We start from the raw sequence: 139,600 nt of genomic DNA, 5'->3' as shown, positions 1-139,600 counted from the left end.
AAAAAAAGTTTCCCCCAAGTAAAATCTGCCATGGGAAGTGTGAGCCAATGCTCAGGGAAATGAGGGGCCAAGGCACCCAGGGATGGCCTGGCTCCTGTGGGGAACCTGCACTAAGTGACATTTTTAGTCACTCCATAGAGGTTTCCACTCCTCAGCAGCTTCCCACAACTTCACTGAGTGTCCTCACAATTAGACAATAATTAGATGAGGGAAATGTTCATTGTTAAATCACCTCCATGATATCTAATTGCAGTAAAGCTGTAACACTGTATTTTTTGCTGAATTACTGGGTTTGACCTACAACACTAGGGCAGGGACAGCCTTCCAAGGAGGATGCCTGGGGATCAGATTCCTTGGACACACTGCAGTGAGGAGGTGATTTTCCCTCTGCAAGTAACACAATTAATATGAACAATGGTAATAAAAACAACTAAGTACTGGCAATACTCTAATAAAAAATCCCAGTTATTGATTCTCTCTGCTCAGTCTGGAGGCACTGACAGCAAAAGTCAGATGGGTGGCAGCAAGAAAATTCTAATTTTTCCCTTGTTTCATTTCTGTGAAGAAAAAGAAGCCCATTTTCATTGTGTGCAGCCACACTCCTCACCCACATTAGCCAGTGATGAACAGTTGATGTTTCAGTTCTTTGGGCAGAACTCAGAGCTGACAATACAGGCAGTGCTGGCAGCTCAGGGAATAAATGACAGGCAGGAAGGAAGACCCTGCTAAATAGGAGGGGTTGGAATAATAAATAGCACAGCTCAGCTGGCCACTTCAGGCTACCAAAGAGGATTCCCTGAGCCTGAGCCCTGCCCTGACACCCTGCGTGATAAGAGATGGCAGACAGGCAAATGTTTTGTGAAAATATCACCAAAAAGTTTCTAATTCAAAACACCCATTTATTAAAAATAAATAAAAAAATCCCAACAGAACACAAACAAAACTATTGAAAAGATTTCAAAGGTAATTTATAAATTAAGAAAATAGTAGGGTTTAATGGTAGAATGTTAACACTGTTATCATTATCACTTCTTGCTCTGTCATTGTCAGATTCTGGAGTTTTTGAAGTATACCCATTCAGGTATTTAATGGGGAAAAAGAATCACATGGGTTGTGTAAATACTTTCATTTTGTCATGAGCCAGAGGGATTTTTTAATTAAGTTTTAATGACCCCATAATCCTCACCTGCAGCCTCCACCCACCATGATGGGCCAGGAGCCCATTTAAGTCTCAGCTCTGGGGCTGGAGCTCTTGGCTTCAGGTTTGTCTTTGTTTCTGTCTCTGGGAAGGAATTGGGATGGTTTTTTGCTGCTTAACTTTGCTGCTGTCTCCTTTTGCTCCTCCCTGTGCTCCTGGGTCAGACTTTGGACCTTGTTTGTCACTTTGTCACTCACAGGGGCTGGGAATGCCAGGGGACCCTTTGCTGTGTCATCCTTGCCTCCCTGTCCTTGGAAGGGATAATTCCGTCTTCAATGGCTCCTCATCTTCATTCCTATTTGGCTGGTAATAATCTGTAATATTGGGAATTTTTAATGGGAACAATTCTTTGCCTCTGTTTCTGTGCTTGGCCTGAAAAACTGCAGCTGATGTGCCACTGATGTGGATTTTTTTTTTCCAGTCACAGGAAGACCAAACATCCCAAAGAAAATTAAAGTGTGGGATTTCCAAGGAGGATTTTCACATAAGGTAACAAAGTTTCTGGAAGTGCCCCCGGAAACAGCAAGAGAGCAATATTCTTGTTCTTATCTCTGAGAAATATGGGTCAGGAAACCATCTCCCTCTGTCCTCTCCCAAACAAAAATTTCAGCTGAGTCTAAGTGTGAGCAGAGGACTAATTATGGGTCCTTATGTTACTATTTTTAGTCTTTACAAAATCAGGAGATGTTTTTGTAGCAAAACTTGTTGGCATCCCTTGTTCTGCAGCTCCTTGCCTGGAGGCTGCAATGCTGCTGTAGAAAATGCTCAGAGCTAAAATGTTTCTTTCTCAGGCCCAGCCTTGCATAGCTGCTGAATTTTGGGAATTCCTCACTCTGAGCACCAGCTCGGGGCATTTCAGCTGTTCCTGACAGCATCTCTTGGCTATCAGTATTCAAATATCCAACTATTCAAATTCACAGCTTGCATGCACCAAGGAGTGATAAGAACTTTCTCCTTGCATACCAAAGAGGAGTTTTCTGCAATCCTTCTGTGTTCTTGGAACCAGATGGTGGGGGGGAAAGCACCTCTGGGAATCACACGTGGAATAATCATCAACTAGGCAGCCTCTGGAGAGAATGCAGGGCCAATGAAGAAGACAGCGCAGGGACAAGTTGAAAATTAACTCCTGGGCTGGCTCCACCTCTTAACCAGCAAAGGGTGCTCTCAAAATTATTTATAAAGAAGCCTGGGCTCCCCTCAGTGGAGCTGTGTGCCCATGTGGGTTTGATCCTGTGATGCTGATGGGCTGTTAGGCTGTGCTGAGGGAGCAGTGAGGGTTGGAGAGCCCTGGCAGCGATGAGTGGGGTGAAGGTGACAGCCCTGGGGCGTCTCTCCAAGCTGCTGAAAGCCCTGCGGGCTGTGCCAGCACGGCCCTGCAGCCTGGCTGCCTGCTCCCGGACTAACACCAGGAATGCTGCCCGTAAGTCACTGCCGCCCCTCCAAATCGGTGGAAAATGGGGGAGCCTGGCGTGGGAAGAGAGCTGCTGTGGTTGGGTGTTGTTCTTATTTGTAAGGGAATTTGGGAATGTGGCTGAAAGAGTGGATAGAATGAAAGAAGTGAAAATACTTTGTGGAATTTCAGGGTCCCACCTTGTTCTTTATTTCTGCTCTCAGTGGCACCGGGATTTTGTTACTCCAACCTGTGACAAAAAGCAATCATTACTTGGGAGGCTTGGCTGCTTTCAATGCAAACTGTTCATGAGCATAATTCAAAACACATTTAGCATAAATTGATTCTGACTGGGAATTTCATAGCCACTGCAATGTTTGATTTGGAAAATGAGGCCTAGAACAAGCCACAAACCCCTCCAAATACGCTGCACAGACCTCCAATAAATCACTTTGAAGTGCAAGATACTCCTGGAGGATGTTAAAGATTTAGTTATTTAAAATACTGATTAACTTGCTTCCAGATAATATGGGGCCAGGCAGAGATTGTGCCTACTCACTGCTGTGCAGATAATGTCAGCTGGAAAATAGCAAAGACTAATTTCTTATAGCTAGAAAAACCTTTTGTTTCTTATTTTTTCTTCTGTAAATTTGTTCAGCATAATAACTTCTGACAAAGAACAGAGCTGGGCTCTTCCTCGGGCATTTCATGGTTACCCAGGGTAAGAGGGGATCCCATTCCAAGGAGGGATCAGACAATTTGTTCCATCCAAGCAGCACTGCTGATTGAATGAGCCACAACTGGTAGTTATTTTTTACTCACATTCCTCTTTTCAATTTGAGACAAATACTGTTTACTCCTTCAACCTTTCTCTCCTTTGTGCCATTCATGCAGGAAATGCCAAAGCAAACTGATTTGGGAAATCCCTGTCTTTGGAATGGTTTTGGCAGGCAGGGAGTGCACAGGAGCTCTGGGTGAGGCAGCCTGGGGGTTACTCCACAGTTACTCACACCAGGGTTAAAAAACTCAAAGGCTGACAGTTTCTGCAGCTTTTGGATTCCCCTTGTGACCCTGCAAGGACAAAGGGCTTTTCCTGCACTTCACTGGGGGAATTGTGGCACGAATGTCAAAATTCCCAGTGGTGTGGGGGACCAGGGAGTGTCTGTGCTGAGCTCTGACGTATCTTGTAATGACACATGGAGGTGGAGGATTTGGACATTCGTTTAGCAGAGCAGACCTGAATGAATTTTTTTCCTTTCTTGTCCTTTTAGAAGTAGTTACAAGAAAAGCAGAATCCTTCAAGTTTTGGGATTTTTTTTCCCCAAAGAATTGTACAGGTCCTGCAGAGCCACGCAATCCAGGTGTGCCATCTCCAGGCCTGCACATACAACTGCACTGCCTCCCCAAATTGTCCAGGAGCTCCTTTCCAAGCCCTTTCCAGGCTGAGATCCTAAGCCTGCATGCATAATTTCAGCAAGTGTTTTTTATACAGGAGAAGATAAAGCCTCTGTTTGCTTTACCTCGCCAGCTGGAATTACCTCCCCCTTATCTGGGCTCAGCCACTGCCTCCTCAGCCAGGCTCCTATCTCAGCCAAACACTGTGGAGGCAGAGGAAAACTCAGCATTTCCCAGTCTGCTGTGCTCCCCTGTCAGCTACATCTGTTTGATAAAGAGCTCTGGGCTGTTTATCAATAAACTGGCCTAAATCATAACTCCCATCTGACATCAATTCAGCAGCACTTTCAGCACCTTGTCACGATGGGCCTGAGCCAAGCAGTGCTGTTATCCTCCAAAATCTTGATTCAAACCAAAAAAGCTTCAAGGAAATCAACCTATCTTGGATTTCCTCTGCAATATTTGGTCCCAGTGGCTGAAGCAGAGCTGTGCTTCTTTAAAGTTTAAAAGGGTTCTTTACTGAGTTTCAGCAAGATGTATATTTTATTTTCTTGTTCAGAATGTGTTGCTATGGCAAACAGGGCTTTATTTCCTTCCCCTGGGTGGGGTTTCTCAGCTCTTCCCACTGCACAGTTTGCCCTGGTTTATATCATTTGTAAAAATATGAAAGCACTTGATTCAACAGGTATTTTTGTTTTCAAGGATTAAAACCTTTATTTTCATCTGGATCTTGAAGTTTTACTGACCTTCATGCTCAGGAAGAAGTAGCAAGTGCATGTAAAAAATTGCGTGGAGATTCTGTGAGTGATACAGGAGGGAAATAAAAGTGTTGCAGGTCGAAGTGATTTCTCTTTAGTTTTGTACCTCACCAGCCCATCATTGCTGAGAGTGTCATTAACTTCCTTTTTGCTGTGCAGCTCAGCCCACAAGGAGTGACTTGCTCTGTTCAGCTTAGCGAAAATCTCTGTAAAAAAACTGCATTTTGCAAAACCTTGCAGGATCAAACCACCAAAAAGCTTAATGAAGTTAGGTTGTCTCAATGGCAGAATATAAAGCAGTGGAGTTTGAGGCTTGTTATTTCATCAGCTTTAACATACAGAAAAGGGATGGTTGTAATTTTCTGTGATTTTCTATAATTACACAACCAAGTGTAGATGTAATTTCTCAGCTGCCCAAGGTTATCAGGTGTGTTTAGAGGGTACATCCTGGGAGAATGGTGGAGGAATGACAATAGTTTGTTGGTAGATGAGAATAAGCCCCAGTATCTCTTGTTGATGCTGAATATAAAACACCTGAAGCCCATCTGGTCTGTCCTGATGACCAGGAGATGCCTAAAGAGTTGCCTAACCATGATTAAACTGTTAAACTGTGATTAAGACTGACTGGATTATGATGTTTATGGCAGCAGGTCTTTTCAATCTCATTGATTATCCATCTTTTTAAGCTACAGGAGGCTTTCTTTTGAGAATAGTTCAATTAGCCACCCTAAAAAATGTTGAGAGTCAAAAAATTCAGTTGCTTGCAGTTTTGCTACACAAAAAAGACTGCAGGGAGGAAGTAAAATGAAATTTAAACCTGGTTTAACATCCTGACATCACAAGCTGTTTGTACATCTCCTGATGATCTGTTTTGATCATGCAGCCACTCAAAGCAAATTGTTGGTCAGATTTCAACCTGCTCTTACTCAACTCAGTACTTTAAACATGTTATATTGTGAATGCAATGGAAACTTCTTATGCAATGTTGGTGAAACAGGGCAAACACTTCTTGCTGGACTCTGCTTGAGTATCTGGTCCTGTCTTCATTTCAGTAAAACATTCTCAGCGTTATATCAGGTTCCTTGTGAAAATTCAAAAGTAAAAGGTAAAAAAATCTCAAAAAGAGAAATGAAGATTTTCAAAATGATTTCAAGAGAGTAATTAAGAAATACGCTTGCACAGCAAGATGAAGGGTTGGTGTTCTGCTCCTGGCTGCCCAAGAGAACTGGCAAAAATTAGAGCTCTTACTTTATCTCTGTGCTTTCAATGATGCTTTCAGCTTTCTACAGGCTTTCCTTTTTTCCTTTAATTTTATTTTTTATGTGTGTTTTACTGGCAGCTGGAACAGAAGGAGTGATGAAGGTTTTAATCAGTTTCATTGAGATTTCTCTGCCTCAGGCAGGGCCAGGTGAATACTGAGTTCAGTTAAGTTGGGTTGACCCTTTCACCATCCAAGGTGGGACTATTTTTGCCTGACAGCCAAAAAAAGTAAATGTAAATATTAACTTTTCATAACTTTTCTAAAAGTGGCTTGGAGAGGGAACCCTGCTGTGCCAAGGCCACTCACCTCTGTGCATTTTTTTTGGTGTGAGGGCATAAACACTTTTTTGGCATTAGGGGATGCACTTGGTGTGAGGAGAAATACTTTGTTGTGAGGGGATAAATACTATTTTGACATAAGGGGATGTGCTTTTGATGTGAGGGGATGCTTTTTGGGGTGAGGTGATGTACTTGATGAGAAAGAATCACTTTTAACATGAGGGAATAAATACTCAATGTAAGGGAAAAACACTTGATAAAGGAGAAATGCTTCGGTGTGAGGAAGTAAATACTGTTTTGGTGTGAGGGGATGTGCTTTTTATGTGAGGCAATGCTCATTTGGTGTGAGGGGATGTCCTCAATGAGAAAGAATCACTTTTGATGTGAGGGAAAACACTTGATAAAGGAGAAACACTTTGGCATGAGGGAGTAAATACTATTTTGGTGTAAGGAGCCACTTTTGGGTGAGGCAATACTCTTGAGGGGATGTTCTCGGTGCGAAGGAATCGCTTTTGATGTGAAGGGCCCCGCTCGCTGTGAGGGGACGCGCTTTTAACAGGGGCACGGGGCCACCCTGAGCACGGGAAATTCCCATCCCCACCGTGCCCGGAGCTGCTCCCACTGCTGCGGGGCTGTCCCAGTATGAGGAGCCGCCGAGGGCAGGCCCAGCCCGCCCACGGGCCATGGCGGGGAGGCCGTGCCGGAAGGGGCCGCGCCGGGCTGGGCGGCGGCTCCGCGATCTCCGCCGCGATGCTGCCGCTGCTCCGCCGCGCTTGGGCGGCCGCCGTCACCTCCTCGTCCTCTTCCTCCTGCTCCTCACGGCCGGGCAGCCGCCGGTGCAGCCTCGGCGCCTGCTGCTCCTACCGCCTGCGAGACGCGCGTGAGTGCCGCTCTCCCTCAGCCCCCCTGCCCGCCCTGCCGCTGTCCCGCCATCGCTGCCCAGCTCTGTGTAGGAAAGGGAGACGCCGAGCTCTGCCTGGCTTTGTCCTCTGCTGAACCTTCAGGAAGTGGCGGCGTTTTAAATAAATACGGGGAGTGTTTTGCGCCGCCTTTGCCTGAGTTGACCTTACGGAGCTCCACAGTTCGCACTTCACTGAGGGAAACCGGGGCGGGAGGGAAGTTTTTCGGCCACCCCTCGTGTGAGTGGTTTGAAGGGTTAATTTATTTTCAATTGCTTGTTTAAAAGACCCAGGTATCCAGTGAAGTAGCCTGTAAAGTGATGCTCGAAGCATCGCGATTTGGGGTTCGGGTTGTGTGCGGGTCACCGGGTGAAGTGAACAGCTCCCCACAGGCGGCAGTTCTGGTTTTAAGCAGAATAAAGTCCTGTGGAAGTAATTCATGTACCTGTTCTGATTGTGCCAGACCCAAGCTGCCCCCAGAATTGCTGGGTTTGGGCTTGACAGGAGCTATCTGCACGAAGCAGTTTTGGTCAGGATCGGTGTGGTTTGGGTTACTCCTGCTGCAGAAGCTCTAAACCCCTCTTTGTGGGGTAACCCCTCTGCTTGTGTTTTCTTCTAGAGCATGTTTTGCTTCCCAGTGGGAATTATCCCATGTCTGGAGCACTCCCAGCTCAGCTGATGGTGCTGGTGTGTAAAGAAAGCTGTAGAACAAAGCTGCCTTAAAATCTGGCAATAATGGGGAAGCATTCTCTCTTTCTGGGAAATAAGGGGACCGTTTCTTTGCAGAGCATTCTGCAAAGGCAGAAAGGTACTGACATGGTTCTAAGTTAAATTACTGCACTTCCCTGTTTGGCTTTGAGTCATGCAGCTGGAATGTTTTATTTTTCTTTTGCTTTCCTGGGCACCAGCTGACTCGAATTAGCCTTTGGTGACACAGCACCTTCCCTTGCCAGAAAGTTCTGTATCCTGCATCAGCCTGACTCTGCCCCTCGTCTTGCAGTGCATCCGCTGTGGCAGAGCCCGCTGACGATTCCCGGGGGCACCCGCCAGTCTCCCATCAACATCCAGTGGAGGGACAGTGTTTATGATCCCTTCCTGAAGCCTCTGAAAATCAGCTACGACCCCACCACCTGTCTGCACATCTGGAACAATGGCTACTCCTTCCTGGTGGAGTTTGATGATTCTGCTGATAGATCAAGTAAGTAAAAACTCAGGGAAAAAAAAAATCTAATTAATGCTAAGAGAGGAGAAATACCTGTGTGATGTAAGACCTGATGTTGAAAATGAAAGTACAGTAAAAAAAAAATGCTGGGTTTAAAGTGGTGGGAATCACGCTGAAATTCCATACAGACTTCACATTTACAGTGTTTTTATTACCCGTGGGCATTGTGCACAAATCCCCTGCTGTGTGTTGAAACTCCTTTCACAAGCCCCAGTGCCCTGCCTTGTAGGTTTTGTAATAAACTTTACCCACACGAGTCAATCTTCAGCCATTTCTGTGTGTACTTACTCAATGTGAAACCTGATTCCCTCACTGCTCTTTATTGAGGTAATCTGCCACTTATCTTCTGTGGGGCTAATAAAGATATTTACTGCACTTGAAATAATCAGCGGCCAAATGAGTTGCAGTTGGAAAGCACACAGGCTTATCTCTGTGGGGTTCTAGGGAATGAAATAACACTGGGCTCTGCCCTCAGGAGCAGGTGTGTGTGTGTGTATCCCTGTTGTTTTAGGGGAAGCAGGAGAGCATGGAAAACCCAACCGTGCATTCCAGCAGTTTCATGTGAATAAACGTCTGACCTGAGCAGCTCAACAGAGTAAAAAAATTGACTTAAAATCAAAATATTGCTCCCATACCCCAGATTTTTCTGTCCACTATTCTTTCTAAAAGCTGCTTTTACCGAAGGATATTGGAGAATGTAAAGGTATTTCATAAAGGTGGGTGAGCTGGTAGCAATTGGTCAGGGCTGTTGTGAAGCACAGGATTGCTCAGCGTGTCCTGCAGGGGAAAACTGAAGGACCCTGAGCAAGTTTGAACCTGTTGGATTGGAGCCGTTTATGTTTTAAATGACTGCTCACCATGAGAGCTCCTCCAGCTTCCTGAGGGATTTAGCAATGCCCTCGGGGAGGGAGCCTTCAGCACATAAACAAACACTTTGTCTGCACAACAACATTTGTGGTTGATGTTTGGAAAGAGGCTGATAAAACACTGCAGCAAAAAACGGTGGTGGTGGAATGCAGGGAGCTTGTGTGATGTTTGGGGCTCGTTTTGTTTATCTTGTTTCTAGCTGTTCACTCGGAATATCCATTTCCAAGAGGGAATATTGTTGTCCTTGCTCATTTAAGCACTGATATCATGAAGTGCTGGTTTTTTTCGGTGAGGTTGGGTTAGAGGACAGACATCACTTGTTACCTCATCAGTGATTTTCATTTACTAACTTTAGATTGGCTTTGCTTTTCATCAAACAGCCTCTTTTATAAGCCACACCCCACTATCTGTTGAGGATGAGATCCTGAAAAGTGTTTAGTGGGAAGGGGAATTGCCTGTAGGGGATTCAGAAATATGCAATATTTAATTGCACAGGAGCAGTTTGTGTGGCATAAAGGCAAGGCTGCAATCATCAGGTGCTCACCTCTGAAAGATCTTACCTGCTTTGTATGTGAGACTTTCCTTGAGGTAAATCTTTCCCTGTGAGCATTTGCTGCCTTTTCATCATCCTCATCTTCCTTAAATGAATTTAAGTCCATGAAGGGTAGGATGGCATCAATCAGTGACAGGGCTCCAAAATGACAGAGAGCAACAGACAGTGAGGTGTTGCTGTATAACCCCCAGTTTTCAGGTGCCTGCCTCTCTCCTCCACCTTTCTCTCTTCGCTCTTGCTGTTTCTGGTTTTTCTCACTGCCAGCTTCTGTCTAACAATCATAGAAATCCAGAGAAGAAAGCTTGGGAGCAAACAAAAGCACCACAGTCGAAAGAGAAGATGAGAAAGACACCCAGGATAGCCAGAAATGCCTGAATCCTGAGATGGGGTTTGCAATGCAAGACTTGGGCTAAAGCTGAAGGTAGAGCAGGAGGAAGAAGAGGGTGAGGGAAGGTATGTACAGCGTGTGCTCTGTCTGTGTGTGGTGCCACCAGAAACGAGGCTGAACCAGAGCCAGGGCTGCAGGAAAAACCTGAAGTGGTTCTTGCTGCTAGAGCCCCTCAAACTTCAGTTTTGTTTTGAAATTGTCAAGGTTGTAATTTGAGAGGAGATGCTTCTGAAGGGACTGAAGTTTCTGTTTGTTTCCTGTCACTTTCTGGTGACAACTTCAGGCACAGACACGTGTATGGACTCAGGTTCCTGAAGTGATCTGTGAGGCAAATACTCAGGTGGATGTGGTTATTTACACAAATTTGTAGTCACTTGTGGGTTTGCATCATCACAAACACGGGAGTGGATGGTGTTAGAGCACAGAAACTTCACTTCTGAGAGGCTTGGCTGTGTAACCCACATGCTTATCCCACCCCTTCTCCAGCACAGAATCCCAGCATGGTTTGGGTGAGGACCTTAAAGCTGATGCCATTCCCCCCCTGCCGTGGGCAGGGACACCCTCCTGTCCCTCAGGGTGCTCCAAACCCTGTCCAGCCTGGCCTTGGACACTTCAGGGATGGGGCATTGTGATCTCCCAGTGATGGTCAGCATTGCATTCATTCAGGGGATGAAATTAATTCAATGTCACTTTGCCCAGTTCCTTTTAATTTATTCCTTTTTCACACACAGGCCTGTCTGGTTCAGATTTCAAACCTGCTGGCTGGCTTTCAGGAAAAAAATAATACAAGAAAATCTCTTAATGCCTCTCATTGTTTTCTCCTTAGCATGGAAGTGATTAACTTATTTCCAAGAGCAGTGTTGGGATTAGGTGCTTTATACCAAAGTTTGCTGTAAAACTTCCCCATGTCCTAAAGTTCAGTAAAATCAGCAGCTGCTGATGGTTTAGTGCTGGGTGAACCCTTGGAAAAGCTCTTTTCCAACCTAAATGGTTCCCTGATTCCATAAGTGTTATTAGCCCTTGGGAAGCAATTAGGGTTTCTCATTTACCAGATGTTCTCATTTCATAATTAGCAAGATGACTTTGCAGGATGGTTTTGGTCCAGATAGGGAGGGAATGAGTAGAAGCAGAAAGCTGGGCATGGCCTTCATTCATGTGTTTGCAGAAGGATGGGAGGCCCTCTGAAATCAGCAGAGCAGAATGAAGTTTGACCTTTACTCATTGATGAAAAGGGCATTAAATCTTTCAGAAACTTGCCCAGTGGCAGACTGGATGTTTAAATCCTTCCTGAACAGCTTGTGGGCACAACAAAACATGTTTCTGGCTGGCCCTTGTCTGTGCAGTTTGGAAGCTGTGCTGAAGCAGAAAAAGATGTTGGGATTTTTGTAGCTTGCAGGAGACTTGAATGTTTGACTCAATACACAGATTTGTCTGGCATTATTTGCTTTTTGAAGTCTTGTCATGAGAAATGTCAACGTTTTTCACAGATCCTTGTAGGAATGTCACTGAATGCATTTAATAGATGTGTCACTGCTGTGTCACCTGGTCAGGCAGTCCTGACAGTCCTGCTGTGACAGAGGGGTGACAGTGTGACACTCACCACTGTGACTGTGCCAGCCTTGGTGCCAGCTGGGAAAACATTCCCTCGAGGGGAGATGGATGAGGAGACTTCACTCATCTCCAGTTTGGTGCAGGGAGAACCAGAATGTGCTTGCTTGAGTAATGTGGTCATGGCAAAGTGTAGTCAGGCACTGTTTGAGTTGCTCCACCTTTCACTTTTTCCTGGGCAATTTTTTCCAAGGATTGACTTGTCTGGCCAATTTTAAATCATATTTATTAACATGTGTGTCTTGTTTTGTTTTCTAGTCATCGTTGGAGGCCCCTTGGAAAACCAGTACAGGCTAAAGCAGTTCCACTTCCACTGGGGAGCTGTCAATGACTGGGGCTCAGAGCACACAGTTGACTGTAAATTTTACCCAGCAGAGGTATGAGAAGAAGTCCTCAATAATGCAAATACTTAGCTCAGGTGTGTCTGTGAAAACTCCCAAATTGAGGAATTGCAGTTTATTTTGAAGTGCTACAGCTCATCTGCTGTTTTATTCTATAAAATTCATCTCTACTGTGTTTTCTGGAGAAGAACAGCCTGAAAATTGGACTGAAAGTGAAAAATCACTTTGTTTATTGTTACTAAATCTTTCAGAGAAACAAATATATACTCTTATAAAACACCTTATTTTCTGTTTGCAACTGATGAACAGTTAATCACACAAAACCCCTCAATGTATTGGCTGTGAGCAGAGCAGAGGAAGATTGTTGTGTGCAGGAGGCTGCTCCTCCTGGGAAGGGAGGAAAGAGATGGAACACTGAGCTTTGTCTGTGCCTGTGACCAGCATTCCTGGAGACAGACTGCCACAGACTAAACCTCTTTTAAATGCAGTGGGTCCTAACTATTGCTTAAAGCAAAAGAGAAAAAAGGAAGGGAAGGACCATTATTTACCAAGAGCATTTTGTTCCTCATTTCTGTGGTTTCTGAGGAGCTCCCTGAGTGCCTCACCCTGCCAGGATCAGCAGCCAGGTGTGGTGTCTGTGCTCTGGGCAGGGGCTGATTTCTCCCTTCTCTCTCTTTCAGCTGCACTTGGTGCACTGGAATGCTGTGGAGTACCCGAGTTTTGAGGAAGCTGTGATGGAAGGGAATGGCCTGGCTGTTATTGGAGTGTTCTTAAAGGTAATTTTGTTCTGTGGGACCAGCTGTGATGGGGCCTTTCCATTTGCATTCTGTTAAAGCCAATTTAGGGCAATTAAGGGAAGGCTGAGAGGGGATCCCATCAATCCCATCAATGTTCCCAAGGGGTGACAGAGGATGGTGCCAGGCTCTGTTCAATGGTGCCAGTGACAGGATAAGGAGCAATGGCCAGAAACTAAAAAAGTTTCACCTCAATGTGAAGAACTTTCTGTTGAGGGTGGAGCAGCTGCCCTGGGAGGATATGGAATCTCCCTGTCTGGAGACATTCCAAACCCACCTGGATGTGTTCCTCCAGCTGCTCCTGCCTTGGGCTGGATGATCTCCAGAGCTCCCTTCCAGCCCTAAATATCCTGTGATTGTTGTTAGGAAAAAATCCTAAGGCTGATAGGTAGAACTGATTGATTATTGATCAGCTCATTGATTGTCCAACCCCTCCCTGTCCCTGCAGCTGGGAGCACGGCACGAGGGGCTGCAGACCCTGGTGGATGCCCTGCCAGCAGTCAGACACAAGGTCAGTGCTCTGGGGTGTCCCACCCATTGTCACCCAGCAGAAGGAACACTTGCAGAACCACAGCACACCCAGAAAATCTTTCTTCCTTAAATTTTACTGGGAGGAGGGGGCTGATGGACCCTTGGAAGTGGGAAGGGAGGCTGATTTTTCAGGAGGAATTGGATACTTGAAGCTTTCCAAACCTCTTGAAGAAATGCTGCTCTTGAGATTGTTTCCCTTACAAGGACATGCTTGAAGTGGGAGTTTATTTATTGTGGGATTAAGGCTTTTTGATTTTTGTCTGATCTTCGGGGAGGTTATTTCCTTTTTTATAAACACTGAATTTTCTGCTGAGGGAATGGGATCGTTCCTGGCAGGCTCCTGCCAGGAGAGGGAGCGCTGAGTCTCTGACAGAAGCATTTCCTCCTTCCCCTGCCCGTTCCCTTCTGAAAGTACACTCAAAAAACCACACCGACCACTTCAGCTTCTAATCTCATCCAGCTGAAGTCACTGTGCCACTGCTTCTCACAGCAAGGAGTTTGTAAAATCCAAATAAAACAAGTTTTTATATCAGAGCAGTGACAGCTCTGCCAGATAAACACCAAACATGTCAGTTCAGTGCCAGAAGACCTCCCTAAATCTGAATGTACGTCTATTGTGATAATATAATAATTTACAGCATGTGAATTTAAAAGAAATTTAGCCAAGATCCCCCAGTATATCCTGAAACTCCCCCTGGAGCAATGTTTGTGTGGGTTTTGAAGCTCCTGATATCCCACAAGTGGGAATGAACATTCTGGAGATGGGAGTGTTTGATTTCAATTAAGCTTCAGTCCTGTTCCTGCTGCCTAAAATCACATGGTGAAAAGTAAAACACTTTTTGTTTGCAGTCTTTTAAGTATCTGGCACAGCTACCTGAACTTATCCCACCACTTCTTCCCTCTTTTTCCTGGTTGCATCAGCTCCCACAAAGCCTTAGGCCACCGATCCTTCTCACTCCTTGTTTCTCCTGCACTAAATTCCTAATGTGGGGACAGTAGAAATATTTAACTTATGTCTGCTTAGAGCTGCCCCTTACACATCAAACCCAATTTTACACAAATATGGGGTGTTTCAAATAATAACATTATTAATATTCCCAACATCCCATTTCCCATGCACACACAACACAATTTTTAACCAAACTGTCAAGATCTTTTTCAAATTTGTCGGTTTTTTCTCAAAACACCTTAAAAACATCCTTCAAAATGTTTTTTTTTTGCTGCTATTTAGGACACTGTGATCGAGTTTGATGTCTTTGATCCCTCGTGCCTGCTCCCTTCGTGCCCTGATTACTGGACCTATGCTGGCTCCCTGACCACTCCTCCCCTCACCGAGTCAGTCACGTGGATCATTAAGAAGAAGCCAATCGAGGTGGATGAGGATCAGGTAAATCTCAATTTTCCTTTCAGATCACACCTCTTGCTGCCACAAAGGTGCTCAGAACCAGTTTGCCAGCAATTCTCTGTGAAAACACAAAAATTCTGTTTTCAGAGATCTGTGACTGTTTCAACCCAGGATTTGGGGAGGAATCCTGGCATTAGCAGCCACTAATACTGAAAACCTCTCCAAGATGTTTTTTCAACTTTTCCATCTATTCTCAAAAGTTTTATCTTGATATGTGATACAATTCTGGAAGCTGCCCCTTGAAAACTTGGGGGGTTTTAGGAACTTACTGGAATTCCCATCATTTTGCTCTCCTTAGCATGATGCAGCCTTTTTTGTGGAGGGAAGGGAAAAAGGGAAGATTTTGTGACATGGAGATTGTTAACAGAGAACTGCAGGCAGAGTGTGGCATTCCTTTAAACTGAAAATTTTCTCATTTTTTCTTTTTTTTCTTGGCTCTTTACTATCATAGCAGTGACTTACCATTGGAATGGCCTTGTGAGCATTAAAAGCTGATCTGCTGCTTTATTTTAACCCCAGTTATAAACCAGTGAGACAACAACTTGGGGATTGTTGGGGTTCCCTCTTTTCCGGGTGCCAGGGAGGCTGTAAATGGAGGTTGGATGAAGTATTTGAGTGGGAATAGATCTTTCAGATGTGCCACATTTGGGATTTGATTTCCTTAAGGATAGCAGGTGACTGATAATCCTTCCATGTTGGTGTGGATATCAGCAGATGTGGGTGCTAGAACCCCTCAGAACACAAACCCAGTGCTACATTTGATGCCACATCTGGGATTTGATTTCCTTAAGGATACCAGATGATTGATAATCCTTCCATGCTGGTGTGGGTAATGGGACAATCTTTATCAGACAATGTGGGTGCTAAAACCCCTCAGAACACAAACCTAGCACTAACTTTGGTGCCACATTTGGGATTTGATTTCCCTGAGGATAGCAGATGACTGATAATTCTATGTTGGTGTGGGTAACAGGACGATCTACCATCCTATGTGGGTGCTAAAACCCCTGAGAACACAGACCTAGCGCTACTTTTGGTTTCACTCCCCTCTCTGAGAACAAACTCCTGTCCTTTGCCACGAATTCCCCATTTGGGGAGTTCCTGGGAGGTGACAGGAGTGGCCCTTTGTGCTTCCCAGCTGGAGGCCTTCAGGACGCTGCTGTTCTCGTCGCACGGGGAGGAGGAGAGGAGGATGGTGGACAACTTCCGCCCGCTGCAGCCGCTGATGGACCGCACCGTGCGCTCGTCCTTCCGCCCCCAGCTCAGCCCATAGCTGCCCCAGCACCCCAGCAGCTCCCTTGCCATCCAGCCCTTCCCTGACTGGCCCCAGGAAAGCTCTGGGGGGTTTTAGTTTTGATCTTTTTAGAGAAGCGAGTGATATTAACTCTTGTTCTAAGGTGGGGGTCGAGAAGGGATTATTAAGGCAGTTAAAGATAAGGACAGGAGAGATCCTCCCCTGCTCCTTCTCTGGATTGTTCTGTGGTTCTTCAAATGCTCTTTCAGTGCCTTGCATGAATTAGTAATCCTGGGTAAAAATTCTTAAGAAAGAGGATGTGGGAAGCAAAGAAAAGTATCAGGACTGATCAGGTCCTTTTAGGGAATTAATCTTCTTCCTTTCTCCTTGGGTGAGAGGAGAAGGACAAAAATGACTTCCAGGATCTCTTTCCATTCTGTTGGCTGCACATTCCATGTTTGATGTGGGTGCCACAGAATGCCCGCTGTAATGACACCAGGAGCCAGAAGATGTTTTCTAAAACCTTTTAACAACTGTAGAAGCTTTGGCAGCTTTTGTTTTCCCCTGTTAATAATCTATCAGGAGAAGGGAGGAGAAGAGAATTCAATAGTGTCTCAAGACTGGCAAGAACAGCAGATTAGGTGAAAATGTCCAATTGATGCCAGGAAACTGATCACATCAACAGAAGGCAAGATTAGATAAAGCCCAGCTGACCCTCCCAGTGGGATTAGGAGGGCAAAACCCCAAACCATTCCTCAAACCAGTGCCAGGACAGTGTGGACAAAACACAGCACTGAGAAAGGGTTTTATTTCAGTAACTCAGAGCACCAGAGCTCTCTTCAGTTTTGCCTTGAGATGAATTTTCCTATAAAAACACTTACCCAGCCTCCGGACCAGTGGGGACCAGTTTGTTTTTATTGCACCTTATGATAACAAGGTCCAGTGGGGTGGGAATTGATTTGTGGACCAAGCAGAGCTGCTGTGTGAGCTGCCAGCTCTGAGCCCTTCCCAGGAGCTGTGACCCAGCAGCCCCCTGGATCACTGCCCTCACATCCCACTAAACCTGATTTGCTCTCTGGCCTGTATGCCCTGTATGCTCTGCTGTATTTAGCAGATTAAATTCCTGCACCAGATTTCTGATGAGGAGCAGCTCTGTCTGTGTCATCTCCATGGGTTTTGTTTCAGGAATCTTTTCAGGAATCTTTCCTCCCTCTGTTTGATTCCTGGTGGGATTCAGTGAAGCCACAACCTGGCTTGGCAATGCTAAATCCAGTTTTCCAATTGGTACTTTGGTTTTTTTTTGAAGTCCAAGAATTGTTTTCAAAGCACCTTAACACTTTTCAGTGTGACCCTGATGATTTTAAGGGTTTGAGATCATATTGAAGCAGTGGAGTGCTCAGATCCTGCCTTTCCTTCCTCAATAGCTCTACCTCAGGCTGTTGTTCTGGTGCCACAGTTGTGCCTCTGTCCCTGCATTGTGGCCACTTCAATTGAGTGACTCTGGGTGCTGGAAGGAAGGAAATCTCCCTCTGTCCCAGTGCAGGATATTTTTCCTGTTGGGAATTCAGTGGAACTCTTTGGTTTCACCACTTCCCCAAGCCCTCCCTGCCTGGGGAACATTTCCATCCTGGTTGTGCCATCTCCCTTTGGATGGGGCCGGGATTATCCTGGGACAGTGGGAGGTGTCCCTGCCATGGCAGGGCTGGCACTGGGTGAGCTTTCAGGTCCTTTCCCACCCAAACCATTCCATGATTTTTGATTCCATGTTCTCAGTTGAACTCTGCAGGCTTTGCCATCATCACTCAGATTTTTAGCTACAAAACCACACCAGTGATGATTTTGCTGGAGAATGATACATTCCAAAACAAAGCTGGAAGGAATATCTACAGTCCAGGGAACAGGAAAAGAATTATTTTACTTTTTGCCTGAATGTATAGCAGTTATGATCCAGTCATTAAGTTTGAGATATTTATTCAGTGCTGTTCTTGCAGACACTTTCTGAGGAGGAACCTGGAGAAAGATGGCAGCAGCTCAGATATTTTCTACTCATTAATAGAAAAATTGTAATACAAAGACATCTTAATGTTGCCTTCTATTTAAAACCAGAGTTGCCTCAGCAGCACTGGGCTGTAAGTGCATCAATCTCCTTATCATTTATTAATGGATCTTTTAAAAAGCTTTTGTAAATGCTCAGTTTTTAAATTTTGTAATTTCCACTGAGGTTTTAGATATCTCTTATCCACTCAGAAGAATAGTTGATCCAGCTTTCCAAACAAACCCAAAAACCAGATTATTTAGGGAACTGCCAGGGTTTAACTGTTTAACTCCAGCTGCTCTGGAATCCTACAGCAGCCTCACAGCCACTGAGCTCTCCATGCTTTGCTCAATTCAATCAGATTTTCCTCCTGGATGTGTAAATCCCTTTGAACCACCCTGCACCCATCAGAGGGAGTGTGGGATATTCCCTTCCCAGTGATCCAGTTCAAGTTCTCAGAGAGATTTATTTAAAGTTCTCACAGAGATTTGCTTTGTTCAAGTATTGCCATGGAAGCTTTGTTAGAGAATAGTGAATTACCAGTGATGCAGTTAAGCTGTGTCCATATTTACATCAAATCACACCTATTTTTACTGACAGAAAATAAAGAAATTCCAATTATAGCACTGATCACTTCAAATATCTGAAAACAGGGTTAATGTAGATAAAAAAATAACTGTACTGTGCTACAAAAAGAAGTTTTACAGGGTTTTACCTTTTTTTTTGCTGTTTCTTGAGTCCTGCATTTATGTGTAGTGTTTGAGCATCTCCTTAAGGCAGGCAGGAACTCAGCTGCAGGGCACATTGTTGGAATTAATCTAGAAATTAATGTACTGATGTTTATTTGTTTAGGGTTTTTTTCAGTTTTAAACTTTCCTGTTACAATGACTTTATTGACCTTGTGAATGTAAACTTTAGGAAAATAATTGTGTTTAAATCAAGAGATGGGATAGAATTCCTGTGCCTTATTCTCTCAGTTCTGTGTGGGAAGATGATTGGATTGTTGGGTTAGAGCTGATTTTGCACAATTGAGTTTAAAAGGAATTTTTGGGCTCTTTTGGGTGGCACAATACGAAAGGGTCAAAGCACATATTTGTATTTTCCTTGCATAAGAGTCACTTTATTATAAATACTGCCCTGGGAGGCATTCCTGGGGCAGCAAGTCCCAGCAATTAAAGACTGTCCCAGGAATGATGCTGGGACAGCTCCCTGCAAAGGGAGGAGGAGGAGGTTTGGAGCTCTGTGCTGGTCTCATCCCAGCTGCCTCTCAGGATTCCTCTGCACTGCTGCTCTCACCTTGCCCTGGGTGACTTCACAGTGGGGACACCTTCCTTGCTGTTGGAGTGTTTGATCCCTGTTCCTGCATTCCAGAACTTTCACTCTTCAGGCGTTCCTGCCCACTTTGTGCTGCCTTTTCTGTCAGGGATGACAGGAGGGTCTCCCCTGGCTTTGGAACTCCAGAACTGGAGTTTGCTTTGATCTCCACAGGGTTTTAGAGGACTGGAATTCAGCTTTGGATGAAGGGTCCCCTCATGCCTTAATTTGGGATGTTTTAACTTGTATTTCCTGGCACGTCTTGGCTTTTATTTTTGTTTTGTGCATCTTGTTTTTGTGGCCTTTATGACATTGTGTATTTAATGTGTGTTACCTGTCTGACCATAACTGAAATCAGTCTGCAGACAACACCTGGAGCAGGGAATGCTTTGTTTTCCTGGGATCCAGGCCCTTCCCCAGAGATTTTCCCTGATGTATAGAACCCTTCAGCTGCTGCATTTGACACTGTTACATTAGTGTGCAACTACAATAAAGGAACAGAGAAACCCATGCCTGTATCTCGTTGTGTAATTAAGCTTTTCAAGTTAAAAAAAATCAGATTTCCTGTCAAAAAAAGATTAGAATTCCTCATTGGGAATGCCCCAGTTCATTAGGAGCAGAGTCTGATCAGCTGTCAGATGTTCTGTGATACTTCCAAGGCCTGAAAGGCTCTGCTGAGCTGTGTCAGAATGAAAGCACAAAGAGCTCTCTGTGCTGCTGGAGGGTGTCCCATGATTGATCACACCCAGCCAGATGCCACAGGACATCTCCAGCAGCATTCCAGCCTTCCAGGACCTTTCCTGAGCTCCTTCTCTGGCCACTGCCCATTCAGCTGGACCTGTCAGCTGAGCTCCTTCCTCTGTCCTGTCATAAATCTGAGCCTTGAGCTGGGTGGTGTGACCCAGCTGCTGCTTGTGGCTGCAGAAATGCTATCAAGTAACCCTAAAAAACCCTTTAAATAAATTAAACTATTGATACCAATTAGAAGTTGATCAAAGAGAGTGGGTTTAGATGGGATTTGGGGAAGGAATCATAACTGGGAGGGAGGGAGGGCTCACTCAGTGTGCTCAGAGCAGCTGTGGCTGCCCCTGGATCCCTGGAAATGTCCCAGGCCAGGCTGGACAGGGCTGGGAGCACCCTGGGACAGTGGAAGGGTTAGAACTTTAACGTCCCTTCATCCCAAACCATCCCATGATTCCGTGAACTTTGGGTGAAATAAGTGTTCATTTCTGTCTCCCAGCTGAGCCACACCTGGAGTCCAGCTCTCACCCAGACAGGTTTTGTTTAGCTGGATTAACCCAAATAAGTTTCTTTGGAGATTCCATTCCTGGTTAAGGGATCCCCCTAAAATAATTGTAGGTAATGCTTCTAGAAGGTTCCTCAAGCGTGCTGGTGGGTGGAGAGAGTGGCCTGGGTTTTCTTCTGGAGAAAGAGTGGTCTGGGTGGTTAGGAGTGAGGCCAGCTCAGCTCTTGTGACTATTTAATGGTTCTAGAAGCTGCCACCCCTTCCATTTAGCCAGGAAAGGCAGCTCTGAGCTCTTTATCAGCACAGCTGAGGTGTTTGCTGAAGAAATGGGGGATTGATGCCAGCAGGATCAAGGCAGCTTTTCCAAATAACTGCTTCAAAACATCCCCATCCCTCCTCACAAATGGCCCATTTGCTCCTGCTCCTGCTCCTTGTTTGTGCTTCTGACAAATCCTTCCTTCCCTGCTCGTTTTTGATGTGCCAAGCTGTGAGTGTTAGCACATGGAGAGCTGATTGGATAATCAAATAGTCTTCAAAGATCCTGCGGAAGAACTCGGGGCCGAGCAGAGGTAATGCTCAGGGCCAGCTGATAACAACACCGCCACTGGCAGGTGCTTTGAAGATATCGGCTCTGGGAACACGCCCCAGTGCCAGGCTGGTGTTTTCTCAGGAATACAAATGGAAAAACAGTTGCAGAATGAACTCCCATGCAATAACTTGCAATAATTTGTAAGAGAGTTAAGCACGAGGTTGGCTTGGGACAGGGCAGTTCAGTGGCTGCTGTCCCACGGCCTCTGGAGCCTGGCATTTCAGTCCTCAGCTCTGAGTCCAGGAAGGAATTCCCCTTTGGAAGAATTAGAACAGGATAACTGTGTCCCATTCATGGAAATGTCTCTGTGGGTTCATACCAGGTGTGAAATGCCCGTGGTGGGATTCTTGGGGCCAGCAATTGAACTTGATCCCTGTGGGTCCCTTCCAGCTCAGGAGATCCTGGTTCTAGGTCATTATTGGCCTTGAGGAACTCAGCCTGGAGCACTGGAGAAGTAAATCCCTTGATAAATGATTTTATTCCCCCAAATATATAACTAATTTTGAGTATTCATGTGAAAACACATGTGAAGCAAATACTTAATTTCAATCCCTGTCCTGTCTGCTGCATCCTGATGTACCAAGGCTGACACAGAGAAAATCCTATTTGTTGTAAGTATCCGGTTCTTTTCATGATTTCATGGTCCTGGGATAAATCATGAAATGCAGTAACAAAAATGGCATGTAATGGTAAACTAGTAAAGTAAAAAAAAAAGGTTTTTGAGGTTATAGAAAACCTGTGATAAATGTTTTGTTGTTTATTTTTAATTAATTGTCAGAGTCTTTTCAGCCTCCTCAGGATCGCATTTCTCCTTGAAAACTGGAGGAACGTGCTTCGTGCCGAGGTAATTTCTGTTTTTGCTCCCTTCCAGAATTTGGATGTTTACCTTAAGTCAGCAGCAGATATTTGAGCCCCTGAGCAGCCACTAGATGTCAGGTTTGGATTAGTGCTCCGAGGATTGGGCTGGCTGGGATTCTGGAATGGCTGGAAGTGGTGTTGATGGAGATGAAGTGTAACTGAAATGTGCCCTTTCCCCCCAGAATGTCCATCTCACTTTTCCCTGGAGTTCCCTTGGAGAAAACCTTCCAGGCCACCTCCTGCCTGTCTGAACCGTGCACAGAGGGGGCTCCAGGAGGATGAACCAGCCTTGGGTTTGGGGCTCGGGCACCGCTCCTCGTGTGACAGCCCTGCCTGGGAGGCAGCTCCTCACAGGTACCACCCTCACAGGGAATGTTTGCAATCAGAGCTTCCAGGATGGAGCCGCTGAGCTCCTCTCCTCCCACCAGGGCAAGAGGGAATCTGAATTTCCTGAGGGATTGGCTCTTTGGGCATTACTGTAGTACCCAAGTGATTTATCCTTGCCTTCAGTGAGGCACATATTGCCTTTTTTTGCCTGCACAACTGCCAAGATGAATTATGTGAATTATTTTACATTTTCGTTTCACAAACAAGCATTCTGGTGACTTTGCCATTTGTCAGGTTTGAGATTGGTGACTCACTAATGTTTCAGAGAGGCCTTTTTGGCGATTTTGGTGTCTGCCAGGAGGGGCTGATGCCCGCAGTGCCTCTGCAGAGGTGCAGGTGATGCAGCACCGGGGCCTCGCCCTGTGCTTGTGAACTGGGATAGAAAAGCAGGGCAGGATGGGGCTGGGAGAGGCAGGATATACATACAAACACATCTGTATATCATACATACATGGCTGTATATCCTGTATGTCATACACACACATCTGTATATCATATATACATGGCTGTATACCCTGTATATTATACATATGTCTGTATCTCCTGTGTATCATACATACATGTGTGTATATCCTGTATATCATATCATACATGTCTGTATATCATACATACATGTGTGTATCTCCGATATATCATACATACATGTGTGTATATCCTGTATATCATACATATGTGTCTCTATATCCTGTATATCATACATACATGTGTGTATCTCCGATATATCATACATACATGTGTGTATATCCTGTATATCATACATATGTGTCTCTATATCCTGTATATCATACATACATGTGTGTATCTCCGATATATCATACATACATGTGTGTATATCCTGTATATCATACATATGTGTCTCTATATCCTGTATATCATACATACATGTCTGTATCTCCTGTATATCATATATACATGTGTTTGTATCCTGTATATCATACATACGTGTCTATATCTCCTGTATATCATACATACTTGTGTTTATATCATGTATATCATACATACATGTGTTTATATCCTGTATATCATACATACATGTGTGTATACATGTTTGCATTCGCAGGGACCCGCTCTCCTCTACCGGACCTCCTTTACAGAGCACACCGAACGCCCAGCGCCCGTGCCGGGCGGAGAAGCGCCGCTCACACCCCTCCCCTGCGGGCACCGAGTGCCACCGGGGCCGAACCGCGGGCTGGCATTTGCTTCCCTCTGTCCCCTTCTGGGGCTCGGGGACGCTCGGAGGAGCCCGGGCTGAGGGCGATGCAGGCCCGAGCGGGCACCCCGGGGGCGCTGCAGCATCCCCCGGCGCTCCTGCCCTCCTCCTGCCGCTCTCCTCCTCCTCCTCCTCCTCCTCCCCCCGGCACGCAGCCCGGCCCACCGCCGCCGGAACAAAAGGGGCGGCCGAAGGTGGCGGCGTGGCCGCGCCCGCTGCTCCCGCCGCTCCGCCACCATGTCCGCCAGCGGCGGCAGCTCCCCCGGCAATGCCGTGAAGAAGCGGAGCCCGGCCGGCTCGGCCGCCTCGCTGCCGCAGGAGGAGGAGAAGCAGGCGATGGAGAAGATGCTGGAAGGGGCGCAGGAGAACGGCTGTGCCCGCTCGCCGTCGCCCTGCGGCTCGGCGGAGGGGGTGACCCTGAAGCGGAACATCACCCTGCTCAACGGCGTGGCCATCATCGTGGGCACCATCATCGGCTCCGGCATCTTCGTCACCCCCACGGGCGTGCTGCGGGAGGCCGGCTCGCCGGGGCTCTCGCTCGTGGTCTGGGCCGTGTGCGGCGCCTTCTCCATCGTGGGCGCGCTGTGCTACGCCGAGCTCGGCACCACCATCACCAAGTCCGGCGGGGACTACGCCTACATGCTGGAGGTGTACGGCTCCCTGCCCGCCTTCCTCAAGCTCTGGATAGAGCTGCTCATCATCCGGCCCTCCTCGCAGTACATCGTGGCTCTGGTGTTCGCCACCTACCTGCTCAAGCCCATCTTCCCCACCTGCCCCGTGCCCGACGAGGGTGCCAAGCTGGTGGCCTGTCTGTGTGTCCGTAAGTAGCGGCGGGCGGCGTTCGGGTGACAGGCAGGAGGGCTGGATGGGGTTTAGGGAAGGAATTCCTCCCTGGGAAGGAGGGGAGGCCCTGGCACATGGTGCTCAGGGAAGCTGTGGCTGCCCCCGGCTCACTGAAGTGTCCAGGCTGGAGCATCCTGGTCTGGTGGAAGGTGTCCCTGCCCATGGGACGGGATGACCTTTAAATTCCCTTCCCATGCAAACCATTCCGTGATTCAGTGACCCTCTGCAGGTCCCCGCTGTCCTTATTCCACGTGGTTCCTCACTCCCCATCACCTTCCGCTAAAAATCTGCACCATCCCTCCTGTGTTACACTGGCTGCATCCTGGGGTGGTTTTTTGGCTACCTTGAATAGCCACAGCAGAAAATGAGTCTCCACCCGTAATAAATTGAACAGAAAATTCCCCAAAAGGCAGCTGTGGGCTAGTGAGGCTCTCTGATTCCCGAGCAGCGTGTGATAAATGCAGCGTGCGTTTTTCCTGGGAGCTGGAATGGGATTTCTTGTGCTTTCCCCAGGACCATGCAGGGTAAAACCCCCTTGTCCCCCGGCTCTGCAGGGCCCTGTGGACGTTGGTGTGAGGGTAACAATTATCTGTCACCAGCAACTGGTGCTGAACACGCCCTGAGCTGCTTTCAGCACCAGATGTGAGAGATGTTTCCCGCCCGTGTGTGCGCTGATAGCGCGCTCAAAACCTGCGTCTGTGGGGTTTCTTTTGCCAGTAAACATTCTAACTCTCTCTGTCTGTCTGTCTGTCTGTGTCTGGGGCGGTGCCTTGCAGCGGTGTTCGGTCACGGTGGGGTGAATTCAGGGCCAGGGATGCCAGCCTGGGCACACAGAGCCCTGCCAGGGCACTCAGATCTGTCCTGATGCACTTTCATCACCTCTCTGCTCTTTTGGGGTCTGCAGTTTTGCCATTCAAATCCTATTTTCTGTTCCTCTGGTGACTGCAAAGTCACCCCATCCAAACTCCCAATCCTTTAAATCCAGGACCATGCCCTGTCTCTTCCCTCCTCATCTCCCATTCAATCTTTGTGCTCCACTGGAATTTAATGCCTTTATAGAGATGTTTATTGGGAGGAGATACAATTTTTGTGAGAGGTTTGTAGATTATCCACTGTACAAATTCACAGCCAAGTGATCTCTACATTTTTGCATTTTGAGTGATGAGGAGGAAGCTGCTCGTGTGTGCTGCCCTTTCCTAGGATTGTGTGAGATTCCTTCCCCCTCCGAGGATCTCAGGCATCCCAAAGCTGCAGCACACGGTCGTTATGGGAAGATAGATTGGCTGGAAATGTGTCCGAGCCAGCCTGACCCGAGCTGTGGGAGGTAAATGATATGGTTGATTATAGGATTGATAACAGGCAGGACACTGCCCTGTGCTTTCTTCAGGCAAGATTGAAACTGCTCAGTCCCCAGGTGAATTTTTAGGAATATAAAGGTACCTGGGCAGGCATGTGGATTTCCATCCAAATTTTTACAGTGTGGAGAGTGTTTATTAGGGAAATTTAATCATTTAACTAAGAAAGCTGTAAGGTGGTCAGGGAATAGCCCTGCTGATGGGTGTGCTGCCTTTTGGAAATCTGATTTTCGAGCTTTGCTGCTGGTCTGCACTGTGGTTTCCTCAGGAGAGAGGCAGGGATCCACGTGCCATTTGTGTTCCCTGCTGAAAACCCAAGGAATTAGGATGTAATTTAGGGTTTTCTTGCTGCCTTATGGCAAAGTTTTGCCGTGCAAGCACAGATGGAGCTGGCCAAGCCTTTGAGGATGTGTTTCTAACCAAAAGTGACTTTCATCTTCAGAATCATTCCCAAAACGAGTTTCTGTTCCCATTTTATTGCTCAAAGCCCAGGGCAGGGTTAAACAGACCTGTCCACGTTGGGATCTGTTCACTGGTGAGGATTTGCAGCACAAAACTCCTTGGAGCCAGCTCTCATTCCTGTTTATGCTCCTGCAAGAAAAGTCTCCAGCCTTCCTTTGGTAACAATTAGGCTTTCCCTGGGGCAGAATTTGTTCTTGAACCTTTATCCTGATCTGCCAAGGGAAAGGTTTGGAGTTCTCCAGATCTGCATCATCCCCCTGTGTTTCTCCTTTAAGCTCTGCTCCCCCTTGCACTCCTGGCTCTTGGTTTGTTTATGCTTTGGGTTAAGTTTGGGGTTGTCTCCTTTGCTCCAGGAGGTTTGTTCATCCTGCAGCGCCTTCAGCAGGGCAGCTTTTGGGAACTTTGATTTTTGGAACTTTAATTTTTGGAATCAGCTTTTCATCTCCCCGGTGCCAAAACCACACCGTGACCCAGGAACAATAAACGAAATAAATCTGCTCCAGGGGCTCAGGCAGCCACACAACCCTTGTGGGGACTCACAAACAGCTTTGTTCAAACAGAAACTGCACAGAGAGAGACTTTTTTAGTCTTTTGAAAAGCTCTAGAGTAGAAAAATAATGACCTATTTGTGCATAGGCTGTAGCACATACGTGAATGAGTTACCTCAAAATGGGGGAGAGCAGCTTGGGAAGCAGCAGAGGAATTTGGGACCTGGGGCTGGGGTACAGTAGCCAAAATGCAGCCTTGCAGAACAGTCCCTGCTCTATTCCTTGCAGAGTTTGTATCTCCACACAAAATGCACTTGGCTGCACAGTTTGTAGTAAGAGGAGGAATAACTAAAGTTATTTGTTTCCACTTTGCTGCTGCTGCTGAAGGGTTGAATAAATCGTGTGTTGTTCAGAGTTTGCCACCGTGAACTTCAGAGAGTGAATTAATGCATTAAGAGAACCTAAATCACAGGCTTGAGTGAAAGGAAAAAATGGTTGGAAGAGGGAATTTTGTTCCCCTGGAAGGTGCTGAGGAAAACAAGGTGGGTGGTAAGGAGAATTTCCCTACAAATAGGTATTTTGTGCCCTGGAGGTTGTAATCTACACACAGTTGGTATGCAGGGCTCCTTTCATGGGCACCGGGAGTGCCTGTGGTGTTTGCCACAAATAAAAGCTGGGAATCCACTCCAGGGAAATCTTCCTGGGGCAGGAGGGGTCAGGCTGTTCATCCTTAGCCCAGCTCATTTCATGTTCCCCAAATTTGGCTGAAGACTTTGCAGGCTGCAGGTTACTTGGGTGATTCAGAAATTGAGCATCTCTTTCAGCTGTGAGATTGGATGGTTGATACTTTAAAACTGATAACACAAAATCCATCTGAGTGTTTGGTACACAAAAATTGGAAGTTCAGGAAACAGTTTGTGCATTTGTGTGAAAACACAGGAATAATTTGAATTCTCTCACTTCTGGGCTCATCTAAACCAGTTTTACCCCTTCTGTAGTGGGTGGAGGGACAGTTAGGAGGGGCTGAATTTGCATATCTGATGATCTACATTACAATGTCAATATTGGACATGGCAAAGAATTAAACCTTGGATCCTGTGCTCTGTCTCAGGTGTGAGGGCTCAGGTTTTCCTTCCATCCTGCTGCCACTTGTGTGAACACTTCAAGTTAATAAATCCTAACAAAAATCAGTAAAAGCCCCCAGTACCCCTGTGTGTTCCAGAGAGGGCTCAGAGTGGAAAGTGTTGATCTGATTAATTAAAGATGCTGTGGCTATTCCTCATTTCCCACTGTTGATTTGCAGATTTCCTGCTTGCACAGAGGCACCTGCCCAGGTCTGGTGCAGTAAATTCACTCCCTGTGCATCAGGGAGACAGGAATGAAGCTGCTGCCAGCCCTGAGCTGGATCTTGGTGTTCCACAAGTGCCTGAGCTGCTCATCCCACACATCCTCACACCCTGAGAGCCACACACAGCTTCTAGAATTCCCTGATTTCCTGACAAGAAAATCTGCTCCACAGTGGGAAACTGGGATTGGACTCGATAATTCATCCTTGTGGATCCTTTCCAGCTCAGGATATTTTGTTGTTTTAATTTTTTCTTCCTCCTCACTGTTAGATCAGCAGTTTGACAGTTTGCTTTGAATTTGTGTCTCACTTATTAATTAGATATGTAAATCTGGCACTAATAACCTCAGCACAGCAATATCAAAGCCAGGGAATTTTAATCTTCCTCAAAATTTATCTAAACTTCCTTCACTGCTTCCAAGCTCTGCTGTTGGGCATTCCTCCTGCAGGGCTGGAACTCCAGGGAATGCTGATGAGCTCCTCATTTGTCTCTTGTGTTTTGAGCAGCCAGAGGGTGGAAGGATGAGCAGGAGGCAGGTTTGGGAGCCCTTGTCCTGAGAGAAGGAATCCAAGCAAGGGCAGCTGCCAAGCTGTCCAGGAGGGAATATCCAGTGTCAGCATTCCACCCAGAAGTCCCAGATCCTGTGGGGAGCAGGAATCTTTATTTGACATCAAGGTTTTGCTGCCAGGCTCAGCTCTTTTACAGGTGTGTGGATTTTCACCTCATCAGGAATTAACTGGTGAAAAGCAAACACAAAACACACCCAGGGCCTGTCTGCCTGAGATGGGTTCCTTCTGCAGCATTGCTGCTTTTAATTAATCTGCCAGGACAAGCTGGGTGTGAAGCTTTGAAGATTTCTTTTCCTCCTCCAGAAAGGTGGATTAAGGGACTAAAGCTCCATCAGCAAATTGCCCTTGGAGTGGATTGGAAGGAAGGGGCTGTGGAGCCCCTGCTGGATGGCAGAGGCTGCAGGGCTGAGGTTGCTTTTTAATCTGTGTTTAATTAGAGCAGCATTAATGAAAACAGGCTCAGACACTCACAGGACTCTCCAGAAATCAATGAGAGCTTGGAGGGCTCTTGAAACACACAGAGAGCAGCCACTGCAATTCCAGCACCCCTCTCCTGGCTCTCACAACAATTACCCCATTAAATGTTACTGGGTTTGAATCATTTCTGTTATCACTGAGATCATTCTGAGTCTCTCTGCTCTGGCATGAACAAATTGGGAAGGTTTTTGTGGAAAACCCCTCCAGAGTCAGCCTCATTTAAAGCAGCATCCCTTGTTTTGAGTATTCCAAGAGTTCCATGGTCCCAGGGTCGGATGTGGCCACAGGTCCGGTCTGAGGGATGGGAAATTCAGATTTTCTGTACACATAAAATAGCAGCAGGTGCTGCTCCCTGTTGGGAAGATGCTTCTGTGAGGTGAGCATGGAGTTAGTTTGGGATGGTTAATTTGATGGGAATGGGAGAAATAGGAAGAGCTTTTCCATATATTTTCTCCCTGTATTTTGTTTGTTTTCCTGAGGTAAAATGTCCTGTTGGTGGAATTGCTGTGTCATGTCCTCTGGAAACCTTGGCAGTAAATCACAACCTTCTTCCAAAGAGCCAAAATAGCAACTCCTGCCTCTAGATAGGAGCCACCTCTCCCAACACTGAGGAGCTCTTTGGAGTTTTCCTGTGTCAGTGTCCTGCTGTTATTGTGGGATAGGGGTATTGACCTGGTCAGGGTGCCTGGGGTTGTTTGTTGGGACGTCCAGAGCTCCTGGCTCAGCGTGGGTTTGGAGATGATCCCTTTTTTAAACCCCTTGGTAGGGCAAGTTTGCCTTCTCCTTTGTTGATGCACCCATTCCCTGATTGCTGTTTTGGAAAGAGGAATAAAAAGGGAACTGGGAAGCATTGCCAGGGATGTTGATTATTATAAGTAGATTTTAATATAGACACGTTTGCTCTGGGGCCAGGAGCTTTCCAACAGCCTCATGTGCCCCCAGGCCTTTCCCTTTCCAGGACTGACTGCCCTGGGTGTTAAGTTTCTCCAGGGATTTGTCCTTGCAGAAATATCTGCAAAGTTTTTCCCTCTGCTTTTTCCCTTCCCCACCTTGCAGGGCACAAAAGTCTCCAGTCAGTACCTGCCAAATTGAAATATCCTGAATCATTTTCTGCCTGTGACCTTGCCTGTCCCACGTTGGAATGTGCAATTGGAAAGAGTCACCACAGAGTTTTGGGAGACACTGTAACATCCCAGCTGCTGGAGTATAAAATTGGTGGGGTGTTTTTGCCTTGGTGAATTGATTTTCCCATGGGTTTAATCCACCCTGGTCAGTATAACTTAATTTTTGCTTTGTCCTGTGTAGATTAACTGTCACCTGCACTTCATGTGGAGGGAAAGGAGCAGCCTTTGCTGTGGGATGGGGTAAGGAATGTTCTGGGAGCGATTGTGAGGGAAAATCAACATCATCCAGTGGCAGATGGTAAATGGGAGCATCACCTTACAGTGGCAAGGGCCAGGCACTTTGGAAATGTGGGTTACAGACAGAGCCATGCATGACAGAACAGTTCACAGGCCTTGTTTTCCTGGCAGGGAAGCTGATGGAGGGGATTTCTCTTCATTTGCCCTTCAATTTCCCTTTATTTTCCACAACTTCCCAACCTGCTTTGTGTTATCACTGGGTCCTGTGGTACCACAAACAGGAATCCCATGGGAATTAAGAGCAAGTTAATGAGTTTAGTCCCTTAAAGGGAGCTACTTCCACACCTTCCAGAGGTGTACATGGAATCACACTGCCAGCACCACAGGTTGGACCCAGGAGGTGGAATTAGGGACAAAAGGGACATTGTGCAAATGTCTGTGCCAGTACCCTGGGAATTTCATTCCTGTGCTCATTCCAGAGATTTCACCTGCAAAGCTGCTGAGGAGGATCTTGGGCTGAGCAAGCTCTGTCACCCCTAGGCAGTTCCACGTGGGAATTGGATCTTTGTCCCTGTCCCCTGTCCTGGGAGAGCTGCAGCTGTGCCTGTGGACAGGAGTGATGCCAAGGCTCTTGCATCAGAAGTGGCAGCCCAGGTTCAGCTGTGTCTGCTCCATTCCCTCTGTTTGCTCTGGCACAGCCTCACTCTCCCCATCCTGCCTTTCCCTGGACACAGGAGCTGTTCCATGGATGTGTTCTAGGAGGGATTGATCCATTTATCTGTCTGCAGTTTTTTCCTGTTGTCCTCTAGGAGTTGTGTCTGGGAGAGAGCTTGGGAGGCAGCTTCAGAGGCATACAGCCATAAAATGGGAATTGTGGGTAAAGTCCTGTCTGGTGTCACATTAATCACTTTGTCCTTGTTCCTATCAGGAGTGGGGAATTCCCTGGCTGTGCAGGTGAGTGCCAGTGGAGCAGGTTCAGTGAGATGCCTGAAGCCAGCAGGGATTGCAGGACAGAGGAAATACTGAAGCCAGACCTGCTGGTGTATTTAGAAACTCAGATTTCCCTCTGTGGTTTGAGCTGCCTTGGAATGAGGCTGGGCTGGAGCAGTCCCTGGGGGTGAAGGGATGAACAACACCTGGAGAGCAAAAACCAGGATCTCTGCTGCCAGAGTCATGAGTAATTAATCACCTGAGCTAGATTAGGTGTAGGGGAAACTTTTGTTATTGTGAGGGTGGGGAGACCCTGGCACAGGTGCCCAGAGCAGCTGTGGCTGCCCCTGGATCCTGGCAGTGTCCAAGGCCAGGCTGGAATGGACTTGGAACAGCCTGGGATAGTGGAAGGTGTCCCTGCCCATGGGATTGGAACAAGAGGAGCTCTAATGTTCCTTCCAACCCAAACCAGTGTGGGATTCTCTGAAAAGTCACCCCCTGTCCATCTGCCATCCCTTCAGCTTTCTAACACTTATTGTCCCAATTATGTAAAGCTTTGGAGAGGGGCTGGCTCAGCCAGGCCGTGGCACGTCAGCTCAGCTGAAATGCTCGTTCCTCGAATGATTCCTGAGCACAGCCCTGATGGGTCACTCCAAAGCTCTGCTGGCTGACAGGGGCTGGAGCCTTAGGAAAACACTGCAGGAATTAGGGCAGCACAGCCTGCTCTCCGTGTCAGTGCCCTGGTTTGTGGTGCAGCTTTGCTGTGTTTTTCCTGGAGTGATTCAGCCGAGGTGAGGGAGCGCTGCCAGGAGGATCCCACAGCCCCTGCCTGCCAGGGCAGCATCTGGGATCAAAGCTATCAAACTTGCTGCTCTAAGAAATCCCAGCCTCCTGAGAAGCTCAGCAGCCACTGGAATTTGTCCTGGAGTTTTATGGAAAAGCTTTCATCCTGTTTGTCTGTAGGATTCTTCCTGATGGGCGAGACTGGGGGATTCAGTGGAGAAACTACTGTGCTCCTTTAGGAAAGAAAAATATTACTGGAAAGGGGGAAAAGCAAAGCTGAGGAAATGTGACTGGCAGGGCTGATGACCACGGCAGAAACTTCCAGCCCTGATCCCAAAGTGTTTTCTCTTTTTTTAGGGAGTCTGTTTATCTGCACTGATGGGGCTTTGGGGCTGAACACACACTTGGACTCGTAGGAAACTTTTGCTTTTCATTTTCACCACCACCCTCCAGGGGACTCTGTACAGACCCAGAGCAGGGAAAATAGCCCCTAAAAATCAGTGTTGAAGTGGGGGTGAAGCATTTATTGTCACAGACATAGAATGCCTAAATGGGGCAGGGAATGTCACTGTCACACCTCTCAGGGCTGTCCTCACCACGACAGCAGCAGCAGCAGTAGTGTGGTCCTAGATGGGTGAGCTCATCCTCTAAATATCCCTCTGTAAACAAGGGCAGATTTATTTTTAGCATAATCGCTGGTCAAAGGGAATCCTGCTCCAGAGCCTGCTGCCCTGAGCACTCACTGGAGGTGCTTTCACTGCCTGGGTTGGGAGTTTTGCTGGGAGAATTCCCTGTGTTTCCTTTCCCCTGTAGCACTCTAAGGTCACTTGGTTAAGCTGTGTTTCCTCCTTGCTGCTGTCTGACCGTGTCCCTTTGCCCTGTCCCCAGAGGCAGACGTGTCCCAGTGTCCCTCTGGGACAGGGGCTGGGAACTCTCCAGACCTGTCCCGTGTCTCCTGGAGGGGCTTGGCACAGGGACAGTGGTGTGGCACATCTGTCACCACAGTCACTCACCCCTGCTCCTGGCCAGAGCCCAGCTCGTGCTGTCCTGTGTCCCCAGTGTGGCTCTGCTTCCCCAGAAACAGCTCAGGGTCATTTCAGCCTCAGCCACGCTCCCAAAGGGGCTCCAAGGGCACGGCACAAAATCCATCTCCAGTCCCTGTTTGCTGCTGGCTGTCACCCCTGTGGGATGGCTTGGATCCTGTGCTTTCCTTCCTGACACACACAGCGCTCGCTGCTCCACACTTGAGCTGCTCCTGTGTTGGAATGGCAGCAGATCCTGGATATGGGAGGGTGGGGGAAGGACCCAGTGATCCTGGAATCGCTGGATCCTGGGACACTGGCACAGGCTGCCCCTGGATCCTGGGACACTGGCACAGGCTGCCCCTGGCAGTGCCCAAGGCCAGCCTGAATGGAGCTTGGAGCACCCTGGGATGGTGGAAGGTGTCCCTGCCCTTGGCATTGGTGGGACTGGATCTGTGAGATCCTTCCAAGCCCACCCCCTCTGGGATCAGCTCTGGGCTCTGAAGTGGGCTCCAGCTCCAGCTCACACCCTCGGGGGAGGCACTGGGATGTTTTGGGGAGCAGCTGCTTGGCTCTGATCAGGAGCTGCTGTGAAGAGGAGCTGCAGGCTCTGGGAAGGAGCTTTTGCACAGGGGCAGAGGGAGCTGGGAAAGGATCCTGCAGGGAAAAGCCTCCAGCCCCAGGAGGAGGTTTGGGATCTGCTCCTCCCTGAGCTGCTCAGGCTGGGGCTGGCCAGGGGACAGTGAGGGGTCACTGGGCTGGAGGGAGGGCAGCCAGCACGTGGGCACTGCCACCCTCAGTGTGACATTTGCTGTGTCCATAATAAGCAGCAAGCTCTGGGAAGGGAGCAGGGCACCAAAATAGTCAGTGATTTGTGAGGGCAGCAGGGCTTTGCCATTATTTGCTCTGCAGCAGGTGAAGCTCAGCCAGGAGCAGAGGCTTTGATCAAGGCCTGGTCCAGGCTGTGCCCTGCCTGGCAGGAATGTCACACTGGCAGGATGGGATGCAGAGGAGCTGGGGGGAATGTGGCAAAGAAAGATGGGAAGTAAACCCCAGTAGTTGCATTAACCATGGGGTGACTTGTGGGCAGCAGGAGCTTCTCAGCAAACAGATACTGAGCCCTCAGGAGTGTTTTCCAATGGAGCAATCCCATTCCATGTCCCAAGGACCACAGGCATTATTCAGAGCACTTACTGCCAACATAAAGGGTCCAGTTGAGAAGTGGGAGGCTGCAGAGCTCTCAGTGAGTTTCTCTTTTGGGAAGAGGCTCTTGTTGGTTGTTTTAGCTAAAGGGAATCATGGAATGGTTTGGGTTGGAAGAACCTTGAAGAACACATCATCCACCCCCTGCCATGGCAGGGACACCATCCCAGGCTGCTCCAGGTCCCATCCAAACTGGCCTTGGGCACTGCCAGGGATCCAGGGGCCACCACAGCTTCTCTGGGCCTCCCCACCCTCACAGGGAGGAATTCCTTCCATGTATCCCACCTAAGATTCTTTGTGCTTTTTGGCGCATTTGGCATGTCTCCCTGGATGCTGACCTTGTCCCTTGTGTCCCCTCAGTGCTGCTGACAGCTGTGAACTGCTACAGTGTCAAGGCTGCCACCCGTGTGCAGGACGCCTTCGCTGCGGCCAAGCTGCTGGCGCTGGCTCTCATCATCATCCTGGGCTTCGTGCAGCTGGCAAAGGGTGAGTGCTGCTCCTTCTCCTGGGTAAAGCAGGGTGAGGGGCTGAGTGAGTGCTGCTCCTTTTCTGCTTCTGGGTAAAGCAGGGTGAGGGGCTGAGTGAGTGCTGCTCCTTTTGGGCAAAGCAGGGTGAGGGGCTGAGTGAGTGCTGCTCCTTTTCTGCTTTTGGGTAAAGCAGGGTGAGGGGCTGAGTGAGTGCTGCTCCTTTTGGGCAAAGCAGGATGAGGGGCAGAGCCCAGGAGTCCAACCCCAGGTGTTCCAGAGCTTTACAAACCTCCCCGTTCTCTCAGGTCCTTAGGGGATGTTCCCAGCTTTGCCACAGTCTGGGGTTTTGTGTTTTATTTGTGGGATTTTATATTTTATATCACTGCCAGGCTTGATTTCACGCTCCTGAAACCACTTAAACTCTTTCCCACTTACACAGAGAGAGATTTCTCCCTTTGGGAGTGAAAATGTTGGTGCTGCTGCACTGGGAAATCTCTTTGTAACATTTTGCTCGCAGAGAATTATCTGCATGTGCAAACCTCTTCCAGTCATCTTAATCCTTCCACAAACTCCCCCTGCACATTTCCCTTCATCCTGTTCCAGGTGTGCAGTGGCTCAGGCCAGCTCTGGGTCACCCAGGGACACAGAGCCCAAAGGAGCAGAGATCAGAGCTCTCAGCTGGCACTGGCACCTGGAAAAGGAGACAGAAATGGGAAGATAAAGCAGATTTTCTGGTGCTTCTGCTGGTTTGCTTCATGCACCCATAAAATCCTCTCAGAGCAGGGAGATGGTTTGTTCCAAACCCATCTGAGTTTGTTCCAAACCTGATTAACTCACGGTTAAACCAAAGTGTGGCTTTTTTGTGCAAGTTTTGTGGGAATAAATGTGTCCTGGGGAACAGTCCTGTCCTTGTTTGCTGAGAGGGGATAAAATCTCCAGGGAATTGTGTCCCTGCACAGGGGTGAGTCCGTGTGCTCGTGGGTCTGTAATTCCTGTCTCAGCTCTGGGAGCCAGTGCTGTCTTTGCAGAATTTCTTGCTTTGTCAGAGGTTTTATTTTCTTCCAGCTCAGTGCAGACACTCAACAGGGACATTGTTTGAGGCTTATCAGAAAACACACCTCCTCCCTCTGCCCAGCTCCCCAGCCTGCTCTGCTGGACCTGATTCTCTCCCAGGAGGAAAGGGATAAATCAGGATAAATCTCTTTGAGCTGGTTAACATTTTACCATGAAGATCTTTACAACTGGGCTTTGTTTGCAGATAGAATCTTAATTTGCATCTTCAGAATGTGCTGTACTTTTGGCCTTTTTGGGGAGGCTGAGCCACTTTCTGCCTTGCTTCCTCAGGTGGAAATCCATGAGATTTTCCTTGATTTCTCTGTAACGTAGAAGGGATTTCTGCCCTGTTACAATAAATCCCCTCTTCCCCTCCTGTCCCCCAGGAGTTGTTTTCCTTCCTTTGAAGTTTCAGGTGGTTGTGGCTGTGCAGACCTTGCAGGGCAGAGAATTCCATGTGATTTTTTTCCTGCTGATCCACCTGGCAGGGAGGTCAAAAGCAGTTCCTGGACAGTGACACCTGTGAGCCAACTTCTCCCTGTCTGAGCAGCCAGCCCTCAAACCAGACAGGATCAGAGTGGGATCCTCAGGATCCACAGCAGATCCTGGCTCCCACTTTGTCCCAATGCCCATTCCAGCTTGTGCAGAATCCCACAGCTGGGATTCTGCCTGGCTCCAGCATGGATTTTATTAATCCTTTGGCAATTTCCAGGCTCTCTGCTAAGTCCTTAAGAATGTGCAAGCTCCTTTCCTGTCCCTTCCTCAGCTCCCACCTTGCTCCATTTTCCTTTCAGTTGTTCCAGGTCACTCTGTGCTTTTAGCAGGGATACAGCAAGAAATTGTCTTTTTTCTTCATTTTTTAAATCAAAAAAGCACCAAAATGCCCATTTTCAGTGACAATGGGAGAGCACTGCCCTGTCCTCCAGCTTTGTCCCACATTTCCACACCCTGTGCCCATTCCAGTGTTGGTTTTTTGGACAAAGACTCTTCCCACCAGCAGCTGGGTGACCCCATCCAAGCTGGCAGCACTTTTGGGGTGAGATCTGCACCCAGTTTTCAGGGGGATGGGGTTGTGTGTTCCTGGGATGTTCTGGACAATGAACTGGTTTTACTGGTTCCTGTCCCACTGCTGGTTTGTGTTCCCAGTATCCATAAACAGACCAGAGGAGCAACACCACATTTTTTGCTCAAATGTGGAAATTTCTGTGATTTCACAGAAGTCTCTCTGTATTAACCTCCCACCTTCAGCCTTTGCTTTTTTCTCTTTTTATCCTCTCCTTGGCTCTTTTCCTGGTTTGCAGAAGAGCAGGGATCTCTCAAGGACAAAGGACTCTGTGGCAATTTTGCCCACAAAAAGAACATTTCCCTGTCAGCAGCTGTTTCCCATCACTCCTTCCCTGCCCTTTCCAAAGGTGGAGGCTGAAGTTGGTTTCCTACTCAGCCTTTCAAGTGCTTGGAGGTTGACTCAGTGGAACTGAGCTGCTTGGGCTGAAATTATTTTATTAATCCAAGAGTGAAACTTTTAAAAGCCTTTTTGGGGCTGGAAATGAGTGGCTTGAAAAGTCCTGGATTTGGGTATTGGTTTGTAAAATCTTGTGTATGGCCCTCAGATTATAGCATGCAAATAATAGAAATAAATAAATTAAATTTAAATAAATAACTTACTTAAATAAATTACTTATAGAAATAACTTAAAACATAGAGAGGATCAGAATTTTGAAGTAAAAAAATCTAGAAATAAACATATCACACACATGTTTGACATCTATTTATTCCTGTGGATGATGCCTCAGGGTTTCTGGAATATTTCTGTGCCCTCAGGCAGCTGAAGCAGGGATGCAGCTCCAGCCCTTGCTGTGATCTCTCACCAGCAGCTCTGCTTAAAACCTGGAATTGGGCCTTTGGGACTTGGAGAAACAGAATTTAACACTGATTTTATTGAATTGCTTTTATTGGATTTATTGTCCCTTTATTTATCATCCCTTTTCTTTATCCTGACTGGGAAATTCCTGGTCTGTGGTGCCTCCAGGAGCTGTTTGGTGGCAGCAGCATTTTTCTCCCTGCCTCCCTCCCTTGGGCTGTCAGGGATGCAGAGCTGCATCTGCCAGAGCAGCTCGGGGTCAGTTAAGGACAGAGCAGGCAGGTTTAACTCCAGAGCAGAGCTTAAGCTGGGCACGAGATTTGGGTTTAATTTGGGCTTTTTTTCATTATTTTTTTGTTTACCTTGTTATTTTGTTGGTTTGTTTGGGGTTTTTGTTTTGTTTTTGGTTGGGTTTTTATTTAGTTTTTTAGTAGGTTGTTTGTTTGTTGTTTTGTTTTTTGCAGAATGATGAAATAATTTGGGTGGAAAGGCACCTCAGAGCTCCTCCAGTCTCACCCCTGCCATGAACAGGGACACCTTCCCCTGTCCCAGGGTGCTCCAAGCCTGGAAGGAAAGGAACAGAGAATCAATTTTCCTTCCTTCTCTCTCTCTAAATCATAGGATTCTTCATCCAAAAAAAAAGGCAGAGAAAAAAATGTGGACTGGGAGCCGCCAAAATAACCCCCAGGGAGAAATACAGAGGCCAAAGGAGCATTTTGTAGCAAAAGGGATTTGATAAGTGAAAGCAGCACCCAGATGTCTCAACCCCACAGTGCCAGACATTTCCTTGCACCTGGAGTACTAAAAATGGCATTTTAAGAGCCAAGTTCTGCTCACTGAAGGTCTGAATCTTCCTTCTGATACTTTGAGAGCCCTCCCAGCAGAGTTCAGGATTTTCAACCCCAATATTACTTTTAAAGAGCTTTTTACAAGCAGTATTGGGGTGGGGATGGCAGAGCTGGCTGGGGTGTCCAGGGAAGCTGAGGCTGGCAGTGCCCAAGGCCAGGCTGGACAGGGCCTGGAGCAGCCTGGGACAGTAGAAGGTGTCCCTGCCATGGGATGGGAGGAATTTTGAGGTTCCTTTAACCCAAAGCAGTCCAGGTTCCATGGTCAGCCAGGGCTCCTGGCACAAGGCTGGAGCTGTGAGGGGAGTCTGGAGCCCCGAGCAGGGGAATGTCCTCACCCAGCCCAGCCTGGCTCCCACCAGGAATCCTCCAAATGGATACGGAACATCCTGAGGGCACAGAAGGATGGCAGGGACAGCATTCCCTGCTGCTGCTGTCCCCTGGCACCCCAATGCCACCACCTGCCATGCTTTTCCAGCAGGAGCTTCACAGGGAGGCTCCTTCCTCATCCTCCCTGTCAGCAGGGACAGCTGCCACACCCTGCCCCTGTAAATCACAGCAGCCTCCTGCTGCAGATTAATCACATTAATCAGGTGTCAAACGATTCTTTTCCTGACTCAGTTCCCTGAATTTTCCCTGGTTTTCCTCCTCTTTTGGGGCTCTGGGTACAACACCCCGTGCTGAGGGCTCCTTCTCCCCGTGCTGAGGGCTCCCTCTCCCCATGGCCGAGTTCCCTCTCCTCGCTGTTGGGGCAAGTTGAAAATATTTAATTATCCTGCAATGCTTTGTGCAGAAGATTGCTGTGCTATTAAAACCAGACTAGACATGACCGGGGAGCAAATGAACATTTTTGAAGGAAGGGCCGGGCACAGACACGCAGCGCCTCACGGGCCCTCCTCAGCGCTCCCGCGGCAGGGCCCCGGCTGACCCGGCACAATTACCGCAGTCTTGGCAGCTGGAGGAGCCGCAAATGGGCTTTGTGTCACAGCTCGTTACCTTAATTTGGTTAATTGTAGAGCAGAGTGCGGCGGAACAGCCGGTTCAAACCAGGCTCGGGCTCTCCGGGGTGCCGGGCATGGGCAGGGCAGTGCCTGGAGCCCGGGATGAGCTGGGGATGCCCCAAGGCCGTGCTTGGCAGCCTCACCTGCACATTTGTAACCTTAATTTCAGGCAGATCCAAAAGCCTGGGGCTGGAATTGTCGAGGCTTGAAGGATGGAGTGCCTGGGAGATGGTGCAGCACGGCTGCTCTCTCCCTGCTCCCCTGGCTTCACAGGGTGGGGCTGGATCAAAGGTCCAAATTAGGATCAAACCTAAATAATACCAAGATTTTTAGCAGGGCTTGTTAAGGGGATGAGGTTTTAAACTGGCAGGTTTAGATTAGCTACAAGGAAGAATTCTTTCATGCTGTGGATGGTGAGATACGGGCACTCCTGTGGTTTAATTTGTGTCCTGACACGTTGCTAAATCCATTTGACCCTGGGGCACAGAAATAAGAAATTTAACAACTCACTGGGAGGTTTTGGGGAGCTCCAGCTCTCCAAAGGTGAGGTGGGAAGGGCAGTGAGGTGTTGGCTGCCTCAGGAGAAGAAATATTTGGCCTGAAAGGGTTTTGCCTGTGACAGACAAGGAGGATTTTGGATGAGCTGTGGACAAGAAATGGAGTGATGCTCGTGCTGCTCCCAGGTGGGAGCATCCTCCTGGGTGGTGAGGGTGATGGTCCATGATGAGGGTGGGAACATAGAGAGCCTGAGACCTTTGAGAAGAGATATCCTGAGGGGTGTTTGAAATGCTGGAGAGCCTCCTGCTCTCCCAGTCCATCCATGTGCTGTTGCAGTAGCTAATTGCAGGCACTGTGAACAAAGTGTGTCTCTTATTCCCATAACAAAAGGCCTGGAAAGAACCAGACTGGTAATTATTCAGGAAGGGCAGAAAACGAGGTGGGGAAAGCTGAGCCCGAGGGATGCAGGGGATCACATTCCACCCCTCCTGCTCAGCCCTTTGATTCACCTGGGCTAAATTGGGATTCTGTGCAGAACCTGCAAGGCAAGAATTGAGGTTAAACTCAGCCTTTTATCAGGCTCTGCTTTTCCTGGCTCTCCTCTTGCACTCAGATTTGTTTTTGAAAAGGATTGGTGCATTTTGCTGAGGAGGATCAAATACATCCAGCACATCCCAAGGGAGATGCAGGGAAGAACCTTTCTGGTGCAAGGAGCTGCTGGGAAAGAGGTGACTCCAGCAGAGAACAGGGACTGGGATCCGGGCAGGAGGAGCCTTGCTCACCTGAGCTTTGAGGAGCATCCCTGAGCTTTTCCAGCAGCACCTCCTGGGTGCCCAGTGCCGAGGGATGAAGGGTTAAGCTGCAGGCCCTGCTGACTGCCTTGTGATGCAGTTGCTGGGGTGATTAGGAGAGCTCTGTGCCCTAAGAGGAATCACATGGGCTCCCCCTGGATGCAGAGGTGCCCCTCTGGATCCCACCACAGCTCCCTGCACTCAGCCTGGGAGCGTGGCTCTGCCATCCCTGTCCCACAGCCAGCCCCTCCATCAAAGACACGGAACAAAACAACTGCAGAGCATTTGAAAGCAAAATAAATAAACGTGGGGCTGCTCAGGGAGAGCTGGGACCAGAGGCACAATCAAATCTTCTATTTCTGGCGTTTTCTTTCAAAAGCAGATCCACAACAGGAACTTTTGATCATCAGGCCCTAAAGAAGGTGACTTCTGATATCCAAACCCCCAGAACCTGACTTCCCTCAATCAAAGGGATTGCCACAGGCCTCTGCTTTATCAGGTGGCTGGTGGGACTGGAGGAAATCCTGGGTTTCTGGGGGTTTGGGTGGCTGGTGGAAATGCAGGAAATCCTGGGGCTTTATCGAAGGCCAGCAGCCTGGAGTTGAGAGGACAATGTGACAATCTCTGTTTGCAAAGCATCTTCCAGCAGGAAGGTCCCCAGGATGGCCCTGGGACATCACCTTGGTGACAGCACGTCGCAGTGTGAGAAAGTTTGGAGGAGTCAGTCCTTGCTTGAGATGAGTTTTCGGGGTCATCATGTGGGGATGAACCCAGCTGGAGTGATCCCTGGAAAACTGGAGGGAAAACGTGCTAAGCATAACCCAAAAAGCAGCGGGGTGATAATGAAAATAATTCCATCCTAAGAGCAGCTCTTGCCTCCAGGTTTCTCTGGAGGCCTTTGGAGTTCAGAGCCCGTGGCACTGAGCAGGGTTTGTGTCCTGCAGGTGATGTGGAAAACCTGACTCCTCAGAAATCCTTTGAGGGCACCAAGGTGGGCGTTGGGAACATCGTGCTGGCTCTGTACAGCGGCCTCTTTGCCTATGGAGGATGGTAAGGCACAGCCCTCTCTCCTTTCCACACTGAGCTCAATTCCACCTCCAGTTATTCCAAACTGAAGCTCCTGCAGGGCTCCCTTGTCAGTCCTCTGAGCACCTGCTGTCGATTTGCTGTGAAAAGAGGCCACCTGTAGCCATCCTCATCATGGAATGATTTGGGTTGGGAGGGACCTTCAGGATAGTCCCATGGGCAGGGACACCTCCCACCACCCCAGGCTGCTCCAAGCCCTGTCCAGCCTGGCCTTGGACATCAGCCATCCTCATTTTCCCACAAGATCAGTGCCTGTGCCCCTCCTGGAATCCCCGTGCAGATGAGTTAAACTGGAAGGGTTATTTAACCAGAATTAACCCCTGTCCTTTTGAAATTACAGGAATTACTTGAATTTTGTGACAGAAGAGATGATAAATCCCTACAGGTAGGTGTGAGTCCTGGCATGACTTCCCTGGTAGAAAAGCTGCTGTTTTGGGGAAGTCCCTTCCTCGTGTGTTTAACAGAGGAGGAAGCCAAGGTCTTCATCTGGAAAAAGAGAAAACAAGATGAGTTAATGACCTTGCACCTCCCTGGAATCAGGGAAAGGGAACAATAATCCCTGCAGGAGCAGGGCTGTTGTTTTCCCTGCTCTCCCGTGCCGTGTTATCAGTGCTAGGAGAAATCTCTGCTGCCTTGGCCTGACACCTCTGTGAGTTATGGGCCAGCAAAGAGCACTCAGGGCTTTATTACTGCCTTGGTTCAACTCCCACTGAGCATTTGTGCTGCTGTCCATGTGTTTGTGCTGCTCTCCATGTGTTTGTCCCGTGCTCTTCCCATCCTGTTGAGCAAGAGCTGCTTCCTGCTCTGCCCGTGCCTCTCGGGGTCATTTGGGGCCCTCAGCAGAGCAGGACAGTGCTGAGAAATCCCTTCTGCTCCTGGGAAGGTGCCTGGGAGCTGCTGGGAGTTTGAGGGCACTTGTGCAAGAGCCCCTCCTGGCTGCCCCTGGGGGTGCTTTGGTCCTGCTGGGAAGCACAGGGCTGGATCCACCCCCTCCCAGAGAAACAGCAAAAGGGGGGCTGCATTTTGCAATTATTTTCGTGTCTGCTGGATGCAATCCTGGTATTTGACTCTGCTCCTGCAGCTTGGAGCTCTGCTGGAGCAATTAGAGTGGCACCAAGCAGGGTTTCCTTTTGCACTTTCCCTTCACAAATGAAATTAAACTGTTGGGAAAGGCATATTTGTACCAACACAGGCTGTTCACAGACTTACTTAGGCTGTGCCTGAACTCCTTTTCTCTGAGTTCCCTCAGTCCAGACAGCTGAGTTTAGGTAGAGCCTAGAACTGCCCAGTGCATCCCTGAGATTCCCATCTCCCCCAGGAATCCCCCCAGCACAAGGGAGCTCCTTTGCCCAGAGATAATCCCCATGCTGGTGCCACTGGGTATTTTTAATTAAAAGTGATCTTGGATTCCTGCTTGCCCAGGCAGCCAGGGCCTCTCCATGCAAAAAAATCCCTTCTGCCCTCATCCTTCCCTCTCCATCTGCAGTTCAGGGGCCACTCAGTCCTTGGGGCTGGAAAAGACCTTTAAGGCTGTGAACCAGCACCATGTTCAGCACTAACCATGGCTTCAATGTGTTTTTGAGGGATGGGGAGTTCCCCACTCCTTGGGCAGCCTGTTCCCCTGTGGATATCCCCTGTCCCTGGGAGCAGTGTGTGCCTGGGACACCGCACAGCAGAAAAGCCAGAGAAGAGAGCGGCTCAGAGCGAGCTCAGGAGGGTGGCAGTCCCTCCTCAGAGCTGCTCCAGGACAATGGATGTTTTTTTTCCTAGGAACCTGCCCCTGGCTATCATCATCTCCCTGCCTGTGGTCACGCTGGTGTATGTGCTGACCAACTTGGCTTACTTCACCACGCTGAGCACCGAGCAGATGCTGACGTCTGAGGCCGTGGCCGTGGTAAGATCCCTCTGCTCCAGCCTGACTCATCTGGGCAGGTGAAATCAGCCTTGGAATCACTGCTCACATCTCCTGCTTCCTTCCAGGCTGCTTGCAGAAACTCTGATGTGGAGCAGGAGATAAAGAGCAGGGAAGAAAAGCGTGATCCCCAGGGGATTATCCTGGGCAGCAGTGAGGGTGGCACTCAGTGCTGCTCTTCCTTCTGAACTAGGGAAGGTTGCTGCTGGCCTTGTGACTGCCCATCAGTTACCAGAGGTTGATATTTATGGGGAAAGGTCACTCAGTCAACACTGAACTGGATTGTTCTCTCTCCATATCTCCCTTGTTTTAATTAAGAGAGAAAAATAATACTTCTATTAGTTAAAATGCCAGTGTGGTCAGGAACCCTGATGACTTGAGAAGGGAGCAGACCTTGCAGACTGAGCCTGACCAGGATTGTTCAGGGCTTCAGGAGGAGTCTCCCATCCCAGGATGAGCTGAGCCCCTCAGGTGACACCGCTCCATCCTTTGGGTTGGGACAGAGGCTCTGCTCCAGCCACAGCCTGTGCTGCAGGGATGGAATGGTTTGGGTGGGAAGGGACATGAAAGCTCATCCCATCCCACCCCCTGCCATGGGCAGGGACACCTTCCACCATCCCAGGTTCTCCAAGCAGCCTGGAACTGTTCTTCTGTGCAGCCTGTCCTGGAACAGCAGAAGCTGGAAATCAATCCCATAGTGTTGGTGCAAACCTGCAGTGGAGCAGCACAGGCTCAGGCTGCGACAGAAAGCTGCAGGGCCAGGTCCCTGTGTGTCCCCAGGGCTGGCTCCCAGCTCCTGCCTCAGCACTTGGCAGCAGCTGCTGTCTGAGTTTCCTCACAGTTTCCGTTTGGTCTTGAACTTTCCGATAGCTGTGGGTAAATGTCGTGTCCTGGCCCTGAGGGAAGGGCTGGCTGCTGATGTATTTCAGCAATTCCACAGTCGGCTTTTTCAGGAAAGGGGAGCAGCACATGGGAATATGGGAAACTCTGTCACAGCTTCAGCACTGAGCTGTGGCATTTGTTGGGATTTCTCCAAATACTCTTTGTAGGCAGCTCTGAGTTTTTTGGGGCACTGTGAATGTGAAATGTCTCTTGTTGTCTCCCATTTAGGATTTTGGGAACTACCACCTGGGTGTCATGTCCTGGATCATCCCTGTCTTTGTTGGGCTCTCGTGCTTTGGGTCTGTCAATGGATCTCTTTTCACTTCTTCCCGGTAGGTTCCTTGCTCAATCCTGTGGCTTTTGTTTGCAAGCTGTGCTCAGTTCCTCACCCTTTGGAGTTCTCCTCCAGAGAGTGGCTGTGGGCAGACACAAAGTCTGGAGGGCCTGGAGGCCACGTGGGGAATGCAGGAAGACAAAGTCAGACTTCAAACCAGATTAAAGGCAACCTTTCAGTAGTGTCAGTCTTCTGTTCCTCAGACAAAGTCCTGGTGAGGTCAATAAACAGAACCAGACACAGCTCAGGGCTCGGGGCTGCTGAGAAAGTGCATTTTATGAGAAGCAGAAAGTTAGGAAACTTCAGGGCTGAGAATCCCTCGGGAAGGGGTGAAAGGCTGGGCAGGGGCAGGCCTGAGATGGTTCCGGCTCTGACACATCCCTGGGTTGCCTGAGGAGTCACTTAATTGCTGTCCCTGGAGAGCAGGGTAGCAATCCATCCTTCCTGCATTCCTTGGCCATCTCCCTGGTGAGCAGGGACAGCTCTTCCAGTGCTGGTGTTCCACTCCTGCCTCGGGGCCTGCAGGGCTGAGCTCAGGCTGGCCCCACTCGCTTGTTCTGTGCTGAGCACAGAGCCCTGCAGGGCTGTGACTGAGCTGTGTCCCCTCTCTGTCTGTGTCCCCTCCAGGCTGTTCTTCGTGGGATCCCGAGAGGGGCATCTGCCCTCCATCCTGTCCATGATCCACCCCCGGCTGCTCACCCCCGTCCCGTCCCTCGTGTTCACGGTGAGCCCTGGGGGGTGGAGCAGGGCTGGCATGGAGCCACAGCCATTCCTGCATGTGCCCACAGGAGATGGACCCTTCCCATCGTCTCCTCATTGTCCACTTCTGGCTTGAATTCTTCCAGCCCTGGAAGTATCCAAGGCCAGGCTGGACAAGGCCTGGAGGAACCTGGGATAGGTTCCGTGGCAGTAGGTTGGAACTAGAGGTCCTTCAAGCTTTGAGGTCCTTCCAACCCAAACCATTCCATGATCCTATGAAATGGTTCCAGGCACCAATTGAAAATAACTTAAATAAGTAAAAAATAGTCAATGGGATCCCTTTCCTGGCAGGTATTTCCCCTAAATACCCCCATTTAGTGTTGTAACATAGGTGGTTTTGCTTGCTCCCTTTCCTAATGGCCTTTTCCCTGGATTCAGTGTGTCATGACCCTGCTCTATGCCTTCTCCAACAACATCTTCTCAGTCATCAACTTCTTCAGCTTCTTCAACTGGCTGTGTGTGGCCCTGGCCATCATTGGGATGATGTGGCTGCGCTACAAGAAGCCAGAGCTGGAGAGGCCCATCAAGGTGAGAACGGGGTGGGCACTGCCAGGGGACCCCTCCCCAGCTCCTTCCCAGCACCAGGGGAGGCTCAGCTGCTGGTCCTGCATGGAAAAGGGGCTGGGACTGCAGGAAATGTTGTGTTGTGGCTAAAGGAGGTGGCCCTGCTGCTGAATCCATGCAGGAGCACAAAGAGCTGCCTTGGGGACAGCACAGTGAGGGCACTCTGGGTGACAGGGACAGGGTGTTGTGGTGGGATTACTCTCCATGAGCGCCAGGACAGATGCCAGGCTGACTCTCAGTGTAACACTCTGTACCCCCATGGAATTCCCCTAAAATAGTTTTCTGCTAAAGCAGCCGGCCCCGTGCCCAGCTCTGTCCCCAGTGTCCTTGGCCAGCTTGGCAGCTCTGTGTCCCATCTGGGGGGAGGCCAAGATCCTGTCAGCCCCCGGTGCCTCTCCCCCAAAAGCAGTTTCTCCCTCATCCCACAGCACACTCGGGTCTGTGCCAGGCAGCAGCACCCACAGGGAAACAAACCCACGGGCCTGGACTGGTGCCTTCCCAAAGGGAAGCTGGGCTGCTCTGGTGGGTGCCCTGCTTGGAGTCCCCTGGGAAACAGCCCCAGCTTGTGCTGTGTCTCTGCTGGCTTTGGAGTTTGGTGATGATTTGGATATGGAATTATGGAACTGAGGTCCACAAAGGTGCTGAGAAAGGCTCTTGGCCATGGGGAGACAATAATTCTGCCCCCCCCAGGCTGGATAAACTTCTGGAAAGCCTCCCCTGGCACATATCCTAAGCTGTCCCTTGCTCCCTGCACAGGTGAACATCTGCCTGCCCATCTTCTTCATCCTGGCCTGCCTGTTCCTCATCGCCGTTTCCTTCTGGATGACGCCCAAGGAGTGTGGGATCGGCTTTGCCATCATCCTCAGTGGGATCCCCATTTACTTCTTCGGGGTCTGGTGGCAAAACAAGCCCAAGTGGGTTCTCCAAGGCATCTGTGAGTATCTCCAGGGAGGAGAAGCTTTGGCTCCCAAAAGATTTCCCAGTGCTGTGCTGCAGTGCAGGCTCTGCTCCCTCTGGAGGAGCTTCCAGAATCCTGGCTCTGCTCCATTCTTCTTTCATGGGAACAAGTTTGTTCTGATGATTGCCATGTGTGCCAAGCGTCCCAAATGCATCCTGATTTGCAATAATGGCAAAGTTTGGGACCATGACCATGTTTTTTAGGGGGTTTTAATCCTGCCAAAGAAGTTCTTAGCAGCAGAGCAGAATTCCCTGCTCATAGAAAAGCTCAGGGCCAAGCCTTTGCTCAGCAAAGAATCCCTTCCCAGTGGTGTAGGAAGGATTGAGCACAGCTGGCCTCAGTTTGACAGCTGAAAATCCACAATTAGTCCCAACCCATGGCTTAGGCAGTGCTGGCATTTGGGATCCAGGCAAAGCTTTCCTTGGCATCCCTCTGTGATGCAGAGCAGAGGGAAGGGAAGCTCCCCTGGATGTTTTCTCTCAGGTTTGTTTTTAAGGTATCCGCTCCAAGGTTTTCCACCAGCTGCCACAAGGCCAGGGTGTGTTTGGAGGGATGGAGAGGCTGTGCTTGGCACACAAAACCTCAGCAGCTGAGCCCAGAAAGTCAATCCCTGCTGCCCAAGTAACTGAGCTCAGCAGCTGCTTCACTGCTCTCCTGCAAGGGGCTGACCTAGAAAAGCAGGCAAGGAGAAGTGCCCAGCCTTAGCTGGGTGTTTCATGAGGAAGAAAAAAGCTTTCAGCAGCACTCAGCACTTGTTATTCTTCTTTTCCCCCTGTCTCTCTCTCTGTTCCTCTGTCCCACCCTCACTTTTTTATCCTGGGTATTGGGCTCAGTTCCTGAAAAGCCATTTTTGCAATGCCTGGGTAGTAAATTACCATATTCATTGTTTTCCTCCACCAAAGGATTGTAAAAAGAATATTGAAAATATTCTGGGAACAGACAGTGATAATTTTGCAAATGTCCACTGAGAAACACAGGAACTTTCAAAGTGATTTATTGAATAGATGGAATGGAATGGAATTCTTGGAATATTTCAAGCCTTCAGCTGTACTTGGACTCAGGGTGGGGAGGCAGAGGCTCAGCCCTTCCCTCATGGACCCAGGTTTGTGCTGGGGGTGATCCCTGACCTCTCCTTTGCTTTCTCTGCAGTCTCCACCACCGTGCTGTGCCAGAAGCTGATGGAGGTGGTTCCTCAGGAATCCTAGGCAGGACAAGCAGGGACTCTGAGCTCGAGGAAATGCACAAGGTTATTCTGAGATGACACAAGGATCCGACCCCTCATCCCCAGTCCCAGGCACCGGAGCTGCCTCCTGCTGCCACCACTGCCCCAAGGCTCTGCTCACCTCCTGCAGCCCCTGCAGCCCCTCCCAGCCCTGCAGAGCAGCCAGGAGAGTCCTTGGTACGAGCCAGGAGGAGGAATTGCAAAGGGCACTGCCAGGGGGTGCTGCCTGTGCCCTCTGTGTATGTGTGAGGGCTGTACTTGGCTCTGGGGGCTCCTTTGCTTTGGGATCTGCTGGAGCCTGGGTTGAGTGTTCAGAGTGCCTGGGGGGGGAAGCTGGGGCTGCCACAGAGCCCTGGGGGGGTCCTGAGCTGCCTTACCTGGCCCAGGTGGGGGGTGGGAAGCAGAGGTTGGCTGATGTTGTCTCACTGCCCCAAACTCACACCCCCATGTGCTGCTGGACACTGGATGTGGGGGGCTCTGAGTGTCTCTGTGCTCCTCACTCAGGGCCCTGCCACCCTCCGGGTTTGGATCACCACTCTCAGATCCTGGCAGCTCCCTGCTGCTGAGCCAGTCCTCCAGGATGCTGCTCCCCACAGTGCCCATCCCTGGCAGTGAGCACTGAGGGGGAGTTCCTGCTGAGAGCCCCGGGAGCTGCAGTCAGCAGAAGGCCAAGTCCTTGGCTTGCTCATTCCATGCTTCTCTGTGCCAGGCTTTCATCCAGCATGGCATGAGCAGCTCTGTGCTCTCTCTCCTCATGGCCCTGCTCAGGGAGCCATGTTTGCCCCTAAACCACCTGCAGAGAGAAATCGGGGGTGGGGATTGCCCTGACACATTCCCTGGGGTCTCTGTGCACTGCCTGGGGCTGCTCCCTTTGTCCTGCTGTGTTTCCTCTGGAATGTGCCACAGAGATGGGACCAACTGGCTCTGGGCTGTGGAGCAGGGCAGATGTCCTGGCTGGCTGGAGCCTCCTGGGGCTGCTGGAGATCATGGAATGGCTGGGTGGAAAGGGACCTTACAGCCCATCCAGTGCCACCCCTGCCACGGCAGGGACACCTTCCACTGTCCCAGGCTGCTCCAAGCCCTGTCCAGCACTGCCAGGGATCCAGGAGCAGCCAGAGCTGCTCTGGGCACCTGTGCCAGGGCCTGCCCACCTCTGAGTTATGAAAGTGAGCTCTGCTCTGAGGAGCAGAGCCTGGCCCGATCCTCCTTTGTGCATCAGGTCTGGCTTGATGAGATGCCAGCACCACCCTCCTGCTCCAGGAGCCATCCCTGAGCACAATCCATGATCTGCATGTGAAATCCTGGTTTGCTGTTGTGGGTGGTGCCATCCCATCCCTGAGCACCCCAGAATTCCTGTAGTTCCCCAGTAGTCAGCACTGTCCCCTGAGGGACACGTTGCTTTCTTTGCTCCAAAGTGTCACCCTTGGAAAGCTGCAGTTCCTGAACCATTTGCTCATTGTGCCTCTGTGCTCTGACATCACCTGGAATTCTGATCTTCCCCCACTGGAGCTGCTTTGCTGTGTCTGTTGCAGATCTTTGTGCTTTGTGCAGGTGGCTTGGTGAACTATTCCTCATTTTCTTTTAATCTTGGCTATTGGGAAGCTGGGGTGCTCCAGGAGCTGTCACTTCCCACTGGGTTCTCCTTGAGGCAGAGTTCTGTGGGCTGAAGGGGCTTTGAGGACACCCTGGTGCTCACTCACTCTGTGTTATTAGGGCAGGGGCAGCTCCTGCCCAGCTCTGTGGCCATGTCCAGGTGCAGCTCCACACTCCCACTGTGCCAGCCCTGTGTCCTGCTCTGGGGCAGAACAGGGGAGACAATCAGCTCTTTATTCCATGGCAGCTGGGGTGGAGATTCCAAATCAGCTCAGTGACAGTGTGGAAATATCCAGTGACAGTGTGGAGATTCCCAAATCAGCTCAGTGACACTGTGGACATTCCCAGTGTCAGTGTGGACATTCCCAGTGACAGTGTGGAGATTCCCAAATCAGCTCAGTGACACTGTGGACATTCCCAGTGACAGTATGGAGATTCCCAATCCAGCTCTGTGGTAGCTGAGTTAATCCATGAGGATTTGCAGCTGCTTTGGGAATATCCAGGGGGCAGACCCCAAGGTTTTTGGCCAGTGCAATGAGTTGGAGCATCTCAGATCCAATGCCAGTGGAGAGACTTTGGCATAAATAAGGTCATGAATCACAAAATCTGAACTTGAGTTTTGGCTTCTTCCAGCTGAAGGCTGAGGTGGTTTTGAGGAGTGATGGGAAATCACAGCTCCTGCTGGACCTGCTCCATGGAGAGGGGACCTCAGTCTGTCACCTGCCACTCCAGCTGCAGGGTTTTTTGGCTGTGAGGTCTCAGGGCAGCTCCTGCAGGGCCTGGGTTCAGCGTGGGGGCTCTCAGTGCCAAAATCCACCAGCAGAATTCCTTGGGATGCAAAGCAAAGGCATTGGAATCTCAGCCACCTCAACCCAGAGTCAGCTGGCACCAAGGGCCCTCCACAGAGAGCTCAGCATTGGGGCCAGACCTCCCAGAGGCTGGCTTGGACACGTCCATCAGGTGATGACCATCACAGTGCCCTCCTGGTGACCCTTTCACACTGCTTTGAAAGAGGAGCTGTCACACTAAAAAGTAATTTTTAAGCAATCAATGGATTTTAATTAAATCCTTAACTGGCTTGCTTTGCTTTTCGTGGATTTCCATGGTTTCTCACTTGCTGCTGAAGATTTTCTTTTGTACTAACCTGAGGCTCTGATCCCACCTCTGTGGGCATCTCATCAGCATCTCCTTGGCAATAGAGGTTTAGGAAGAAACTAAACCAGGTACCAGCACAGAGCCACAAAAAGGCTGAATTTGGTCAGCCTCAGCTCACAGCTCACATCTCAAAGCTGATCTGCCAAAAAGCTGATTTCTTTCACCCTGGAGTCATTGATCCCCCAGAGCTGCCCTCCACCAGAGCTTGGTGGCACAGCTGGAAGAGCTTGGGTTGGTTTTCCTGGAGGTTTGGGAGATAATGAGGAATGGGGTAAAACTGAATTTCATTTTAGAAAGGAAAGACCACAAGCAGTTTCTGCAATGATGGAAATGGCTGCCACAGCCCCTGCTGTCTGGTGTGGCAGCTCTTCCTTTGCATCAGCAACATCTGCCCCCAGCTTGTGCTGTTCTGATGGGTTTGGGTATGGGAAAGGGAGAATTCACCCCTGGGAACAACCTTGCTGCTTGTTTTCCTCAGACATGGGGTGAGGTGTGTCAGGGAGGGCAGGGGAGGGACAGAGTTCCCAGTTTCCCATCCTTGCCAGCACTGGAGGTGGGATTTCCCTGTTGTTTTGTGCTCTTTGGAGCCCGTGGTCAGGCAGGGAGGGAGATGAACCCTCCCCACCAGGACCCTGCAGCCACAGTGACCTAGAGGAGGTTCCACAGGAATCTGTTCCACTGAGAGCTCCCTGCAGGTCCTGCTGGGGCTGTTCTGTCCATGGAATTCAGGTTGGAAAAGACCTTGCAGGTCATGGATCCCATGGCTGTGCCATGGTCCTGTGCTGTGAGCTGAGCTGACTCCAGATTCCAATTCCTGCTCCTCTCCAGTTGTTGTGAGTTCAGGCTCCCAGGCTGGCAGATGTTGTTTGGGGTGTTCACAGGATTGCATCCTGCAGGGATTGCTAAACAGAGCAGGAGCTGCTGGCCAGGCACTTCCATACCCACTGGGTTCCTCTTTCTAAATGTACCCTTCCTCCAGCTGGGAGGGGAACCAGCCCTGCAAGAACCAGGGGGATTTATGTCATCATGATGGACTTTTAATGATTTTATTTTTTAAAACTTCCTGCAGAATTTGCAGTGGTTTCCATCTCAGACACCGTGTTCTGGTAAACAGGCTTTTGTTTGGAACAGCCCCCTTGGTGGCCATGGAGTTCAAAGGGACTCTGGCACAGTTGAACAAACTTTAAAGGCCCTTCAGCTGGGCTGGAACTCCTGGGGAGTGGCTTTGTTGTTGTCCAAGGCCTCTCCCAGTGGGTGGCTCAGGCAAGGGAATAAATTGGGCTCCTCCAGGGGCTGCTCCGTGGTGGGTCCAGGCAGGGGCAGTGGGGCTGGTCCCTGGAGCTGTGACTTCCCAGCCCTGAGGGATTTTCCCAGTGGCAGTGCCCTGGTCTGGCTGCAGGGAATCCCAGGGAATGTTTCCACTCAGCCTGGGAAGGTACCTGTGCTTTCAGCTCTGGGGCTTTAATGGAAAATCAAATTACAAAACAAATCCTTGAGGAAACTGCCAAACGTTGTCCTTACACAACTTGGGCTGCTCCCGTGGGATGCCAGCTCTTCCTCCCTCCACTCTGCAACCTCCTGACTCAAACTGGGAAAGGGCTGGAATCAAACAGCTCCTGGAGCTTGGGAAAGGGCAGCCCCAGGGCAGGGTGGCTCCAGGCTGGTGCTGAGCTCTGGCTGGGACCCCAGGGACTGAATCCCAGCCTGTGCCTCAGCCAGAGCCAGCCATGACTGGTGCCAAGGAGGGAGATCCTGCAGGGATGGGAATCTGCTCCTCCATCCCTGCAGGGCTGGGAATCTGCTCATCCTGCAGGGGTGGGAATCTGCTCATCCTGCAGGGATGGGAATTGCTCATCCTGCAGGGCTGGGAATCTGCTTCCTCATCCCTGCAGGAATGGGAATCTGCTCCTCATCCCTGCAGGAATGGGAATCTGCTCATGGGACGCAGATTCTGCTCCCTCATCCCTGCAGGAATGGGAATCCACTCATCCTGCAGGAATGGGAATCTGCTCCCTCATTCCTGCAGGAATGGGAATCTGCTCCTCATCCCTGCCAGGACATCCTGGAGACCTCGGTGCTGAGGGAAGCTCCAGGGGCTCCTCATTCTGGGTGTCTCCTTGAGGAGTTACACCCAGGAAGGTGCTGGCTTTGCCTGGGCTCGAGTTCTTCCCAGTTGGAACTGGAACTGGAACTGGGTAGGGAATGTGTGGGGGATGCTGCTGAGCTCCCACTGGATGATGCAGTGGTAGGAAACGTGGCTTGGGGTCGGTGATCCCAAAGGATCCCATAGCCAGAGGATTATTCCTTGCCTGAGAAGGGGTGTTGCTTCCTCCAGCTGTGGAAGTGGTAATGAGTAAAAATAAAAAGTATTTTTTTAAACACTGAATTAATTTCTAAACTGCCTAAAAGAGACTTTATAGCTACACCTGAGTTCTTCCCCAGGGCTGATGTTCAGCCCAGCACAGGGACTCCCCCTCATCCTGGGGTGTGGCTGTGCTGGGATCAACATCAGGCAGGGAAAAAGCTCCTGGTTTGTTCAGAGGATGGGGCAGGTCCATGTCCCACAAAACCCTTGGGGAGGGAGGATCCTGAGGGGTTCCCAGACCTCACTCCCACCCTCAGAACAAAGGGAGGGTGACCTCCACTCCCTGTGGAGAATCTGACTTTTCAGACACTTTGCTTTGTATTTTTGTTGTTTTTTTAAACACAGGAAAAAAAAAAAGAAAAGCTCTTAACACACACAAGAAAACCTGAACCTGATTTATGATTTTGTTATATTTGGTTGCTTTAAAAAACCTGTTTTACTAATTTAAATATATCTGTAGATGACACTATATTTATTTGAAAGGGGTAAATATCTTTTAGTCTTAATTCTTCTCCAGTAAGCGCTGTGTATCCCAATGTTTGTGTTCCTGGCAGCACAGCAATTCCACTGACTGAGGGCTGGGCAGCCAGCAGCTCCTGAATCCAATGGCCTTGGACAACAAGATGTCTCTTGCAATGTAATTCTTTTTTTTTTTTTTTTTGTAGTATTTCTTGATTCTTTTATGTCTGCGGTTTAACAAATCTGTTCAATGTTTGGGTTGTTCTATGTTTTGAGTTGTTTTGTTTTGTTTTTTTTTAACAAAGAAAGCTGAATTACAACACTCTGGTTGCTGGTCTTTGCCTCAGAAAATTTTCTTTTTCCACATCCATCAGCACCTGGGTTTCCCAATATTCCTTTTGCAGCTGGATTTAGGAGCAATGAGAGCTCCATGCCTCCACCTCCATCCTCCTTTTTAAATTCTAGATCATTTTCCTGAGGTTAAAACTGAGGGAATGGGGAAGTGGGAGAGCTTTGGGCACGAGGAGGGAGCAGGGGAGGAATATCCCAATTCCCAGGGTGTGTCCATAGTTCTGTGCAGCAAAGGGAATGTCCAGCAGGAGGAAGGGACCACGTTTTTATGGGAAAAGTGCTGCAATTCCTCTCCCCTGTCCATTCCAGGCTGGAGAGGAGGAGTTTCAGTGGGAAAGGAGCAGGGCAGGGATGCTCAGGCTCCCAGGGGTTGGTGCAGGATTTGATTTTGGGTTGCAGAGGGTCAGAACTCCAAGGTTTTCCTTCCTAAAGGAGAGGGTGGTGCTGGGGGTGTTCCCTTGGGACACAAACACATCCCAGAGGAAGAAATGGGCAGGAAAAGCTGTGGGGAAATCCCAATGAAGTGGGACTTGAGTGCTACCACATGGGCTGAGCAAATGTCACACAAATTCCACAGGTATGGTATGACAAGGAGGGACTCACTGAGCTTCCCCTGGGGTTTGGAAAAGGGAATTCTTGTTTGGGAGAGAGGGAGCACTGACAGAAGTGGTTACTAACAGAGGGAGCTCTGCAGGGCTCACCCCGGGATCATCTCCTGGAAAAGGAGATGGACAGGCTGGAGAATGAGGAAACTCAGAGCTAGGGAGTGAAATCCCACTGGATCTGAGCAATCCCCACGGATCTGTGGGATGCTGCTCCAGCCCCAGCAGTGACCCCTCAGGGCTGGGCTCTGGGTGGGAGCAGGAGAGGACCTGGACACCCAACAAAGGCAGGAAATGTCTGCACCCCCTGGGGCTGGGGATGTGCTCAGAGCTCTTTGCTTTGTGCGCTGAATTAATTTCCCACAGCGCAGACAAAAGGGTTTTTATCTGGGGGGCACTCTGTGAGTCCAGGGCAAACCTGGGGTGGGATCACACTCCTGCTCCATGCATTCCCTGCAGATCACCATTGTTGTCACCAGACTGGGCCCTTTGGCTCCTGCTTCCCCTGGTGCCACTGTGCCCTCACAGAACCATGGAGTGACCTCAAAGCTCATCTTGTTCCCACCAGCCCAGGTTGCTCCAAGCCTCTTGAACACCCCCAGGGATGGAGCAGCCACAGCAGAGAACAGACGTGGATTCACAGTGGTGCCAGTGTGGCAGAGGGAGGCTCCTGGAGGGTTTTTCCTGGAATGGGAGCCACATGTGGCCCCAGCATGGTCCAGACACGTCCCCAGCTCTGCTCTTGTGGCTGCTGGGTTTGTCCTGGGGCTGGAGGTGCTGGGAGAGGGCAGCACATCCCTCTGGAAAACACACAGCGAGCAAGGCTGACATTTTCCCACCCTCAGACCAAACCCAGGATATTTTCTCCCCAAAGCCAGGAGCTGCTGTGTGGGAGGGCTGTGGAGAACACAGGGAATGCCACCAAGGAAGGGTGAGCCCTTGGAGCAGCAGGTGAGAATGTCCCAGCACTGGAGGGAATTGCAAAACCCATAAAACTGTTGTTCCTTTGAAGATTTGTGTGCAAGATGAAAGGCCCTAAATCTGTTTGGGTTGGGAAGAAGCCACTGAAGGGTGGGTGTGACACGGGCCTGGAGCAGCTTCAAGGGTGCACAGATAAATTAAAACAAGGAGCTGACAGGGAATTGTGGCTGGAACCAATAAAGGGATCCTGGGAGGGAAATAAATTCATACAGTGAAAATGAGCTCCAGGTATGAGGGAAATTGGAGACCAGGAGAATTGATGTTGACAAACTTCCTTGAAGCAAAATAACACCCAGCAACAAAATTGTTCCTTTAATATTGAGGCTATGGAACTGCCTCAAGGGGTTTTTTTTACCATTTTTTTAAAGGAGTTGCTGATTTTAACCTGCAAAGCCATGAAATAAAGGTGTCTCTCCAGATGATTTTGCTGGAGACTTATTTTTATTTAATTTATTTATTTTTTAGCTGTCAGAGCTCAGCAGCACAGGTTTTTCATGGAAAAATGGGTGTTAAAGATCTTTAACAAAAGGATCTATTCAACTCCCTGATTCCAGACCCTGAAATGTAAGAGGGATTTTTCAGAGATTTCTATAAGGATTTTTCCCCTGCATAATTCCTGGAGATGCAAATTTCCTGCCTGTCTTGGGCTGCAATTCTCCCAGTGGGGTGGGCAGGACGAAAATCCACGGAAACCACCGTTGTTTCTGGCTGTGCCTCAGTTTCCCCTGCTGGGAAAGGTCTTGCTCATGTTCCCAGAACAGACTGAAAGCTCTGTCTCAATCAGCTGGGACAATAAATGCTGGAAATTCCCCTGCTCTTCATCCAAGCTGCACAACGGGAAAGATGAATCCCTCCATCGAATCAGAGACCAGGGAAGCAAGAAATGGCAATTCCTGTTGCCTGAGCCTCTTTCCTGATTTAATTAATGTCCTGATTTAATTAATGTCTTTCAGCTGCTGTCCTGGGGTGGCCATGCTGGACCCTGTCCCCAAAATCCAGTTTGCAAGCAGGGTTTGCTGGGAAAATGTCCCTGTTGCCTCAGGCTAGTGCAATGCAAGCCTTGGAGAGCCTGTTCTGGATTTGGGGGAGCTGAACCCAATTATGCATACAAGCACCTGGAGCTGTGGCAGCCAGCAAAGAGCTGGGATGGAGCTGGGAGGCAGCAGGAGTGAGGGACAGTGCCCAGGAGATGGGAACAGCAGGATTATGGACACATTATGTAGGGAAAATAATTATTTTTTTAATTAAGAGCTCTTTCCAACATCTCCTTTTGGAAGTGGTTCCCTGCCTCCCTCTGCAGCCAGGGCAGGAGCTCTGCAATGTCCAGCTCCTGCTCTCCCAGTGTTTCTGCATGAGTTGGCATCACTTGTCACTGTGTGTGTCCCCCAGGGTGACAGGGACAGCTCACAGAGCCACCCCAGGCTCAGGGTGCATTTGGCCATGCCTGGCCAGGCCCCAGGAGGGTTTGGGATATTCTCCACCACAGAGAGCCTGGCAGGGCTGAGATCCCAGGGACTGAGCAGGAGCTTCACCCCCACCCTGCTCCTGGCACAGGCACCAGGGCCCCTCCAGCCATTAGAATTGTGTTTTAGCTGAGCTGGTGACTCTGTGCTCCCAGGTTCAACAAGCAGCAGCTCATTGCAGCCTTCAGAATCATTGCAGCCCTCAGAACCATGGAATGCTTGGGGCTGGAGGTTAAATCTCACCCATCTCCACGGGCAGCTCCCATCCCACGTGTCTGCATCGTGCCAGCATCACCAGGGACCTCTCCAGAGACTGTCACAGCATCAGGTGACAAATCCTGCAGCCTCCCAGAATTACCCCAAAGGAGCGATAGGAATGAAAGGCACAGAGCCCTGAGCCTAAGCAAACCCTCGGGATGTTGCAATATTCCAGGAGTGTGGTGAGCTCCACTTTGGAGCCATTTCCTGCCTGGTTTGGTCAACACCTCCAGGAGCCTGGCTCTGCTCTCAGTGAGGTCATTTCTGCTCTGACTTGCCCAGAACAGCAGGGGCTGCCCCTCTGCTCACGCAGCTCCTCACTTGTGTAACCAGCAGGAGCCTCATCCCTTGGGCTGCACAGGAATCAGGTCTGGGCACCTCAGGAATTCGGGAGCTCTGTGCTGCAATGAGCTGCTGCATGTTGGAGGTGGGAGCACAGAGCCAGCAGCTCAGCTAAAACACAATTCCATGGCTGGAGGGGCCCTGGTGCCTGTGCCAGCAGCAGTCCCTGGGATTTCAGCCCTGTGGTGGAGAATATCCCAAACCCTCCTGGAGCCTGTGAGGACCTGAAGGAGATTCCTGCTGGCCCCAGCTTCCAAAAGCAGCCAAAAGGCACCAGGGCAAAAATTACTGTTGCTGGTCAGTTTTTTCTTGAGAATGAACATTTGGGGATGGAAAAATCCTTTTCTCCTCTGTTTGTGATTGTTTTCTTTATGTACCTCTAATATTTTCTGGAAAATCCAGAAGCCTGGTATCACCTGGTGGCTCTAAAGCCAGCAGCCCATGGAACCTTTCTGGGGAAGATGAAGCTGAAGGTTTTGGGGTTATCTCAGCTTTTCCTGCATGTCTGGAGGCAGCTGGATCTTTCCATGATATTCCTGATGGACTGCAGGAATTGCAGGGCTGAGCTCTCTGCTGGTGACTGCAGTCTCCTGTCTGTCTGTCTGTCTGTCTGTCTGTCTGTCCACGGCCTTGCTCCTGCTAAATGGGATTTATCCCTGTGCCAGCACTGGGTTTGCATTAAGGGAAAAAAAGCCCCATAATCCACACTGACAAAGTTGCCTGCAAGAGGCTTTCCACGAGGCACTGGCTCCCCACAATGTAAAGGGTTTAAGCTCTCACATGATGGCTCAGGCTGTGCAATTACTGCAGGAATCAGCTCTGGGCAGCCCCATTCCAGGGGAAGCAGCTGCATGGAAAGGTCTGGGCTGTTAATTGGGCGGTCCTTCCTCAGGTAGAGGAAATAACGTGGTGAAAATAAAAATCCCAGCTCACAGAAGAAAGTTATTTAGAGCCACATTAATCCCAGTGTGTGCCAGACCCTCTGGATAATCAAAAATTACTCTTGCTGGTCACAATTTTTTCTTGAAGAGGAACATTTGGGGATGGAAAATCCTTTTGTCCCTTGTTTATGTTTGTTTTCTTCAGGTACCTCTAATATTTTCTAGAAAAACCAGAAGCCTGGTATTACCCAGTTAGAAATCCTGCAAGCCTCAAACCATTCTCTCTTCATCTTCCACATTTAATTAAAATTAATAGAAATTGGAGCAAAATTAGCCTTTTTCCTAGTACCCCATGGAATTCCTGAGCAGGTGCTATCACTGCTGAGCAAAGGTTAAACAGGTTTTTGTCTGTCTTAATCAGGAAACCAAATCTGAGAGAAGCTCCTGTACCCAAGGCAAACAAGATAAACCCATAAATCCTGCAAAATATTCTCTCTGGGATTTGCTTCTTGCTGTGTGGGCCAAATACCATCTGGATTTCTCCTGCCCTCCACACAGAAAAATCAGCCTGAAAAGCACTTTGTGACTCTCCTCATTTTGGCCATGGGCTTGCAGCATCCTCAGGGACTGATGCAAGACCCTGCCAAGGGCTGTTGCATCAGAAAAAGCAGCAGGAAACAGTTGGCTCTGCCCTGGTTTCCCCCAAAACTGCAGATTCTTCTTCCTTCCTTTTTTGTTTTTTGGAGGAAAGGGACTGAGTGCAGAGCTGCCTCAGGAAAGGGAAGTTGTGCTGCAGAAGATTCCCTCAGGAACAGAATTTATGGCAACTCTTGGATTTTCCCAGCTGCCTGTTGTGGCCTGCTCTTCACTGGGAAAAAGGCTCCAGCCTGGAGCCTTTGGATGCTGCAGCTCTGTTGATTCATGCAAGGGATTAGGCAGGGCAGGAGGCTTTCATTTGATTTTCCTTGGCTTTATGAAATGAATTCCAGCTTTTCTGTGGAGCTGCACACGCTGCTTTGTGTGCCACAGCCTCACAGGCGCCAGGCCTGACCCTGCAAGGATCACTGAGGGCTGATCTGCTCCTAAATCTCCTCCAGCCTCATTCCCTAAATCCTGCTGGGATGGGGATCCATCCCCCTGAGGGACATGGGGAGACCCAGAGAACACAACAAGGACAAAATAGATCTCAGGGGTGGCTGCCTCCAGCCAGGTGTGACAGAAACAGGGCCTGGGAGGAGATGTGGAACAAAGAGGAAAATTGGCCTGGAACCAAAAAGGGATTTGATCCTACAAACAGGAAAAGGGATTTGGTCCTAGAAACAGGAAAAGGAAGGTCAGGAGGAGATTCCCTGCTGGTGGTTTGGTGGTGGGCAGGAGGAAGAAATCCCTGCACACAGAATCCCAAAGGGTGATGGGAAGCACAGGGCCACAACCTTTGGAATGCAAAACCTTCCAAACCCTGCTCTGAGGGCAGCCCAGAGTGCCTGCAGCACCTGGGTGAAGCTGCCATGATTTCACCTGGGGCTGCAGGGATTTGTGAGCATGCAGGCAGAGCTTTGGCTGGGCCTGACTCACTGCCTCTCCCCAATAAAGATCCCCCAGCCTGTTCAAACCCCGCTGCCCTGGGGCTGCAGGGGATAAAGGTGAGGGATTTGGGAGGAATGAGCCCAGCACCAGCCCATGCCTGCCTCCAGCTGAGCCCTTCTCCAGGCAAGTCTGTGCCTGGGCAGAGCTGCAGCCTCTCCTCACAGCTGCTCTGCACTCCAGAGCATCACTGGTTCATGCATTTGTGTGATATTCACCAGTTCCCACTGATGAACCTTGCTGGAGATTCTCCAGTGGATGTCCCATGGCAGCAGTGCCACATGGAAGGACTCACTGCCCTGTGTGGGCTGTTTGATTTCATGGCGTCCTGAAATATCCAAATTTTTTCATGGACTGACATCCCCCAGTGCCATAAGTGAGCAGGAGGTGCCTGTCCATGAAAGCACCATGAAAGAGGGCAGTGGGCAGCTGGTGTGCACAAACACATTCCCTGTGTCCTCCTCTTCCAGGGGCCTGCCCTGGGCTCTCGGGGAAACCGCAGGAAAAGCAGCTGTGTAAAATCCAGGAGGTGGACTTCAGTGATCCTTCTGGATTCCCTCCAACTCAGGATATTCTGCTATAGAGTATAACCCAGCACTGCTGCTGGCTGCTGTGGGGACAGCCTGGAAGGGAGGAATAACCCCTCATGGACACCCTGCAGCCCACCAGCCCCAGGGACCCAGCCACCATCCCAATCCCAATCCCAATCCCAATCCCAATTCCAATCCCAATCCCAATCCCAATCCCAATCCCAATCCCAATCCCAATCCCAATCCCCATCCCACTCCCACTCCCAATCCCACTCCCACTCCTAATCCCAATCCCCATCCCACTCCCAATTCCAATGCCAATCCCAGTCCCACTCCCAGTCCCAGTCCCAATCCCAGTCCCACTCCCCAGGATGTACCAGTTCACCCTGTGGGAAGAGTGAAGCTGTGCTGGGTGCCAGGAACCACCACAGAAACTCCGTTTGCACTCCAAGCAATGCCAGACAGAGCTGCCCAGCAGGAGCTCAGTAAATATTGGTTTTGCAATGGGATCTAATTCCCACCTGCCTCACCAGTGGATGGATGGAGTGTGGTGGGTCAGGCTGTTGTTCATGTGGGCATCACAAAACCTCTGCTTTCTGTGTAGGTAGTACAGAAAACCCCAGCTGTGACGTGTCCCTGACACCTGGGGCTGGCCTTCCTGTGTGACTCTGTCTTTTCTAGCAGCAGAAATGACATCTCAGATCAGGAAATCAAGGTGGTTATTTTCAGAGAGAACAGGATGGAAACACTTAACTGAGGCTGCAGGTTAAAATTAGACCTTTTCTTCAAAAACTGAGTCAGTGATAGAGAGATATGGGACAATCACCTGTTACATCATGTCTGTAAAAACACCCTGAGACGTGTTCAGGAGTGCATGTGATGTCATCTTTTAAAATCTAAATTGCTGCACTTTGAATCCATGTGGGCAGTCATGCAGCAGCAGTGCTGGGAGGAGGTGGGGGTCTCTGTAGATGACACTCTGTGTTCTGCTGGAAGGAAAAGCAAAGTTTTATTTACATTTCATGGTCCCTAAATTGCCACTCATCCCTAGAAGTTCTGCTGAGATTTTGGGGGCTCACAGGGAAGAGTGAGAAAGGAAATTCAACATAATTTTAACCATGGGGGAGAGCTCTCCTGTGTCTCCTGCACTGACCCCACTACAGCAGCTCCTCCTCCTGCAGGTTACTGCTTCAGGAGAACATTCCTGCACAAGAGAGTGGTTAACACACCCACTTGTACCTTTTTAAGCTGCTGAGAATGAACAAATATTTTCTTTCCTTTTGCAAAACCACAAGGAATCTTGCCAGGGTCATCGTTTCCTGAGGGTAAACGCTGAGCAAGATAAGAGATGTAAGGAGTTATCTCTGCTGAGGGGCTCAGGGAACCAGAGTGAACTGGAGCAGAGCTCACCAAATCCTCCCCAGCCTTGCTCTGACTGGTAAAGCCTTGTCCAGTGCCTTGACAGCAGCAGGCAGGGCAGGAAATCCCTCTGATCCCAAAGGCTTTCACAGCACCACCGGGAACAGCAATGCCAATCGGCTGTGGGAAAACCTACTCACCCATCAGCCAGGGTCAGTGGTAGTGTGGAGATAAAGCAGAATTCATGTCAACAGTGGCACTGCTGTCAGGGCTGAGGGAGGTAAAAATCAAACTCTGAGGGTCAGGCCTGTCCTTTCCCTCCTCAGCTGGGCATGGCAGGACAGGGAGAAATGATCCAGGTGCACCTTTCCACAGAACAGCTTGATTCCCTCCAGCCCTCCGACAGGGGCTTAAATACAGCTCTGAAAATGCCACAACCAGTCTCTTCCCATGTCTCACTGTGCTGGAGCTCATTGATTTTTCTGTGATGTTTAAATTAAACCTTTTTCTGATAACATATAAGCAATCCTCACCCTCCCTGCCAGGAGATCTCTCCCCCTGAACACAGGTGAGCCACTGAGCCCAGGCTCCTAAGGCTCCCTCAGCAAGTGACACAGGAAAATTGGTGCTGGAGAACACCTGGATGAGGACATTTTCCCCTGGATTGCCACAAAAACCAGCAGGACACTAAACCCTGCCCTGCCCCAGCCTGGCTGTGTTTCAGTGCTGATTTCATCTGCCCCCAGCATTTCCTTCCCCATCTAAGGGAAACATCTCTAAAATGTTCTCAAGCTCTGTGAGGAAGGGTTTGTGCTGGGAACTGAGTGTTGGCTGTAAGATAACTGGATGTCCATACAGCATTTAAGGATTTCTTAAAGTGAATTAATATCTGCTTTCTGAGGGCAAACAGTGCTGAGGACTGTGGCCAGATTGTGGCTCTGCTCTGGAGATGGTGTATCCCAACAAACAGCCCTGGGCTCTCTGGAGATGGGGTATCCCAAAAAACAGCCCTGGGCTCTCTGGAGATGGGGTATCCCAAAAAACAGCCCTGGGCTCTCTGGAGGTGGTGTATCCCAAAAAACAGCCCTGGGCTGTGCAGGCACCTCATGGCAGAGGAGGTGTCCCTGAATGTGCTCAGACACGTTCTCAGCAAAACAATGGGATTAATAGTGAAGTACTTTCTCCACTGACAAATTCCTGAGGATGTCCTGAAGCTGGAGAAACTGAAATACAAAGGATTTCTCCATCTCAACATGCTTTGCTCACTGGAGAACATTTCTCTGCTGTGGGCCTCCTGGAACTGGGACATCCACATCTCTGAATCCAGGGGATATCCACAGCCCTGAATCCAGGGGACACCCACATCCCTAAATCCAGGGGATATCCACATCCCTGAATCCAGGGGATACCCACATCCCTGACTCCAGGGGACACCCACATCCCTGACTCCAGAGGACACCCACATCCCCAAATCCAGGGGATACCCACATCCCTGACTCCAGGGGATACCCACATCCCTGAATCCAGGGGATACCCACACCCCTGACTGCAGGGGATACCCACATCCCTGAATCCAGGGGATACCCACATCCCTGAATCCAGGGGATACCCACATCCCTGACTGCAGGGGATACCCACATCCCTGAATCCAGGGGATACCCACACCCCTGACTCCAGGGGATACCCACATCCCTGAATCCAGGGGACACCCACATCCCTAAATCCAGGGGATATCCACATCCCTGAATCCAGGGGATACCCACATCCCTGACTCCAGGGGATACCCACATCCCTGACTCCAGGGGACACCCACATCCCTGACTCCAGAGGACACCCACATCCCCAAATCCAGGGGATACCCACATCCCTGACTCCAGGGGATACCCACACCCCTGACTCCAGGGGATACCCACACCCCTGACTGCAGGGGATACCCACATCCCTGAATCCAGGCTGTGCCTGGAGCCGGCACATCCGCATCCCTGGAAGCCGAGCCGTGCTCGGAGCTGATGCAAGGCAGGGCCGGGTGTTGCAGCAGCAGCAGCAGCAGCAGCAGCGGGGCTGCACTGGCGCTGACACCTCGTGGGGCTCCGCAGCCACTGCAGCCTGACTCCACTCCAGCCCGGGTTGCATCAGACTCCGAATTTGAATATTGGTGAGGAAAAAAATGGTCCTTTGCGTAAGGGAAGGGGATCTTAAGGTATTATTGGCTGGTTTGTTCTCTGAGCAATACGATCGATCTCACTGGCCAGGACTTACTTCTCACTCCTCACCCCTGATTTTCTAAGGTTTCCTTTCACTCACTTCATTTCTCTCAGGTTCACTCAATTATTTCTTTAGAAATCTCAAAGTAGGTTCAGAGATATAGGGTTGAGCCCCAAGGTGTGCCCCTACAAACCCCTGACCCCAGGGAATGACACCTGCATTGAAGTGCTTCTGGGTCAGCTTGGGACATAAATGAATGGAAAAATATCAAAACTTGTTCATCAGCAAATTGGGAATAGAGCAAAACAAGGCTAGTGACAGGTAAGGAAAAGCAGTTTCAGCTGGTGTCAGCTGGATCCATCTCTGATATTGTGAGCCCTGCTTGCCCAGGAAGATTAAGCATCTCTAAAGAAGCTTAGGTTGCCTAATTAATGGTTCACCAGCCTAATTAAAGAAGATCTGGGACAGACACAAAGACAGTGTAAGATTTCTGCTTTCTCATGGCTGTTGTGGTGCTGGAGCAGATTGATGGAGGTCAGTGTCCTGGAAAATGTGTCAAGAGCTGGACAGAGCCTTTGGGAGCAGCTGCTGGAGCATTTCAATCAGGAGCAGCTTTGGTTCTGGGCTGGTGAATCCTGTCACAGCTCAGTGACACCAGGGACACACTGAAACACCCCAAAGCTGCTCTGATGAAAAAACAGCACCAAAGCCCTGCTGCAACCCCTGGTGTCTGATGAAGGACAGGCAAAGGAGGGCAGTGACACATGCAGAGAAATTTGGCTGCTCCCTGAGGAAGTTTGGCTGGAGCAGCATGGAAACAGCCATTCCTCCAAGAGCCCATCCTCCTGTGCTTACTCAGATGTGAGCACCCACGTGTGCTGGGACTGAGTCACCAGAGCCTTTCCCTGAGGGGAATTTTGGGATTTGGGTGCTTTAGAGGGTGGGGATAAACCAGTGAACAGTGGGAGCAGAACCCTCTCTTGTGGCAGCTGCTCCTGGTGAGCTGCTGAAATAATTCCACAATCTCTCTGCTCTGGCACAGAAGGTGCTGCATGCAGGATCCCAGCACAGTCAGAGACTGCTGTACTCAAATCAGAAATTCTGTATTTCCCCCAATCCACAACCAGTTAAAACTAGAGATCAGAGAGGAGGGTAGTGTCAGCCTCCTTTGCTCAGACAATCTTATTTATTTGCTCTGATTTTTCTCACAAAAAGTGCAGAAACCCCAAGGAAATCCTGCTGGAATGGCAAAAGTAAGGGCTTTCACAGCTTCACAGGGAATTTTTGGCCTCAAGCCTGGCACTTTGCTGATGGATTTAGACAGATGTCCCTTGGGACGTGTATCTGGATAGAGCCACGCTTTGTACTTCCCTCAAGGGAAGCCTCTGCCTTCCTTGGCTTCCTCTGTTCTCGAGATATTAAAGCACCGATTTCCAAACAGAAAATCCAGGAAGCCAATTCAATGGCTGGGAGATTTTATCAGCTCCTGGTTATAAACGAGCCTTGAATGGAGCAGCAGCCACCTGCCAGCTCCCAGCCAGCTCCAGGTTCTCTGGAAAAAGCAGGGAATGAGGGGCCTCTGCTGGACTGTCAGCACAGCCAGGAGAAAAAACAAGAATTCTCAACTTTTTTCAAAACAAACCCCGGTTATGGACAACCTTTGTCCCTCAGCTGGACCTGCCTTTGGAAATGACCAACTCTGGCTGCCACCACAGCTTGGAGGGCACATTTTGGGTGGATTTCTCCCTATTTTATCTGTGTGGAGAAGGAAAATTGCAGCCTGAGCCTGGAGAACAAAGGTTATTTTGATTCATTTTGTGAAGTTTTCCTGCATGAAGCTGCTTCCAGCGACAGGACGAGAGGAAATTATCTCAGGATTTGCCAGGGGAGATTTAGATATTTGGATATTTTGGATATTGGGGACGTTTTTCCTGGAAAGGGTTGCCAAGCCCTGGCACAGACTGCGCTGGGCAGTGCTGCAGTCCTTACACCTGCAATTGTGTAAAAACCACCTAGATGTGCCACTGGGGGACATGGCTGGTAGTGAATGTGGTGCTGCTTTGATGATCTTAAAGGCCTGCTCCAACCTTCATGATTCCATGATTTTCTGGGGTTTTTTTTGGGATGGGATGGTTTTTAAGATCTCTTCCAACAAAACCATTCCATGATTCTGTAAAACACTTGCCATCAGCAGCCCCACAGCTCTCTCTGTTTGCAGGGTTTATCTTTATCCTCCTCTTTCCATACAGACAGAGGCAGAACTCTCCAACACCAGCAATTCCAACCATTGCAATGCTTTTTTGGTTGATTTAGTTCCTGTGCTGTCAGCATGTCCTCCCGCTTAATCTGTGGCATTAATTCCTTCCTTGCTACTGGCTTCAGAAAGCATTAACAAGGGAAAAATAAATCAAGTGTTGGAGCACAAAGAAGACTTGTGGGAAAAAGCTTTTGAGCCTTTTCTGAGGCTCTCATGCCTGTTATTCTTTACTTTGCTGATACAGCTGGATTTACCATCCTGTTGAATGAGCATATTCCAGACTATAAAAAAATAACAAAGTCGAACCACGTGGGCTTTGTATAGGTCAGAGCTGGAGAGGGGCTGCCAGAGACAACAGCACAGGACGACTTCAGAGCACGAAATGTGCAAACACAGCCAAAGTGCAGCCTATGTTCCTCCAAACAAAGCAGGGACCAAACCTGAGACACACCAGAAACAAGCGTGGGACATCTGGGCGTGGGAGCTCTGTGTGTGTGTGCGCCCCAGCCCGGAGCCACAGCTGCCTGCCAGCTGTGTGCAGATGTTGGTGAGACTGTGGGAACATGGAGTGGCCTTTCCCATCCTGGGTGATGGGAAGTCTGTGGAAAGAGCTCACCTAAGTCAGTGCTGGAGTTTTAAATGGATGTTCTAGGGCGGGTTGGTGCTCTCAGGTGTTCAGTCTCATCTTTACCCTCAATTTTCTGAGGAAGATTCATCCCTGAAGTCACCATTGTGGACACAGTAACTCCTCAAAAGTGGAGCCCAGAATTCCCTGAGGAGTTCCTGCCCTGTTTCACGCTCCTGTCGTGCTTTGCATTTTCAAAGCAGAGCTTTGGTTGTCCCCCATCCTCCTTTCTCACATCCCCCGTGAGAAGCCGGACTGGGGAGTTCAAGAGATCAGAGAACTCACACCAGCAATGTCCTGCCTCACGTGGGAGCCAGCTCTGAATGACCCCACATCCCAAACTGCACCAGAAACATGGAAAATAAAGAAAAGAAAGCAATTTGAGTTCAGAGAATCTCTGAGTTTATGGAAATAACCGTGAATGATGCAGCACCAAAAGGGAGTGAGTGGAGCTGGATGTGCAGGAGGTTGAAAACTTCTCACTGCCTCAGCAGGTGAAGATTTGAGGGTTAATTTCCTGAAAATGCAGCTTTTTCATTTCAAAGCCTCCCTAAAAAGTGCTGGAAGATCTGGACCCAGAGGAATTGCTGACCTGTAGACACCAGGGGGGGATGTGTTTTCACACACAGATTAAAGCCCAAGGAGCAGCGGGGGAACTTCCGAGCCCGTTTGCAGGGCCAGGGAACTCGGCAGAGCTCCCACATCTGGGAATTGCAATGTCCCATCCCCGGTGCCTCCAGGGCTTCTGTTCCCCTTCCTGCACATAAACATGGACACGCTGCAGCTCGACTGGAACCACAATGTTTTCAGAACAAACAGCAAAACAAAGTGCTGCTCATGGTGAGCATTGTCTGCAACCTCAAAATAACTTTCCCAGCTCTTCCCCCCGTGCTCCAGAGCTGTGTTTTTCCCTGATCCCGGGTTCAAGAGTAGGTGGATGTTCCCAGCAAAGGATTGATCCTGTAATTCCATGGCACGTGCTGGATGTTTGGGATAAATCAGTGGGTGTTGAAGGTTCCACTGTACCTTAGTGGAAATCCTCTCTGAATTGGGGTGGTGAAAACTCCCCCTGCTTCCAGGGAATGAGGGGTTTTGTGGGAATGCAGTGAAAAATATAATGATTTTATTCCTTCTGCTCCGCAAGAAACAATCATGGTGGCGATTTTGATACACAGTGGGATGAACTTGCAGCTAAAAGATGTATTTCTACTGCTATTTACACCCTTTGGTGTTCAAAGCAGGTGTTTTCCCGGGAATTTTCCCCTGGGCTCAGCATTTCTGTGTGAAATAGCACATAAATCATCATTATTCCTTCTCCACCACTGAGGGGAAAAGCAGCTGCCTGGCACTGTCTGACAGTGCCTGAACTTCTTTTGGCTCTCCAACAACTCAGGATTTGGAGAGTGGCCTGGATAAATCCCATTCCCAAAGGTCTGCAGCTGGAAATGAAAACACTTGCACAGTGCCCCAATCCCTGGGGAACTCTGCCCGTGGTTTAATTTTATTTTATTTCTGCACAGGGCCTCCCCAGGCCTGGCTCATGTCTCAGGTGATGAAATTACAGAATCCCAGGGGTTGGAAAAGAGCTCCACGATCATAAAATCCAATCTTTGACTGATCTCCACTTTGTCCCCAGCCCAGAGCACTGAGTGCCACATCCAGGAATTCCTGGGACACCCCCAGGGATGGGGACCCCAAACCTCCCTGGGCAGCCCTGCCAATGTTTAACCACTCTTTCTGTGAAGAAATTCCTCCTAATCACAGAATCATGGAATATTTAGGGTTGGAAGGGAAATCATCCAGCCCAAGGCAGGGCCACCTGGAGCAGGTGGCACAGGAAAATGCCCAGGTGGGCTTGGAATGGCTCCGGAGATGGAGACTCCACAACTTCCCTGGGCAGCTGGGCTAGTGCTCTGCCACCCTCACGCTGAGGTGGAACTTGTGGTTTAGTTTATTATTGTTTTCCTGCCCGTGGGCACCACTGAACAGAGCCTAATTCATCCCTCGAAACACGTCCTCGCCTCCCCTCCCCTGAGGGGGGGCCATTTTGTGTGAGGGGAGGGGGCCATTTTGTGGGCTCCACGCTCTCCTCAGGGCGGGCATCAACCCCACCGTGTCCGAGCCGTGCCAGGGCTGTGCCGGCCGGTGTGCGGGGCTGCATGAACCCCTCTCCCCGGCCCTGCGGGTCTCCTGATGCCGGGTCGGAGCGGCCGCAGCCCGCAGAGCCCTCACAGCGCTCCCTCAGCGGCCCCTCAGCGCCATCCGACCTCCGGGCCGGCAGAGGGCGCTGCCGCGCGGCTCAGGGAGCGACCCCATGCCGGGGTCTTCCGGGGTATCCCGGTCCGGCGTGATCCCGGTGTGGTCCTGGGGTATCCCGGTGCGATCCCGGTGTGATCCCGGGGTATCCCGGTGCGATCCCGACGTGATCTTGGGGTATCGCAGCCCGGCTCGGTGTGATTCCGGTGCGATCCCTATCCCGGCCCCGTCGCGCTCTGATCCCGCTGGATTCCCGGTGCGATCCCGGGGTATCTCGGTGTGATTCCTCTGTGATCTCGCCCCCGTCCCGTCCCGCTGTGATCCCGCTGGAATCCCGGGCTGTCCCGTCCCCGCCGCCATGGGGAAGAAGGGCAAGCGCGACAAGAAGGGGAAAGGCGCCGAGAAAACGCTGGCCAAGATGGAGAAGAAGGTGTCCCGCCGAGCCAAGAAGGAGGAGGTGACGGGCGCCAGGGAGGGCGCGGGGCCGCTCTGGGGCAGGGGAAGGTTGAGGGCAGCGTTGGGAACAAAAGACCGAATCCAACGGGAATCTGGGCTGCCCAGGGAACGTGAAGGATGCCATGGGTTGGAAGGGACCCACATAGATCATCCGGTCCGGCTCCTGGCCCTGCGGAGATACCACAACATTCCCAATGTGCCCGAGAGCTTTGTCCAAAGCTCCTTGAAGTTGGACTTCAGGGGTGCCCCTGGATCCCTGGCAGTGCCCAAGGCTGGGTTGGAGCCTGCTGGGATTGTGGAAGGTGTCCCTGCCCATGGGTGGGATTTAAGGTCCCTCATTCTCACATTCCAAGCGGAATCTTGTTTAAATCCCCTCCGATCCCTTGTGTGTGACAGCAGTCACACAGTTTAAGGCTCCTTCTTGCTTTCCATCCCCTTCATCCTTCTGGCCCTAAAAGCAGATGAGAACCTTTGTTTCTCGCACTCCTAGAGAGGCTGCTTGTGTTTAAGCCTCAAAGCAGTGACTTTTCCCTGGTAAAAAGTGATGTTAATGGCCTCATTCAAAGCTCGAAGGCACGGAAGGTGTCCTTGTGGAGTCTCCTGGCTGCAGGGAGAGCTGATGCCATGCTGCACAATTCCCAGGCTTTGGAGATCCCTGCTTGGAGCACACCTTCAGCAAAGTGACCTGAAGTGGGGTGGTAGGAGAGACCCTGGCTCAGAACCTCCCATGGCTGCAGTCCTGCCTCTGCCCTTGGCCTATCAGCAGTTTTGGGGAGCAGATTTTGGTTTTAATCGAGTGAAGTTGAAAGGGAATAAAGATGCACAAGGTTTCTCTGGATATAAAAGAGTTTCCAGTTATATTTGGGCAGGTTTTTTTTGGGTTTTTTTTTTTTTTTGTTTGTTTTTTTGTTTTTTTTTTTAAGAAAGGGAAACTGTGGGAGTGAGTGCTGGTTTCACGTGTGCTTCAGTGCATGCCAAGCTGCTCATGTCTGTCTTTTTCTTTCCAGGAGGATCTTGAAGCCCTGATAGCAGAATTCCAGAGTTTGGATGCTAAAAAGACCCAAGTAATTGAGTCATCCTGCCCACCCCCCTCACCCAGGTGAGAGATTGTGTGAAGCTTTGGCTGCCACTTGGGAGTGCTTTTGATGTAATTTCTTTATGTAAAGTTAATTTCCCATGAGTGGAAGGTATAGCTGATATCTGGAGTTATGAAACAGCTGGAATACTGAGTTCATGGTTATAAAGAGACCAAAAGCCTGGTTTTGGGCATCAAAATCCACTTTTTAACCATCACATCAGCACAAAAGAGGCAAAGCAGGGTTAGATTTCAGGGCTTTGAGGGAAAATAGAAGTGAACAGGGAGTTTTGGGTTTGGATTAGAGGGCTGAAGGGAATTCAGAGGCAAAAGGATGTGTCATGAGGTGAAAACCATTTTGTTAAGTGGGGTTCAGAAACTTGGGGTGTTCAGGAGAGCAGTGATGACCAGCAGCAAGTGCAGAATAATGACACAGATAAATGGAGAGGAGACAGCCCAGAGTTCTGTGCCCTCATAAAAGTCATTTTTGTTCCTGCCACCCCAGCATTAAAATTCAGGAGCTCACGTCAAAGGGGGAGTTAAATCACAGAGTAACGTGTGCTCCTGAAATAGGAGAGCCTCTCCGACAGTGCCCCATTCATCTTGCTGGAAGTTTTGAAGAAATTAATTTCTTTGGAGAAGTTTTTAGCCCTGGGGTGAACATCTCAGCAGGGTAATTTGGCAGATGATGGAGAGACCTTTTGGGCTGGAGGGCAGAGGTGCTGGTGCCTGAGTTAAAAGCTCCAAGATTCAGGGATTTAAGGACTTTCACATCTTTTTTTATTTTTTCTATCCTCTTTTCTTTCAGGCTGAACTGCTCCTTCTGTGCTCACCCCGAGAGAGACGAGCTGATCCTTTTTGGAGGTGAATATTTCAATGGCCAAAAAGTAATGTATACTTCATTTTCTTTTTCTTTATCTCCCTCCTCCCTCCTTTTCCTGTAATTTGCACGGGTCTCATTTGAAGGGAAATTCAAGGCAGAGTCATAAAATATGTATTTGTCCCTGAATGGGAGCAAAATAGCCTTTTAATTCTGCCATGGCTCTGTCTCATGGCTGAGCAGTTGGCAGGAAGGAGACACTCTGGAACCCATTAAGGAGTCAGAGTGATTGTCTCAGCATCAATATTTCAGAGCTTCATAATTTCTCCAGACTTAATTGTAGCCATATCTGCCCCTCATTTGGGATAACTAGTGAAGAATCTCTTGCCCTTCTCAAAACAAGATATTTCTGCACCTTTGCTGCTGGCTGCCTTGGAGATGGGAACAGCAGCAAATTACTGCACTCAGGAGCACTTTTTCCTGAATTTCTGCAGGTTGCAAGTGGTTATTTTGCTCTTGGAGACAAACTGCTCTGGAAAACTCCAGCCTGGCAGGGATATTTGGCCACCTCAGAGTTACCCAGTGTGATGAGCTGAACCAATTCTGCTTTTTTTACCACCTGGAGCTGTTCTTTGCTCTGGAGTTCAGCACCTTTAACCTGAACATCTGTGTTAAGCTCCAGCTTTTTAAATCCTCATATCTCAAGCCTTCACCAAGGGTTTGGGAAGGAACATTCCAGCCCAGTGGAAGAGTTGCTGCCTCCCAGTGCAGTGCAGGAGCTGTTTGTCCTTCCCTGAGCTCTGAGGAGGTTGTGCTTTGCAATCTTCACCCCAAATCCCCTGTGCAGAGCCGAGCTGAACTGAACTGAGCTGAGCTGCTGTTTCCCTTCCTGTCTCACAGACCTACCTGTACAATGAGCTGTACATTTACAACATCAGGAAGAACAGCTGGGCCAAGCTGGACATCCCCAACCCACCCCCGAGGCGTTGTGCCCACCAGGTAAAGCTCTGGCTGCCAGAGCAGCAGCTGGGATTGTTCTGAGGGAGATTTGGGAGGAGGGCTGGAATTTCTGCACCTCCTGGGGGTTTCTTGCCTCTCTGTTCTCCTCATAATGGGCTGCCAGTGGTGTCAGTTCAGCTTTTCTGTCCAAGGTGCTCTGGTCACTGGGTGTCCTCTGGCAGAGCTCAGTGTGGAATGAAGATTTGGGGTTGTGTCTGTTGATTTGGCAGAGCCATGGGGGAGATTCTTCCTCAGAAATTAATTCTTTGCTGTATTGTACAAGGACCAGCTCAAATCCATAATCCCAGGGGGCCCAAAATTTTCAAACTGGAATTTGCCCAAAATCCATTGTTCCCTTCATGGCCACAGCCCTCATCCATGCACATCCCAGCCACTGCCCCTGCTGCCAGCAGGGAGAGCTTGGGCTCTTGTGCACCTCTGCAAATCCAGGTCACTGGCTGCTTATGAGGATGAGGAATTTGGGTTTGTTTACTTCATGTGAACACCTGCACAGCGCAACCTGGACCAAAGACTTGTATTTTTTGCAGGTCTTTGGCCCTCACCAGCTGAGGGATTTTCTTACCTGCTGCAGCCAGTGGGTGACTGGTGCCTTCCCAAAGCTGCCATACAGGATGTGAGTGTCCTTTTCCTACCCATCCCAAAGCTCCCTGGTAAGATCCAACACCCCAGTTAGGTTCATATCCCTTTGTTATAAAGTGCCAGTGTTGCTCTGAGCTGTGCATCCTTGAATTGAAGGTTCTGCCTTGATTTTTGGGCTGCTTTGTGCTGTGTAAAGTCGAGCTTGGTTTCAGAGGCCACGTTCCAGCAGCCAGCAGGTGGCTGTCGAGCAGCTCAATCCAAAGGGAGAGCTCAGGAGCTGCAGCTGGATTACAACAACAATAAACTGAGGAGTCCTGCTTCAGCAGTGTTTCTGTCTGATAATTAATTATGGTTTCACAGGGGACAGTTCAGCCTCATGAGCTGGTTTGTCTTCCTTGTGGCTTTGTATTTAATGTATAGCTCAGAGCTAAACAGAGGTGTGTCTGTGGCTGCTAGGTGCATGTTTTTAGGTTTATTTGTCATCCCTGGTCTCTGACACACAATCCACTGTTGGAGTTGACGTGAGAGGAGCTATGGGCAGGTTTTGGCAGTTGCTCAAGGAAAAAGGTTTGGTTTTGTCATGAATTTCAAGCCAGCTCTTGGAAAGGTCACCACAAGTATCAGCAGGCTGTTGCATAAACCTTCCCTTGAAGCTTTTAAGCACTGGATGCCCATGGAATTCAGGCACACATCCCCTTTGTTTAGGTAACTTCATGTTCCCACAAATCCTGCCTGAAAGCACACCCTGGATTTTCTTAATTAATCATTTCATGTTTGGGCTGGTTTATGGCAGGGCATGGTCCTCTGTGGGGCTGAAAATATTTTTTTTTTTTTTTGCTGGGAGAGACAGGCAGGGAATGAAGCCTTGTGAGGAAGGAGAGCATTATCTCAATGCTGAGCTGTCATGGGTACCCTGGAGAAAACACAAATTGAAATTTGCACAGCCACAGCATTTACTTCTTGGGATTCCTTCCTTTTTCCTTGGTCCTAACACAGATAACTTCAGTGAAGTGGAGTCTTGCTCTTCTCCCTGCTTTTAACTGGCATCTTGCATGCCAGAGGTGTTTTGGTGTTACTCTGTGAAAAAAAAAAAAAAAAAAAAAAATCCCTCTCTGCCATGACACAATCAAAGCAGCAACAGTCTCTCCTCTTGTCCAAATGCTGCACATTTCCTTCTGTATTTGGGTTTTTTTTTTTTTGTTGTTTTCTTTATTTAGTTTGCTTTTAAACAGAGAGAGTTGAACAATTTTTGTTGCATTAATCCCAAGATGTTTCCTTGGACACTTTGAACTTCCCCCAGGAGGTGGGAAGAGCCCGCCAGGCCACCTTTCCCTTGCTCTAGGGAAGATGTGCTGAACACTTTAATCCAAATTCTCCTTCCCTCAGCCCCAGAGAGCTGCTGCTGCTGCTCCCTGGGATATGGAGCTGTGTGTTTGGCACTGGGGGAGTTGTGTGCCTGGTTTGGAATCCTCTGTGACCCAGCTGTCCCTTGTCCTGCAGGCAGCTGTGGTGCCCACGGCTGGGGGGCAGCTCTGGATCTTTGGGGGCGAGTTTGCCTCTCCCAACGGGGAGCAGTTCTACCACTACAAAGATCTCTGGGTCCTGCACTTGGCCACCAAGACCTGGGAGCAGATCAAGTAAGTGCTGGGCCCTCATTCTTTTGCCAGGAAATTTGGATTTCTGATCCCTGAGATCCTGGTGTTCAGTGACTCCTTGCTGTTGGCCTCATGAGGAGCTGTGCCAGTGTGATCCAAGTTTGATTCGTGGTTCAGTGCTCTGATTTCCCAGCTCTCCCTTAAATACAGAGGGCTGGAGAAGACACCCCTAGAAAGAAGTGGGAATGAGAGATGTGTTCCAAGTCTGTTGAGACCAAAGCTGGTTTATTTCAATCCTGATTTTTGGGGTGTGGGTTTGCCTTGATGTTGCTTAACTGAAGGGAAGAGTATCATGAACAGCTCTTTGCTCCCAGTCCTAGCAGGTGCAGATGTCCAAAACTGCTGCTCTGTTTTCCTGGGCTCCTCCAGTGGGGGCTGTACAAGGGTCTCCCAATTTTAACATCGCTGGAGAAGCCACTTTTTATCTACCCAACTTCACTCCTGGCATTTGCTGCCTTGAGATTCCTGAGGATAAACAAGCCAGGCCTGTCAAAGGAAACAGGTGCCAAAAGTTTTTGACAGGAGTGAAAGTGTAAATGTTTTCAGTGGATCTGGCCCAAAGTCCTGTGTTGATGTTTCTTTAACCTTTGGCTCCTTGCTTTGGCTGCTCCTGTTTGTATTTGCATGAGGGAAGAGTTCTAGTGACATCCAGTGGACTGAGAGGCAGGGGAGCGGATTTGGGTTTGAGTTTGGGATTGGCTTCCTCTTGGATTTTGGGATTGTCTTGTACCAGAACACAGCTTTTGGTGGGCTGGAGCTCCAGGTCACCCTCAAAGTGCGCTGAGAAAAGCAGCAGCTTTTGATCACTTGGGAGCTCCATGTTCTTCCTTCAGGTGGGAGCACAAAATCTGTCCAGCTTGATCCCATTTCAACCCCTGTTTACACCCTGTTGTGTTCAAAGTAGGTATTGATTCTGAATGGAAGAGAAAACCTTGCCTAACTCTGAAAACTTCCCTGTGCTGGGGAAGTGCAGCTCCATTTTCTCCCAGCACAGTGGTGCCAGGTTGCCTGACAGAGTTAAAAGTTGCTAAATTTAGCAGGATTTAGCTGTGTTTTCCTTGCATTTTGCATGCACAAAGATGATCCAAACACAGCAAATCCCAGCCTGTTAGAAGCCGTGCCAGCAGCTGACTTTGACTTAGTGCAGCCACCTTATCTTGTGTGTGTGATGCCTGAGGTTTCCTCAGTCCATGAACTGGTTGTTACCCTGCCTTGGAGCAGCAATATTTTAACCTAATTGCCTCATTCCTTCCTAGAGAGAGCATTCCCAGTCAGCTCTGTGAGTCCCAGTGCCCTCCCTCAGGGAGAGGCAGGGAGCATCTCTGGAGCTTGTGCTTGGGAATTGCCACATCCCTGCCCTGCAGCTCCCTTCACTGACACTCTGCAGTGCTGCTGGTGCTTCCTGTAGGATTTGGTGGCATGTGCTGCTGGAGATTCCCCAGTTTCACCAGTGTCTGTTGAACTGGAGCAGTCCCTGCAGGGGAAGATGGCCCAGCATAGCGTTGGGTGTGATGGATGCCTCTCCTTGCTCACCAGAAAAATCAGGTCCTGCCCCACCAGGTGCATAAAGAAAAGGGTGTTTTGGTGTAAAACAAGTAGATTGTCAGCCCAGACATTAGTTTGTTCTTTGGTAGATCAGGATCCAGGTGTACAACTGTGGATTGACTCTGCAAGGGGTTGGAATTGAGGATTTTGGGCTCTGTGCCAGTTGTGTTTTCCCTTCTCTGTTTCCACCTGAGTGTCCAGACATGAGGGGACAGGATCTGTGTGTGCCACTGGTGTAAAACAACACAAACCCTGAGTTCAGTTCCTCTGCAGGATAAAAGTGCTCTGTCCTCAGGTGCCCTGTGATGGAATGTTCTCTTCATCCCCACTTTTATTATTATTGAGCACTCCCAAGCTTCTCCTGAGCATCCTGGGGATGAAGAGGCAACTTCTGCATCCTGTAGCCACTGGGACAAGTAATTCATGAATCTGGGGGCTGAATTCAGCTCTGATTTGTTACTACAAATCCCAGAGTAACTCCACAGGCAAAAGAAAATTCTTTGTGGAGGAGCTCAGCTCAGCCTCATGCTGTACATGTGTAGAGCCAGTCCTTAGCCAGTTTTTCATCTATATAAAAAAAAATCTGGAGAATTTACAGCTCCCTCCTACATGTCTGCCTTCTGGTGTCAGCCCCATGAAAGAGAGCATTAATCACAAAGTCTGGGAAGCCATTTCCAAAGTGTTTCTTTGGGACCAGGAGCACTGGAACAGGTAAAAGGGAAGAATTTGTGTTTGGGGAAACAAGTTGCAGGAAGATCCTCCTGGAGTGGGAATGAGGTTCTGCATCACTGCCAGTCCTGCCTGACTGTGCCATTTGTGCCTTGGAGTTAAATCTACATGGGTGGGAGCTTTATTAAAACACATCAATAAATAAACTTCTATTGATTTTAAACTCAGAGGAAACCTGTTTGAGAAACAAGGCACAAGATATTCTCTGAGAACAGGATTTTAGTGCTCATGTTGGGTTTAATTCATCCTCCCCTTAAAAAAATAAAGAGATTATTTTAAAAGTGCCATCTTTTGGAGTAATGACACAGGAGCTTTGTTACAGCAAGAGAAAATAATGATTTCAAGTCTTGATGAAATTAATACCAGAGGTGCCGTTCTGCAGGGTGATACTAAAGATCCAGTAAATGCTTGGAAAAACCTCCTCTCTGTTAGAATAAAGAGTCCAAGCAATCAATATTAATTCAGTCTTCCCCAAATGCCGCTCTTCTGGTGGAGTTTCTCATTATCACCAGGGTGAGGTTGTCATTTTCCATGGTGAATAAGGGCCCTCATTTTCTCTCTCCACAGAAATCCATCCCCACATTCCCAGCTCCCTGCTGCCACTCCAGGTGTGGCCAGGGGTTGTGGCTTTAGATTATGCTGCTGTTTTCAGCTTTATTTATTGAGGCCCTGATTGTGCAATCACTTCCCCACCTTAGGGCTGCCTGGTGGAGGAGTCTGGTGCCAGCTGGGAGCTTTGGGAGACTCCTCAGTGAGGGAAAACAGGATGGGTTCATCCATGGGGGCAGAGAACACACAGCAAACCCTCTTTGGCCTAGAGCTGGCTGTTGGAAGGTTGTTGGGGTTGTTTTTTGTTGTCTTTGTGTGATGCTGGGGCTGAAGGAGGAGGAAGGAGGGTGGATCCATGTTGGGTTGGTGTCCAGCTGCCCAGCTCCTCGGGAGCCTTGTGGATGGGACACATGGAGGGGGTGTTGCTTGTTCCTGGAAATAGAAGCTGGACATTTAACTGAAAGGTCAGGAAAGCTTGGGAGAGCTGAACAGGAGTGTGTGGCTGTTTTTGAGTGTGTAGGGTCATGGAGTGAGTCACAGAGTCATGGAATGGGTTGGGTTGGAAGGGACCTTAAATCCCATCCCATTCCTCCCCTTCCATGGGCAGAGACACCTTCCACCATCCCAGGCTGCTCCAAGCCCTGTCCAGCCTGGCCTTGGACCCTTCAGGGATCCACAGGCAGCCCCAGCTGCTGTGGGCACCTGTGCCAGGAGGAATTCCTTCCCAACACCCCATCTATCCCTGCCCTGTGGGCACCTGTGCCAGGAGGAATTCCCTCCCAACACCCCATCTATCCCTGCCCTGTGGGCACCCGTGCCAGGAGGAATTCCTTCCCAACACCCCATCTATCCCTGCCCTGTGGGCACCTGTGCCAGGAGGAATTCCTTCCCAACACCCCATCTATCCCTGCCCTGTGGGCACCTGTGCCAGGAGGAATTCCTTCCCAACGCCCCATCTATCCGTGCCTCCTTCAGTGGGATCATGCTGACAATGATGACTTGTTTTGCTGCAGTGCCTTTGTTCTTGAGGAAATCTGGGTAATTCACGGAGTGTTTTCACTGGTTTGGAGTCGTACCCAAACTGCAGGTGGATGAGTGAAGGTGGTGTTGATTTCCTGAGACTCTGAGGGAGGGGGATGGCAGAGCCAGGCTTTGTCTCTTGGTGCTTGGAGAAAACATCTCAGTTTGGAGTGTCTTCCCTGCAATTGTGAAGTGCTGTTCATTAAACTCTGCTAAAGAATCAGCTCCTGACTCATCACTGGAAAGACTCTGGGTGCTCCTAGGGTGGTTTATCTCTAGGAATAGAACTGCCTGTGCAGTCCCAGGAGTTCCTGGAAGAGCATCCATCCTGTCCTGGGGAAAAGCAGCCATGGATTGAGGCAGCCACGTTCCCAGTGGTGCCCATTTCCAGGAGAGGCTGAGCTCAGCCAGCTCAGCTGCCAGTGACTGCCATAAAAGTGGCCTGAGGCACTACCAGGGCAGGGGATTTTGCTGAGAAATGGAATTTCTTTGTGTTTCAGGGCACCAGGAGGGCCCTCTGGACGAAGTGGACATCGGATGGTTGCGTGCAAAAGGCAGCTGATCATCTTTGGAGGTTTCCATGAGAGTGCAAGGTGGGGAGCTGGGGTGCCTGGGAGTTTGAGTCCTCCTTGAAAAAGGCAACAAAATTTCACCAGTGACAGAAATCTGGGTGTGAATGGGAGAGTTATCCTCAGCAGGACTGGGACTGAACTGATTTTTGTGTTAGAAAGACGAAGGATCTTGATTTAAAGTCGTCAGGTGTGGGAGAAATCATTATAGCACTGAAGCAGCTTGTAGCCACAGCTCAGTCCAGCATTTTTAGCCTCTCAATCTTGTCAGATCCTTGTCTTGTGGAAATGGGGGCTGTGAGCAAAATGCTGTTTTATCCTGTCCTGAAATGCTGTTTTATCCTGTCCTGAGTGTCCCCATGTGCTCTCTGCAGAGATTTCATCTACTACAACGATGTGTACACCTTCAACCTGGACTCCTTCACCTGGAGCAAGCTGGCTCCTGCAGGGATGGGCCCTGCTCCAAGGTCTGGCTGTCAAATGATTCCCACCCCTGAGGGCAACATCATCATCTATGGGGGCTACTCCAAGCAGGTAGGGGACACTGTGTGCTGGCAGGTGTTGTCCACAGGCTGGGGACCAGAACATCTTCTCATTTACATCTTCTCATTCTGCCTTTTTTCCATGCAGTTCTGCTGATTGAGGGGCTAATCTTGGTTCAGATGATTTCTTTATTTTCCCTGCTGTTCTTATCCAGCAGAAGGAATTGATGTCACTGAGGGAGGAATAAGCAGCTGGGAGAAATGACATTTTTTTGGCAACTTAAAGCATTCTCAGGTATTCCTTCGTGCTTCAGCACTTGCAGGTTAAAAGCAGCAGTTGCCAAGAGACTTTTATTTTGTGCCATCAGTGGCAGAGGTGAGGGAGCAAACTCAATAAGCCAAAAAAGACTTTTGACAAGCACCAGGCTCCCCCAGCTCTGCTCCTTGCTCTGTTAATCCTGGGAATTTTTACCAGAGAGCACATTCCTCAGTGAGCAGGTATCCCTGGCCATGCTGGGCAGCAGGAAGGAAGTGTTTCATTGAGCAGAAGCTCCTGCCAAAGCTTTTCATGTTGGGAATGAGGCAGAGGCCTGGATCCTGCTGCTCCCGTGGAAAAGCAGCAGGGGAGGAGGATGCCTTGTTCTTCTGAGGGGAATAAATGAACAAAGGAGGGAAGCAGGGAGAGGAGAGAGGGGAGTTGGTGTCTCTGTATATTTAGAAGCATTTGTGCCTCCTCAGGGCCTGAGCTTTGGGCTCTGCCTCATCAGATGTGCCTTGGATTCAGCAGCAGTAACGACACAGAGCCTTCTGCACCTGAAGGGCTTTGTCCCCTTCCCTTCCTGTGCTGTGCTCACTCCTGAGGGTGGGCAGGGAGCAGGAGCTGCTGCTCTGCTGGCTCTGGAGCTCTCCTGGCAGCAGCTGGGCTCCAGGTGCCCCATGAGATAGAAGAGTCTCACATGTTTGCAGCTGGGTCTGTTCCACTGCTGCTCTGGGTGGGTGTGAGCTGGGGAAGATGAAGGAGAAAGGATGGGGGGATGCAAAGCTGCCCTCAGCCTTTGGCAGGGCACTGGGTGAGGATGGGAGCTAGAGGAGGTTCTCTGCAGCTTGGAAAACAGCTTTTCCATTAGAACAGGCACTCCATTAAAGCAAAACAGACATTCCATTAAAACAAGACATTTTCCACAGATGTTAAAAATCTCCTTGCTTTGTCATGTGGAGAGCTCTGTGTGCTTCTCTCTGATGGGCCATTCCTGCCGGGCTCTGCTTTTGTAGCACAAACTGACCAAAGCTCTGAGCAGAATTTTCTCTGCAGCCTTCAGCATGCTCCTGAAAATTAAATTCAGCAGGATATGGCCCCTCTAGGAGAGACCCACTTCTGGTAATGTGTGGCTATTTAATTCTCGTTGTGTCTTCACTTAGAGCTGATTGTGGAGCTGAGTGTCTGGGTTTGCTTTGAAGTGCAGAAAATGTGTTTGCCTGGGATGCTCTTGGGAGAAGGTAGACATGGAGAAAACAATACTTAATTGGAGTTGGGCAGCTACAGGAGAGGACTTGCTGCTTGTCTCCAGTTACAGGGGCAGATGCTCCAGTCAGGGCTGCTGTGAAGACATTTTGGGGAGTTTGAAGACATTTTTACATCTGAAACCAGGCAGATATCCAAGGAAAGCACCATTCATCAAATGCAGAGTGTTCCAAGGAGAGGCAGGACTAAGTCACACACGGGATGGGAAATTTTGAAGGGAAGAGGGGAGGAAAATCCTAATAGCTCTTCTTTTTGAATAGGGACATCATTTGGCTGTCACATTGCTGGAGGAGGGAGGTGACATGGCAGGACTGCTGTCCTGGGATGGGCAGGGAGCTGGGAAGGCAGGAACAGAGTTTTGGTGCCTGCTTTGATTCCCTGTGCTTGCAGAAGTGATGTGGAGAGTCTGTTCTCAGTAACATGGCAGTCCAGGGCTGAATTCCCTTCATGGGACCTGATTAGAAAGTCTCTTTACTGGCTGGGGAAATAAAGGCAGGAAAGATGGAGTGACTTTGTGAGGCACTGCAGGACCTGCAGAGCAGGGCCAGCACCTTGGTCCCCTCAGCTTTGCTGTGGATTTTCCTGAGCAAACCAGGCTGCAAATGATGAATTTAAAAAGGAGCTTTCCGACCCTGGGTGTGACTGCCTTGAGGTGCTGGTGCCTGATGTTTTAGAGAGCAGGATTCTCAGCTCTATGGTGTCTCTGTTCTGTTTCAGCAGCAGCCTGGGGATGATAAATGCAATTTCTGCAATTCCCACAGAAGGGATGTTGTGGGTGCTGCCAGCCCTGCCCAGAACAGACCTCCCAATGCCCAGAGGAGCTCAGAGCTGCTCTCCTGCTGATCCTAAAGATGTCCTCAGCCCTTCCTGTGCTGGGGATGGGGCTTGCTGCAGCGAGCTGCATTTTGGGCTGGCTCAAGCTCCATTGCTAGGCAACAGAGGGGCTGGAGCTGCTGCTGCTCCACCTTGCAGGTGCAGCCTACAGGCCAGGGGAGGGCTGGAGTTACACGTGGGCAGGGCTTTGGGATGTCAGGCATGGCTGGGCTGTGGGGATTTTGTTGTTTTGGGGTTTTTTAGTGGCATTTGTCACAAAGCTGAAGTGGATTTGATGGGAGATGTGGAAGAGCCTGAATTGTGAGGTCTGGTGGGACTGGTCCCTCTGTAACTCTGCCTGCTGAACACTTCTGCTATTTGGACACTATTGATCTCCTATCAGGCAATTTTAGGGAATCCTGATTCCACCCCTCAAGCTCTCTGTGCCTCAGTTCCTTTGCAGTCTGTTAGAGTTGAATTTTCAGCTGATGCCTGTAAAGCTCTTGCACCTCCCCACTGTCCCTGCATGTGCAAAGCACAGGCTGCCCACTGTGGGTACCCCAGCCAGATTTTCCTGGAAAACAAACACCTGGCACTGGAAAGCACCAGGGACAAGGGGGGAGCAGGAACCTCTTGTGAGTGATGGAAGGATTTGCTCAGGGCTGACTTGTCCTGCCTGGGAGGGGATGGATCTCTCCAGCAGCTGGAAGTGTCTGTGACAACAAAAAGTGACTCCCACTGCACCTCAGGGGGGTTCTCTGAGCCCAGGGAGCTTTGTCATGGTGCACTCACAGTGTGTTTACTACAGGGAGCTTTTCAGGAGAGAGGAATGTGGATTTCCCACACAGCTTGGATGGTTGGGAACCAGCTGCTCTCTGTGTTTGCTCTCCTGCCTCTCAGGCAGTGCTGTGCTCCTCACACTTCACCTGGCTGGGGTTTTGCAGTGCCTGGAGAACACTTCCCTCTCCTCTCCCTAAGAACTGAACACCAGTCCCAGGAATTGGATATCCTGCAGCACAACAGCTGTGCAGCAGGAGAGGGCTGCACCCAGTTGCTTTTAATCCCCTGTGACAATTTATTTATCTTCTGTGGGTGTCAAAATTCCTGCATCCTGTGGTCTGCATAGAGCTCATCTTCCTGAGGGCTGGACCTGGGGTGCACTGCTGGGATGCACTGCTGGGATGCACTGGTGCCACCCTGGGAGCAGAGTTCCTGATCCCAGGAGGAAGGGAATGGCAAGGAAGCAGTGCAGGAAGGATGGCTGGCTAATGACATTATTAGCACAGCTCCTGTGGTGGTGTGGCACAGAGCTGCCTTGGGCTGCTGCTGTTGCCATGAGCACTGGAATCCAGGGAGAGGAGCAGGGGAATCACACTGAAAATCAGGCATTTCATGGCTTCTGCTGAGCTTTCACCTTGTCCTTGCTGCTGCCTTTTGTAGGGATGGGAGTTTCTGCTTCTGTTCAGGAGGATGAACCTGTTGCTCAGGGCTGTGCAAAGCTGCCAGCTGCAGGGGGACAGAGCTGTCACCTCTGTCCCTCCTGTGCTGGCTCATGGGGGTGACAGGGACCCACAGCCTGGGCTGCTCACAGGGGTGGGCCACTGCACATCAGAGCTTCTGCTCAACATCCAGAACAGAATCCCAGAGGGCCTTGCAGGCCCTGGAAAGTTGTCATGTCCCACTGGGGGGTGGGAATTCTCCTTTCACAGGAGTCAAATCAGCCCTGAGAGCAGCTGGTCCTGTCTGGGGCAGAGTAAAAGGCAGGACCTTGGCTCTTCTGTTTCCTCAGTGCTGCCCACCCTTCCTTTGTTTGCAAACCAGTTGGTTTTAGTCCCCTGTGACAATTGATTCTGCTCTGGGTGCCAGAATTCCTGCATCCCACAGTCTCCATACATCCCAAGATATCCATGCTGCAGCCTGAGAGCCCTTCCTGCTGCCACAGGCAGGATTCTGGCACATCCAGGGAGTTATCCCTGCTTTGAATCCCATGGTTTGGAGCTGCCTGGTGCTCCAGAGGGGCCTCTCCTTGCCCAGAGCCTGTGTTTGCATTTCCAGTTGGATCCCTCTGTGGTTTGGCCACTGAAGCTGTTTCCTGAGCATCTCTGTGTTTCCCTTCCCTGCAGAGGATCAAGAAGGATGTGGACAAAGGCACCCTGCACACAGACATGTTCCTGCTGAAGGCTGAAGGGACAGGCAAGGAGGAAGGTGAGCACTGCCCTGGGAATGCAAATCCTCTCCTTCCTTGGAATAACACAAAAAAACTGGAACCAAATTCCCCTCTCAGTGATAACCTCTGTGCCCCACTGTTGGCTCAGGAACAAATGCAGGAAAAGAGATTTTAGTGATTTTTTTCCCCCAGTTTGTATGTGGGAGGGAATTAAAACAACATTTCCACATTCCTGTTTCTGGGACATTTTGATCAGCACTTTCCTGTTCACAACAGAAAATCTTTGGGATTGCAGAATTCCCCTGTGCTGGGTATTCCTGGGTGTGCCAGGGACCTGCTGAAGCTGCTCCAGCTGGAGAAGGGAGAGAAAACCCAATGGGAGACTCATGGATTGAGATAAGGACAGGGAGAATCACTCAGCTATTTCCCTGCTCCAGGCTGGGCCCATTCCATGGGGTACAATCCTGGTGGGACAGGTTGATCCATGGTGGCTCTTTGGTTAGCTTGGATTGGAATAGGAATTCCATCACTTCCCTTTGGAGATTTCCTCCCTGACTCAGGCATTGAGACAATTTTCTTGGAGCTGAATTTCTAAAATGTTGAAATTGTGATTGATTTCTCCAAACCTGACTGTCTGGGGTGGGGTTTGGGGAGGAGGGTTGGTCACCAGCACTGTCTGGACTCCAGGCCCTGTTTGCTTTATTCCTATTTATAGTTTAATCTTGCTGGGATTGCAGTTCCTTCAGAAGTACAGGGCCTGGCAATCTTCTCCCAGCCTGAATTTCAGGGATTTGCTCTGAAGTCAGAGTAGAAGGGATTGGAGAAAAGCAGAGGGATAGAGCACAAGTCTTGTCCTGCTGCTGAGCCCTCTTTTAAAGCCTGGCTGGGGTTTTTGGGATGATCTGTGTTTATTTTGGGGGGTAAGGCAGCAGTGCAGGGTGGCAGAAGAGGTTGAAGGAACTGATAGAAGGTGGGAGGGCTCCATGGAATAACTGAGGGACATTTTTTGGTGCTTGAAGGCTGCATCTGATCAGGCCTTGGCTGAATTCACCCACCAGTAAAGGTGCAGACACTTTCAAGAGTCTCCTTGGTCCAGAAATTTCTGGAAAATCCTGAAGGTGCCATGAGAATGTCCAAAACAGGGCATGGAATTGATGCCTCGGGTTTTGGCTTTTCTATTTTTCACATTCTGTGCTGCTTTAGTGTGCGGGTCTGGGCTCACATCAGGGGATGCTGAGCTCTGTGCACAGAGCAGGGACACAAAACAATTCCTGCTCCAGCTGGGCACCAAGGACAAATGATCCAAATCTCAGCCCCAGAGCACAAACACCGTGGGCTGGAGAGAGAAAAACAAGCAGGGTGGGACTGCAGGGGCTAAAGCTGCAATGGGACAATGAACTGCAAGGTGCAAATGGAGCAGAGCTGATCCCAGGGAGAGACCCCGGGAGCGCTCGAGCATTTTGGGGCCATTTTGGTCCATCCTGGGTTCATTTTGGGGCCATTTTGGTTCATTCTGGGTTCATTTTGGGGCCATTTTGGTTCATCTTGGGTTCATTTTGGGGCCATTTTGGTTCATCTTGGGTTCATTTTGGGGCCATTTTGGTTCATTCTGGGTTCATTTTGGGACCATTTTGGTCCATCCTGGGTTTATTTTGGGACCATTTTGGTTCATCTTGGGTTCATTTTGGGACCATTTTGGTTCATCCTGGGTATAGCCCTGGCTGGGCTCTTGTGCTGCCCCAGGTGGATCCATTGAGGAGATCCTTTCAATAAATCCCTGCTTTATTCTGTAGCTCTGTCCAGCCTCTGTTCCAGCTCAGCCTTCCCAAGGCATCAGAATTCCTTGCTGGAGTTCTGAGAGCTTGGAATACACAAACCAGGCAGGATTCTCCTGTGCTGCTGCTCACCTTTGTTCTCTCCTTGCAGACAGGTGGAGCTGGAGTCGGCTCAGCCCCTCTGGAGTGAAGCCCAGCCCCAGGTCTGGCTTTGCTGTGGCTGCTGCTCCCAACAACCGCTGCCTTCTGTTTGGGGGGGTGCAGGATGAGGAGGAGGAGGAGAGCATCGAGGGGGACTTCTTCAATGACATTTATTTCTATGACATCGGGAAGAATCGCTGGTTCCCTGCACAGCTCAAGGTCTGGGTTAAAGAATTCACATATTTCATCACCTGGCACATCCTTTATGGCTGGTTTGGCCTTTTTGAGATTTCACAGATTGTTTGGGTGGGAAGGGACCCTAAAATTCTCTCATTCCACCCTGCCATGGGCAGGGACACTTTCCATGAGCCCAGGCTACTCCAAGCTGGCCTTGGACATTTCCAGGGACGGAGCAAGGATTTTTCTCTCTTTAAAGAAATCCTCTGTTTCTGGTAGCTCAGGGTGCACCTGAGCAATCCCTCTCCTCCAGGAATCAAGCTGCCCCATTATTGTGGAATGCAAAATGAAGCAGAGCAGCTTGAAAACATATTTCTGGTGTTTTGCTGAAAGCCCTCTCCAGGCCAGATGAGTCTGACATGAGCAGAGTTCACTCAAAGCTGCTGTGAAAAGATTTTGAGATCAAACCCTTCCCTTTTCTCCCCAGTGCTGATGAGCTACCAGAAGAGATGAAATATTAACCTTGGCTCCAAGAGCTTCAGAGCTCAGCTCAGCTCTTTGATTGTGTTTGAACCGCTCTCACAGGCCAAGGGAGGTGCAAACCTGGTTCAGCTTCTCCTTCCCCCTGCCCCTTCCTGGCTTTGTTCTCCAAATGGAGAAGTCAATCCCATAATAACAGGCAAACAGCCACTCAGCTGCTTGCTTCAGCCTTCCCAAACTGATTGTTTTCCAGCCCTTTCAGAGAGTTCTTCCAAGACCTGGAGTGCTGCCTGGTAATGGGCTGTAATTTAGCACCCAGCAATTGTTGTGATTTCAGGAAATCGTGGGGTACTTTCCCTTGTCACAGAAGAGTGGCCTTTGTGTGTTTGTGGCACCTGGGAGCAGCAGAGCTGCTCCTCTCTTAACAGAGAGAGCAATTCCACACCCTGGGTTCTCCAGGATCTTCACTGTTCCTTGTTGTAGGCTGGGAGAAGCTCATGCTGTAGGAGGAACTGCACTGATCACTTGAGACTTTAAATTGTGGTGAAAAAAGGAACAGTTCCTTCCCTCCGTGCTGTCTGTATGAACTGCTGGTAGCTGCATGCAATCCCACAAAATCTCCTCAATTCCTGTTCTCAGGGCCCCAAGTCAGAGAGGAGGAAGCGCAGGCGTGGCAGACAGGCTGAGGCCGAGGCTGCTGGAGGGGAGGAGCTGCAGCTGCCGCCTCCCCAGGGCCCCCTGGAGATCGTCAAGGAGGTGGTGGCAGAGGATGGCACCGTCATGACCATCAAGCAGGTGATCCCTGGAGCTGCAGAAGACAAGGACAGGTCTGGCTCAGAGGAGGAGGAGGAAGAGGAGGAGGAGGAGGAAGGTGGAGCCCTGGGCCAGCCCGTGGAGCCGTGCCCACGCTCCAGTGCCATGGTGGCAGTGAAGCACGGGGTGCTCTACGTGTACGGGGGCATGTTCGAGGTGGGCGACCGCCAGGTGACCCTCAGTGACCTGCACAGCATCGACCTGCACAGGATGGACCAGTGGAAGGTGCTGCTGGAGATGGATCCAAGTAAGCTGTGCTGGGAGCTCTGCCTGTGCCTTCAGGGCAGCAACACTGGGGGAGAAAACAACTCTGGGGCTTCCTCAGGGCTGGTGGAAAACCTTTGAGTGGAGGTTTTCCCTGGATGGGAAAGAGTGGCTCACCTGTGTGGGCCAGAGCTTTGGGGTCACTGTACAGTCAGCTCTCCCCTGTGGAAATCCAAGAGCTGTAAACAGAGCTGTGGTGGCATGGGCCATCTTGGGAATCCTGCTGTGCCAGCCTTGTCCACTCCTCCAGGGAGCTGGGATGCTCCTGCCTGTACCCAGTGTCTCAGGGCAGTGAAGGGCTTGGGTCCTGCAGAGCACATGGGCATTACCTGGGGTTAGCTCTTTGTGCCTTAATTATCTCTTTGGACCTTAATTCTCTTTTTGTGCCTCTCTTTCCTTTCTCATCCAAGAAACCCAGGAATGGCTGGAGGAGTCAGAGTCAGATGAAGAGGAGGATGGTGATGTGGAAGGTGCAGAGGGAGGGGAGGAAGAAGAAGAGGAGAGCTCTGAAGAGGAGAGTGAAGATGAGGAAGGTAATTACTAATGAATGCTGTCTTCATACTGCCCTGAAGTGGGGTTTAGTGCAGTGCCTGGTTCTGTGGGAGCCTGAAGGTCTCCCTGGCATCCAGGTGAGTTTCCAGCAGAAGCAGCTTTTTTAACACTTTGCTCTTGGAATAAAAGAGGAATTTTCCTGCTTGCTGCTAGATTTTCAGGCTGTTCCCTTCAGCCCCATGTGGCCTGGCTGATGTGGCCCTGGGGAGCCGTGTGTGACCTGTGTGTCCCTCTCTTTGCCCAGGGGAGCAGCAGCACCCAGCAGTGCAGCCTGGGGAGGCCCAGGCCCAGTACTTGGCCAGGACAGAGCAGTACTGGCTGGGGCTGGCCCGCAGCCACATGGGCCCCGAGGCCAAGGACAAGAAGGTGCTCAAGGTGGCTCATGCCATGGCCAAGACTTTCTATGAAGATCCCATCCAGACGTCCTGAGGCTGCTCCAGGAGGGAAGGAACGTGCTGGGAGCAGTGGCCAGCCCTGCTGAGCTCAGCCCCGTGTCCATGCTGGCTCCAGCCTTTCCCAGCTCTGGGCTGACCATCCTGGATGGATGCTCTGGATCTGCTGGAACTCCTGGGAATGCTCTGGAAGGCTCCTGAGGAACAGGATTGCTGTCCAAGCACTTGTTCTGGGCTGTACAACACTGACTCTGTTGTTCCATAGTTGTCTGGGGTCTGTCTGGACAAACTGCACGTGACAATAGTTCACTGGTCCCAGATTCCTCACTGGGGCCAGGACGTGTCTCCAGGTGTTCCTACAATAAACTCACTTGGTTATATCACCTTGTTTTGCTCAGTAAATCCCATCCCAGCTTGTGTTCCTGTTTTCCTCCTGGTGTGGAAGAGGGATTGCAGTTCCTGCTGTGAGATCTGCAGGCAGTGTAAAGTGCACCAGCAGCTGTGAGATGGCTGGAAAAACCTGGGAATCCTTTCCTGCCTTACCTGTGAGATGCCCTCACAGAAACCTCTTCCTTTTCCATGTTCACCATAGTTTTGCCTTTGTGGAATGTCCCAGTTCAGTTTTTCCCCCTGTTGGCCCAGCTGTCCTGCAGGTGACCTTCTGATGACCAGTGAAGTGTCCACCTGCAGACCTCACTGAGGCCAGGGCTGCTCCAAGGCTTTGTTTTTCAGCCCCTCTCCTCAAGGCATCCCTTCCTTCCCAGCAGAGCAGTGCTGTGTCCTTGGGGACAGCAGATGGGATCCAAGTGGTGCTGCAGCAGCCAAGTGATGCCTGGAGGTGCCACCAGGGCTGGCTGGCCTTGTGCAGGGAATTCCAGGTGCCCTGGGTATTGCTGTGGCAGGGCCATCCCCAGGGATGCAGCTCTCCAGAGAGCAGGGTTGGGATCTGCTGGGCTCATTAGGACAGAAGGAAGATTAAATAGAGCTGACAGGGAGCTTTAATTGGTGAGATAAAAACATGGCTGGCAGGGAGGGACCTTCCCCACAAAATAACAGGTGAGAGGTGGAAACAAACCATTTATTGATAACCTGAGAGAGGAGAAAACAGCATTTATGATCTGGGAGAGGAGAAAGCATTTCTTGTTAATCCAGGAAGGAATCTCTCGGCTTGCTCAGTCACTCACCCTGTTGTCCTCTCACCTGGGTGAGTTCACATCTTTCTGTGCAGAGTTTTGGGGGATTTGCCTCTCCCTGGGAGGGTGGGCAGGCCCTGGCACAGGTGCCCAGAGCAGCTGTGACTGCCCCTGGATCCCTGGCAGTGCCCAAGGCCGGGTTGGATGGGACTTGGAGCACCCTGGGATAGTGCAAGGTGTCCATGGCAGGGGTGGGACAGGATGAGCTTTAAGATCCCTTCCAACCCAACCCATTCCATGATTCGATGATCCCTCAACTGCTGCAGTCATTCAGGAGCTGTGCAAGGAGCTGAGCTGTTCCTGAAGCAGGAAAAGCTGTCAGGACTCTGTTCCCTGCAAAGCCCTCACCCCAGCTCAGGAGATCCCATCCCACCCCTGCTCTGTCCTGCCTCAGCACAGCCCTCTGGAGCCACCCTGTCTGTGTGACAGCTTCCAAAAATCCCTGCTCTCCATGCTCCCTGCACTTGCCAAAGCTGCCAAGTGTAATTAGTCCTTAGGTCTCAATTAAGCTCTCTGCCGTGGGTCCCACCCTGTTTCTGCTGTCGCTCCTCCCCCTCTGATGCAGTCTGGCTGTTTTCCTGGCAGGATGCTGCCACAGCTCGGCAGCTCTGGAAGCTGGGGCTCTGGGGACTGCTGGAATCTGGGTCTTGGGTACAACCACCCAGACACCAGATGGGCTGGGAGCAGCTGACGTGGCACAGGGGGTTTGTCTTCCTTCCTTCCTTCCTTCCTTCCTTCTTGCTTTTCCCAAGGATGCAGTGCTGGAGCAGCCCCTCTCACACAGGTGGGATCCAAATCTCCCTTCCCAAATTCCCCCTTCCCAATGGCTCTGCTGTGCCAGCCCCTCCTCATGCTGGCAGAACATAAAAATTCCAGAGCAGCCTCAAAAAATGATCCAAACCTTCAACTGACCAAGTGCAGCTGCCAGCCTGGACATAAAGCAGCAGGGCTGGATCATTTCCATGGATTTATGGCCCACCTTGATGGGCATTTTAATGGGCCTTGGGCAGATCTGCAGGAGCCAGGCTCATAAGACAGGCAAATACACTGAATTACCTCTCTCTCTGGGCTACTTCTCAGGAATATTTCTGGCCTTGGGCAAATGTGAAAAGCCCAGGACTGAGACAAATTGCTCAACTCCCCGGGATTAAGAAAGGAATCATTATTTTAGACCGTGTGGGTTGGGAGACAATTAATATTAGACTGTGGCTGTCTTTCCTTCTGAGCAAACCTCAGCTTGACTGAGAGGAACAGAGAGCTGAAAAATCCTGTGCTGGTCCAGGGGCAAGAGCAGGAATAACTGGGCAGGCAGCGGTGGCAAAAATCCAGTCAGGAAACCAGCAGTGCTTTTATTTGATGGATAACAAGAGTCATTCTGGTGCTGTTTTACAGATATCTAAATATCTGTGTCTGCAGGGCTGTGTTTAACCTGCTCCTGACAGGACCAAAAAAAAGTCCTCAAGAGTCTTTCCAAAGAGTAGAAGCAGAATTCCAAATCCCAGGGGTGAATTCCCAAGGCTGCAATCCCAATATGTTTTTTTTTTTTTTTTTTGTTCATTTCAAGTGTGCAGCAAGCCTTGAAGAGGGGAAAACAAATTATGACTAAGGACCCAAAAGGAAAATCCAAAACAACACAAAAAAAGGAAGAGGTGGGAAGATGATGGACAGTTACTGTGGAAAATGGAATTTCAAAATTATCCTTTCCCCTGTCCACCCATAGCCCTGTGCCTGGAAAGGGAAAGGAAGGAGAAGAGGAAGCAAAACTGCGACAGGAGGGAATCAGACCATGTAAGGAAAAGAACTGAATTTAACTGGCACATGCTCTAATCCTTAGTTTATTTCTGGTTAAAAATATAGCAATCCAGTGCAGTGTAATAAGAAATCTGCTGAAAAGGTAGCAGAGAAACAGCTAAAACAGAAGCAAAGCAAAGCTGAGTCCACGAGTCCGGGCTGGATCCAACAACTCTGGACGTGAATGTCGGGGAGGGCTTTTCCCTCCTTCCCCACCCCCAAAATCTCCTGGGAGGGTCTCACCCCCCTCGGGAGCTGCCGCCCTCCTGCGCCCTTCTCCTGCTGCAGCTGCAGGGGGGGATGAGGGGCGGATTTGGTCCCTGGCCCTGCCAAATCCCAAAGGAGCCGCGGGGGAGCACCGAGGGCAGGGATGGGAGCTTTGGGAGCGCCGTGCCCAGGGCTGGAGCTGAGAGCACGCTGTGTCATCGGCACCAGGACAGCTCAGAACAGGGATACGCATCTTTAATGAGTATGCAGATTATCCGTGGGGACAGGGAGGGGACAAAAATCAAGGCAGGCATAGTACAAAGATGGTAGAAACGAACAAATTAAGTGACATAGAAAAAAAAAAAAAAGAAAGAAAATACATCCTTAGAGGCTGCCATTGCCAATGATGTTTGGTTTGATTTTCTTTTTTTTTTCTTTTTTTTTCTTTTTTTTTTCTTTTTTTTTTTTCTTTTTTTTTCCTTTTTTTTTTTTTTTTTAATACAGGGACATGTTGGAAGCTGGAATATACATCCTGCATTACAAAGTGCAAAATACTACATGCTCAGAGCCCAAGCATGATGTCTGAAACAGTCCACAGCAAGATGTAAGAGACAAACCCACCACCCTCTCCCTCCTCTCTGGGACATGCTCCAGGTGCTCCTCCCCAGGTGCCTTTGAGAAACAGTCGGATTTTACTTGGTTTTGTTTTATTGTCATCCTCAGTGGATTGGAATTGAGCCCTCTGTCCCCTGTCCCTCCCCACCCTGCTCCCTGTGCACATTTTTTGGGATGGGCTGGATGCTCCTCACCAGCACAGCACCATCAGCCACTCCATCCGTGCTGCTGGAGGTGCCTCCAAGGGGTTTTGGGGGGGGATTTTTAGCCAGGAGAAATTGGCTGTGAATTAAAAGTAGCTCTGGGTGGTTTTCCTGCCTTGCCATGGGTGAGGAGCAGCCTGGGGAGGAGGAGTGAAGGCAGGAGGGTGCTGCGGCTGCTGCTCACACCTCGTGTTCCCTATTACCCCTGCCCCGAGGAATTCTGCAAAAAGCCAATTTTTGTTTTAAAAACAAGGATCAGAACGGGGCCTGTTCTGCCATTTTCCCATCCAGCCAGGGTTCATTCCTTCCCTGTGCTCCTTCTCTCCTCCTTCTCACAGCAGCATTCCTCCATTTCCAAAAGGTGAAAAGCCTGGTTCTGCTTTTCTCTCCCATTTATCATTTGGATTTCCCTGGGAAGCTCAGCCTGGAGCATCCCAGAACCCATCCCCACTCCACCCAAACCTTCCCCATGGTCCCCTTGTCTCATCTCCATTTTGGGGTTCATTGCTGTTGTTACAAAGACAATTTTTTTCTTTTGTGGGGGGGGGGTGAGGGGAAGGGAAGCGAGGTTTTTTCTTTTGTTGGGATTCCTTCTCATCCTTCCCAGTGTTGGGGGGGCAGAGTGTTGATAGCATTTTGCCATGCCACACAGCATAGTGTTATACAAGCAAAGAATTTTGGCTAAAATCCAAAAAACATTACCCAGGAAAAAAGGCAAACTGTGAGTGAGACTCGATCATTTGTTGTTCTTCTGTGAAAAGACTTGGAAATTGTCAGAGGACAGTTCGAGTTATGATTCTTCCCTTTGTTTTTTTTTTTTTTTTTTTTTTTGTTGTTGTTTGGTTCTGGTTTTTTTGTTTTGTTTTTGTTTTTTTTTTCCCCATTCATACATGTAACTGTTATTTTTGCAAACAAGACAGTCTTGAATTAGATGAAAAAGTTAATAAACAAAATGGCGACTCCAATATTTAGTAAGATCACCATGACTACCAGGATGGGAGCTGAACCCTGCAAGAGAAAGAGAAGGACAGGAGTTAGATGGATCCTTGGAATTCTGCAGGGATTCCAGGAGAACCTGGGGAGAATCCAGGAGAATCTGCTCTGGGGAGTCCAGGCAGCCCTGGGGATGAGCAGATCCCAGCTGACACCTCCCAAAGTGCCCAGGAACCCTTGGAGGATTTTTGAAGCTGCCAAACAAACGCTTGGCTGTACCCCCTGATGGATCATGGATCATCCCATGCCACTCCCATAGGAACTCTGGCCTTAAAAACAGAACTAAAATTGGTTGTTTATCAGGTGGTCAATGAAAAGGAAAAAAAAAACACCAAAAAAGCAGATTATATGGGATCTTAGAGTGGTTTGAGGATGGTTTGAAGTGTCCAGCACATTTCCCAATAATTGCAGTTGTTTTCCAGGTATCCTGGACATCAAGCCAGCACATGGGGGTCCATGTTCAGGCAACATTTTGGGAATGCTCTAATAACCTTTCCTGGGTTTATATGGACCAAATGAAGCTCCTGGGAACCACCTGGGAGTGTCCAAGGCCAGGTTAGATGGGGCTTGGAGCACCCTGGGACAGTGGAAGGTGTCCCTGCTGTGGCAGGGGTGGGATGGGATGGGCTATAAGGTCCTTCCAACCCAAACCATGCCAGGATTCTGTGATTTCACCTGGAAAGCATTGCAGGAACCCCACTGCAGCTTCCCTGTGCACACCCCACCCCAGCTGGGCTGGACATCCCAGGAAAGGTTCAGTCCCTTGGGGAGCATCCATTGCTTCCCCTGGAGCACGTCCTGGACAATCCTGTGGGACTCCACCACCATCCCAGCATCTCGGGGCACTGCAGGTGGCCCTCCAACACAACCTTCTGCAGGACACTGGTCAGGAAAACATCCCTGGCACCTCATCCATCCTGGCACCTCATCCCTGGTGCCACAGTGTGAGTGTGGCTCGCACAGGGTGAGCGCTGCTGGCAGCAGGTGGGTGGTTGCTTTTTCTTGGATTTGCCGGGATCTTCAGCTATTCCTGCTGCATTCCAGCCCTGGGATGCTCCAACCGCTTTTCCCCAGGCTGCTGCCCCCTCCTGGCACTCCCCATGTCGCTGGGATGGAGTGGGGACAGGGCTGGGCCCCCCCTGGGAGCTTTCCCTGGGTGGCTCTGCGGAGCTGCTGGAAAAGGAACGGGAAGAAGCAGCTCCCGGCTGCCCGGGGATGGTTTCTGTTCCGAGCAGCCTGATTCAGCTGCCGTTTGGGAGTGGGTGGGAGCGAGGATGCTGGAGCCTGCTGGAAAGGCATATTTGTAGCTTAGCAACAGGGTCAAAGGCAGCCAAGCCAAGGCAGGGATTGCGGAGAGCAGCCAGGTACCCATCCAGGGCTGGCTGCTCCTGGCAAACCTCTCCTCCTGTGCCACGAGAAGCTTCCAAAGGCAGCAACCACCCCCTGCTCGCTGCTCCTTCCCTTCCCCAGCCCGGCCGTGCCAAGCCCGGCCTTGCTGGCGCTGGGAGGGATTAGCTGCATTTCAGAAGATTATTGGGTTTTAGGGTTTTTGAGCTGCTGGTAATATAATAACAGATTGCAGGCGATTATCAGTGTCATTGTTTGCCTTGGCACGGCCCCGCCGAGGCACAGAACGAGCTCCTGCCCTGGCCCCGCAGGCAGGGAGGGCTCAGCCCCATCTCTGGGCTGCTCCATGGAGGAATTCCCTGCCAAAACAGCACAGCCAGCACTGCCCCTGCTCCAGTTCCCTGTTCCCCCACTTCGGGATGCAGCTGAGGTCCAGACTTTGGGGAGGGATCTCAGCCTTCACTGCTCACTTCTCCCAAAAAACAGCAACAGGACAAGAGGAATCAGCCTCCAGTTGTACCAGGGAGGTTCAGCTTGGATATTTGGGAATAATTCTTCACCCAGGGCAGTGGTGGAGTCCCCATCCCCAGAGCTGTGTGGATGTGGCACTTGGGGACATGGAGCAGTGCTGGGGGAATGGTGGGACTCAATTCCAGAGCGTTTTGCAGGTAAATGATCCTGTGGTTCTGTGATTTGCACACAGGGCATCAAAGCTGTGCTCTCAGCTGGAAAACTAGGGGGACAGAAGGAAAACATCTGCCAAGGATGGGAATCCACACCAATATCAGCTGGGCAAAAGGATCCTTCTCTATCAACAGGTTGGATCTCCAAGGATTTTAAAGCTTTGCTTCCAAGCTTAAAGAACAGAAACTTTGACTTTAACCCATGGACACACTAAAATAGGAATAAACCGTGGTTATGGCACAGGAGTAATAACAGTAATTGTCGCTGTAGAGTAATCCCTGCCCTTCTGCCTTGTTTGTTTTTATCCTGGAACTGTTGTGTAGCAACTCCGGAGTTTTTCTGGGAATACGACGGACAGCTGGTTTACAAATGCAATTGTGGCATAATTAATTTAAGCATTAGCAATCCATTATTATCTGTTATCACAGGGTACAAGCTCTGCCTCTCTGCCATGGAAACCAGAGTGCAGGTTACCTAGGAATCCCTCTGGGATCTATTAAGTGTAATTACTAAGGACTTGGATCAGCAAAAAAAAAAAAAAAAAAAAAAACCAAAAACATAGATATGCACCATTTTCCAGCCTCAGCACTGCAGAAAGGGCTGCAAACTTAGCAGCTCGGTGACATTTGTGCTGAATTGTCACATCACTGCCAGGAACAGGCTCTGTGAAATGGTTAAGGAGCATTTAGCAAAGGAAACATCAGGGAGCCACTTGGCTTTCTCCAGCGGATTGCAGCAGCTCCCGTGGCTCCAGGAGATGCTAAAAGTGCTTGTGTGAGTGAAAGTGAGTTGGGTGGGATGGAAAAACCTGCTTCTACGGAAAAAAAGGCTAAAAAAATGAGAGGTTATCCTCTTAGGGATCCTTTAGCCTCTTAAAGAACTGATTTGTCACCCCTGGTTCAATCCTCACCTTCCTGGTGCTCAGTGTTTATTTAGGTATGTTTGAAGCTCTCATTTTAAGATTTTTATACCAAAAACAGCAGTCACAATTTGGTTCTAATGTAATCAAAAGCTGGTGTTTGGCTCCAAATTTTCCAAGCTAAGAGATGGAATTGGGCTCAACCCCCATAGCCAGTGATAGGAGCAGAGCCAAGAAGGTGCTCCCTGGTACATCAAAGGCCCTGGAGATGAAAAGGCTTTGAAAAGGACCCTGTCGAGTTGAACATCCCATTTCTCTCTGAAGATTATTTACCTCAGGTTGTCTGAACACAAAAGGGATTAGAGGAGGAACAGTTTGTGATTATTATTTGTCTTAAGAAGAGACAATCCCTGCAGCAATGCTCAGCCCTGCCTCATTCCAGAGCTGTGATGGCAACAGGACTCCTCTTCCTCCTTATTCCCATGAAATTATGGCTTCTGTTTATCTGGGCACGCAGCTGCCAGCCGGGATTGAGGTGAATCTGGTTGCTTGAGATGACAGGAACAAGGAAAACCCAGGGATGATTGTGTTGGGAGACCTGGGGATAGCTCCTGATGGGGAAAGAAATAAATGGGAAAACCTGAAGTTGGAAGACCACAGGATAAATCACAGGGTTTAATCCCAGGGAGGTTAATGCCAAACAAGTCCCCAGGTTCCCAAATGGGAACACCTCCATGCACAGGGGATGTTCACACCCCAAACAGGCTGGGGTGGAGAAAACACCCAGGTTTTATTTCTAACTCATTTTACGACCTTTAGGGCTAAAGGTGCCTAAAAAAGGAAGGGAAATTCATCTCCACCTGGGATGAATCCCTTCAGGAATAACCTGGCAGCTCTGGCAAGGGTGTTGCCCTGTTCTTCTAAAGTTCTAAGCCTTCTGATGTTTACATTTTTGTAATGGAGTTTCTCACGCACTTTTCATGTAAATAATGATTGTTTTGCATTCCTTTCTAGAGGAAGAGAGAATTGATGAACTGTTGGTTTGACCAGTGTGATTGGAGAGGCAGCAATTTCATCCTCCAATCCATGGTCACTTTTGGAATTCTATAAATATCGAATTCGGGAAATAAACGTGCTTTTTTTTTTTTTTTTGCCTTGGACACCTCAGCGTGTCCAAGGCAAAAAAATGTCACACGTTCATTTCGTGTGGTATTGCAAGAGCACGGGGAGATCCAGCGGGGAGGTGCCGCTGCCGGGCTCCATCCCCGCTGCCGTGCCGGGGGAGGCTGTGCCGAGCCCTGTGCCCGCAGCCCCGGCAGCTCCCTGCAGATTGGCTGCGTGCTCCTGCCTTTCCCCAGCGACAGCGAAACCTGCCTGCAATATCTGCTGGCAAATCCGCCCCTCAGCCGCTCGCTGCCGGAGGAGGGAGGGAGGAAGGAAGGGAGGGAGGGAGAGGCTGCCGGGATCCCTCCCCGCCACCCCCGCAGGGGCACGGAGGGCTCTCGGAGATCCCTCAGCCGGGAGATGCCTTTAGAGCCTCTGCTGCGCTTCTTTCCCCGGGAATTTCTGCATTTGGGCTGGGGTTTGCTCTGTGTGATGCTGCGGAGAACAGCCAGGGCTGGCTTTGGGCTGCAGCCCTCACGTCTCTGGGGTGCGATGGGGCAGGGCACCGTGAAGGGCCAAGCCTCGAGCCCCCTCACGCCCCGGTGCTGAAGGGCCGAGCCTCGAGCCCCCTCACGCCCCGGTGCTGAAGGGCCGATCCTCGAGCCCCCTCACGCCCCCGGTGCTGAAGGGCCGATCCTCGAGCCCCCTCACACCCCCGGTGCTGAAGGGCCGAGCCTCGAGCCCCCTCACACCCCGGTGCTGAAGGACCTCGAGTCCCCTCACGCCCCCGGTGCTGAAGGGCCGAGCCTCGAGCCCCCTCACACCCCGGTGCTGAAGGGCCGAGCCTCGAGTCCCCTCACGCCCCCAATAATGAAGGACCGAGCCTCGAGCCCCCTCACGCCCCCGGTGCTGAAGGACCTCGAGTCCCCTCACGCCCCCGGTGCTGAAGGGCCGAGCCTCGAGCCCCCTCACGCCCCCGGTGCTGAAGGGCCGAGCCTCGAGCCCCCTCACGCCCCCGGTGCCCTCAGAGCAGGGCGGTCCCTGAAGGCTCTGGAGAGCTGGGGGTCACAGCTGCTGAGCAGACACAGGGGGTGATGGATCAGGCGGTGCCTGAGCCCGGCCCTTCCCGCTGAGCTGCTCCGTGCCCAAAGCGCTTCTCCTCCCTTCCAGAAGCAGCAGATGTGCAGCACCGGCAGGGAAGGAGATCTGCTCCCTTCTCCTCCTCCCCAGCCCTGCCACGGGCTGTGGTCTGTGGATAAAACGCTCGCTGGCATTTCAGAAAGATCCTTTCCCTTCCCAGTCTCTCGACAATTCCTTTTTTCATTTCCCATTTTACTTCTCTTCAAAGGCTTCTGTGAAGCACCCAGGCCCAGGCTTTGTGCCTCATGGGCCTTTAAGGCTGGGAGGGATGGGGACATTCCAGTAAATCCCTTAATCCCACAGCACCGGCACTGGTCCTGGCACATTGGCTCCCATTTTCCTCTGCCCCAACACTGACAATTGCTCGCAGTTTGTCCTCTGGGTGCTGGGGTCAGTGCCCACAGAGGCACAGAGAGATCAGGTGGCCTTAAATGTCATTTTAAACCATTTGTGTGGCTCAGTGACCCCAAAACCCCAAATCCCCTGAGAGCCAACACCAAGCAGTGCTGAATTTCATCGATGTTACTGAGCTGTGGCCTCAAGAAATGACCTTTATGAGAGGATTTTTCAATTCCTGGCGTGCAGCCCCAGCAAAGGGGGGTGGTTCTGGGAGCTTCTTTTAAAGGACTGGGGAAAAGTGACAAAGTTCCTACAGCTCCTACAGACTCCTTTGTGGAGTCTGTATCCCTGCCTGTGCAGCTTTGGAAAAGCTTGGATTCAAGGCCCTGTGGCGCCCAGCTTGTTTTTCAGATGGGAATCAGGAGCAGTGATTATTTTGGGGTGTGTATTTGTGAGACCTGCATACCCAGCCTGTTCCAGCACTGGCAGAGGTGTGCTACCTCTGGAAGCTGGAGCTGCCACTCCAGCACAGAGCCAAGCCCTGGGCTCATGAATGGCTTGTGCAGAGCTGGTTTAGGGCAGATTATTTTTAAAATAAGCTAAGCCGTGAGGGTGACCTCGCTTCTGCTCAGGGATACCTCAGGTAGGGCAAAAATAGCCGTGCTCAGCTCTGAGCATCCCTCCTGCTCATGGCAGCTCCTTTCTCTGGGAGTCCAGCTGGAGAGAGCTGGGAGCTGCCCTTGGAGCCCCTCCTTTTGAGAGAGCTGGCACTGCTGGCACCCAGGGGAGAGGCTGGAGCAGTGTGGGCCCTCACACACCTGCCCACAGCCCTGCCAGGCCCCAGGGAAGGGGGATTTCAGGCCAGTGTAGGGAATTGGGCTTTGGGGGGGGATTGGGGAGCCTTGATTTGCTGTGGGGGTATGTGGAACTGGAGCAGGATTCAGGGAGGATTTGCAGGATGGAGTGTGTGAGTGTCTGTGTTGTGTGGGGATGGATGTGGGGTCCGTGGGATGAATCCTTCCCCCTCAGCCTTCCCCTCCTCCTCCTCCTCAGGGATTCACCACTCCCTGAAATCTGAAATGCTTCTGATGGCAGGTGAGGTCACGGGTTTGGGCAGGAGGTTGGAGCACAGATCCTGCACCTCCCATTCCTCCCCTACACCTTCCCCTGCTCCTGTCCAGCCACCCCCTCTCTGCCAGGCCACTGGAACAAAACCCTGCTAGCACCGTGCAATTCCTGCTAGAACAAATTGTTGCTGGCATTGTGGGTTATTTAAATCCACATATTATCTCTTCCTCTGTATTACATTAGCTTCCTCCCAAACCTTCGCCATCTGTTCCACCCTCGGTTATGAATGTGAGAAAACTGAACATGCTGCTCCGCAGCTCCAGCACTTCCAAAGTAGGATGTGCATCCTAATGGCTTTTCCATGCACTTCTCCACGCAGGCTGGGCCCTTCCTTAGTGGCCAGGACTCGCTGGGAATGGCCAGGAATGTCTTGGTGGCAGTTTGCCTCCAGCCATGTGGAGAGAGGTTTATTGTGACAGCTCCGAGGTGGGAGCACATCTGATGGGCTGGGTGGGGACACAGCTCAGAGCTGCTTGTGCCACTGATCTCCCCAAAATCACGTGGCTCTCAGCGAGGAGAAACAGTGGTTTCATCCCTCCTGGGGGCCCTGTGTCTCCCAGGTTGTGTTGTCAGAGGTGCTGGAACATCTGCGCATCCCACGGCCTTGCCAGGCTGTGTCTGTGCAATTACTGCTGCTGCTCTTCCCCTCTGGGAGCCTGTCAGGCTCCTAATGCTGCCTGTCATGTCTCCAGTGCTTCCCAGGCAGGCAAGGACAGCCTGCATGGCTCTGCTTTTCCAGGGCTGCAGGATGGGTCCTGTGGATCCTCTGTGCTCAGCTCCCCCTCGGTGCTGGGTGGGAGCTGCTGAGCCCAGGGATGGGGAGGCAGAGAGCTCCAGGGCTGCTGGAGGGGATTTATCAGCAGATCCTTCCTTCCTGCATCCCAGGCTGTTCTGGGGGCATTTATCCACAACTCCAGCAGGGAAGGTGGGGCAGATCCATCCTTCCTGCCTCCCAGGCTGCTCTGGGGGGGATTTATCACAGCTCTATCAGGAAAGCTGGGGCAGATCCATCCTTCCTGCATCCCAGGCTGCTCCCTCCTCTCTCTGCAGCTCGGCTCTGCTGGCAGGTGCTGGAGGAGTAGGGACACTGTAGCCATGGCAAATGTCACCACACCTCACACACCTCAATGCCTCTCGCCTGAATTTTCAGCCTGACTGACAAATTCATTTCAGTTTTGTGATCAGGCACCATCCTGGGCTCCCCTGACAGGGAGATTTAGCTCCTTCCTGCTGAAATGTCACCTCCTGAGCGTGACAGGTTTCCATTTCTCCTGGGTAGGTCTGGGGCATCCTCATGGGACACCTCCAGGCCTGCCCTGTGTTTGGCGCTGACTCAATAAGGGACATTTTGGGGCACTGGTGGCTTCCCCAGTGCTTCCAGCAGACCCCATCACCTCTCCTGTCAATGCCAAGCAGTGGGAACAACAAGTGAGGGAACTTCTAATGGGAAATTCAGGAATCCTCAGAAAACAAGACTGCAAAAAACCTAAAACCCCACCCAGCTCAGCCTTCTCCTGAGGACGTTCAGCTCTGTCCAGGTCCTGTGTGAGCTGTGATGTCCAACCTCAGACCCTCCCTCCCCAGGCAGTTCATTACAGCCCTCACCTCATTAGCCATGGTTAATGGCTCACCCTCCTTGACTTTAAGCCCATTAATTCTGTTCGGAGAACAGATCATTCCCTTACACTCTGCAGCAGCTTTAAGATCACTCTGTCTTCTCTCCTGAACACCTTCCCAGCAGCCATTTCATGCCCAAAGCGTCCTTATCTCCCCCAAAATGAGGAGCCCAGGGTGGGGTGTCTCACAAGGGGCTGTCCTGGAGCAGCAGGAAGCTCTGTGGCCATAACCATAACCCAAGGAAGCATCACCAATGCCTTGCCTGCTCCTGCAGCTTTCCCACCAAATTGCAAGCAATAATGGATTTTTATTGCTGGCCCAGGGGCTGGGCTGCAAAACTCCATCCCCCAGGGAATGCTCCCAGCACAGTCTGCAGGGAACTCACCACACCAACGTCCAGCAGAGTGGGAGAAGGGAGCAGAGGGGATTCAAGGCACAAACCCACGACAATTCACATTTTCCAAATTTCCCTCCCACCCGACTCCACTCAGCTCCACAACAGCCCCAGGCTTTCAGGGCAGAATTGCACACCCAGTGCCCTCACTCACCGTACTGGATTTGAGCGCATCCCCACTGTCCTCTTCAGATTCTAGTGCAACAGGTAAAGATTTCTGTGGCGGGGAGAAGGTTAAGTCCCACCTCAGTAGCCGAGGTTCAGCTTTGTCCCCGAATCTCAGGTTTTCCAGTTTCTGCACCGTGGGCTCGGCAGAGGAAGCTGGCCTGAAATTCTCTTTGTTCTGGGACTTAGACCTCAGTCTCTGAACCCCGAAGCCCCGCTCTTCCCCGCGGTGCTCGTCAGCCACGCTCCTGCAGCCTCCCCCTTTGCTGTAGTGTCTTTTTTGGGTGTGAATCTCTTGCATATAAGAATCCATCCTCATGAGGGGCTTCATCTCCATCTCGTAATTGCTCATCTTCTCCTCGTCCAGCTCAAGCAGCTTGGAGCTCCCTGAGCTGTGGTTGTGGGACCTGTGGTGGGAAGTCCATGAAACCGTGGCTGGGGAATCTGTCCACCTCTCTCTCGGCTTGTGGTTGGAGGCCGAATGTTTGTGTCCCCCGCTCCGACCTCTGTAGTCTTCGGGGCCAGCGTTGGAGCCCAGCTGCCCGCTGCGCATCGTCCCGCTCCTCCCGGCGCGGCTCCCGCCCACCTTCTCTTCGCTCCAGCTGTTGGGGCGCAGGTAATCCCCGCCGCGCCCCTCCAGCAACATCTGGATCTCGCCGCCCCTCTCTTCGTCCACCGAGACCTGCCTGGAGAAGTGGGCGCTCTTGTTCCTGCAGGAGGGGCCGAGGGGCGGCGTGGAGCAGGGGCTGGCGGGGAAGCTCTGCAGCGGGCTGTCCTCGGGGGTCAGGTCGGACGGGGTGGTCCCTTTGCGGTACAGCTCGGGGCTCTCTTGCTGCAGGGGCGTCCCGGTGGAGAGGACCTCGATGTCATCGCTCGAGTTCTGCCGCTTCGGCCGCTGGCATTCGAGCCCTTCGGGGGCAGTCGTGGAGAGGAGAGAAGGGAGAGGGGAAGGAAACAGGATTATTTCTGGTGCGTGGATGCCCCGAGGGTTTTTCGTGGCACGGAGAGGGGAGCAGAGGATTGGGTGGTGGGGAGCAGCGGGGTGGGATTGGGACAGCAGTGTCACAGCTGCTGGCAGCACTGGTGTGACACCAAAGCTGCCCTGAGCCCCACCTTGCAGAACTATGACCAGCATAGGAATGGTTTTCCAACCCCAGAGGTGTGGAGAAGCCACCAAGAGGTTCTGATGGTTTTTTGGGATCCATCTGACCACATTTCCTATCAGTTCCCAGTCTGGAAGCATGGGAAGGGAAACCTGTGACATGGCTGGTGGCACACCCTGTGCTCTGTGTTTGTGTGTGCTGGGTGACACTGGGACCACCCTGGGTGTCCTGGGTGACACTGGGACCACCCTGGGTGTGCTGGGTGTCACCAAGATCACCCTGGGTGCCACTGGGATCACCTCACACCAACCTCACCCCCTTCCTGCATGGGAACCACCTCAGTTTTCATCTGCCAGGTGCAGGAGGGAAATGGCCACATCTGGGCAGGTGTGCAAGAAAAACCCCACAAACCTCACATCCAAGGGCTTTCTTGCCTCACACAGCCCAGCAGGACATGGAGATTTTCCTGCTCAGCCCCAGGATGGGATGGAAGGACGGGGCTGGTTGTTCAGGGCCACCTGAGGCCAGCACCCCTCACCCTCCTCATCCCACTGGAGGCTCCTCATTCCTTCAGCTCAGAGACTTCCCAGGCAGGGTCACTGTGGGATGGGCACCTCAGGAGGGGCTGAATATCTTCTGCTGCTGGAGGAACACGGAACAAAAACCTCTAGTGTGTTCATCACTGATGAAACACCAAACGATTTCAAGCGAGCTAATAGTGGTTAATTCTCCTTTTCCCCTCTCCAGTCATTCCCAGCTAAAGCCATGCTAAATTAGGTGAATAATTTGATAAATATATTAAGTGCCTAATGCCCCTGAAATGCATCTAATTGTGATTGCTATGGTGAGACAAGAAACGAGTCTTGAAAAGGGAGAGCTCAGTTTTCCTGCCATCGTTTACAAATGAATGCTCGGCAGCGCCTGCTCAAGCCTCTCCACTTCTGCTGAGCAATTTTCTCTCTTGAACCTTTTTTGGGGAGCTGCTGGGATGTGCCTTCACCCCTGCCAGGGTCGGGATACACACAGGGAATTCTGGAGTCCCCATTGGAGGACTGGCAGAGAGGGAAATAGTGAAAAAACTGCTTGGAAATCTACCCAAGCGATTTATGGGAAATGGTCTCCTAATGACTCGAGTTTTTGGGATGATACTCACATAGTCCAGCCTTCATTTTTCCCCTGTTTGTATGTGGGAGACTGAATCTCCTGGAGTTTATCCAGGGCCCCTGAAAAATCCTGGTATTGGTGGGAAATTGCTGAGAAGGAGAAAGGTGGAGCTCACTCCTCTGTTTTCCTGCAGAATATCTGTCTCTGGGATAAAAGACAGAATTTTTTGGGATGTTTCCCAGGCATTTTTGACCCAGCCACCTTCCAAGATCTCAAATGGGAAGGTGAGGCACAGAAGGAATAGAGGATTTCATGTGAGAAAGCTGGAAAGCCACCAGTGGGAATGGGCTCACCCAAGGTTTTGGGCTTCATCTTCTTCAGTTCAGGGATTTTGCTGGAATTCCAGGGATTTGCAAATTCCCACCATCTCCAAAGCCCCCAGAGCTGATGTCCAGCCCCATAACCAGCCCCAGCCTGGCTACATCCACTGCTGCTGTTCCCAGAGCCCCAAGAGAGGGGACAAGAAACCCCAGAGATGCTCCACACAGCCACACCAGGGAGATGGCACCAAATCCCCCTCATCCCAAACCTTCCCTACCACCAATCCACAGGGGCTTTCCTGGGTTAATCCCCGAGGTCTGGGGCTCTGGGAGGGGCAGGACTGGGGGTGCTGGGGCACATCTGGGGCACATCTGGGGGCCTGCTGCCCCCCAGCCCCGCAGCCCGCAGGGATGGAGGCGTTTCCTTGCGCAGGAACTCCGCGGATGCACGGGGGCCCTTTCGGCACCCGAGGATGTGCAACGATTATCCAGAGCTAAAATTAGCCCCGGGGCACGTGATGTTCCTGGAAGAAGGGTTGTGAGAGCGAAGGAGGATGCAGAGCACCGAATGTGGATTTCCAGAGGGATGGAGGCAGCCGAGCCCGGCCTCCGAGGCTTCAAAGGCAGAGCTGAGGAGCCACGTTTGGGATTTGGGAGCCTCTGGCTCTGTGTGCTGCTGTCTCTGAGCGGGGGGACTCGGTTCTGCAGCACCACCCAAGCCTGGGTGATCCTGCTGTGTGCAGGAATTGGGGTTGATGGGCACCTGGAGATGCCCATGGCTGATGGGCATGGGAACCATGGGTGAGAGGGCAGGATATGAAACAGGACAGTTTTGTCTTTACCTTCCAGGAGCTGCAGCTGCACAGGGGTGCCCAGGGCTGATGCTGAGGTGGGCACAGACCCCTCTGTGGTGTCCCACAGCAGCCACAAACCCCTCTGAGGGGGCACCCAGCACCCCTGGCACTCGCTGTGCCAGGTGGGTGGTACCCACACCCACCTCCCTGCCAGGAACACATCCAGCACCCAGCATCCCATGGAAAGGGAGCACAGCCAGCACCCAGGGGGTGGGTGGCACTCGGCACCCACCGCAGCACGCCGTGAGTGGCACTGGGGACCTGCAGCACCCTGCAAGGGAGCACAGCCAGCACCCAGGGTTCTGAACGAGGAGGGCACGTCCAGAACCAACCATTCTGAATGTGGGGGGCACATCCAGCACCCACAATCCCGTGAAAGGGAGACAAATCCAGAACACACAATTCTGAATATGGGGGGCGCATCCAGCTCCAAAAATCCTGTACAAGGGTGACAAATCCAGCACCCAAAATCCTGTACAAGGGTGACAAATCCAGCACCCACAATCCTGTGGTAGGGGGGCACATCCAGCACCCACAATCCTGTGATAAGGGGGCACATCCAGCACCCATAATTCTGAATAACGGGGGCATATCCAGCACTCAAAATTTTGAATAACGGGGGCACACCCAGCACCCACAATCCGGGGGCAGGGGGCACATCCAGCACTCAAAATTTTGAATAATGGAGGCACACCCAGCACCCACGATCCTGAGCACGGTGGGCACGCAGAGCCCCTGCAATGCCGGCAGGGTGGTGGCAGCTCCCACCTGGCTGTCCCCAACCCGAGGTGGCGGCTCTGTGGGTGACACAGCCTCTCACACCTGCCCGAGCGGCTCCGCGGGCGCTGCCAGCCCTGCCGGCACATCTGGGATGCTGTGTTTGTTTTTTAATGTGCTCTAAGTGGAACCGCCTTCCTTCCCTGCCCTCCCCTCCCGTGGCTCACACAACCCCCCAGACAGAGCTCCAACCACACAAACCCCAGCACGAGCGAAGCGCCACGGCCCCGTCCAGGAGCTAGTAAAAAATATATTACCTAAAAATATCTTTCCAAGAGGTGATTTAAACCAGCAAAGTCTCCTGGCAGGAGGAAATGGAGATGAGGAACATCTCAGGGCTGGAGAAGCCCCTGGGAGCACGCAGAGAAAGCTCAGATCTGCCGTGTACAGATGGGGCTGGGCAGGAGCAGGGATGGGCGGGCTCGGAGCGGGCTGAGCCTCCTCCCGCAGCCGGGAGATGCGGGGGATGCAGGGGATGCTCGGACCGGCCCTGCCTGGGGATGTGCCCCGGCTCAGGCTGCTGCAGCCCCAAAGCTGAGCCATGGGATGTCCCCGGCCGCCCCCGCAGCTCGGTGAGGCGAGCACCGGGCCGGGCTGGGCCAGCACAGCCCATGGTCCCTTGTCCCCGAGCTCGGGAGCAGCCCTGAGTCACCGCAGCAGCCCCTGGAGCAATTAGAGTGAGTGAGTAATCCTCGCTGAGCTGGGAGGGGGAGAACAATGACAGCCGCCTCCCGAGGAGGGCTCGGGGCTGGGAAATTTCTCTATAAATCCAGCCACACTTTAATTATGATGTTAATTATTGCTGGGGGGACTTGGAGCGTCCCCTCTCCCAGCTGGCTGCAGACCCCGGCCCGACCCTGGCTCAGCTTTGGCTCTGTCCTCCCTGAGCTTTTGGTGAGCAAAAATGTGAATAAATCAACAAAGAATGGTGAAAATGAAGGAAGGAAGGAAGGAAGTGTCGGAAGGAAGGAAGGAAGGAAGTGTCGGAAGGAAGGAAGGAAGTGTCGGAAGGAAGTGTCGGAAGGAAGGAAGTGTTGGAAGGAAGTGTCGGAAGGAAGTGTCGGAAGGAAGGAAGGAAGGAAGGAAGGAAGGAAGGAAGGAAGGAAGGAAGGAAGGAAGGTCGGTCAAATGTGGATTTTCCCAGTGACTGATTTGCACAGCTGAGGGAAAGGTCAGGTTCCATTGGGTCCAACCTTTCCAAAGCAATCAGGAACTGCACCAGCCATGGGTATAAAGTCAGTGGTGACCTCTGGGATCATCTGTGTTTGCATCCAGTGCCCTTGTTGGGCTCTTTCTTTGCAACCACCACAAGGGCTATGAACTAAAGACTTGGGGAGAGAGAGGAAACACTGGGAAAACAGTACAGAACAAGGTGGAACTGCTGGATGTTGACAGCCCTGCCCTAAATCTCCCCAAACCTGGTATTCCATGGAGTTTTCCCCTCCAGGAGCTCCGGTGGGGATGGGGAGCTGCGGGCACAGGCTGAGCCTCCAGCCAGGGCAGCTTGGGGGCTTTGGGGGTGTTCAGGGCTGCGAGGGCAGGGCCTGGCAGGGACTGACCGTTCTCCCTGTGCTGGAAGGAAGGTGAGAACTCTTTGGCAGTGATCCTGGCGATCCGCGCTTCCTCCTGCGCTTTCTGCGCCGCCGTCACGGCCGCCTCCGCCTTGGCCCTGGAGTGAGAGGTCCTGCAAGGCAACAGAGACAGCAGCACCCCGTTAGGCAGCTCCTCCCTGCCACGGGAAACCCCACATTTCCCCCACATTTCCCCCACAAAACCCTTTGGCTGTGAGGGAGGAGCTGCCAGCAGAGCTTGGGGCTGGCTGGGGAATGGGGGATTTTCCAACACCTTCACGAGCTGCTCCTCAGCCTGGAAATCACCCAGGAAATTCAGATTTGTTCCCCCAGGGTCCCTCCATCCCATTTCCCACCCCGTCCCAGCGGCCTCTCCGTGCATCTCCCACGAGCCTCCAGGGTTGAATTTAAAGCTGGTTTGGTTGTTTTTTTAACCAAACCCGTTTTTTTGGGGATGAAATAAAAAAAAAAAAGAACATTTCCACGCCCACCCCCACGTTTTGCGTAAAATGCTGGATGTAAATAAATACTGGGAGCAGAGGTAGGAGCGGGGGGTTTGGCTCTGGAGCCGCCTCCACCATCCCTTCACACATTTTGATCAGGGCACTTTTTCCCTCTGGATCAACAACTGTCCCCTGCACTCGCTGATGATTCCCCAGAGGCTTTTTTTGGCTGGCATTTCATCCCATCACTCAGGATTTACAGCTTCTCTGAGAGCATCCTCCGGAGGTTGCTTTTCCCCCTTTTCCCCTTATGTGAGCTATCCAGGCACTTTCAAAAATTCCTGCTCCCACCCCGGTGCAGGCAGGGTTATAAATAACTCCACTGATTTCTTTTCCCTCCAAAATCAGGGCCTCCATCTCCTTTAATCATTTTTTTTCTGCCTCTCTCTGAATTCCCTCTAATTTCTCGACATCTGCGTGGAGAGGGAGTGCCATTTCTGACAGGCTCCTAAAAATGGAAAACAGGGCCAGGAATGTGCCTGCTTTGGTAGGAAGGGCTGGGGAACAGGGTGTGAGTGTGGTTGTGCTGTCACCTGTGTTTGCTCCTGACACTTCTCAGCTCTCTTTGCTCTAATAAATGCTTTATTCCCAGCCATTGGCTGCTCTGGAGTAGCCCTGGAAGCGAATCCGAGCTGTTTTCCAGAGTTATTGGGGGTGGTGGAGTGGCTGTGGTGGTGCTGCTGCAGGTCCTGAGGGTTCTCTGTGATTAATGCACCCAAAAATTGGGTTTAAATGGGTTTTTACTCAGTGGTCTCCCTGCCCAGCACTCAGGTGGGGTCAGAGGAGGGGACAAAGCTGTCACAGCCCATTCCCTGTCAGGTATCCCAGCCCTGCTCTTTTAGGAGGAGCAGGGATGCCCCAAGGAGGAGCTGCAGCAAACTGCTGGGAGGGGAGGTCCAGACTGCTCCCTTTTTTCATGGAACCATGGAATGGTTTGGGTTGGAAAATACTTTTAAGTCCATCTCATTCCAATCCCTGCAGGGACAACTTCCACTGGTCCAGACTATTCCAACCTGGCCTTGGGCACTGCCAGGGATCCAGAGGCAGCTTCTCTGGGCACCTGTGCCAGGGCATCCCCACCCTCACAGATATTGGGAATTTCCTCCCAATATCCCATCTAAATCCACCCTTTTTCAGCTTCAAGCCATTCCCCCTTGTCCTGTCCCTCCATGTCCTGTCGCATTCCTTCTCCAGGTCTCTTTCCAGCCACATTTTTGTCACCAGTGTGCTCTGTGAGAAACACTGGGACATCAAACCTGTGCATTAAACCATCAGAGCCACCAGGAGGTTAAAATTCAGATTCTGCCTCTCTGAGCTCCTTAAACCTCTGGCATCTTCCAGGGGAGCTTCTCAGGGATGTGGATTTGAATCTCCCCCATCCATTTATCCCCTGGCCTGGAGCTGCCCGGGCTGGGGCTGTCCCTGCCTCTCTGCAGAACTTTCCCAGGTCCCTGCTGGCCCAGCTGAGGATTAACAGTTGCTGGCCCAGCTGAGGATTAACAGTGTCTGTGAGAGCCTGGCCCGTGCTCAGCAGCCAGGATTACACTCTGCTTCTCCCTGGAGAGGCGCCTGGAGCCGCTCAGCCCTCTCTGCCTGCCAGGAAAGGGGGCTGGAGCAGCAGCTGTGCCCTTCCAGGGGTCACACGGGGGTGGTGGCAGAGCAGGAGGCGACACTGGAGGAGCCCACATGGAGCCACCACCCCAGGCTGGGCTTCTGGGATGGCCCAGACTCTGCTCCTCCCTGTGGCACACAGCACCCCCTTGATGGAATCATGGGATCATTGATTCCATGGAGAATGAGCTCCAGGGTCACCAAATCCAGCCTGTGTCCCATGCCCACCTTGTCCCCAGACCAGAGCACTGAGTGCCACCTCAGGAATTGCTGGGACACCCCCAGGATGGGCACTGCAGCCCTCCCTGGGCAGTTCCAGTGCCTGGTCACTCCTTCCAGGAAGAAATTCCTCCTAAAATCCAACCTAAATGGATTAAAATCACTACCTGTGGAGGGTGGATGCATTTCCATCTCTGGAAAACACCTGAGACTTCTGGATCTGCTCATCCCCATGGACTCCCAGGATGAGCCCAGAAAGTGCAGGGAATTTAAAAAATGAAAACTTGGAGATTTGGCTCAGAAAAGGTTAAAAATCAATCACATCAATGAAGGGATGATCCAAATACACTCGGGGAGAGACGGAATGCACTGGATTCCCTGGAGCACAGGGACACACTGGATTCCCTGGAGCAGAAGGACACACTGGATTCTCCAGAGCAGAGGGGACACACTGGATTCCCTGGAGCACAGGGACACACTGGATTCCCTGGAGCACAGGGACACACTGGATTCCCTGGAGCAGAGGGACACACTGGATTCCCTGGAGCAGAGGGAACACACTGGATTCCCTGGAGGACACACTGGATTCCCTGGAGCAGAGGGACACACTGGATTCCCTGGAGCAGAGGGAACACACTGGATTCCCTGGAGGACACACTGGATTCCCTGGAGCAAAGGGAACACACTGGATTCCCTGGAGCACAGGGACACACTGGATTCCCTGGAGTAGAGGGACACACTGGATTCTCCAGAGCAGAGGGGACACACTGGATTCCCTGGAGGACACACTGGATTCCCTGGAGCAGAGGGACACACTGGATTCCCTGGAGCAGAGGGACACACTGGATTCCCTGGAGCACAGGGACACACTGGATTCCCTGGAGCAAAGGGAACACACTGGATTCCCCAGAGTGCTGCTGATTAATTGTTTGTAAAGCTCCCTGAGACGCTGGCAGGAGTGAAAAGCAGAATTATGGAGATCCATACGTTGCATAATAAAATCCATAAGTATTCCCAAATAAATGCCAGTAATCCAGTTAGTGCTCACATGACTTTGTCACATCCTAAATTTACCAGCTGTCTCCTTTCTCCACGCCTGCTGCTCGTGGCGTGTGCTAAATCTTAATTCCCACTTAATTGCCTGGAGTTTATTTCCCTGGAAAAGTGGGGTTTTTTCCTCCCTGACACATGGACAGGGCCTGATCTCATCACTCTGCTCCTCCTTTCCTAAGTGCTGCCATAAATTTTTTCCGGGATGGAGACGCCAAACTGGAGAGCACGGTGAAAATAAGGCTGGGGCTTTCCCCATAAAACAGAATTATGGGATGGTTTGGGTTGGAAGGGACCTTAAAGATCATCCTGTTCCTGTGGGCTCATGAGGGGATGGAGGGAAGAGTGATGCAAGAGGAGCTGTTTAATTCCTCCCACTTCTGAGCATCCCCAGCCTCCTCCTCCAGCTGGGATGAATCCAGGAGCCTGGGATAGGGGAAGGTGTCCCTGATCATGGCAGGGGGGAATAGGATGGGCTTTAAACTCCTTCCAACCAAACCATTCCATGGTTCCAGGATTTTACTGCACTTCACCATCCAAGCTGAGCTGGGGGAGGGTGTTCAGGCCAAGACTGGGATTGGGAAGAGCCAGAGAGGGGGAAGACCAGGATGGTTTGTGGCTTTTGAGCCCCCGTTTTGGGTCTGAGGGCAGAGTCCCTGCTGGGGCTGGCCTGGAATATTTTATTTATTAATTTTTTGCCAAGCTGACTCACTCTTCTCGGAGGATGAGCGGGCAAGTGGTCAAACTGGCAAGGGGAGCTGGCAGGAGGCAGGGAAAAATCCCAACCAACCAGATTCCCAAAAATCTTTGCAGATCTCCTGTGATTTGGCCAGAGCTGCGAGGGGAAGGGATAATACCTGGGCCTGCTTCCTAATGCCAAGTTTATCAGCTCCAGCTAATCTATAAGAAGCTGGAATCAACTGATTTGCAAGGAAGAACTTGGCTTTTTAGGAATTCCAGCAGTGACTCTGGGCTGGCTTGGAGTGAGCAAGGAGTGGATCCAAGGGTTCTGCTGCAAAGCCACTGCTGGGGGATGGTTTAGCCAGAAAAGGGTGAACTCCCAGCAAAACCCTCAGGGATTCAGGAAGGAAGGAAGCAAAATTCAAACCAGGTGAGGCTTGAGAGGTGTTTTGGTTCCAGGAATGCTTTGGCAGGAGAACAAGTGGGACAAAGTGCTTTAAAATTAGGCTGGAAATAAGAACGGGTTTGCAGAAGACCAGAAATGTTTCAGAGCTGGGAATGTGACTCCTGGAATTGCCAGGATGGCACCTGGAGCCATGAGAAACCTGGATCACTGGTTATTCCTTCTCCATTTGCTGTTTGAATCCATCCAGGGGAGGGATTTGCCCCCTTTATTCCTATTTTCCCAGTGTTTTTGTACAGAAAATACATTCCAATAAAAACCAGACAGCAGACACTGAGCAAACTAATGCTTGGGGTCAAAGGGAGCTCTGTGCTGAACACAGAGAGAAATCCACATTATTGGGAATGTTAAAAAGCATCCTATGAGTAAGATTTCTGGGAAAGAAGGTCTGTTTCCCAAAAATCACGGGAATTGGCAGCTCTGGCTGCTTTTTTCCAAGCAAACTTCTCGCTTCCCTGACCCCAAAGCCTGGCTGAGGGAAGGATGGAATTCCTGCTTTACTGCTGGGATCCTGTGCAGGGATGGGGATGCTCAGCCCTCCTCCACCCCACACCCAGAGCTCTCCCATTATCCCAACTCCAACAGGAGCACCACGAGGCTGCAACAAGTCCCAAACCCTTCCCACCCCATGAAAGGACCCCGTGGTCCCTATTTTCATGGAAAACCTGGAAATTGGCACATTTCCCACAGGCTTCTCTGGGAGTGGTGAGGATGGAGTTAAGCTGCCAGTGAGGTCATTCCTAATGAACAGCCTCAAGTTTTCCTAAGGGGCCAGGTTGGCTCCATCTGATCCACTTTGTCTCCAGGTCAATACTTCATCAGGCAGCTTTGGGGCTGGTTTTTTTTTGTTTTTTTCCTCTTTAAATGCATCTTTATCTTCCTATAGGAGGGAATGTTTTCTCTCCCTCCATTACAGAGCTTCATGTATTTTTAAAGGGCAAAATTCAATTAAAACACACGCCAGCTGCAAGGAAATACTTCAGGAAAAATTCAGAGAGAGCATTTGCAGGGTGTTTGAGACTCTCTCATCCAACCCCCGGGGTCAGGAAAGCCTTGGGATGCACCTTGTCCTGGGAAGGGATGGCTGGATGAAGGAGAAAAAAGAGATTTTCTGGAAAACCCAGGCTGGCGTGAGGCTGGGCAGGGATGGCTGGACGAGGTGAGGAAAAGGAGATTTTCAGTGCAGCCTCCCCAGCGGGAATCCCTGGGCTGTGTGGGCTCCACGGGGGTTGTTTTCCAGTCCCTGTGGCCCAGCAGGGTCCAGCCCTGATTGCATCCAGCTCTGAACACAAAGCACCGCTCCCCGGGGATGGATGCCAGCCCCGAGCCCTGGGGACGCTGCATTTGGGATGGCTCGGGGATGGGGCAGGACCGGCGATCCCAGCTCCCCAACCCTGCAACAGCTCCGGGCAGCCAGGAGGGGAGGCTTGGCTGGGCTTCGTGCTCTCCTAGATGGGACAAATTGGGACTGAATTATTAATAACCACTGCAGACTGTCTGGTTTCCACCTCTGCGGGAGCCTCTCTGATTTAGGGCACAGCTGCAGTGCCCATCCTGCCTCCCTCTGCCATGCCAGGGGCAGCGCGTCCCGCATCCATCCCCTGAGGGCCGGAGCCAGGCCCTGTCTAGACACGGCCCCGAGGGAACGGGGGGATGGCAGCAATTAACAACCTGCTTGTTATTTTCCCTATCTGCCGTTTATTACCCCGATCAAAACCCGCTCCTAATTCCAGCCTGGCTCTTGCCACAGCTCTGGCGGCTTCCCTGCTATTGCAGCAGGCTCTCCGGGATTTGTGATTTGAGATTTGTGATTTGTGCAGGCAGCAGCACCGCGCTGCTCCTCAGGGGGTGCGATATTAGCCACACCAATTAGCTGGCTGTGGAGAAATTCCCATTTACCTGCTCAGCGCAGGCATTCTTCCCAGCCTGCTCCCTCCGTCTGCTTTCCCCTCTGTTTCCCCCTCTCCCCCCCGCCCTAACCATGGCTGGAATTCTTAATTAAGGGGGAAAAAAGCTGCTTAATGTGACCTCTGACATGACGTAATGCAGCCCCGAACGTCTGCTCGGGCTCTTTGCAGCCAGACACGGAGCAGGTGCTGTGCATAGCAAAGAGAGAGGCAGCCTCGGCAGCTCCAGATGGAGATTTGGGGATGGGAGCATGGATGGATCACCCCTGGGCTCTGAGGAGGAGCAGGAAAGCTCCCAGGGAAGGTTAGGAGACTCTGGCATGGCTGGGATGGGTGGAATGGTGATAGCACGCTCTGAAAAAACTGGCTCTGGAAGTCACATCTCAAAAGAATTAAGGAAAAATAAACACTCAAACTCTTTAATCCTGGAAAAAAAACCAAATCCCCTCAAATGTGTTTGTTGCTGCCCAAGAAAGCAAATTAGAGAGAAGCACGTAAAATGTTGTGGTCAGGAGGCCAAATCCAAGTTTCCCTGTAGTTTTACAGCAGGAAATGTCACTTTTGAGGGGGGAAATCATTCCCAAGGCAGCTGGGAGAGCTCGTGGACAGCTGGGACATGAAATGCTCCAGGCGTCCCAAACTCATGGGGACAGGGCTGGAGTCAGGTCCTGTTTAGCTCAGTGCTCCAGGAACCTGAGCCAGAGCCTTCCCCACCTTTACATTTTTGGAGTTACAAATGGGGAGCGAATTCACTGAGGAATCTTTTGCCATTTTACACTGAAATCTCATTTTTTAATCCAAGTAAGGGGGAAAAAAATATCCCAGGCTGTGTCCTTATGTCCTGTGCCTTGTCTTGGAGTGACCAAAAGGAGTTTTGCTGGAGAACTGAATTCACAACATGGAAAGGTGCAAAATCTCAGTGACTGGGGGGACAGGGATGTGCCATGTCCCCAAAATTCAGGGAGAAACAGCTCAAACCACATCCCAGAGCTGGGTCACTCCCAGTGGAGAAAGATGAGAGCATCAAATGCCAGGATTGCCTCCAGCTCACCTCATTCCCACCATCCCCAAAAGGATTTATTTATTTTATCTCTGTTTTTGCCAAACAAAAAATGCCAAGAAAATCCAAATCCATCGACTTTAAAAGGCTGGGCCAGGTGGAGCTGGTACCCAGAGGCACATCTGGCACCAGGATGCTCCCAGCATCTCCCTGGCCAAGGAGCACATGGAATAAGCAGGGCCAGGCAGATCCCTGCATTTCCCTTCCTTTTAACTTTGTGCCCCCAGCAAGGACAGAGCTGATGGGCTCTGCAGGGAGACGATGCCCTGGGTGTTATCTACAGCTGGCCAGAAAATCAACATCTGGAGAGGGAGCCTCATCCCTGGCCATCTGTCACTTGCAGTGGAGCTCTGCAGGAGGCAGGCGAGTGACAACACCAGGATTGGCCTTGGGAAAGGGTGGCTTTGAGGCCACTGTCCCCCCTGAGGGCTGGCCTCTCTCCACTTTGCCTTCCTGGGGCACAAATCCCCCAATCCCCCTCACCTGCCCAGCCCTGGTGGGTGCAGGCAGGATGGAGAAGGGCTGGGGGTGCCCCCAGGGCTCTGTCACCCCTTTGTGGGGCAAGAGGTGGCCCCAGCCCTGATGACTGTGGGGAGATAAAGAATAAATCCTCCCCTTTGCCACAGCAATGAGCATCTCCTGCCTGCTCAAACTCCCACCCAGCACGAGCCACTTCCCTCATCCCAGCTGCCTGCATGGGGTTTGAGCCCCAAAATCAGCTGCACCCCACAAAATCTCACTTTTCCTACCCCCACCCTGAGGAATTGGGACTTCCTTAGTCACAACTCTGAAGGGATAATCAGTCAGATCCATGGGTTAAATCCCCCTGGGATTTTCAGGGGGGAAATTTGCTTAGCAGGGTCTACATCAAATCCTTTAATTTCCTGGATTAGGAAGTCAGGACAGCATGTCATTTGTCCTGTGGGGAGGAGGTGACAGAAACCTTATTGCCTGGGGCTTTTCAAACCTGAACAAGAGAGAGGGGAGCCTGGAATAGCCCAGCCCATTCCCTGTGCTCCCCCAGCATCCCAAACTCAGGGGAAGGAAAACCAGCAAGGAAAATACTCAATAATTTGGCTCAGCTCTGTGTTTTCCTCCTGATATTAATTTTGCCTCTCCCTGGGGAGGAAAGAGTGTGGGGAGGGACAAGGATGGGATGTTGGGGATGTTGCTGAAGGGAAGAGGGTGGGAGCAACCAGTAAACCCAAAATGGGAGTTGGGAGAAGAAAATAAAAGCACAGAGACCTCTCTCACAGGCTGGGAAAGCAGCAGAGAGACCCCAGCCCTTCCCCTGGGTTCTTCTCCACCCTCAAATTTTGGGATGCAGGATCCCTGGGACACGGCAGGGACACATTGGGGAGGGAGGGGCTGCCAGCATCTCCCCTCCCAGCCCTTGGCCTGGCTGTGGGACTGGGTATCCCAGCACCCTCCCCACCCCTGGGAGGGTGAGGATGAGGATGGCGAGGACAGCAGCTGCCAGGGGAGGGATCTCTCCTTCCCTGCCCAAAATCCCTGGGAAAAGCAGTGCTGCAGTTTTGTTGAGCAGGAAAAGAAAGGAAAAGGAGAAACAGCAGAAAGCAAAAGGAGAAACAGCAGAAAGGAAAAGGAAAAGCAGCAGGAAGGAAAAGGAAGAGCAGCAGAAAGGAAAAGCAGGGGCTGCTGGGTTTGTGTTGCTGTTTTTGGTGTATTTTGCTTTCCCTCCGCGGGTGATGAAGGGCTGCTCCACTCAAAGCAACAGGGAGAGGCTCCATCGCTTTGTGCCGGGCAGGCGGGAGGTTCCTGGGGCTGGAATGGCCCAGCTCCCCTCCGGGAAGGGCTGGATTGAATGAATTCCGATGATCCGCACTGCGATGGGCTGCGGTGCGATGCCGGGGATGAGGAGGAGGAAGAGGAGGAGGAAGAGGAGCCGGTAGTTTCTCTTTTCCCCGCGCTGCTGTCTCCTCCTGCCCGGCGCTCCGGGGCAGCCCCTTCCCTCCCATGGCAGCGCTGCCAGCCCTGAATCACCTCCCGTCCTGCCCGCCTCGCTGCCAGCCCGTGCCACCCTCCCTGTCCCCTCCATCTGCTGTCCCCGCGCAGGTGACCGCTGCTGGCACCGCTCTGCCCCTCCTGCATCCCAAACCCCCTTTCCTGCTCCGTTCTCTGGCTGAGCCATCCCTCCAGCATCCCTAATGTCCCTCCGGCACGTCAAATACCCCTCCTGCATCCCAAATGTCCCTTCTGCATCCCAAACGCCCCTCCTGCATCCCAAATGCCCCTCCTTCATCCCAAATGTCCCTTCTGCATCCCAAACGCCCCTCCTTCATCCCAAATGTCCCTCCTGCATCCCAAACACCCCTCCTGCATCCCAAATGCCCCTCCTTCATCCCAAATGTCCCTCCTGCATCCCAAATGCCCCTCCTGCATCCCAAATGTCCCTCCTGCATCCCAAACACCCCTCCTGCATCCCAAATCCCCTCTCCTGCTCCGTTCTCTGCCTGAGCCATCCCTCCAGCTGTGCTCAGCTGTGGGACCGTCACAGAGCACCGCGTTTGGGAGGTCTCTGCTGGCGGGGACAGGGACAGAGTCACGGGGACAATGAGGATCCGAGGGAGTGTCTGTGCCACTTCACAGCCCGGCAAAGCTGGGAATGGTTTTGGGGATGTTTGTGACACACCTGGGCTGTGGATTTGGGATGTCTGGTTCATGTTCAGCTCCTTGGAGAAGGAAGGGGTGTGAATGGCCAAACTGGGATCAGAGGTGCTGGGTGAGGGATGGGAGGGCAATGAAAACCAAAACCCCACTGAGCTGCTCTGCCAGGAGTACAAATGACCCCGGTGAGGTTTTTCCTCACAAATCTTCATCCCTACAAAAGAGATTCACTGTCCAGCCTGCCCTGCCCTGGAGGCTGCACCCCGGGGTGGGGTGGCTGTTGGGGACACACCGAACCGGCCCTGCACAAACCCAGAGGCTGCTCCTGACTTCTGACACGGCCACAAAAGGGCTTAAGGCTGCAAATCCCGTCTGAGCAGGAAGTTATTAAATTGGCATGGCCGGAGCACGTCCATAGTCACGGTGCTCACATCGCATCACATCCCGCAGGGAGGGAGGGAGGGACAAACGGGACACTCCGGGATGGCAGAGCCAGGCTGGAGGTGGGAATGAGCCACGGGTGTCCTTGTCACCCCGGCTGAGGGGACACACCCCAACAGCACCGACAGCCGATCCTAATGGGATCCCCCGAGCCCTGGCAGGAGCAGGGAAGGGGCAGGGAAGGAGGGAAAGCTCAGTCCCAGCAGCAGCAGAGCCCGGTGGAGGCTGCCAGCCCAGGCTCTGCTCCTCTTGGGTCACACAGGGGAGGTTTGGGGCAGAGAGGGCTGGGGGGACAAGGGAAAGGTGCTGTGAGGAGAATCAGCTCCTGCCCCAGCTGCTGCCAGTCTGGGAGTCACCTCCATCCACCCCTGAGTGTTCCCTCCCTGACCCTTTGCATCCCCCAAGGAAAGGATGGGGAGACAGGAAGGGATGGAGGGAGCACACTCACCCCACACGAGGCCTGGGGGCTCCGGGTGATGCCCTCAGTGCCCCATCAGTGCCCAGCTCATGGGCTGAGGGGACTCCTGCACACCCCCAGCTCCAGCCGCTGGCAGGGCCTCAGCAGGGAGCAGCAGCACTTCTCCAGAGGGCCATGAGCAGAGAAATCCTCCCTGGACTCAGAATTGCCCACACAGGGGCTGGTGAGAGTCCCTGCCCCACCTGGGCATCAGCTCAGCCATCCCTGCATCCAGCTCAGCTCTGCCCCAGCATGGCTTTGTGTGTCCCTGCTGTGCTGACCCAAGGAAGGGACACAAAACCCTTTTGGGGCCATTAAAACCACCCCTCCTCTTCCTCCTCCTCCTCCTTGTCCCTCTCCATCCTCAGCAGGAGCCCCTGGGGCAGCACGAGGCGGGATTGGGGTCAGCACCCCCAGGCACCCAAAGAGCAGCAGCAGCAGCCCGAAATCAAAGGCAGCCCAGACAATGGCAGAGCTGCGGGCTCAGGCCGGGCACAGCATTAAACAGCAGCACCACCGGGGAGGGGACAGCCGCTGGGGACATTACCGGGGCTGGGGACATTACCGGGGCTGGGGACAGCCGGTGGGGACATTACCGGGGCTGGGGACATTACCGGGGCTGGGGACATTACCGGGGCTGGGGACAGCCGGTGGGGACATTACTGAACACAAGCACACTTTCACATGCATTATTTTACAGATTCCTGTGACTCTCCGAGCAGGGCTGCAGCAGCTTTGCTTTTCTCTGGGTTTGCCCGAGCTGTGTTTCCATTTTTCTCGTTTTCCTCACAAAAATACCTGCTTGGCTCTAAGAACCTCCTGCACTTTGCTGCTCAACCTCAGCCCTGGCTGCAGCATCCTCAGGGAACATCCAGGCTGAGTGCAAACATCCCCCTTGTCCTCTCCTCGCTGCCAGGTTGTCTTTATTTCCTTCCTTTTCCTATTTCCCTCCAGTTTCCCTGGCTGGAGTTGAGTGACACTGTGCTAATTTGCGGCCCAGCTCCTCCTGAGACTCTGGAGCTTTAATTATATTTTTCTCCTGCTTGGTGCAAGGCTGGGCTATAATTATGCCAGGGAGAGCATTTACTTAGGAGTGACCTGGGAGCAGCATTCCCTCTGGGAGCCAGGGCACTGCCTGCTCCCAGGAATTCTCATTTAAGGTGCTGGGCAGTAGATCCCCCGTGCTGGAGAGGAGTGAAGTGTTTGCCACGTGCCACCCATCCCTGGGACCGATCCAGGGATGGTTCCTCCTTCCATAACCAGCCCAGCCACTAGTTACAAACCCCAGAATTGGGGTTACACTGGTTACAAACCCCAGAAATGGGGTTACACTGGTTACAAACCCCAGAAATGGGGTTACACTGGTTACAAAGCCCTGAAATGGGGTTACACTGGTTACAAACCCCTGAAATGGGGTTACACTGGTTCCAAACCCCAGAAATGGGATTACACTGGTTACAAACCCCAGAAATGGGGTTACACTGGTTCCAAACCCCTGAAATGGGGTTACACTGGTTACAAACCCCAGAAATGGGGTTACACTGGTTCCAAACCCCAGAAATGGGATTACACTGGTTACAAAGCCCTGAAATGGGGTTATGCTAGTTCCAAACCCCTGAATTATGGAAGCAGGACAGATGTAGGGTCTGTCTGAGCTGCCATCACCCATCCTGGAGAGCTGGAGCCAGCCCTGATCTCCCCTGGCATTCCCTGGGCACCCATCCCTCCCATGCCAAAATCCAGGGGCTGGGCTCAGCTCCCTGGCCCACCTTTGTTGCCTGGATATTTTATTTCAGTGCATGATGACACACCAGAGCCTACAGATAATTTGCCTGAGGTGTCAACTAGCACTAATGAGATGGGGCTCGGGGTGTCCAGTGCATCCTTCGCCCTTCCAGGGCGGCAGCAGAAAGAGTGCAGGCTCTTGGCTGATTGGAGAGGGAATGAAAATCTCCCAGAGCGCTCAGAGAACACCCTGAACATTCCTTTTAAACAGCTGGGAAAGAGTCCCCTCCTTGTCTCCCTCTGAAAATATCATGGAATCATGGAAAGATTTGGGTTGGAAGGGACCTTAAAGTTCATCCAATGTCACCCCTGCCATGGGCAGGGACTGCTCCCCTGTCCTGGGCTGCTCCAAACTTTCTCCTGGCCTGGTACCCTCCCAGGGATGGGCCAGCTGCTACCAACAGCACTTCCTCACTCTCATCCACATCCCTTCCTCCCTGCTCACTTCACCTGTACAATTCCAGAGAATCAAAGGGAATTTTGTGCTCTCCCATTTAAATTGCAGCTAAGAACATTTAGGAGAATCTCCTCTTGACCCTAAAAGAAATCCCTTAAAGGTGCAGATACCCCTGTGCTCTGCTCACATTCCACCAACTTTGGGAAAGCAATTTACTTGTCTCCAGCTCACTGTTTTTAGCCTACTTTCCTCAGGAAATGGGGCTCACTCCTGTGATTGTGCTGTTTATATATCTATATGCCATCACTCCCACACTAATAACTTTTGAACGTGTTGGCCAATTCCAACCAAATCTGACAGAGCGGCAGAGTTTTCAAAAATACTGAATTCCTACAAATTTAATGAAAGCCGTGGGTGGGCACATATTTCATATTTTTTTTCCCCCACCAAGGGAAAGGCTGCAGAGTGAACTCAGACAGAAAGGAATACACACACAGAGCCACACCAAGGGCTGGGAAATTGAGTTTTTGTTGTCATTAGAGGGGGGATATTCCACCCCTGAGCCCCAAAATCTCAGGAATGAGCACCAGGATTCTCCCCCAGCTCTGCTTTGTGGCATTTGGACGATGCAGTTTGGTGTGGGCACTGCAGGGGAGGCTTCCTTCATTAGGAAGCTTTAAAATTAAATCGGACTAAGATTAATAAGAAAGCTTTTCCAGCTGGATCTCAGTCTGTAAAACCTTGCTCTGCTCTGGTTCTGCAGGCTCAGGGACTCTGCCAAAAGCCTCAGGAGGGGGGAGAGCTCGAGCTGAGGGATTGGAGGTTTCAGACAAAGCGGTTTAAGGTAAAAGAGCAGAGATTTACATGGGATATTGGGAAGGAATCCTTCCCTGGACCCACCTAATCCCATCCATCTCCACTCTCCATCCTCCACCCTCCACTCCCCAGCCTCCCTGGGAGGGCAGGGAGATGCTCACAACTGGCATTCCTGACTCGATTTCCCCCCTTCTCTCCCATAATTAGAGGTGGAATATTACATGTCAAGAACTCATTAAGCATCTCTTCCAATCCCACTCTCATGGCATTCCAGGATCATCACCACTGGGGGATTAAGGATGCTCAGGTTCTCAGACCCAGCATCCCATGGCAGACTGGAGCTCCACATTTCCAGGATCCATCCCACAGCTCACTAGAACTCCACATTTCCAGCATCCATCCCACAGCTCACTGGAACTCCACATTTCCAGCATCCATCCCACAGCTCACTGGAACTCCACATTTCCAGGATCCATCCCTCAGCTCACTGGAGCTCCACATTTCCAGCATCCATCCCACTGCTCACTAAAGCTCCACATTTCCAGGATTGCAGCCTTTCGAGGCATTCCCATCCATCCCCAGACCACAGGGGAAGATCTGGCCTTCCCACTGCTCTGCAGTCTGCTTCCTACCTGCCATTCTAGTGGGATTTTCCATTTTTTTCCTAACCATCAGCTCGAAAACATCATCAAGCCCAAATGTGCTCCCAAAGCAGGCCCGGGAGGCTCATTCATATTGCAGATAAGCCCTTGGCAGACGTGCTGATAAAGATTTCAAGTGTGACTCTGCATACAAATATTCCAGACCCAACAATTAATCCAGCACAGGAGGCTGAGGAGGTACCTGGGTTTTTCCCCTAACCCCAGCCCTTTTTCCCAGCCTGGCTGCTAAATATAGCCCTTGCTCAGAAAACAGAAAGGAATGACATGCTCTAATAAACCACCCCAAAATGTGATACACAGAGCCCTGAATTCTCCAGAGGAGCTTTTCCTCCTTGCCTCACCTCTGGTCTGGGAGCTCCCTGCAAGGCACAGAGCTCCAGGTGCCTTTTGGGAGCCAGTTACAGGGTGCTTGAGCTGGTCCTGCTTTGAGCTGGGACCTTATTTCAATTTAAATTAGACATGGTTCATTTTCCCTTCCCTCCTGCTGGTTTTCAGCAGATTCTGGCTCTGGATCTCTGAGCAGTTCCATGAGGGCTGCCCAGGGAGAAGGGGCATTGTAGGGCACCCAGATCTGCTCTTTTCCAGCAGAGCCTCCCCAGGGCTGAAGCCACATATTTGACTGATTTTCCACTTAAAAAAATCCCTTTTGGGAATGGAAATAGCTGGGAATCCTCCCAGCACAGGCCAGCCCTGGGATGGTTCCTCTTGGCTGTGAGTCAGGCAGAGGAATTGGGCAAACTCAGGAGCTCTTCTGCTTATCCAAGAGGAGAGGGAAAAATGGGATAAATAACCCAGCACCCCCTAAGTGACAGCGCTCAGCCTGTGACAGCCACCAAGGTGCCACCACTCCCTGCTCAGGCTGCCCTGTGTGGCCTGGGGAGGTTGTGCATCCCCAGCCCACTGGGAATTACCAGAGGGACAACTGGGCTTGGATCCACTCTGTTTGAACAGCACTCCAAGGCTTCGGCAACACCAAAGCTGCCATGAGATCCACGTAACACCAACCTGCAGATTCCCACCACGAGCAAAAAACTTTATAAAAATCTCTCTACTACAACAAAACCTCTCACCCCATTTACCCCAAGTCGCCAGGGTGGGATCCCATCTCAGACACACCGGGATGGGCAGGAACCCCCTTACCTGGACGCCGCGATCTCCGCTTTCTGCTTGGCGATGGTGGCCGCCCTCTCGGCCGCCTCCACGGCCCGATCCACCTTCTCCCGGATCTTGCTGGCACGCAGCGGGATCAGGTTCTTCCTCTTGCCGCTGACCAGGATGTTCTGCTTGTACTTGCCCTCCTCCTTGGTGCCATCAGGGAAGGTCATGCAGCCGTAGCCGTGGCGCTTGTTGTTGGCCCACTCGCCCTCGTACTTGAGCCCGTCCGAGCGCTGGCTCACGCCCGAGCCCGAGCGCTTGTCGTTCTTCCACTCGCCCACGTAGATCTCGGTGGTGGTGGCGTCGATGTCGTCCTCGATGACCGAGAGCTCGGCCTCACCCTCGCCCAGGCTGATGGTGGAGTTGATGTCGCTGGCGGTGGAGCTGACCGTGCTCATGCCGGCCTCGCTGCGGAACGAGCTCTGCTTGCTCCGCTGGCTGGCCAAGGAGCTCTTGGACTCGGACTTGCGGAGCTTGAGCCCGCTCAGCAGCGAGCGCCGGAAGATTCCCTTCTTCTTGCTCTTGAGGATCTCGGCGTCGCTGTGGGCCATGAGGACGAAGCCGCCGCGGGACACGGCGGGGCTGCCGGCCACGGCGGGCGAGGCGTCGGGGTGCAGCGCCGTGCCGTTGGTGTGCTCGCTGCGCAGGGAGTTGATGGACGTCCTCAGGGGTGACCTGATGACCGCAGCCATGCCGTAGGGAACGCTCTGCCGGACGCCGTAACCCTGGCGCATGCCCCCGACCCACTGGCCCTGGTATGTCCCTGCGGGGAGGAGACAAAAGGAAACAGAAGGGGAGGTCATGGCATCAAACTCTTCTGGGAGGTCTTTGCAGCTCTGGGATGCCGGTCCCAGCTCCAGGATGGGGATTGCAATGCCAGGTTGTGGAGGGGAAATTGATTGGATTTACAGAATTCACAGAATGACCAGGTTGGAAGGGACCTTAAAGATCATTGAGTCCAACCCAGCCCTGACACCTCAACTAAACCCTGGCACCCAATGCCACATCCAGTCTTGTTTTAAACACATCCAGGGATGGTGACTCCACCACCTCCCCAGGCAGCCATTCCAGATTGCAGGCTTGCACTCCAGCTGCAGCATGAGGGTGTTAGAAACCATCCAGAAACTGCCCCTTGGATCAATCCCTCAAGGGAAAGGAGCAGAGCTGTGGAATGGGGGAATGGTTATCCAGGAGCACACTCTGATCCCGTCCATGCTGCTGGCATCTCACAGTGGATGGATAATGTATAACAATACATTTATTTATACACACAGAGCCTTCATCCTGTGTGCTGGGGAAGGCAGCAGCTCCATGGAAATAAAGTCCTCACGGGGAGAGATCCATTTGGATATTCCCCTTGGAATTGTGCCCCTGTTGGAGCTCCTGCGTTTGCGTGGGCACTTCCTGGAGTTTCTTAACTGGTTGTTGGTGGCACCAAACACACACAGGGCTCCACCACAGCACTGGGGACGGGGGGACAAGGAGCCCACCCACCCTGGGGGGACACAGCTGGACCTCAGCACCCTCCCGGTGCTGGGGTGGGTGGTAATCTGCTCAGGGTTCCTAATCCCATCCCCTCCTGGAGGTTGGCACAGTTCCAGGCCTTATCCCAGCCCGTTGAACTACAGGGCTTGTTTTTATTCTTAGGTCAGCTTAATCTTCTCCAGAGCAGCTCGAGATGCAGTGATGCACTGTGAGCCCTGCTGGGGCAGGCTGAGGAGCCCGAGGGTGGCTCTGAGCTGGGCCCTGGAGCTGCTGGAATGCTGTGATTCCCTGAGGGTGGCTCTGAGCTGGGCCCTGGAGCTGCTGGAATGCTGTGATTCCTGCACATTCCTGGATGTGCACAGCTGGGATGGGCACAGACTTCAGCACCTCACAGCAGTGGGGCCTCCATTGGTGCCAGCCCAGGGAGCTTTAAACAGACCTGCTGAAATAGTGAACCCTGTGTGAATGGGGCCAGTCCTACCCCAGCACTCCCTGAGGAATTTCCCTGCCCAGTTTTAGGGTTCAGAAGTGCAGAAGGGATCAGGGCTGGAGCAGCTCATGCTGAGCACAGGAGCTGCTTCCCCAGAGTGTGAAACCAGCACCTGGCCACATTCTGGGGTGCATTTTGGGGTGTATTTTGGGGTTCTTCAACTGTCTTTTAGCTGCCAGTGCTTTGAACAAATCCCCCAGGATTTGGGCATCCTTCCCTGTGCTCCAATGGCATTACATTATTGGGCTGGCAGCTTTGTGCACCCCAAAAAAACCCCCAGGCCCAAGCTGGGGGCCCCACAGAGCCTGTCCTGGAGAGGGGACGTGGGGAGGCAGGGGCAGGCAGGATTTACTGAGGGTTTATAGGATTAGCACTGGGATTAGGGCAGGCACTGGCAGGGCAGGGAGAGGAGGTGGTGACAGGGACAAGGATGGGGGACAAGCTATGAGATGCAGCTCAGGGGACACAGCAGACGTTTCCTGTGTGGGGTTTGAGCAGTGAGCCTGCCTTGTCCCCTGAGGTGTCCCCAAGAATGGGGAACAGCCAGTGCACCCACAGCTCTCCCCAGGCCTGGGATGGTGGCTGTGGCAGAGCCTGCCAAGGTGTCCCTGCATTCCCTGGGCACCTGGCAGCACCTCTCCTCCCTTTCTGGCTCCATCCCAGAGTATCTCAGCAGGAGAATGGAAAGATTTCCCCCCCAGAGCCCCAAATTCCCCTGCCAGGGAGCCCTCAGGATGTCCTCACACTGTGCTCCTGCTTCCCTGGGGATGGATTCAGGGGGTTTCAGGGTTTCAGGGAGAGATGCTAGTGTGGGCAGGGGCACAGGGAGAACAGTTCGTGCATGAGATCCATCAGATCCCACCCTGCCCAAATCCTGATCTCCCTTTCCCTTGGTGAATCCCTTCACTCCAGCCCTGACAGGACCCTCAGCCTCCTCATCTCCTGGCAAACATGCAGCTGAAACCCCTCCCTGGATTCAGCTGGAGCAGCTGAAGGATCACAGCCCTGTGCTGAGACCTGAGGGACTGGCAGGGAGCAGAACAAAGCTCTGGGGGCTGGAGCACTTGTGGAAAATTGGTCACAGCAGGTCCCAGTGCAGCTGTGCCTGTCCCAACCAGACTGAGGTGCTCAGGGTGCTGCCATCCCATCCCATCCCATCCCATCCCATCCCATCCCATCCCATCCCATCCCATCCCATCCCATCCCATCCCATTCCTGCCTGGCTCCCAACCTGCTCCTGGAATGGCACAGCTGCCAGGAGCAGTCTTGGCATCTCCTTGGCAAAGTGGATTTTCCAGCCACTCCATCCTGCTTGTCCTGTCCCAGCACCGTGGAGCAACTCCCCGTCCCCAGCTCTGTTTTTGGGGGTGTCATTCCCTCCCCACCATGGATTATCCCCAGGGATTGCCCCAGAGGCCACGCTCGTGTCCCCAACAGCCACCAAGACATCTGGGCAGCTTCATGGCCACCAGCAGATCAAAGAGCTTCCTGTCAGGGATCTGAGCCTTTCCTCAGCCAGCAGAGCTCCTTCCTTCCCTGGCTCATGGTGTTTCAAACCCTGGATCTCCAGGATGTGGCCGTGGATCATGGGAGGCTCTGGAGCCACCTGATCTGCACTGCTGAGCCGCCTCCTCCATGAGCCCTGCTCAGCTCAACCTCTGCCCCAAGATCTGCAGATATCTGCACAAGGCTTGGTCTCACAAGGAGCCCAGAGCCTCCTTGTCCCAGCAGAGGAATCAGGATTTCACAATATTCCCCTATTCCCCGGCTGCAGCTGCCCCAAGCTGGGGAATGGAAAGGGAAGGTGCAGCAGGGATCTGGCATGGTGGGGCTGGGAGGGGTGGAATGAGAGTTTCTGACAGAACAGAATCTTCTGCTGAGGGGCTGAAGGGAGAATTCCAAGGATTTTTGTTGTTAGCACCTCACAGGGTCGGGATGGGATGGGATGGGATGGGATGGGATGGGATGGGATGGGATGGGATGGGATGGGAGGGGAGGCAGGGAGCAATCCAAGGCAATCCTGGCCACAAACCCATTGTGCTGCCCAAGCCAGAGAAAAGCCAAAGCCACCCTGATGGAGGAGAATGCTGGGGAGGAAAATGTCCCAACCTCTTCCCTCAGCCATGCAGGGCACTCCTGTGGATGCCTCCAAGATGGCACAAATACCCATCCCACCTCTGGGTGGTTCTTTTGCACTGGGCCAAAAGGACAAGGAGAGAGAGGAAAGTCTTGGACATGGAAAGTCAAGATAAAGGTGAGGAAGTGGCCACGTCCATGCCAAGCAGAGCTAAGGGGAGGGCACAGCCTGAGGCTAAGAGAAAACAACTGCAATTATCCCAAAGGATGGATTGGAGAGAAAAACCCTATTTCAGAAATAACTGCTGAAGTGTAAGAAAGGGAAAGACATGGGAAAGACATCCTCAAGGAGAGGATGTGGGGCTGCTCAGGTACGTGGGGTTTCCTCAGCCTTGAGGTGGGATCATGCACTTGGACATAAACCTGCTCCATGATGTTGGAAGGAGATAAAAGTAAAGATTTTTTTGGGTTGGAATTAGTACATTTTCTTTCCCACTCTGCCCATACCCAAGATTTGGCATTTTGTAGTCACTGAGCCCTCTGGCCCCACTCCAGGAACACCATTAAGGAGAAGCTTCACAGCTGCTCCCAGGCTTTTCCCAAACCCACAGGGCTGGTTCTGTGTCCTGCAGGATGAACCCTTTGGCAAACACAGGGATAAAGCCCACGGGAGGTTTGCACATCTCCTCATCTGGAGACACCCAGGCAGGAATTTGGGATGTTGTGAAGCACTTTGAGGGCAGCGGACACATTGTGTCATTATCACACAGAATAAGACAAATTCTTAATAACACAAATAATTCTCACAAATAAATCTTCTCAAATAACGCAAATAACACAGATCACCCAGAATAAGACAAATTTGGAAAAAATTTGGACAAGTTTGGGAAGAATTCCTTCTCCATCCCTAACTCTGAGTTAAAACCCAAGCATGCAGGGTCAATATTCCCAGGTTAGATAAAATAATCAGGAAAAGGGATGCAGCTTCCCAGCTTTGTCTGCAAAATGGGAGCAGGAGGCTGCAAAGGGCAGGAGCTCTGTCCCATCCTTGAGGCCCAGCCAGTTCCTCCTGGTGCAGTGGCTGTGCTGGGCACCCCAAAATCCCCAGCACCCCAAAATCCCCAGCTCCCCAAAATCCCCAGCTCCCCAAAATCCCAGGGATCTGGGGGACGTGGTCCAAAGTGCCCCTCCACTTTTCCAAGCCAAAGCAATTAGGTTTTACAAATTGCTGATTTATCTCACAGAGGATCCTTACTGGCGTGCTCAGCCCCCCTCTTATCTGTGGCCTCTGCAGCATATTAATTAAAGATGTCCGATGGCAATAATTAGGCTGGGCTCTTGAATTCCAACCAGAGGAGGGAGTTTTACAGATATCCCCTTCCAGCTGCTCAGTATCACAGAGCCCAGGAGGATTCACACCCAAATCATCCCAGGAACACCCATCCCAAAGGGGAGAAGGAGAAAAAGGAGGGCTGGAGGGTGCTCACCCAGCCTCAGCTCTGATGCTGTGACAGTGGGGACATCCTTGCTGGCCATCCCTGGGAATTGATGGGGAAAATGTGCCCCCAAATGTTCTGCCTGACTCTGTGGGGACTCCTGAGCACAGGAGCAGAGAATTCCAGAACGGTTTGCGTGGGAAGGGATCTTAAAATTCCTGTTGTTCTCGCCCCCTGCCACGGCAGGGACACCTTCCACCATCCCAGATTGTTCCAAACCCTCTCCAATCCAGCCTTGGGCACTGCCAGGGATCCAGGGGCAGCCATAGCTGCTCTGGGCACCTGTGCCAGGGTCTGCCCACCCTGCAGGGAACAATTCCTAACTCCCAATATCCCATCCATCCCTGCCCTCTGGCAGTGGGAGCCATTCCCTGTGTCCTGTCCCTCCATCCTTGTCCCCAGTCCCTCTCCAGCTCTCCTGGAGCCCCTTTAGGGGCTCTGAGCTCTCCCTGGAGCTTCTCCTGTCCAGGTGAGCACCCCCAGCTCTCCCAGCCTGGCTCCAGCCCTGGAATTGCTCCAGCAGCTCCACATCTTCTCACACAGGGAAGCCCCAGAGCTGGAAAATCACTTCAGGTGGGGTTTCAGAGGGGGAGATCCCCTCCCTCAACCCCCTGGTCACTGCATGGATGTGGGGACACATTTCCTGCCAGGACTCCCATCCTGGGCTGCCCACTGTGCCCAGCTGTGTGACTGCCATGCCCTGCCCTGCCCTGTGCCCAGCTGCTGCCCTCACCCCCAAACCTGCCCCCAACCCCCACGGGCATGGCAGGGATGGCAGGAGGTGCCACCCGCCCTGCCCACCTGGGGATGTGGGGATCAGTGACCCTGCCTGTGCCCAGCACCACAGCGATTGGGAACCCACAGCAAATGATCCCCTCCAGCCCTGCCAAGGCTTTCCACGCTGAAAACACAGTCAGATGCTTCTGCTGTGGCTGCTAATTTGCCAAAAATATGCTCTGGTAACTGCTTACACAGGGGGAAGGAATAAAGTATGGATTTTTGAGTATGCAAATGGAATCTGCAGGCAGCAGCACGTGATGGGTGTTAGTCATAGTGCTAATGCTGGGTGCATCCAGACAGGGTGGGCACAGCCAGGCCTGGGCAGCCAGGCAGGCCAGGGAGGAGAGGATGAGGAGGATGAGGGCTGCCAGAATGAAATCTGATGTAAATAAATAGGAAAAAATTACAGCTCGTGTGAGCATGGTCAGCTTGTACATCTAAGGGCAGGGAGCCTCCATCTAAAGGAATCAAGCAGTGGAGCTGCTGGGTTTGGGTGAGGTTTGGAGGAAGGAGATGGGTCTGGAAGGGGTGGGGATTGAGCAGGGATGGGTTTGGAACAGCCAGAAGCTCTGCAGGAGCTGGGGGCTGCAGGAGGAGATGGATTTCCACAGCCTCACGCCTCCTCCTCCTCCTCCTGCTCCTCCTCCTCTGGATGCAAATAACAACACAAGTATTTCTGGCTGAAATCCCATGGAACAGGGATTGCTGAGCCCTTCTCCTTGGGGAAAATCACAGGTGGCAAAATTGTTCCTCAGGGGGGTATGAGCCCCATCCCAAATGCAGGGACACATTTATGTCCCATTGCCTGTCCCAAGGATGCTCTGCAAGGAGCAGGTGAAGGCTCCTCCCTCACTGGAAACATTAAAAAAAATAAATAAATCTTGTGTGGAAATGAATGTTTTCCAAGGGATTTCAGCTATTTGCTTCAAGGGGAAGATCTCTGTTCCTCTGTTTCTCTGTTCCTCTGTTCCTCAGGAAGAACCAAGCCTGTCCTGAGCATCCCCTCCCTCTCCTCACTGCTGCTGCACCTCCTGCTTCCCCAGACCTGTTGGGAAGTGCCTTTCCCAGCCAGAACTGAAGGAAAGGCTTCAAAAACCCACAATAAAGACAATCAAATCTTGGCTTCACTGATTCTGATGGGGCTCATGGTGCCTGTCAGGCCAGTTGTAATTCCTGTTAAAAGCTCCAGGTCCTGCAGTCAGGGGAAACACAACTTTTAAAAGGAAATAAACAAAGAAAGATATTTCATACTGTCTGGCCTGGGAGTGGGTTTGTCAAGAGGGAAAGTCAAGGAGGCATCATCCCCATCATCCCCTGGTGAAATGGAGCCAGGGTTTTCCCAGGGCAGCCGAATCCCTGCAGATTCAGCTGGGCTCCAAAGCAGGATCAGGTTTTATCCCCAGGGATGCAAAGCACTTCAGGATATTGCTCAGCACCTTCATTAAGGCCAATGTGCCTCTCTCAGAAGGCAGAGTGGAATCAGGCTAATGCTCATTCCCTTCATCCCCCCTGCTCTAATCCTGCCCCAAACCCTGGGGTGTCTCCTGTTCCCAGCAGAGATCCAGGAGCAGGGGCTGATCCCAGCCTGGGGGCACTGCTGGGTTTGGGGCTGCATCCCCCTGAGGGCTGGGAGATGCTCAGAGGGGTGGATGAGGCTGAGCCCCCCCTGGATCAGGGCTGGAGGAGGGAAGAGGCAAGAGCAGGTTCATTTATTCCCTGTGAAATAAATAATGGAATCACAGAGAGGTTTGGGTGGGAAGGGAGCTTAAATCTCATCCCATCCCACCCCTGCCATGGGCAGGGACACCTTCCACTGTGCCAGATTGCTCCAGAGCCCTCCAGCCTGGCCCTGGACACTTCCAGACCATTATTCCTGCCAGGGAAACACCCTGCAGGCCCCAGGTGATGCCCTGAGCGGGAAATAATACCTTTGTGGTGATCATCTTCTTGTGGAAATCAGCAAAATGAGGGGCCTTGCTCTGGCTGTTCACTCATTCATGAAAATTCATGATGCTCTGCTGTGTGCTGGGAGCGAGTGCAACCTCTTCAGGGAATAATGTTGGGGAAACAGTGGCTGTTCTCAGGGAATGCTCATGCATCCAATGCAATTTTTAGGGATTTTTGATGCATAGGCCAGAATCTGTCTTTGAAAAGCCAATATCAAGCCCCAAAATATAAACATTTGCCTTTCAAATTTTGTGTCCTGCAAGCTCCTGGTTTTATTTTTTTTTTTTTTGTTAAAAATAATTTAATTGTGAGTTAAACACAATTCACAAGCTGAATCCAGGGGCAGATAACCATCAAGACTCTCCTGTAACTCCTGCAAACTCCTACAAAAAAATCCTTTCTTGCTCAGGAGTTCAATGAATGCCAAAACCAGACCCAAAGAGACAAAAAATCTCCCAAGGCAGATGCCAAACCCCAGAATTCACCCCTTAGAGACCATCCCCAAGCCCAGCCTGCCCAGCTCCTCCATCTCCAAGCCATGCCTGCTTTAATACAGCTCATTCATCTACGTCAGCGTTACCTGACTCAAAGCATTCAAAATTCATCAGGTTCATTTTAAAATCGAGGCATTTTTAAGCAGAAGGCATTTTTAGCTCTTGTCTGCTGCTTCCCCAGCCTGGAAGAATGACTTTTCTGCAATAGCCTGGGTGGAAACCTTGCTTCCAAACCGAAGCTGAAAATCTTGCAAAATCACATGATTCCACAAGCTGGAGCTTCTAAAGGGGAAAAAAAAACCCAGTTCAGCTCCAGGAGCAGATGTCACCCAACCACAGGAGCCCCATGGGATATCAAATCACATGCAAATACCCTGAGATTTGCATTCAAAGCCATGAGAACCCACCCCAGGGCAGTGACATGAGCGCTGTGCTTCAGGGCTGGAGGCAGTGGGCAGGGAGAGGGGTTTGCTGGGCTCCCCAAGGCTGGGATCCTGCACAGCTCCCTGGAGAATCCCAGCCTGGATCAAGGACTCGGGAAGATGGAGTGAGGGTCTGAGGCCTGCCTGGCAATTTCTGCCTCATGTTCTTTTCTCCGAGGTCAAAATCCTTCTTCCTCTGTCCTGAGCTGTACCTGAAACTAAGCAGCATGTTCCAGTGAGAGAAGTAATTACCATGAGTTCATAGCATGTATTTTTAATGAGGCTGGTCAGAACCTTCATTTAGTATTTTGATTCATTTTTCTGCGCTCGGCAGCTCCTGACGTCTCCGCTTTTGCTCTCCTGGAACCACTGCAAGCAGCTCCCAGGCCCAACCCAGACAGTGAGCAGCTCCATCACCAAAATCCTGACTTTTTGAATTGATTTTCAGGGTCTAGGGGGGCTGTTGGGAGCAGCTCTGGGTGCTGCAGGAGCGGGAGGATGGAGGATCAGGGCGCTCCTGGATTTGCTTGTTTCCGCCCACTGTTTGAAGTGCATCAACAATTCCTTCCCGGCAGCAAAACAAGGCAGAGCTGGTACTTTTAAGGTAATTCTGACATCCGTGCTATGAATAGATCCTGAGGGAAATTTGCCCTCTCTCCTGGGTTCCCTGTGCAGGAGCTCAGGGGAAGGCAGGGCTGGGGAGAGGCCCCAGGCCGCTGGCACTGTGGGATCTGGGAATGGTTTGGGGTGGAAGGGACATTAAAGATGTCCCATTCCAACCCTCCTGGCTGGTGGTGGCTCATCCCAAAGCGTGGCTCTGCTCAGGTGAGGGGATGCTGCCCCTTCCCATGCAGGCAGGTCTCACACAGCATTCCCGCTCCATCCCCCTGGAGCAGCAATTCATGCTGGCTTTTGGGAAATATTCCACGCTTTTCCCCTCCCCAGCCTCTCCCCAGCCATTTGGTGGGTAGCTCCTGGTGCACCTGCTCAGGGAGGTGTCACCAGTGGCACTGCAGGGCTGGGAAAGTGGGACATGGAGCAGGACAGGCTGGCAGGGCCCCACCCCAGCAGCTCCCTGTGCTCCCCTCTCCCCACGGCAGGAACATTTCCCAGCCCGGGCCAAGAAAACCCACTTGCCTACTCAGTCAGTGCTAACAATGCAAACACTAATTATATTTCCCTCACCTATCAAAGGATGATTCATTTTAGGTGAGTGGGCACGGAGATTACACAAGATGAACAGCGCCGTGCGACCGCGCGGCCCTGTCGGGGCAGCCCTCCCGAGAAACAGGGATTTAGGGACATTCAGGATGGGGACAGGATGGCAACAGGGTGAGGCTGGTTCACAGCAGGCACCCCCAGCCTGTCCCATTCCCTCAGGGATGCAGTGGGTGCCCAGGATGGGGCCGGTCCCATCCCAGAGCCCTGTCTGGTTCAGGATCCCAGTTGTTCAGCTGGGAAGAGGTGGGAGGAGGAGGAAACCAGCATTGCTAGGGATGGAAAGGGCAAAACCAGATCTGGAGGCTTCCTTCAGCCACCCCATCTCATCCAGCCCCACCAAAGCCATGATGGTTTCAGCAGCTCAGCCCAAACCCAAGGCAGAGGATTCCCATGGGAAGGCTGGAGCTACAACTCCAGCTGTCCCTGGGGTGAAATCACTGAGATCCCCACAGCATCCCAGGCAGAAGCATCTGTGATGTCTCTTGATCTCCAGACCTGATTAGAAGGTCTCCAGCCTTCTGCCCCAGGTCCCCCAGCCCCACTGACAGCATCCCCAGCCCCACAGAGCTGCAGATCCAGGTGGGCGCAGCCCCTTTCCCTGGAGCAAGGGAGCAATTCCTGCTCCCACTCCGCAGCTGGGCTGAATCAGACAAGTGCTTCAACTCCAGCTCCCAATCCTTGGGAGCCTGCTTTATGTAACACCAGGTGCTCTGGAGGGGCCCAGGAGGTTTTTTAGGCAGCAAGACGAGGCTGTACCAGCAGTGTGGGGATGTCTGAGTGCGCGAGGCCATGGGGACAGCAGGACGGCGCAGGGGCCGCGTGCCAGCCGTGCCAGGGCCGCATGGATGGGCACCAATCCCCGGGGCTGGGGGAGCAGGGTTTGCTCTGCCGGGGGTCAGGAGCGAGTGGGAAGGGCGTGGGGGGCTGCTGGGCGTGGGGGGCCGGGCGTGGGGCGCGCGGCGGGCGCGGCGTGGGAGGTGTGAGCTCGGCAAGCTGCGCGCGGGGGCAGCGCTGCCGCGGGGCTGGCGGGAGCCCCCGGGCCACCGAGTGCCACCCCCGGCACCCAGCACACCCAGGATCCAGCAGGGAGACACCAACAGCCCCCCCAGCACAGGCTGCCCTTCCCCCTGCAATGGGAAAACTGGAGCAAATCCCTGGGTTCTGGGGCTCCCCGAGCATCGCTGCGCATTTAGGGCCCCATCCCCGAGCCAGGGATGGGGAGCTAAAAAAAAAATGATGTGCAAGGGATGAATATTTATCTGTGGGTGGCAAGTGACAGATGCTGGGGCGAGGATTCTTGGGTACTTCAGTTTGCTGGAGGTAATAACTGGAATAGATTAATGAGAAACATCCTTCCCTACCGTTGCCTCCCCGGTGCCACCGCTCCCGCACACAGCGGCCTCTGGGACCCAAACACACAAAGTTCAGCGAGGCTTGCTGTCCAAAAAGGCTGGAGATGCCCAGCTCTGGTGATTTCCACCCAGAATGGAGCCAGGCAGCTGGAAAGGGCCGTGGCCTCTGGGTGCTGGGAGCTGAGTTGGTGGAAGTGGCCTTGGAGGTGGCTGTGGCCCAGCTGAGGTGGGGGAAGCTGCTGTGGAGGAGCATCCACAGTTACCAGCACCCTGCATTCCCCCAGCACGGCATCCCTTCCTCCTTGGAAGGTTTGCAGAGTCCCAGGGGGAGCATTTTGCCACAGACCCTGCCCTTTCCCAGCACTGCTCCTCTTCCCTCCTCCCGAAATCGCAAACATGCGACGACGACGTCGCTTTTGGGTCCCCAAGCGCCGGGAAGCTGGGCTGGCCTGACAAGATGGAAGGAAAAGCTGTTTCCTTCGGGTAGCTTCTCAGAAAAGGCTGAAACTGCTGCTAAGCCACCCCAGGGTGGGGATGCTGCCCAGGTTTCCCTAAAAAACGCTGCTCTGCAGAGGATGGGGAGCGTGCCGGGGCGGGGGCACGTGCGTGGCCGGGGACAGGGCCAGCCCTGCAACACCCAGCCCTCAGAGACCTGTAGTTAGTCCAGACTTGTGTCTGTCCTCCCTCAAACCTCCCAGGCAGGGGCTGGGTGCCAGGAGGAGACAGCACCCACGTTGGGAGCAAGCAGAAACCCCCCCACAGCCCCTCCTGAGCGCCTCGGATGTGGGAGACGGCGACGATTCCCTGCCCAAGCTTTATTTTTGACTGAAGGACTGCTGGGATTTATCCATGGCTTCCAAACACACATCCCAGCTCAGTCCCCAGCATCCTTCCAGGCAGCTGAAACAAAAGGTTGCAGCTCTCTTTTTCTCTGGGAGAAAACAACCGGCACCGAATTATCATTAAAAATCCCGAGGCGGTTCCACCTCTCCCTGCGGGAGCACAGAAAAAAAGCAGCTGCAGGTGAGGTTCAACCTCCCCTCCCTGTGCAACCACAAAGCAGCAAACTGGGCTTTCCAGAGCAAGGTCTTGCAGCACCTTTCAGCAGGGCTGCGATGGAGCTTCCCGACGCTGCAATTTCCCCACCGGAGCCGTATGGAAAACCATAACATCCTAAAAATAACCCGGGAGCTGCTTTAGGAGGCCTCCATTCCCGGGAAAAGCAGGGGCCAGCGGAGCCCAGGGCCCCCCAGCTGCTGGCAGGTAGGCCTGCCTCGGATTATGGTGGCAATTCCCATTGTGGAAGGAGCCCCAGCCCAGGAGAGAGGATGATACAGCCACTTCCAGCACGGCGCCAGCTGTTTCTCCCAGTTCAGCCCTAAAGCTTGTTAGCCCAGCAATTTTTTTGGGTTTGATCGCTCCAATTGGGTTTTCTTGTTTTTCCTCTAATCCCAGTTTCCCCTCAGCATCTCGTTAAGCCGTGTTGACGGCAGAGAAGAGCTCTGGTGATCCCTCTGAGCCCCTACGCTAAGCATTAAGCCGTAAACTAGGAATGTAAGACTCTTGTCTGAATTAAAGTCTTTTCCCTGGCATCACTGAGCGTGGGGTTGCCTTTGGAGGGGCTGGAGGAGGAGCAGAGCCCCCCACCCCTGGCTGGGAGCTCTCCCCCCCTGATCCCCCCCCACACACACACACTGCCTCCATCCTGCCCCGCGTTGTTCCCATGCAAATCCTACAGGTTCCAGTGGTGCAGTCAGAAGTGCCAATCCCATGTGCAACTTGGCTTGTGTCCCCAAGGCCTGGCCCACCCCGTGCTCCGACCCCTCTGGGCCAGAGCTGGGCATCCCCCCACCAGCACAGCCCCTTCCACATCCCAAAAACCTGCTTGAGGAGAGCAAGGAGGGAGGACCCAGCGCCCAGAGACCCCATGGAACATTTGGGGCTACCTGTGGCAAAGAGCTGGGCTGGTGCCACGCTGGGCTGGTTCCTCCTCCCCTGCAGGGTGGGAGCATCCCTTGATCCACGGCAGCAGGTTGCAAACTCCCAGAGTCCAACCCAAACCCCTCTGGGAGCATCTCCCCACCACCCTCCACCCCACCTGCCCCAGCTAGGAAGGGATCAATGCATCACCTACCTCCATCTGAGTAGGTCTCTGTCCCGTAGCCATCCTGTAATCCATTGCTCCAGGTGCCTTCGTACTTGGCCCCGTTTCCAGTGCATTCCCGGACCCCGTACCGTCCCTTAAATCCATGGGTCCACTCTCCTTTGTACACCCACTTCCCTTTGCTCTCCATGCCAATGCCATGGCGCTTGCCCTGCGCCCAGGTGCCCTGGTAAGTGTTGCCACTGGGCCAAGTGTAGACCCCCAGCACCTCAAAGCCGTGACTCCAGGAGCCCGAATATTCACCTTGACCCTTCGGGCCGGTACAGATTCCATGGCCATGAGCCTTTCCGTCCTCCCAGCCTCCACAGTACGACCCTCCATCGTCAAAATTAAACCTTCCCCCACTGGACATGCATGTAATTCGGTTTGCAAATCTCCCGAAAGGTGAAAAAAAAAAAAAAAAAAAAAGGGAAAAAAAAAAAAAAAAGAATAGGAAGAAATGCAGGAAATAAAATGCGAACGATGACTTGGGGAAAAAGAAATAAAAGAAATAAATAAAAATTTAAAAAATTAAATCAAATCGAACTCAATTGAAATCATGCACCAGATCCAGGGAGCTGCTTAAGCCAGTTTCTTGTGATTATTCATTCTCTGGGAGTATGTTGAGGATCAGTTCTCTCTTCCCCTGCTGTGGAA

General features: G+C 51.4%; 4 protein-coding genes and 1 long non-coding RNA gene across 5 annotated transcripts; 4 read left to right on the top strand and 1 right to left on the bottom strand.

Moving 5' to 3' along the window:
• The first annotated feature begins 1,350 nt into the window (after positions 1-1,350).
• On the top strand, positions 1,351-2,211 carry LOC132078974 (uncharacterized). Its single transcript, XR_009419339.1, has 3 exons — positions 1,351-1,504; positions 1,620-1,687; positions 1,990-2,211. It is a non-coding gene; the product is annotated as an uncharacterized LOC132078974 (long non-coding RNA).
• A 4,637-nt stretch (positions 2,212-6,848) lies between these two features.
• On the top strand, positions 6,849-19,989 carry CA5A (carbonic anhydrase 5A). Its single transcript, XM_059481363.1, has 7 exons — positions 6,849-7,160; positions 8,180-8,377; positions 12,076-12,194; positions 12,839-12,934; positions 13,401-13,463; positions 14,715-14,870; positions 16,027-19,989. The coding sequence occupies exons 1-7, from the start codon at positions 6,923-6,925 to the stop codon at positions 16,159-16,161; spliced, it is 1,005 nt and encodes a 334-aa protein (XP_059337346.1). The 5' UTR covers positions 6,849-6,922; the 3' UTR covers positions 16,162-19,989.
• Positions 19,990-23,996: 4,007 nt separating this feature from the next.
• SLC7A5 (solute carrier family 7 member 5) lies at positions 23,997-49,141 on the top strand. The gene is made up of 10 exons (XM_059481322.1): positions 23,997-24,581; positions 34,961-35,086; positions 42,061-42,166; positions 42,543-42,587; positions 43,973-44,096; positions 45,225-45,328; positions 45,958-46,054; positions 46,468-46,617; positions 47,410-47,587; positions 48,761-49,141. Exons 1-10 carry the CDS (start codon positions 23,999-24,001, stop codon positions 48,814-48,816), a joined length of 1,569 nt encoding a protein of 522 aa, XP_059337305.1. The 5' UTR covers positions 23,997-23,998; the 3' UTR covers positions 48,817-49,141.
• A 21,032-nt stretch (positions 49,142-70,173) lies between these two features.
• Positions 70,174-90,074, top strand: KLHDC4 (kelch domain containing 4). Its single transcript, XM_059481529.1, has 12 exons — positions 70,174-70,556; positions 71,563-71,654; positions 72,439-72,517; positions 73,351-73,449; positions 75,550-75,686; positions 80,048-80,140; positions 80,491-80,650; positions 85,057-85,138; positions 87,027-87,235; positions 88,313-88,733; positions 89,161-89,283; positions 89,547-90,074. The coding sequence occupies exons 1-12, from the start codon at positions 70,458-70,460 to the stop codon at positions 89,729-89,731; spliced, it is 1,779 nt and encodes a 592-aa protein (XP_059337512.1). The 5' UTR covers positions 70,174-70,457; the 3' UTR covers positions 89,732-90,074.
• A 3,220-nt stretch (positions 90,075-93,294) lies between these two features.
• JPH3 (junctophilin 3) lies at positions 93,295-139,318 on the bottom strand. The gene is made up of 5 exons (XM_059481752.1): positions 138,935-139,318; positions 125,023-125,800; positions 109,191-109,315; positions 103,463-104,382; positions 93,295-94,711 (listed from the first exon to the last, which is right to left on the bottom strand). The coding sequence occupies exons 1-5, from the start codon at positions 139,314-139,316 to the stop codon at positions 94,631-94,633; spliced, it is 2,286 nt and encodes a 761-aa protein (XP_059337735.1). The 5' UTR covers positions 139,317-139,318; the 3' UTR covers positions 93,295-94,630.
• Positions 139,319-139,600: the final 282 nt, after the last annotated feature.

The sequence above is a fragment of the Ammospiza nelsoni genome, chromosome 13, assembly GCF_027579445.1.
Source record: "Ammospiza nelsoni isolate bAmmNel1 chromosome 13, bAmmNel1.pri, whole genome shotgun sequence".
NCBI classification, from domain to species: Eukaryota; Metazoa; Chordata; class Aves; order Passeriformes; family Passerellidae; genus Ammospiza; species Ammospiza nelsoni.
The sequence above is the reverse complement of the archived record's forward strand: the minus strand, read 5'-3'. Positions and strand labels throughout refer to the sequence as shown.

Bases quoted from the DNA above. Each gene is read 5' to 3' on its own strand.
- KLHDC4 (XM_059481529.1), top strand. From the start codon at position 70,458: ATGGGGAAGAAGGGCAAGCGCGACAAGAAGGGGAAAGGCGCCGAGAAA. The intron at 72,518-73,350 runs GTAATGTATACT...CCTGTCTCACAG, and splicing joins AATATTTCAATGGCCAAAAA to ACCTACCTGTACAATGAGCT. The intron at 87,236-88,312 runs GTCTGGGTTAAA...TCCTGTTCTCAG, and splicing joins GGTTCCCTGCACAGCTCAAG to GGCCCCAAGTCAGAGAGGAG.
- SLC7A5 (XM_059481322.1), top strand. From the start codon at position 23,999: ATGTCCGCCAGCGGCGGCAGCTCCCCCGGCAATGCCGTGAAGAAGCGG. The intron at 42,588-43,972 runs GTAGGTGTGAGT...TTTTTTTCCTAG, and splicing joins GAGATGATAAATCCCTACAG to GAACCTGCCCCTGGCTATCA. The intron at 47,588-48,760 runs GTGAGTATCTCC...CTTTCTCTGCAG, and splicing joins GTGGGTTCTCCAAGGCATCT to TCTCCACCACCGTGCTGTGC.
- JPH3 (XM_059481752.1), bottom strand. From the start codon at position 139,316: ATGTCCAGTGGGGGAAGGTTTAATTTTGACGATGGAGGGTCGTACTGT. The intron at 125,801-138,934 runs GTAGGTGATGCA...TCCTCCCCGCAG, and splicing joins AGAGACCTACTCAGATGGAG to GGACATACCAGGGCCAGTGG. The intron at 94,712-103,462 runs GTGAGTGAGGGC...TTTCTCTTGCAG, and splicing joins ATGCGCTCAAATCCAGTACG to GGTTCAGCTCCCATCCTGGT.
- CA5A (XM_059481363.1), top strand. From the start codon at position 6,923: ATGAGGAGCCGCCGAGGGCAGGCCCAGCCCGCCCACGGGCCATGGCGG. The intron at 7,161-8,179 runs GTGAGTGCCGCT...CTCGTCTTGCAG, and splicing joins CTACCGCCTGCGAGACGCGC to TGCATCCGCTGTGGCAGAGC. The intron at 8,378-12,075 runs GTAAGTAAAAAC...TTTGTTTTCTAG, and splicing joins TGATTCTGCTGATAGATCAA to TCATCGTTGGAGGCCCCTTG.